This window comes from Ceratotherium simum, chromosome 18 (assembly GCF_057802395.1).
Source record: "Ceratotherium simum simum isolate JZ-2026a chromosome 18, ASM5780239v1, whole genome shotgun sequence".
NCBI lineage: Eukaryota > Metazoa > Chordata > Mammalia > Perissodactyla > Rhinocerotidae > Ceratotherium > Ceratotherium simum.
The window spans coordinates 775,803-913,805 of record NC_141917.1 but is presented as its reverse complement, the minus strand read 5'-3'; the positions used below and the strand labels follow the sequence as shown (position 1 = coordinate 913,805).

General features: G+C 60.3%; 2 protein-coding genes and 1 long non-coding RNA gene across 5 annotated transcripts; 1 reads left to right on the top strand and 2 right to left on the bottom strand.

The window, feature by feature from the left end:
- Nucleotides 1-29,296: 29,296 nt before the first annotated feature.
- On the bottom strand, nucleotides 29,297-33,131 carry LOC147914570 (uncharacterized). The gene is made up of 3 exons (XR_015555044.1): nucleotides 32,107-33,131; nucleotides 30,484-30,561; nucleotides 29,297-29,934 (listed from the first exon to the last, which is right to left on the bottom strand). It is a non-coding gene; the product is annotated as an uncharacterized LOC147914570 (long non-coding RNA).
- Nucleotides 33,132-33,458: 327 nt separating this feature from the next.
- Nucleotides 33,459-93,364, top strand: SLC12A7 (solute carrier family 12 member 7). Of its 2 annotated transcripts, XM_087443088.1 has the most exons (24): nucleotides 33,459-33,654; nucleotides 55,633-55,727; nucleotides 56,258-56,380; nucleotides 59,760-59,906; nucleotides 61,348-61,402; nucleotides 63,203-63,333; nucleotides 64,763-65,004; nucleotides 66,150-66,361; nucleotides 69,067-69,234; nucleotides 69,995-70,093; nucleotides 70,744-70,801; nucleotides 71,731-71,905; nucleotides 73,588-73,706; nucleotides 74,091-74,189; nucleotides 74,741-74,860; nucleotides 75,813-75,917; nucleotides 76,448-76,616; nucleotides 79,907-80,102; nucleotides 80,508-80,677; nucleotides 81,079-81,210; nucleotides 83,922-84,029; nucleotides 85,353-85,531; nucleotides 89,436-89,569; nucleotides 91,697-93,364. In XM_087443088.1, exons 1-24 carry the CDS (start codon nucleotides 33,531-33,533, stop codon nucleotides 91,786-91,788), a joined length of 3,252 nt encoding a protein of 1,083 aa, XP_087299214.1. In that variant the 5' UTR covers nucleotides 33,459-33,530; the 3' UTR covers nucleotides 91,789-93,364. The 2 variants fall into 2 exon arrangements, with proteins under 2 accessions (XP_087299214.1, XP_087299215.1); XM_087443089.1 differs by lacking the exon at nucleotides 74,741-74,860.
- An 8,018-nt stretch (nucleotides 93,365-101,382) lies between these two features.
- On the bottom strand, nucleotides 101,383-136,015 carry NKD2 (NKD inhibitor of Wnt signaling pathway 2). 2 transcript variants are annotated; one of them, XM_087443086.1, is made up of 10 exons: nucleotides 135,817-136,015; nucleotides 135,692-135,727; nucleotides 135,290-135,390; nucleotides 109,204-109,264; nucleotides 107,783-107,910; nucleotides 107,302-107,397; nucleotides 106,425-106,572; nucleotides 105,955-106,039; nucleotides 105,208-105,335; nucleotides 101,383-104,513 (listed from the first exon to the last, which is right to left on the bottom strand). In XM_087443086.1, the coding sequence occupies exons 1-10, from the start codon at nucleotides 135,839-135,841 to the stop codon at nucleotides 103,948-103,950; spliced, it is 1,374 nt and encodes a 457-aa protein (XP_087299212.1). In that variant the 5' UTR covers nucleotides 135,842-136,015; the 3' UTR covers nucleotides 101,383-103,947. The 2 variants fall into 2 exon arrangements, with proteins under 2 accessions (XP_087299212.1, XP_087299213.1); XM_087443087.1 differs by lacking the exon at nucleotides 135,692-135,727.
- Nucleotides 136,016-138,003: the final 1,988 nt, after the last annotated feature.

Below are 138,003 nucleotides of genomic sequence, written 5' to 3'. Positions count from 1 at the left end.
CCGTGGGGGAGCAGCGTCCCTAACCGACGGCGCTCGCTGCCACTCTTGGCATCATGGAGTCTGCTTTACAGGTTGAACAAACATTTTCGTTTTACAAATAACCACAAGCTACAGAAACTGTCATGATTCAGAGACAAGACACACCAGCTTTCTGTCGTCGTAACATTGCTAAAAACGGACAAAGGACATTGGAGGTTGGGCTCTGCTTTCTTATTTACGCGGATGGTCGTTTCCGGAAGGCTCCAGCACACACTCCTCTCTGTTTCCTCGTCTTTGGGTTCCGCCCCGCCCCCCCCGTGACCTGGCAGCAGATGCAGCGTTGGGTGATGGTGTTTATACTTAACACTGTGGTGAGGGCCGCACGTCCACTCCTTGCACGGCGTCTTCCAGGTGCCCACAGGCACCCTGCTCTCAGTCAGTCATCATCCTGGTGCGCCCCCTGCCCTCCGCCCCACCACGACTGGGAGCTGAAGGCTCCTCTCCCTCGTGGTTAACCTCCTGCCTCCAAACTGTCATGATGATGCTCAGACCAAGAACCATCGGGCAGGGGAGAGGGCCTGGCTGGTGGGCACTGTGAAGTGGGGTTGGAATCCAAGACTCCAGGGAGTCTCACTCAAAGGGGCTGCTCTACTGAAGAGCCCTCTGGGCTGGGCCTGGCCGAGCTGGCTGGGACGTGGCCGTGGGCAGGTGCCGGCCCTGGGCAGTGGATCCAGGTGGACCGGGCAGCCTTGCTCTCTCACCCCCCGGCACCACTGGGACTTGCTCTGTGGGGCGGGTGGGTCCTCTCAGGCACCCCCCTGTGTGAGGACAGTGGTGTTTGGGGCCTGGGCACACTGCACCCAGCTCTGGGAGCAGGAGGGGCTGGAATAGCAGGGCAGAATGTCAGGGAACCCCAAAGAAAATCAGTGGAAGTTCACACATGACACAGACTCAAAGTTCTGCTGTTTTTGTTGGAGAGGAATGGTGTGGAATGTTCTGAGTGTTACAGAGTGTTAGGAAGCTCCAAGGCTCACCTTCCTGGGCTGCGGAAGAGTCCACCTTCCAGAAGGGGCTCTGGGGGATGCCGTGGAGCAGAGGCTCTGCCAGACCCCGTCACTGGACCACGTGTGTCACCCACGAGGCTGTCCCCGTGACCACACGCTCCACGCATCTGGCCCGGGACCAGGCCTTCCTTGGCCCCTCTTGGCCTCCTCACCCAAGTGCACAGGACCCAGTGCCCTCACTGAGGCAGACAACGGGCCAGGGAAGCCCGATTTCTTCTCTGGTTGTCCGTCTGCTTTTGCCTACCCTGAACTTTGCACACATTGCTCGAAGAGCAGTGGCACCCAGGAGAGTTTGGGTGTGGAGGGATGGGGGTGCCTGAGGTGGCGTCTGATGGTCAGTGGTCCACTGGCGGGGAGATGCCAGGGGTCACTGGGCAACTCACTGCCTGGTTTTCTGGGCAGTAAGCTCAGTGAGAAGTCATGGAAAACCGACAGACAGAGACAGAGAGACAGACAGACAGACAGACAGAGCCAGAAACAGAGAGAGAGAGAGAGAGAGATAGACAGAGACAGAGAGTGAGAGAGACAGAGAGAGACAGTCTGAGACAGAGACAGAGAGAGAGACAGAAACAGAGAGAGATAGAGAGACAGAGACAGACAGAGAGACAGAGAAAGAAACAGAGACAGAGACAGACAGAGACAGAGAGAGAGAAAGACTCAGAGAGAAAGAGACAGGGAGAGGGAGACTGTTTTACAGAGAGACAGAGACAGAGAGGGGCAGAATGGGAGAGGGAGAGGGAGAGTGTGCTTTCCCCCTCCCACTGGGAAGGTCACCAGGGTGTATAGACCGGGTGGCTCCCGCCCCGTGGAGAGTGTGGAGGCCGTTCTGTCCTGGGTCTGTGAGGAGTGGCCCATCCGAGGCTGGCCAGCAGGGCCCAGAGGCTGGCAGGCCCCGCCAGGCTGAGGCTGAGTGGCGTGAGGTGGCTCAGGAGTGGGAACTGCCCACCTGCTCAGACCTCAGGCACGGGGACCGAGATGGAGGCTGTGCTGAGCTCCGGGCAGAGCACTTCCTGCATGGTCTGCAGGAGTTCACTTCTCTCTCACGGCGAGGTGCAAGAGACCCATTCTCTCCTCCATTCATCCATTCATTCTGTCTATCTTTGTTGAACTCTGACGTCTGGGTCAGAGTGTCCTACGGAACTTTCTGCGATGATGGCATGGTTCTAATCCACGCTGTCCCCTACGGCAACGACCGGCTGAGCACTTGAAGTGTGGCTGGTGCAACTGAGGAAGTGGTTTTAAATTTTTTTAATTTTAATTAATTTAAATTTAAACTTAACTGACCACATGTGCTTAGTGGCTACTGAACTGGACAGCACAGTCCAGGTGCTGAGAACACAGCAAAGAAACAGACCACAGCCCAGACCTCAGGGAGCTTCTATTCCGGGAGACGGATGATGAACCAGGGGGGCTGGGGAGCTGGAGGCGACTGTGACCACGATGACAATTGTGATGATTGTGACAGCTGTGGTGACTGTGTTAGGGGCTAAATTGTGTCCCCAAAATTCATCTGTTGGAGTCCTGACCCCCAGCACCTTGGAGCTTGACTGTATCTGGAGATGGGGCCTTTAGTGTGGTGACAAGTAAAAATGAGGTCGTTAGGGTGGGCCTCACCCCGAATGACACAACCCAAGGAGAGAGGCCTCAGGAGGAACCAGCCCCGCCGACACCTGGATCTCAGACGGTCAGCTTCCAGGACTGGAGACAATAAATTCCTGTTGTTTAAGTGGCTCAGCCTGCACTGCTTGTTACGGCCACGCTGACTGAGATAAACTGTCCAGCTGTTACAGCCGTGGCACCCCCGCCCCCTGGCTCAGCTCAGCCACCTCGGTGACCGTGCCCTGCGCCTCCATGGCTTTGCTCCACCCGGAGTCCCCAGTTGGTTCCCCTGGAGCAGCTTCCCCATTGTGGTCCACCGTGAGGTCACTCGGAGCCCGTCACGGCCAGGACAGGGACTCGGTGCCCTCCCCAGGCAGGTGCTCATCAACTGCTTCCCCCAGACCGAGGCTCCCTCCCCTGCAGCCACCTCCCCAGGTTCCACTGCCCCCTCCCCCCGCCGGCCACCTGAGCCCTCTGCCGGGGCCCAGGCTCCTTGCTGCCTATCGTTGCCTGGAGACTGGAGGCTCTTGTCCCTGGGGACTGGACTGCGGTGGCACCACGATCCTGAGCAAAGGGAGTGCCAGCCACACTGGGTGGTGCTAGGGACACTGGTGCCACCACGGAGCCCCGAGCACCCGTGTATAGAAGGACGCCACTCTGGGGGCTGCTGGGAGGGGGAGTGAAAGCAGCAGGGTCCACCTGTGTCACCGGGCCTGGGGTGTTACTGAACCGGGGGTGACCAGACACAGAGGTGCCCGGCGCACAGATTAGCGATCAGGATCACCCCCGAGGGACCTCAGGGACCGCTGTGCCACACCGCCTGGGACGAGCCAGCTGAGAACTTCCCCAGGAGAGGGACCTGCCCAGACCCACACAGGGTCGTGGCTCCCTGCACCAGGTCGGGGGCTGCAGGGTCCCATGGGCAGGGGCCCCCCGCAGCTGGCACAAGGCGAGTCCCTGCCTTCCGTGGACAAGGCCCTCACGTTGGTCCTCAGGAAGGGGGCACAGGCGCCCACAGATGCACCTGCTCACACCTGGCACACCTTTTTGCAGGGTTCTGACCCACCTGCAAATCTGGCCTGGGCCACGTGACCCCACAGAGTTTACCGAGTCCGACAGAGACGCGGGCCTCAGGTCCTCACGGCCAGACCTCCACTGAGAGCAGCGATTCCCGAGGGTCTTCTGAGGATGGCTCCTTTGGGAGTACTAACTGACACAGAGATGCAGCAAATCCCTCAGTCAGCTCACCTGGAGCATCCTGGCTGGAAACAGCTCAGCTGGCGTTGTCCCTGCCTGGTGCCTTCCATGCATTGAGACAGGGACATTCTAGGAGGCAAAGGTGCAGGCGGACACGTTATGGCACATTCCAGCAGGTTCCAGCATCTGTGACCAGAGGTCTTCTTAGCTGAGTGCTTCTGGGACGGGTGGCCTGAAGCACGTGTGTTGGAAACTCTGTGTTAGGGGTGTGGAGAGATCGCTGGACCCTTCACCATCTGCCCAGCGTTCCAGAGCATCAGAGTGTGACACGCCCGGGGTGACAGGAGGGGAGCTCACGGGACACACTTAAAACAACGTGCCGTCCCCAAGACAAGCAGGCCTGCAGTGGGAGGGGATGGGTGGCAGGAGTGGAGCATGGCTGCCAGGGGTCAAGCCAGGCCGCTCTGCCCGCCGTAGGAAGGAAGGTTGCGAAGACGCCGGCTGTGGGCAGTATGGTTCTCTTTCCTTGGCTCCCCCCCCCCGGGGACTGCCTCTCTCTTGGAGCGAGGCAGTCTCGCAGGGTGGGCAGGCCTCGCAGTCCCGAGTCTCGGCCAGGCCATGCCCCTCCAGTTGGGGCCGGGGCCTCGAGAGAATGAAGCATTGCCTTCCCGACTGCCCGCCCCTCATGTGCTGCCTCAGCCCCCACCCTGGGTGTATGTGGGGGCCCATGGGTCACAGTCCCCAGGGACAGTGCTGTCACCAGCCCGGCTCCCCTCTGCAGGAAGGGAGGTCCCACCAGGATCCTGCAGAGGCCCGAGGAGGCACTTCCTCCCCCCTCAGACCTCAAAGGTGTGAGTGAGACCCCAGCCAGCCAGGCCCACGAGGGTGAGGGTGGAGCCCAGCTTGCGGGACCACCGGGGCCTCCCAAAGTGGACCTGCTGCCACCCCGAGGCCCCTGTAAAGGTGGCTGAGGGGCCACCCTTCTAAACTCGGGACCTTGGCTGCCGCCATTTGAAATGCCTGGACGGTGGGTGGAAGCCCACCGGGGACAGGGCACAGTGGATCCTCGGCCTGGGAGCAGCTCCCCTCAGGGCACTTGTTTGTCACCAAGCACTGCTGCATTTTGGGTGAGTTAATGGTAGTGGACAGCGGCCTGGGGCTCGCCGGCCTGTCCAGCTGTCCGAGGTGGTCCCACTGTGCGCAGAAGGCTGCAGGGGGGCTGTGGGCGTGACTCCCTGGGACTCTCTCCTTGGAGCCCAAGTTTGGACCTTAGTCCTGTTTTGGTTCTGAGATTGTAGTGGGCTGAATGGTGGCCCCAAGAGATACGTCCACTTCCTAACCCCTGGTACCTGTGGATGGGACCTTATTTGGAAAAAGGGTCTTTGCAGATGTGATTAAGTGAAGGGTCTGGAGATGAGGAGGTCATCCTGGCTTATCCAGGTGGCCCAAATGCAGTGACAAGTGTCCTTCTAAGAGACACACAGAGAAGGAGAAGCAGACATGCAGGGAGGCCACGTGATGACGGAGGCAGAGGTTGGAGTGACGCAGCCGCCAGCACAGGGATGCCCGGAGCCCCAGGAGCTGGAAGAGGCAGGAGGGACCCTCCCCCGGAGCCTCTGGAGGGAGTGCAGCCCTGCGAGGCCTTGATCTCGGACTTCTGGCCCCAGAGCTGGGCAGTCACACGTTCTGTGTGTTCACCACCAGTCTGTGGTTCTCTGTCGGCAGCCGCAGGACACTTGCATGAGTTCTCTGAGTGGCGCCGGCAGAGCTGGGTGGGTTTGCCTGAGTGATGTTTCACGAGTGCTCTTTGGCCCTGGGGTGGAAGTGGGCACAGAAGGAGAATGGACACAATGCCTCAGTGGCGTCCCCCTCACTTGGCATCGTCGTGGCTGCCGTCCAGGGCTCTTGCACATGCTGCTGCTCTGGATGCCCAGTTCAGCCCCACGGGGCGGCACCACTGTCTGTGTCTACAGGGACGGAGGGGGACCCCAGGGGGAGCTGTCCCCAGCCCAGAATCCGGGCTGTCCTGGAGAGGCCACCCTGCAGCTCAGGAGCCCGGCACATCCTCTCCGAGCGCTGGAGGCGCCTTCTTTAGGGCTTTTCGGGGCCTCATAGGGCAGTCCCAGGAGGAGGCGGCTGGAACCCTGCTCTGCTCCTCAGTGGCCCTGGACCCAGCAGGGAGGTGATCGCTGTGTCCTGGAGAGAGTGAGACTGAGGGGTGATGGAAGATGCCCACAAGGCTGGGACCTGAGCCAGAAATCCGGCGCCTGGAGCAGATCCGACGCCAGAGTGTGGGCTGGGCGAGTGGCTGTGTCGCCCACCAGCTGCCCTTCAGCCACCAGGGAAGAGCAGGGCCGGGGCGGGTGCCACCTCTCCACCCCCCAGGGCCGCTCAGCAGAGCAGCAGCCTAAGAAGCAGCCCCAAAGGAGAGACCCCCATCTGCTCCCCTCGACCAAAGCCCCCTCCCGTGCAGACGCCTCAGGCAGACCTCCCTTTGGGTTTCCTCCACAGAGGCGAGACCGGCCGCCCTGACTGCTCCTCAGCATGCATTCACGTGGACGTGCCCCAGAGCACAGCCTCCGACAGCCTCAGCCAGGGCCCGGGGAGCCACGTGCGCTTGTAAATCAGGGAGTGCTTCTACCAGAGCAAAGGTGTCTCCCAAAGGAATTCAGTCGGGAGGCACCCATGCCCGTCCTGGCTGCCCCAACTGCGTTTTATTGCCGCCAGCCCTTTGAACTTTGCTCGAGTTTGGTGACATGCTTTACTCGGCAGCCGGGTTGTGACTTTAGAACCCAGCATAGGGTGAATGTTTCACCCAGACGGTCGCTTCGGAGGCAGCCGGACACCTCTGACTGTGACGCTGGGTACGGAGGCCACAGCAGTCACCCGAGGACGCAGAAACGCGGACGCCTGCCCACGGGGCCCGGCCATGCTCAGCTCGCGCCTGTCGCTCCATCTTGGTGCACGCGGTGCAGGTGTCGACGTGACAGTTACAGAGCAGGTGGGCAGTGTCCTGGGCGCGGGAGGGGGCGGGGGCTCTGGTCCTCTCGCGCTTTTGTTTGGAGACAGGATTCTCGTGAGTTCAGTTCGATGCTGTTCGTTTTGGCTGCTGTGTGTTGATGCTGTTTGGCGCCCCCGCGCTTTTCCCTCCTGATGGGCCGATGGGGCCGATTGTGGAAGAGCCCTCACACGCGGCAGAGCCCCGAGGGCAAACCCTTCAACCTACGGCACCCCGCCAAAGGTGTAAGCTCGCCCGGTTCTGGAAGTGTCCACTGTGCACAGTTGTCTCCGGGAGGGAGCAGTCCCACCCTCAGGAGCTTCAGGTCCTCAGAGGCCCCCCATTTCCAGATAAAGCCTGGTTGACCCCGTGGGGGGCACCTTGACTGGCCACCGAGGCCGGGAGGCCTTGGGGTCCGGGAGAGGCCCCTGAAGGTGGACGTTGGCCAGGGGTGGGTGACAGGTGGTCAGAGGAGGCCGGGCACCGGCCCGGGATGAGGGCGGCAGGACTTCAGACTGGCCGAGGCACCAGGAGCCACCAGCACCGTGAAGTCAGCGGCTCCAGGTCAGGATTTCACGCCGTCGCTTGGAGACGGATGCTTTCCTGGGGGTGGCGCTCTGCCCAGGCTTCCTGGGCCCCAATACGGTGATGGTCACACACCCTAAACGAAGGACGTGAGGTTCAGTGGGAATGGGGAGAAGTTCCGCAGAAGCCACTCTGAGGTCTCAGAAACGTGTGGTCACCTCCCCTGTGCCAGGCCCTGAAGGGGGCGCTGGGGGTGGGGAGGCTCAGACCTCAGTGCCTGTGCCGCCTACCCTGTCCTGACCTGGGACAGTGACACGCTGGCGCGAGCAGGAAGGCCCTCAACCCTGAAGGCCACTTCGAGGAAAAGGTGCCTGAGCTGCCCAGATGTCCAGCCCAAGGACAGCGGTGCAAAGGCCCTGGGGCAGTGCCAATTTCAGGACGGGCTGTGGACATGAAGGAAGACTCCCCAGTGCGACGGGTAGAGGCTGTGCCCGCAGAGCTGGCTGTGGTGCTGCCTGTGGCAGAGACCCCCAGGCAGGCCGAGGAGGGGAGAGCGTCACAGTGGACAGAGCAGGGCACAGGTGCCCTGGTGGAGCCATGGGCCTGGGGAGGCCGGGATGGCTCAGTGGAAGGGGGCGTCCCATGTGGTTGGTTAGGGGAGAGTTGTGGCTTTCTGTGGTCGGCCCTGAGCTGGGAGTGGGGCAGTCACTGACCAAGTCCCGACCGTCTGGACCCATCAGGGCTGTGGCTCAGCTCCCAGGCTGGCAGCTGCAGAGGTTGTGGGCCAGGTTCTGTTGTCCGCTGTGTCTGCGGGGGCTACACAGGGGGCAGGCTTTCGTCATTGCTGGACTCGAACGTTTTGTTTGTTTGTTTTCAGCTTCCTGGGAGGGGACCCACGTGGCCCCACCTGTGATGGGGTGGATGACCCTGTAGTGGAGGCAGAGTGAGCTCCACAGGTGGACACCCAGGGGAGAGAGTGACCTCACGGGGACCAGTGAAGTGTTGCTGGCCATGCACTGAAAGGCACGGAGAGGGTGCACTGTGGGGTGCACTGTGGGGCACACTGTGGGGCGCACTGTGGGGCATACTGTTGGTGTACTGTGGGCGCACTGTGGGGTACACTGTGGGCGCACTGTGGGGCATACTGTGGGTGTACGGTGGGCGCACTATGGGGCACACTGTGGGCGCACTGTGGGGCGTACTGTTGGTGTACCGTGGGCACACTCTGGGGTACACTGTGGGCGCACTCTGGGGCATACTGTTGGTGTACCGTGGGCGCACTCTGGGGCACACTGTGGGCGCACTGTGGGGCATACTGTTGGTGTACCGTGGGCTCACTGTGGGGCGTACTGTGGGGCGTACTGTTGGTGTACCGTGGGCGCACTGTGGGACACACTGGGGGGCGTACTGTGGGGCATACTGTTGGTGTACCGTGGGCGCACTGTGGGTGCACTTTGGGGCGTACTGTTGGGGTACCGTGGGCACACTGTGGGGCGCACTGTGGGGCGTACTCTTGGTGTACCATGGGCGCACTGTGGGGCGCACTGTTGGTGTACCGTGGGCACGCTGTGGGGCGTACTGTGGGCGCACTGTGGGGCATACTGTGGGTGTACCGTGGGCGCACTGTGGGGCACACTGTGGGTGCACTCTGGGGCATACTGTGGGCGCACTCTGGGGCATACTGTTGGTGTACTGTGGGGCATACTGTTGGTGTACTGTGGGGCGCACTGTGGGACGCACTGTGGGTGTACTGTGGCTGTACCGTGGGCGCACTGTGGGGAGCACTGTGGGGTGCACTGTGGGTGTACTATGGCTGTACTGTGGGGGCACTGTGGGGTGCACTGTGGGTGTACTGTGGGGACACTGGGGGGTGCACTGGGGGTGTACTGTGGGTGCACTGGGGGTGTACTGTGGGGGCACTGTGGGGTGTACTGTGGGTGTACTGTGGGGGCACTGTGGGGTGCACTGTGGGTGTACTGTGGGGACACTGGGGGTGCACTGGGGGTGTACTGTGGGTGTACTGTGGGTGTACTGTGGGGGCACTGTGGGGTGTACTGTGGGTGTACTGTGGGGGCACTGTGGGGTGCACTGGGGGTGTACTGTGGGGGCACTGGGGGGGGCACGATGGGTGGACTGGGGGGGCACTGGGGGTGCACTGGGGGTGTACTGTGGGTGTACTGTGGGGGCACTGTGGGGTGTACTGTGGGTGTACTGTGGGGGCACTGTGGGGTGCACTGTGGGTGTACTATGGCTGTACTGTGGGGGCACTGGGGGTGCACTGTGGGTGTACTGTGGGGGCACTGGGGGTGCACTGGGGGTGTACTGTGGGTGTACTGTGGGGCACTGTGGGGTGTACTGTGGGTGTACTGGGGGGGCACTGTGGGGTGCACTGTGGGTGTACTATGGCTGTACTGTGGGGGCACTGTGGGGTGCACTGTGGGGGCACTGGGGGGTGCACTGGGGGTGTACTGTGGGGGCACTGTGGGGTGTACTGTGGGTGTACTGTGGGGGCACTGGGGGATGCACTGTGGGTGTACTGTGGCTGTACTGTGGGGGCACTGGGGGGTGCACTGTGGGGTGTACTGGGGGTGTACTGGGGGTCACTGTGGTGTGCACTTTCGAGGTATACTCTAGGGTGCGCTGGGCGGGTGCATTGGCTGCGCACCCGGCCCTGTTCCTAGAGAAGCCCTTAAGCTAGAAGCGAAGTCGCAGCTGCACTCAGGGGCAGGCAGCTCTTCACGCTCGCAGGAGAGCCAGGTGAAAAGAAACCAGGTGGCAGTGCAAGCCCGCGAGCGTGGTTTAGGGACTTCCTCCCGACCCGGGAGCTGGCCTAGAAAAACACTCGGACCGACGTGTGTGGGTCTCCTTTTCACTCTCAGGCCCCGACTGTCCCTCTCTAGGTCACCGGCCTCCCCAGGGTTGGAGAGTGGGCTTCTGTTCTGAGGACAGGGCCCTGTGGATGCTGAATCACATGCTGATGGGCAGCGTAACTGGCCAGGCGGCTCCATCACCAGACTGGCCCCCGCAAAGGTGTGAGGAGCTACTTTTACCCACCGGTCAGTCACACAGCCTCACACAGCATAACACAGTCACACAGCTGCGCCCTCGGCCACCAGGGGAAAGCCTGCTCATCTGGAGAATTCTTCCTTTTCCTCCATAGGTTTGCCGATACAGCAGAAAAACACCCACAGACAAACATGCCCTTCACCCTTGTCCTCCCTCAGCCCCTCGGCCCGGGTGGGGTGGACGCTAGAGGCCATCCAGGTCTGCTGCTGCCCCCTCTGTTGTAGGAGGGCCCCAATCCTCGTCCACACCCCACTGTCCCTGTCTCTAGGCCCAGAGCCCAGCTCCCTGCTCGCTAACCTCCCAGCTTGCTGCTGTCCCAGGTCACACCCAGCCAGAGTCACCCCAGGTGAAGCAGCTCCACACCCCTTGGCCTGGCCTGCCACCCCACAAGGCCCCACTCGTCTCCCTGCACGGGGCAGGGACGAGCATCCAGCAGAGGCCCAGGGAGGCTGCCTGCTGTGAGTGGGAGGCGAGGACAGCGCCAGGCGCTCAGGGTGGCATGTGTGGGAGCGAGGTCCAGATAAAAGGTGTATCTGTGTGTGTGTGTGTCTGTGTGTGTGTGTCTGTGTCTGTGTGTGTGCATCTGTGTGTGCGTGTGTCTGTGTGTGTGTCTGTGTGTGTATGTCTATGTGTGTGTCTGTGTGTGCGCGTGCGTGTCTGAATGTGTGTCTGTGTGTGTGTGCGTGTGTGCCTGTGTGTGTCTGTGTGTGTGTCTGTTTGCGTGTGTGCGCATCTGTGCGTGTGGGTGTGTGTCTATGTGTGTGTGCACGTCTGTGTGTGTCTGTGTGTGCGTGTGTGTGCGTCTGTGTGCATGTGTGTGTCTGTGTGTGCGTGTTGTGTGTGTGCGTGTTGGGTCTCATCCTGGGGGGCTGACCTGGCCCAAGTGGGGAGCCAGCCGTGCTCCACAGCCCCAGGTGTCAGGAGGGACAGGAATGGGAAGTGGGCTGACCAGAGCGAGGCCGTGAGGCCTCCCGAGGGTGGGCTCAGAGGTGAGAGAGAAGGGAGGTGCCCGGCCTGGGCGAGGCAGGGTGTGAGGGACATTTAGGAGAGAATCAGGGATGCGGGGAGTGGCTGGGTCAGGGGTCAGGAGCCTGGGGTGCCAGGATGCGACGCAGCCCCCACCGCACACGCCCACCGTGGGTCGGGGACGGGCTGTGGGAGCGCACACAGGGGAGCTGGTTGACACGTCCCATAGTCGTGGGTGCCAGAGCTGGGCTGAGGGCCTGGGCTGATCTGGCCGGCCCCACGCTGAGCTCCGGAAGCAGGAAGAGCCTCCTCATAGCCGCTCACTTTCATAGCTGGCTGGACCACAGGGGCCCCAAGATGCGGCCCGGCTGGGGTGGGGGGCTGCAGTAGTCCCCTGCCAGGCCAGGGCTGTGGCCTGTCCTCTCTGGCTGCCCACACGGTGTCCTTGGTCCATTTCCCGGCCTCTCATGGCAGCTCTCATGGCCTTTTGGGATGTGGCTCGCACTCAGCCTCGCGTGGCAGGGGACCCCAGGTCCCACTGTCCCCTGCGCTGCTCTGGGCCACCTGTGCACTCTGTCCTGGTCCCTGGCCCATGACGGTGGCGTCTCTGCCATAGTGGCTGTTGCCAAACCGTCCCCAGGCCGTGGGAATTGACCATTTTGTGGACCTGATACTAGAGACAGAGGCTAGGAGATTCTAGAAGCCCTTGTCTGCTGAGTTATGTGGCCTGTCCCCTGATGCGCCCACCTCTGTCTGATAAGGGAGTTGTGGGGGGCACATTTGCCATCAGCCAGAGCTGGACCCCCAGGAGAAGGTGCATTTCTCCCCAGTCACACCAGTGATTCCTCTGGAGGGAGGGATTGCGTAGCAGCAGCCGTGGAAGAGGGAACAGCCACCATGCCTCCTCTTCCCCGTGGCCCGTCCACGGCCCCCTTCTCTGGGCTTTGTCATTTCTCATCAGCAGCTGAACGTGGGATCCAGGACAGAGCTGGTTGTGTGGACCGAGGGGCCTGGCCTGTGTGTGTCCTCGGGACCAGAGCCAGGCGAGGACATGGCCGACCTTGCTGTCCTGGTGGGCAGGACCCCACACCCTTCAGGGCACAGACATGACCACCAGGCTGTGGGGGACGTCCCTAGTCACCATGCTGACTGCGGTCAGAGCAGTCCCTCCTCTTCCATCAGGGCTGTGAGAGGAACGGGAATCAGCCTTGAGGACGTGGGCCGTGCTGACCAGCAGACACTGTTTTTCATTCACAAACATATTTACGTGAAAAATCCAACAAAGTTGTAAAGCGACGTCACGCTTGGATGCACGTTTACAGCCTGTCTCCAGGGAGGGAAAACGCTCTGGGTCTCATGAACCGCGGGCCCCGGCCTGTAAACCTCACAGCCGGATCATTCCAACAGAACCGGCCGGAGGGCAGTGCGTCCACAAAAAGCCGGGACGTGTGCACAGCCCCACTGTCTACTCGCGGGTGTCAGAGTGTCGGAGCGTTGTGGACAGATAAAGCTCCCGCTCGGGACGGCGGGGGTGGCAGCGCTGGCGGGACCAGAGGTGAGTCTGTGATGCTTCTGTCACATCTTTAACTGTTGGAAGGTGAGGCCGGGCGCGGGAGCCTGTGGAGGCCTTCCTCACGTTGGCGTCACACGCTGTCACACCCCGCACAGGCCAGTGCACCCGGGCCTGGGGCTTGACTGTCCGACAGGAGGCTCCAGGAGCAGCACGCAGGTTTGCTTCCGGGGCCCCTGGACCTCCCGCTGCCTCTAATCAGTCTCCCAGACTCGGCTCTCGGGGCTCATCTCCAGCGCTCTCATGACAAAGGCTCGAGCCTGACAACACGCCGACATCTTCCCCGCATTTCCCTCACCTCCCGTCCCCTCCCAGAGGTGGGTCCTGTGACCCCCGTTGTATAGGTGGGCAGACCAAGGCTGTGAAGGCTTAGCGTCAACCCCAAGCTCACTCCAGGCAGTGGCAGGGCCCCCAGCTGAACTGAGCAGAGCGTCCACAGGCTCATCCAACCCTGACTTCTCCCTGGACGGCAGCAGAGGGCCCAGCAGAGGTGGCCGGACAGCGCACACCCTTCCTACTGGTCACTCCCAGAATGGGGTGTCGTCCCATGGAGGTGACAGAGGGGAGCCGAAGGAGGAATGTCCTTTTTTCCACCCCTTTTGTATATGCACGTCCCTTCTCCAGGCCACTCTGCCGTGTCAGGCTCTGGTCCGGGGGAGGTGTCAGCCGGGTCCTGGGTGAAACGAGAGGCCTGCGGGATCCACATCCCAGGAGACCAGGGGACCACCACGCTGACCCCAGACACTGGACACCACCAGCTCAGGGGTCAGGAGGCCAGGCCTCTACGGAGCCTTGGGGACACGGGGCTGCCACAGGTCCCTTTCTCGGTGAGCCTCAAGGACAGCCTGCCTGCCACAGGCTCTGTTCTTGCTCCTATAATTCGATGTCCTCTGCACGTCCCTCCTTGGGCTGGGCCGGCCTGTGTCCCTCTGAGGCTGGGGGGCCACGGCTGTGCTGGCGGCTCTCATGACTCACCCAGTGGGGATTGGGGTGTGATCTCACAATGCCTGTTAATAAAGCACCTGCTAACGCCATCCACGCTGTGCAGCACCGATGGGCGACTTGCTTGCGAGCTTCCAGCAGCTCCTGCAATCGCACGTGGGCCTCTCTCACGCGGCAGACCTCCAGCCTCTTCCTGCCGACGCCTGTGAGCACTGAGCTTCCTTATTGTGGTGAAACACACGACTCAAACTGCGCCATCTGAACCACGTTTATGTGCACAGCTCAGTGGCATTAAGCACATTCACACTGTTGTGCAACCATCACCACCATCCATCTCCGGAACTTTCCATCTTCCCAAACTGAAACTCTATCCCCATTAAACACCAACTCCCCATTCCCCGACCCCAGCCCCTGGGAACCACTATTCCACTTTCTGTCTCTAGATTTGATGACTCTAGGAACCTCACATAAGTGAAATCACATAGGATTTGTCTTTTTGTGACTGGTTTATTCCACTTAGCATAATGTCCTCAAGGTTCATGCATGTTGTAGTGTGTGTCAGAATTTCATTCCTTTTTAAGGCTGAATGATATTCCACTGTATGGATGGACCACATTATGCTTACTCATCCGTCCATCAATCCATGGACACTGGGGTTGCTTCCACGTTTTAGCTATCATGAATAATACTGCTATGAACATGGGTGTACGAATATCTTTTCCAGACCCTGCTTTCAATTCTTTTGGGTGTATCCCCAGAAGTGGAATTTCTGCATCATATGGTATATTCTGGAAGCGCCATGCTGTTGTCCACAGCGGCTGCACCATTTTACATTTCCACCAACAGTGCACAAGGGTTCCAATTTCTCCACAGCCTCACCAACACCTGTTATCGTCTGCTCTCTTGATAATAGCCATCCTAACAAGTGTTTGAGTTTTTTAACACACTACAAATGTGTAGCTGGAGGGGACTAATGGTCAAGTGTGCCCAGAGCAGCAGCAGCAGCCCAGGAGCTTCTGGGGGCAGTAGGACCCTGTTTTAGACTCTGACTCTCTGGCGGGCCCAGGAGTCTATCCTGAGAACACGCTGTGATGCTGAGGGCTGAGCAGGTTTGGGGGCCACTGGTGAGCCCTCTGTCTGCTGTGCACGTGCAACCTGAAGTTGGGGGGAAGGGCACACAGCAGTCAGAACGAGCGCCCACCCACCTCTGCCGCAGCCTCCAGCCAGCCTGCCCAGGTGCTCTCTGCCTCAGTCGGTCAGGGGCATAACTTGGCTCACCTGGGATCACCTGGAAAGGTAACTACAGAGTGACAACCGGGCGGTGGTCTGTGAAGCCCCCGGTGCTCCCTGGGCTGAGCTCCCAGTCTCGACTTCTTTGAGGTTCCACAGCAGAAGTAACCCTGAAACTCCAAGCTGAGGCAGAGGGAACCTCGCCAGGTGGCTCTTCCAGCCTCCATCACACTCTCGGGTGTGGCTGCGGTGTGGACGCTGGTCAACGAGTGTCCACAGCCATAGGCCAGCTGACTCCTATGAGCGTTCCTGACTGTCCTCGCACCCCAGAACCTGCCCCAGAGGCACCTTGCCGGGGGCACCGTTGCTTTTCTTGCACGAGGTCCTGTTGACTGTAAAAATGATGAAAACACGCATCTAATTGCTGTGCCTGGCTCTCCTCTAATTGTCCCCCAGGGGACCCGCAGGACAGAGTCTCAGGGACCCCATGCAAGCTGGTGCATTTGAAAATCTTCCGTCCCTGGGAGAGGTGGGTGTGGGGACTTGACCCTCGGGCCTGAAGATCCCGGGGCCACGGCACCTCAGGAGGTCATCGCAAGCTTTGTCTGTCTGCACCCCCCAACTAGTGCAGGGCGGGAAGACCCAGCCAAGAGCCCCACAGGACACCAATTAAATTTGAGTGTCAGATACACACAAATGATTCTTAGCATAAGCAATATCTGGTCACACCATACCAAAATAAAATCCAGTATTAATCTGAAATTCAAATTTGACTGAGAGCCCTGTGTTTACCTGGAGACCGACATGGGGTTCCCTTCCACCACGGACGTTGCCCGATTTTAGGACGTTGTGATGGCCCCGGGTCCTGGAGGGAAGGAGGCTGGGACCACGCTTAGCAGAAGGGACCTGAGGAGACGTGTGGGGACGTTGGGACAACCTCGGGAGGCGGGGGGTGGGGGACGAGGGTAGTCCAGAGAGCAGACGAGGGCTCCTCACCCCTGGGGTCTCCACGGAAGGGAAGGGGAGGGGAGGGGTGGCGAGTGGGGCCCGGCCCCCCCAGGGGGGTGAACTCTAATCTGGGATGTCCCTCTTGGGAATCTGCTCCTGGGGGCTGCACCACCCGTGCCCCCAGGTGAGCAGGATGGCAAAGGGCGCCCCTACCCGCGAGCGCTCCCAGCTTCATCCCAGCCTCTAGCATGTGGGTCTGCGAGGTCCCTCCGCTGGAGGGCGGCGCCCAGGGTCCTGGCATCCAGGTGACCGTCGGGCGGGTAACAGGACGGCCAGTAGGGGGCGGGGGAGGACCGTGCATCGGCCGTGGGACGGGAACAACAGGAGAGCGGGGCACAGAGTCACACCTGCGTCTGATGCCTGAGCCGGTTTTCCTGAGGGGGCCTCGTCCACCATGCAGGACCCTGCTCGTCCCCTTCAGCCCTCTCAGGTCCTGCCAGGAGGCCATGGGGTCAGGTGGGGAGTCCCAGAAGATTCCAGCCCAACCTCATAGTCCCACTCAGAGACCCTCTCACATCCTGCCATCCCCACAGCTTGACCCCAGTGTGTCCCCCCCGCCCCCCCCACCCAGCGCCCTGAGCCTGTACTAGCCCTCAGACCACCCTCCCCAGTCAGATTGCTACGGGAGCCCCACACTGCCTCCCAGGTCCCCTGGCTCCACCCTCAGACTGGCCTGGGCACTCCCCTTGGCCGGAGGAGGCTGCAGGCTGGGTCCTTCTGAGCTCTGCTTCCCCCTCTGCCCACCTGGACCACACCCCCTGCTGTCCCCTCCCCCATCCCCCTCGGTGGCCCTCGTCCTCTGCCTCTTGGCTCCCCAGGCAGGGGTCTCCCTGTGCACCCATCCAGGTGTGTCCGAGGCTGCACATTCAGGGAAAGATGGAACTTTCTCCCTTTCTTTCCACCCACCTGACTAGGGGGGCACCAAGCAGAAGGCTGGGCAGAAGTGGGGGCCCCAGCATGTCCTTTCTGGGGGGTTGGAGCCTTGAGCTGAGCCCCCTTCTCTCTCCCTCCTCCGGGCCATCCTCCTGCTCTCCTGCTCAGACATACAGGATCCTCTCCTACGTATTGGGGCCCAGGGCCCGGCCCCCCGATGTTGCCCCTGAGGTCGCAAAGGCCCCTCAGCCGAGGCGCCCCCTGTCCAGACTAACCACAGGTCACTTCCTTGAAGCCAGCTTCACCCAGGGCACCTGCCGGTCACCTGGCCGAAGCAAGTGCTGTGGCTTCTGGAAGATTCTGGAGGGCTCTGAAGCTGCCAACCTTGGACACCTTGAGGGGGCGGAAGAAAAGTCACCACTGCAGCTACGACTCCTGTAACCAAACAAGTGCAGTTTTAGGTGATTTTCAGCATATTTTCTGAACTGCGTCCAGAAATAAAATCATGGAGGGAACATCGAGGCTTCTTGGGTTTTAACCTTCTATTTTAGGGGAGGGCTGCCCTGCGCGGATGTCCCTGCCTCGTGGGTGGTCTGACCCTGAGGGTCCAGCGACCGTGACCCTGCAGTTCCAGCCTCTGGTGACAGCCGGGCCTCTTTTCCTTTCGAATCACTGGGTTTCAGGCTGAGGAGTCACACAGCACTGTGGAAGTGTTTTCCAATGTCATCCCAGCCAAACCTCATCTTCTTCTTGTTAACCACGTCAGCTATACCCCACCAGGGTTGGGCCATCGGTGAGTCCTGGTCTCTGTGCTCCCTTGTGAGGCCAGGCCCCTGATTAAGGCCAGCGGCATGCCGGCCGGTCACCTGGATACCATCCCTCCCCACCGCTGGGCCCCGGGGGCGCTGTGGCTTCTCCGGGTCGGTTGGGGCCCTGCATACCATGGGAAGGACTGGAGGGCAGCAGGGAGCCTGGCTCCGTCCCTCACGACCCAGCCGCCCTGGCAGTTCCTCAGCCTCCTGCACCTGGGGTCTCGGGCTGACCCTGCGCGGCCCCTGGGGCGCTCCTGGTGTCCCCCTGTCCCCTGCCCCGGCACCTGGGGCAGGTGCTGAGCCTCCAGGAGACCCCAGCCCTCGGGGAAGAGAGGTGGTAGTTGGTACCCCCTCGGCTCTCATGGTGCGGGAACAGCACAACCGGGAAGGCCCCTCCGCCCTCAGACTTGCTTGGAAATGCAGGGGCTTTTAAAATGTATTTATTAATTGTTTTCTGAGGAAGATGAGCCCTGAGCTAACATCTGATGCCAATCTTCCTCTTTTTTGTCGAGGAAGACTGGCCCTGGGCCAACATCCGTGCCCATCTTCCTCTACTCTATATGGGACGCTGCCACAGCATGGCTTGATGAGCAGTGTGTAGGTCCGCACCTGGGATCTGAACCTGCGAACCCCGGGCCGCCGCAGCGGAGTGCACGCACTTAACCACTTGCCCCACCAGGCTGGCCCCTAAAACTTATTTTTTAATTGTGGCAAAATACACAAAATATGAAATTTACCAGGTTAACCGTCTGTAAGTGTGTAGATCGGGGGCATTAGGCGCATTCATTGTTGTGCAGCCATCACCTCCAGATCTCTTCATCTCCCAACCGGAGCTCTGTCCCCGTGAGACACTGCCTCCCACCCCCTCTGTCGTCCAGGCTGCCGGGGCCTCGGGTCTGTTACCGGTGAGCCGGAGTCCTTGTGGGCCTGTCTCCCTCTTCCTGCCCCGTCCCTCCCGCTGCCCCTTTCCATCCCTCGCCCACCTGACCCTCCAGGAGCATCCCTGGTACATTCGCAGCCACCGTCCTGCTTGCGTGCACACACGTGGCTCCTCATCTCCGTGTCCCCTTCACGCCTCACACGTCCGTCCTCCCCCGGTGCCTCCCACCCAAAGGTGGGGGCTGCTTCCCAGAACGCAGGGGGATTCAGATTCCCTGTCCCTCCGAATGCACAGGGCCCCTGCGGCGGCACCCACCCTGCCCGTCAGCTGGGGCGGTGCAGGGCCACAGCATCCAGCTGCAGCGTATAGGCCCAGGTGGGGCGTTCACTCTCCAGACACTTCAGATCCGCCTGGTGCCACCGGGAGTGTCCAAGCCGGGCGCAGGGTCTCTGCCTCACGGAGGAGAGAGGCACGGCTGTCCCTGCGGCGGTGAGGGGCTCTGCTGGCTGTCATACCTCATCCACCCCTGCCCCGTGGCCCAGGAATGGCCTGGTGGTAGCCGTGGGAGGCCCCTTGGGGAGGTGCCTTTGATGTTCAGGAGACGTGGCCATACCCCAAAAGGTCAGAGCCCTAGGTGGGCACCCTCACACATGCTCACACTCACACACTCACCCATACACACACTCACACACACACACACACTCCGCTGCAGCCAGGCGGGGATTGACAGAAACCAGGTGGGCCGCAGAGGCCACCTCTGACCTCTGGCCTCCCACCTCCCGCCTGCGGCCTCCAGCAGGGCTGGTGTTGACAAACTCAGTGTGCTCTGGGCCAGCTCGTTATTACCAAACACTCACTGAGCGCTGACAGTTGCTCTGTCAGGTGATGGAGGGCAAGACAGCTGAGAAGGTTAATTCTAGAACTTTCCATCAACAAGATGTGGAAGAAAGAAACCTTTGTCTAGGGCGTCCGGGCTGAGATGTGCTCCAGCGGTGCAGGAGACTCGGCGGGCTGGGGCCAGTGGGAGGTGCGGGCGTCCCGCAGGGGACTCATGGTCCGTCTCTTGCTTGTCGACTTCCTCTCTCGGGGAGAGATGATGGAGGGTTTCTGCCATGCCTCTCTGACCCCAGTGTTCCAAGCAAGGGCTACGTTATTCAGGGTTTATTTCCCGCGCTGTAGGACAACAAAGAGTTTGTCTAGGCAGCTGGGACCAAGTGACCTCGATGTCACTGGACTCTGGGCTGGCGCTGACGTCCTGCCCACAGAGACCAGTTGGCACGGGCGGTTCTTCACTCACATGTGGTCCTGCGGGACGGCACTGGCAGCCGGGAGCCGGAGCTGCTGCCCTCCAACCACCGTCCCCCATCTTTCTTGGTAGATTCATCCATTTTTAAGTAAACTTGCACCCGCATACAACACAAACAGCCAGAAGCACACAATCCTACTTTTGCTGCTGCTTGAGTGACCAGAAGGTGGTCACTCACATGTAACCATCCCTGGGTGAAAAACAGAAGGTTACAGCCCCCAATTAATAGCATCTTAGATCCTTTCATGGGACGTAGTATGTCTCCTTTTGGTTTTCTCTTTCAGTTCCTTGAGACAGATGCTGACTTGACAGAATGAGCTAGGCAATTCCTTCTTTTTTTAGTTCTCTGCAACAGTTCAATATAATTGGTGTTATTTCTTCCGTAATAAATGTTTGGAAAAATTTGCCAGTGAAGCCATCTGGGCCTGAGTGTGTGTGTGCGTGTGTGTGTGAAGATTTTAAATCATGGATTTAATTTCTTCATGAGCTACAGTACTATTCAGAGTCCTAAATGAAGATATGGGCACTCCCTCTGAGGCTCATCTCTCCTTGATTCTTCAGCTTCTGGTGGCCTCAGGTGGCCCTTGGCATGTGGCCACGTCACTTTAACCTTCGCCTCCATCCTCACATGACCTCCTCCCTGTATCTCTCCTCTGGGGTCTTCCAATCTGTCTCTCCTTTTAAAGCTGCCAGTCATATTGGGTCAGGGCCCACCCTAATCCAGTGTGACCTAACCTTAACTTGATCACATCTGCAAACAGCCTGTTTCCAAGTAAGGGCACGTTCACAGCTCCTGGGGTGAGGACTTCACCATACCTTTTGGGGGGACACGGTTCGACCCAGGACACCATATTTGTAATTTTGGCAGGATCCCCTGAGGTGACTTTTTCCCTATGCAGTTTTAGCTGCATCTGACAAGTGTTGCTAGGTTGTATTTTCATTATCTTTTCGTTCAAACTATTTTCTGCTTTCAACTGTGGTTTCTTCTCTGGCCCATGGTTTCCTGGAATGTGCTGCTCACCTCCCAGATGCCCGGGGGTTTCCTGGTCGTCTCTCTGTGGTTCATTCTCTGCTTCTTGTCTCTGGTCAGAGGTCCAACTCTCTATTATCCCGTTCTTTGAAATCGGCTGAGATTTGTGTTATGGCCCAGGATACGGTCAGTTTCGCTCCATGTTGTGTGTGCATTTGGAGAGGATGAGTTCTCAGCTGTGGGCGCGTGATCTAGTGTGTCAGGTCCATCTCGTTACTCCTGGGGCGCACGTCTCCCCTCTCTCTACTGATTTGTTTGTCTGCTGGCTCTGTCAGTTACCTCGAGAAGTGTCTTACGACCTCTGACTATCAGGAAGGAAGCTCTGTTTCTCCTGTGAGTTCTGTCGGCGTCTGCCGTTTGGGGCTGTCACAGAGCACAGGGCTCCAGGTGTGACCTGCCACCCTCTCGTCACTTAGCATGGGTCTCTTCTGTTCCTGCCTTCTCTGGTATGAAGCGTGTGTTATCTATTATCTGCGTAAATCTGGTAAATCAGCACTCTCACCCCTTCCCCTGCGGCATGAGAATCCCGGACTTGCCCTCGGGCCGCGTTGCTGTGTGTCCAAGTCTACGAACACATTTCAGGTTTTGAACGTTAACGTCCACTCCACGTCTGTGCTGTCTTATCCAGTCAGGTTCTCGCCCACTCCCCTACATCCTCGTCCCTGTGGTGGTTCTGCGTTTCTCTTCTTCTATCGGGAGCCATTTGCCTTCAGCTTGGGAAGAATTCTCTCAGTTTTGTTTGGAAATGTCTCTGTTTTGCCTTCATTTTCAGTGGCCGTATTCACTGGTGTGGAGCGGAGGTTGGCTGTCTTCTTCCTGTGCTTTCAAGAGATCATCCGTCGTCTCTGGCCCCAGCTTCTCTGTGCCCACCTCCCACAGACCCTGTCCTGGCCCCAAGCTCAAATTGCAAATCTTCTCTGTTTTTTTTTGTGAGTGTGTGTGTCCTTCCTCCCCGAGAACCTCAGAGCACAGCGCTTAGTCCTCGTCAACCTGATCTCTTGTTTCTCCTTCGCTGTGCTCTCCAGCACCTGTGTGTGATGTGCTTGGGTCTGTGAGTTGTCTCTGGAAGGATCTGGCTGTCCCGTCGGGCGCAGACTGACTGTGGGTTGGAGTTGTGAGGCCCCTGTGACCTCGGTGTGCTTCAGTGGCAATCAAACCTTATTCTTAAAATGTATTTTTAACTCGCTGCCCCGAGGAAATAGAAATTAATGACTTGCAATATTTACACAAAAAGTCGTTCTCTGTAGATAGCAGTGGATCTAAAAGCACGTGAGTCTGTCTGCTCTCATGTGATTCAAGCCAAATATTTAAGGTTTGAATGAGGTAATTAAGCCAAGAGATAGTCATCCAACTCAGAAACTGTTAAATAGACTGTCCTCTCTCTCCTCTTCATGGAGTAGAAGAAAGTCAAGAAAAAGAGATGGGTTTTGGTTCAGTTTGCCAAACAGAACTTGACGTTTAAAACTTGAGGTGATGGCTCAGCCCGGTTGGAAAATGTTTGGCATAATTGACGGTATCCAAGTCTGCACGAGTCCTCGGCCCCCACTCTCCCCCGGGCCCAAGGCCGACGGACATGCACATGTGTGTCCCCCAGGTCTCAGCCCAGAGTGTGCGCGGCCCCAAACCTGTCGGCAGGCAGGTCCTCTCCCCAGCCTCGGTCTTCGGCGGTTTGTCAGGACCGGTCGGTGTGACCTTGGGACAGGCTGTTGGTCACCTTATCTGTGCTGTGGGTAATAATAGGATGGAAATCACTGCCCTGGGCACCAGAGGGACCTGCTTATCTCCGGGCAGCTGTTTAGTTTAAACGATTGTGAAGTATTTTTGTCTCAGCAATGCTGGCACACGCTATGGAGCGTCCCGAGGAAAGTCAGGCTCCTTCCCCTCTGTCTGCCCCAGGCCTACGGAGAGGTCTCCTGTCTCCCCCCAGACAGAGGAGATTGCCTGTGTGCGTGCCTGTGTGTGATTCTTTACAAAAATCATAACTTACTTTAAATGCTTCTATGTCTGACTTAGGTATATTCCCTGGAAATACCTAATATCCACATCACTCTATACAGGGGAACTCATTTAGTAAAACAAAAATTATTCACAATGGCCAAAAGATGGAAACAACCCAAGTGTCCATTGATGGATAAAGGGATAAATAAAATGTGGTCCAGCCATACAGTGGAATATTACTCAGCCTTAAAAAGGAAGGAAATTCTGACACATGCCACAACCTGGATGGACCTTGAGGACATTATGCTGAGTGATTAAGCGGGTCACAAAAGAACAAATCCTGTGTGATTCCACTCATGAGGTCCCTAGAGTCGTCAAATTCATAGACACAGAAAGTAGGATGGTGGTTCCCAGGAGCTGGGGGAGGGAATGGGGAGGTGTTGTTTAATGAGTGCAGAGTTTCAGTTGGGGAAGATGAAAAGAGTTCTGGAGATGGATGGTGGTGATGGTTGCCCAACAGTGTGATAAAAGGTAAACTGAGATACATTAAAATTTCCGGGAGTTTTTCTGAGCAAAGACAGACTCGCATCTGGCAGAGGTGTTCAGGAGCACGGCCCAACAGGAGTTGGAGGAGAGGTTTTGGAGAGAGGACGCAGAAGCAAAGCAAGGAGACTGATTGGCCAGAACTTCAGCGGCCGGCGTCCTGCAGTCGAGATGCTGCTCACAGGTCTCCTTTCTCAGGGTCCCAGGCACACACTCTGCTCAGGGTCTGGTTTGCTATGTAGACCGAGGAGCCGTGTCATTTCACTGCGTTCACAAATGTGAATGTGCTCCATGCCACCAGACTGCTCGTAATAATTCATCTTGTGTGTATTTACCACAGTTAAACAAAATTAACTTTTTTTTGAAAAAGGAAAGTCAAAATGAGACAGTTTTTGACGTGTCCTTGAGCGTGGTGCTGAGGAAGGCAGGGCAGCCACAGGGCAGCAGTGACCCCAGGGCCCCCATCCCACGCACGGGGACGGCGTGGTGCTGGATGGCGAGACAGCCCCCAGGGAGGTGCCTTCATCCCCTCCGACCATGCTGGCTGAGATTCAGACACTTGGCCAGTTTGAAAGCCATGTCTCCCCCAGTCCTCACTGCAGCCTGCGAGGGGGTCCGGTTCTCAGAGGTGGATGCTGTGGTCAGCAAGGTGACAGATTCCAGGCCAACCCAGTGACCGTCCCCCACAGCAACTCGGGGAGAGCAGGGGGTCGATGCGGGCTCCCTCTCCTAAGGAACAGAGTAGGGACGATGCTGGGACGAGAGGAGCCAGGACCCGCCCAGGCCGCATGGCCGCGGTGCCCCACCCTTGGCCGTCCCCAAGACCCCCTTGAGAGCTTTGGGAGGGACAAGCTCACAGGAACGGGGGTGTTGTCACCGCGGGCCTGGGGGTGAAGCTGGTGTGCGAGGTGGTGGCCCCTGCCCAGGGGGGTGTCACTCACTGAGCTCAGTGAGCCCAGAGAAGGGGTGGGAAACAAACAAGGGTGGGGGTGGCGGGGTCTCACTCCCGGGACAGTGTCCAGCCTGGTTCCTGCCCCTGCTGCTGTGGCTAGCCAGGGCCCTCCAGCTAGATCCCCTGGGGGTGGCTAAGTGGTCGCTTCGAGGCCATGCTCAGCTGCCCTGGGATGAGGGTCTGGGACACAGACCCCTGAGTGACCCACCGAGATGCCTCGGGCAGACACAGGCCCCAGAGGAAGGCAGATGTCCTCCTGGACCCGGTGTCCTCTGCCCACGCTTGTCCACTCTTATCCTCCCAGCCACGGCTGTCCAGGGGTGACACCTACAGTCTGCTCCCTTGGGCCTGGTCCCCGAGCCAGCTCCCCTGTGGGGCCCTCCCTCACTCCACTGACGTTTCAACCCACCCACCAGCCGGGGCCTCCTTCCCCCCAGTGACCACCCCTCGCAGCACTGTGCACAGTCTACCTCTGTCCTCGAGGCCTGGTGACCTTGCTCCTAGACCGGATGGAGCCTGGACGCCGGGACCATCTTGTCCCCCTTCGTGTGTTCAGCCTCAGCTGGTGCTGAGGGATGGAGCGTTGAGCTGATGAAGGGACCCGTCAGTGAAGGAAGCCACCCTCCCCTGGGAGCCGCATGACCCCCACCCTCGCACGGCCCCCGTGGTGGACACCACCGCCCGCTGGCCACGGGACGGCAGCACTAGCATCCCTTCCCAGGCTGGGTGTGCACGCAGGAGAGCCTGCACCGACTGTGAGGACGCCCATGCACGTGTGTCCAGGGTTCACCCCCCAGGGCCTGCATGAGGTTCAGATGGGCAGTGGGCTCGCATCCCAGGAAAGGCACAGCTCCATCTGACCCCTCCACTCACCACCTGTGGGACCGTGGACACACCAGGGCCCTCGGGGCTCCTTTCCTCGTCCTAGCCCCACCGCTCGCTGGCTGTGTGACACCTATCAGGTTACTCAGCCTCTCTAGGCCCCACAAAATGGGCATCATTGTTGTGCCTATGGATGGTCATTTTTTTCTTTCTCGGTGACTAGTTGAAGTTACACACGTGAAGACTCAGACTGACACGCTGTTAGTGACTGTCCCGCTGAGAGAGCTGGGGCCAGGGTTGGGGATCGGCACACAGGGGCCTGGACCTCGGCCTCCACCCTCCCCAGCAAGGCTGTGAGCCACGTGAGGGGAGCGACGGAGGTGCGCTGGCCGTTCTGTTGGCCTCGGCACAGCCCCTGTCAGGGCCAGATGCCTGCTAGGTTGAACAGACCGCTGTCTGGGGTCTGACACCTGGTACACCCAGGCTGGGGACCAGGGCACTTTGTTGGGGACTGTGTCGGCCAGATGCAGTTCTCTTAGGCCTAGACACTTCGTGACTTAACAGATGTTGGCTGGCTTGTTCTCTCCTTGTGATGGAAACGTCCAGGTCCCCGGCTGCCCGGTCCAGGAGGGATTAGGGACCCGGGGGGTAACTCAGGGGAACATGGAGGCGCATGGGAGGGCTGTGCTAACTGGGCTGCCCCCCTCCATGAGGCAGAATAGAGCCAAGCATGGAGGTCAGCGTGGGCTCACCCCTACGTCAGAGGTCTGCTCTGAGCCCCTCCTTCCTGGGAGGTGCGCACGGCAGCCCACACCCCGGGTTCTGTGCCTGTGTGCACTGGCAGCCCCGTGCAGGTCAACGCAGGGCCCGGTGCACCCCCGACCTGCCCTCCTGCCCCCGGGGGTCTGCTGTCCCGAGGTCTGGCCATGGGCTGGTCTGGCTTGCCCTGGAGCCTCAGGTGGAGGGGATCCCACAGCCCCTCCCCCCCCCTTGTGAGATCGGGCGTGTTGTGTGCGATGCCACTGACTCTACACTCCTGTCCGGTGCCCAGCGCCCATGGGCGTGTGGGTTGTTTCTGGCCCGGCTGATGCACGTGTGCCGCTGTGAACGTCCCGGTGCACGTCTTTGGTGCCCCTACCTTTGGGTTGGGAGTGAATTGCTGGGTCGTGACGGACGAGTGTGTGGTTTTCCGGTTACTGCCAGAAAGCCTCCAGAGCAGCTGCCATTTCCCACACCCGGCGGGGTGGGGGTCTGTTGCCCCTCGCCTTCAGCCGCACCCGGCTGGCTTGCAGTTGTGGGCATTCTGTGCCCCTCTGTGTAGCGTCTGTTCGCATCTTTGCCCCTTTTCCTCAGGTTTTGGCTTCTCTTTGTTCAGCTGTGGGCCGTCTTCACAGAACCCAGATGCAGGCTGGTTGGCCGCATGGATGGCAGCGGCCTTGGCGCACTGGGGCCCCCTTTCCCACTCTTCTCGGCATCTCCTGAGGCCCAGGAGTTAGTGACTCTGACATTAGTGACAACCCTTTCTCAGTTTCCGTCTGTGAAGAGTGCATGTTGAGACCACAAAGGAATTCTGCAGCTATCGTTTTTAGTGTAAATCTGTGTTTTGCAGCCCCTGACTGCAGGCAGTGCTCCTGCAGGCTTGGGGCCTCCCCGATGGCTTCCCCTCACACCCAGGCCCAGCCCAGGGGGCCACTCCACGGGGTCCTGTGAGCCTGCCCGGTGGATCTGTGGCACTCTGAGGGGTGAAACGCGAGACCTGGCCAATCCCCTCCATCAGCAGAAAGGCCCCAAGTTGACAGCAGTAACGTGCAGGGGAACCTGAGATGGTGGGCTCTGATGGCCTTCAGGGGGACTGAACGGCTGGGAGCAGCCTGCATGTGCGTTAGGTCCCTGCGGACTGGACTTTGGAGGGAGAAGGGAGCAGCAGAGGGAGTAGCTGAGCCTGAAGGGAGGTCAGAGGCACCAGAGCCCACAGCTGGACGCTCCTGTGCCCACCCCTCCCAGCACAGGACAGCCCGGGGCTGGCCCATTTTGGTCCTTCAGTGGAACTCTCTGGGGGAAGTCCAGAGGGAACAGGGTGTGCTCCTGGCCTGCACTTTGAAACGCCACTTTCCAGAGAAGCCTGGGGCCTGCCCTGCCCCCGCCGTGAGCCACCTTGGGCCTGTGCTGGGGCTGGTGCAGAGATGACAGAGGGACAGCAGGGTGGACAGATATGCCACCGGGACCGGGCACCTCTGGTAGGGGCTGAGGCCGGGTCACTGGCCCGCTGGGGCCCTGGGCACTTGACCATGCGTGAGACGGGAGGCGTGGTGGCAGTACACGTACAGGAGTGGATGGAGAGGTCATACTGTGGCCAGGGCAGCTTCAGGCATTTCCAAAGGGGGTTCGAAACATCTGCATCCCAAGGAGAGCCGTGTGGGGGCTCCCAAAGTGTCCTCGGAGCTGACAGCCCTGGAGGGGTCTGGGGAACATCATGTGGGTGCAGGGAGACAGTGGGGTCCCCACCTGTGCCTGGGGCTGGAGGGCCTGCCAGGAGTCTGGGCAATGGCTGTGGCCCCCAGGAGAGGGCGGTTTGGGAAGACGTTGGCAGCAATCGTGGGTCTGGCCTTTGCATCCCAGGTTCCCAGTTGCATGCTTTAACAACGCCGCGGGTGCCGCAACGGTGGAACTTTTTTCTAAATTATTTTATTGAGGTCGTATTGGTTTATAACATCGTGTAATTTCAGGTATACGTGATTACATATCAGTTTCTGTATAGACCGCATCGTGCTCACAATATCCGGTTTTTACCTGTCACCGTATGTTATGTGCCCCTTTCGCTCTCCCCCGACCCCTTTCCCCTCTGGTAACCTCTAATCTGTTCTCCTTATCCATGTGTTTGTCTTCCACATGTGAGTGAAATTTTAAAATGTCGTGCTGAGTGGAGAGCGTGTTCTTAGAGCTTACCAAAGACATCTCTAACTTCTGTGTCTCCTGTCAAGAGAGGACTGTTTCATAGATTGAATTTTCACATATCAGACTTTGGTTTCACAAAAACGAGGCAGGGCCCTCCTTTTGGGACCAATTATAAAACGCTGCTCCACCGTCTTCCCTCTGCCTGCCGCCCCAACCTTCCACTGCAGTCACCGGAACATTCCACCAGGCGAGAAGGTCTGGTGTGCTTATCACTGACAACTGCTACTTATCTTTTTAAAATTAAAACAATTGGCGCTTGTGCTCACCCGGGGTGGGGCCCCCGGGGGAGTTGGGGAGCTTCCCGCTCTGTCCCCTGGCAGCTGGGTGCTGGGCCGGCCCTCTCTGCCCTGGGGATGCTGAGAGCCCCCCCCAGGCGGATCCAGGCCCATTACTCTGCCGTCCAGTAAACCAGGCCAGAGGCCCCTCCAGCCACCTCTCTGCTCTGGAAGCAACCCTCAGAAGCTGTCCGTGTCTTCAGGGATAGCTCAGTTTATTCTGAGTGTGGTCGTCTGGTTTTCCCGTTTCCAGACCACAGCAGTGGACTTGACCGAGCCCTTTCTGGCCGTGTGATGGGCCAGGGTTTTACCTCCATCTCGACACTCTCATTTTCCTGGCGGGAGGACCCCCAGTCTATGGGCAGGAGACTTACCCGGGAGAGCTTTCTCTGGCCTCACGGTTGAGTTTATCCAGGCCCGGACCCCTGGGCTCAGGTACCGCCTCCCTGTTGTTACTGTCCCCGAGAATTCTGCTGGCCTGGTCTGGTCGCTGTTCTACCTAGCTGGTCGGCTTTCCCTCTCTGCAGTTTTCAGATAGGTCTTTGTGAGGTTCTCAGAGTGCACTGAAAGGCTTCTCGGTGTGGGGCTTCATCAAGGGGCTCCAGGTCCTCCTGGAGGATCACTGGCAGGAACCCGCTTCCCTGGCGTTGGCCCCCCAGGCCAAGGCTGCGCCCCCTCACCCCACCCCAACCCCAGGCCAAGGGTCCCCCCACCCCCTCACCCCTAGGTCAAGGGCTCGCCCCCCCCACCCCACTCCCATCCCCAGGCCAAGGCTGCACTCCCCCACTCCAGCCTGAGGCTGCCTGTGCCTCAAAGGGGAATGTCACAGCTCCAGGGCCCCCTATGTCAGTCCTAGGTTCATCCTCAGCTTGGAAGGATCTGAACCCATGTGGAGTCTGCATGGCCTTTTCCCTGAGCTGACAGCAAACATTTGTCCAAGATTTATTTGAAAAAGAAGTTACTTGTGGATCCAGAACAAGAGCTGGAGACACAATGGTGGGTGGGCGTCTCCACTTGAAAGGGCAGGAAGCCTTCAGCTTGTTCCGTAATTCCCCAGCCTCCTAACAGGGAGGCCACAGCGCAGGTGCGGGATCTCCGACAGCACCATGTGAGGACGGCATCGGGGAGGGACACTGGGTGCACGTGGTGTGAGTCCCCAGGCTGGGGTGTCAGGAAGCGGGAGGATGGAGGCCCCACAGCCTGCCCCTGCGGGTGTCCCCAGGGCTTTGACCTAAGATAATCTCTCCACAAAGGACGATAACCCCCTGCCGCACTCAGTTCCTTGCCTTCCACCTTCTGTGCCCTCCCAAAGTGATTTACTTTTCTCAGATACAGGATAAAGCCCAGCCAGGTCTCTGTGGAGCTCTGTTGGTGGGATCCCATCTTCCCGTCTTCAGATTCATCCTGTTAGAAACAAACAGGCCCCAAATGGAGTCGCTCGTGCCAAGCCCCACGTCCCAAACCATGACTTAATACCTAACTGAATGACAGTTTCAACCTTTCCCAGGACTGGAGTCTTAAACCGGTCAATCAGGGATGACCTGTTGGCACCAAGGAGGTCATACCTGGTGACCCCTAGAGGAAAGTGACCTGCCACAAACACTCTGCTCTTTGTGGGGATAACTTCCTCGTCCCCCTCCCTCTGCCTGTCTCTCTCACTTTGTAGAGCTCCTCGGGGCTCCTTTCTATCTGCTGGATGGGACGCTGCCCGACCCATGAATCGTTGACTAAAGCCCCTGAGATCTTCACATTTACTCTGCTGAATTTTGTTTCTTAACAAACCTCACAGGTACTTGAGTGCTGTGTCCACTCGGGGATCTGCTCCCCGCTCACGTGCACACCCTGATCCAGGAGGCAGAAGGGCAGGGTGGGAGGCCCAGCCACCGGCCGGATGTCCTGAGCTGGGGCGGGCAGAGCAGGGCCAGCTGGCAGCAGGATGTCAGAATAACTCACCAGGGGGCATTGAAGGTCGTGGAGATGACAGTGTTTTCAAGATTTGGCCATTTGTCACTTTGAAAGAGGAGCTTTCACCTAGAGTTACCAAACGATTTTATTGTGAAAAATTTCACCTACAGAAAAGTGCAAGGACAGTCACATGCTCACGGCCCCCTAACGTCCCGTACAGCTGCCCCTCCCCTTCCATCTTTCTCTTTAGTCCTTTTCATCTGGCAAGTCCTGGGTTTCTGTTTTTGCGTTCTCAGGTGACAATGACGTGTTTGAGGAGCCCAGGCCATTGTTTTGCAGAACCCCAGAACCAGATAGGTCCTCAGGGCAGGTGGCCTGCCCGCCCCTCCTCAGAGAGGGAGTGTCCCCAGGGCCGGCTGCAGGGCATCTGAGCAGGCAAGCCACCTGCCCGTGGAGGGGCTGGGTCCCAAGGTCAGGTCGGACGGAGCCTGGGGCGGAGGGGCCTGCCTCCATCCACTCTGGCACAGCACGGACATCCGCTGTCCCTGAGGCCACAGCCCCTTTCTGAGCCACTGCATGTCGAGCAGACGTGGGGCCTTCCGAGACCACCCCAGCCCTGAGCAGTCCTCTCTGGGAGTTCTCCCCACCCTGCCGTCCAGGAGAGAGTCCAGATCCCATAGGGCACCCAGAGACTCCCAATGTGTCACCTCCCCTCCGCTTATCCCCTGCAGTCCTCACACCCCACCCTTTCGGAAAAGGCTTGCCATGCTTTTTGTTCTAAAAAAATAGCTTTAGGTAATGGGCCTCCCCCTCCACCCTCTTCTTCAGGGTTCCCCTCCCTCTGTTCTCCGCCTCTCCCCCATTCCTCTCCCTCTCCTCCTCCCCCTCCCCCCCTCTCCTCCTGCCCCCTTAGGCTCTCCAGGTGGGCATGGCCCTCGGGGGTCAGGGCGGCAGCAGCGGTGGGGGCATCTTCTCTGCTTTGTGGTGGGAGTTGGCTGGTTCCCCAGGACAGGCGCCAGGCCATGGGGAGTGTGCACCTGGGCGGTGCCCAGCCCTTGGAGGCTAAAGGTGGCCGACTTCCCATGAGAAGTGGTCTTTGGCCTCCGGGAGCCTGGCCTCTTCCCTGGACCTGGGGCCCTCTCCAGGGGCAACACCCGGGCCCATGGGCATCACAGCGGGTTTCCAGAAGGAAAAGATGAGGCCACAGCTGAGGTAGAGGACCAACCACAGCCTTTGAAAAGGAGGGGAGAAGGGAGACACCCCCCAACCCCTTGCAAACAGTCCTTAACCTCTGGCCTCAGTTTCCTCATCTGTAAAACAAAGGGGTGACCTGCTGAGGAATGCTGCGGTCACCAACACAGCTGGACGAGGCTGAGACCAGGCCCTGGCTGCAGACCACCCAGTCTGCGAGGAGGCTGCAGCCCTGCTGCCCTTGAGAGCTCTGCCCATGCCTCCCCCTCAACAGGTGGCAGTAACTTTGGGTGGCAACCAGTGCTGAGTCTGCCTTTGTGGCCCAGGAGAGGGCCTGCCCAGCACCCTCGAGGCGAAGGCACAGCAGACGCCGTCAGGGGCCTCTGTTCCCACACCCCACCCTGCTGGACACACTCTTTGGGTCTGCAGAGCAATGCAAAGCTGGCCTTCCCTGGGAAGGACCCCTGGAGTCCCTCTTACCTTTTGGGGTGGCCTTTCCCCACTTTCCATGCTGTCTACCAGGAGAGGCAGCTGCCAGCCCTGACCTCCACCATCTGATGCTCATGCCCCTTCCACAGGACCGCAGGTCCCCCTCTGGAAGGTGGGGTGTGAGGGTAGACACGTACTGTCCCAGGCACCCCCTCCTCAGAAGGCTGGCGCTGGTGCTGGGGGGTAGGGGGTGACAGCAGAACCAGTGTCTTCCAGGAGCCCTGGGGCAGAGGGTGGGAACCAGGCCCACCCTACCTGCTTCTCTTTTATCTTCACTGGAAATGGCTTTTCTGAATCTGGTTTTAGGGCATTTGGTTGTCAACAGGAAAACAATGCAGAGCCCTGGTAATCCCACAGCCCAGAGTTAACCATTGGCCGCGGCTGCCTTTTAGGTCTGTAGAAACACACACACATTTTCCAACCTTGATCAGACCGTTGTGATTATTCCGTTATCCTATCTTGTGACCGTCTCTGCCCACCCCACCTGTATTTCTGCTTTATTTTTGTAAGACGGTTTTGGGGTGGTTCATTGCACCCAGATGCCATTACGTTTTGGATTAATTTCCCTTTGACGGGTGTCCAGTTGTTCCCTGGTGTTCCTGGAACTCGCCGGGTGCTGGAAGATCCCAGGCCAGGGCATCCCGCGTGTGCCGGCTGGTCCACAGCCCCGCCTGGCCCCGCCTTCCCTGCGCTCCTCCCGCAGCTTCCCTTCCCTGTGGCTTCCCTCCACCCCTGTCCCCGGACCACGACGGGGCGGGGGGCAGGGAGCACTCCTCTGAGCCGCAGGGATGGGCCTGGGGTCCTCGGCTGGCGGGGGGTCCTGTCGCAGAGCCCCCATGACTTGGGTCTACCGGGTTATGTCTCTAGTTGACCCAGCCCCCAGAGCAGCAACACCCTCGCCCCCCGGCCAACCATGGCTCCCTCGTGCAGGAAGCGCCCTCGTTGGGCCATTCGTGGGTGAGCCTCGAGCCAGGCAGGGCGGAGCGGGGACCGCCCGGGTGGGCAGTCCACTCTCGGGAGGGGCAGGCCTGCTCCTCGGGGGTAGGGGAGCATGCAGGAGCCGAGGGTAACCGCTGGGGGAGGGGCGACCCGGGGGGCGGGGGCGCGGGCTGCAAGGCGCCGCGGATCGGCCGGGGCGTCGGGGCGCAGGCTGGGGACAGAGGGCGCCCCGTCCCCGCCCCCGTGGCGCGCAAACTTTTCCAGGGGCCGCGGGGCCGCAGGTGAGGTCACGTGGGCCGGCCCGGGGCGGGGCCGAGGCGGTGGGCTGGCCCGGGTCAGTGGGCGGGGCCGTGGTGGGCGGTCCGCGCGGACCCCGCCCCTGCGCCCAAGTCCGGCGGCGCGGCGGCGGGAGTGGCGGCTGCGCCCGGCAGGAGCGCGGAGCGGGCGGAGTGGCCCGGCAGAGTGGCCAGCACGCAATGCCTACCAACTTCACCGTGGTGCCCGTGGAGGCGCGGGCGGACGGCGGCCAGGACGAGGCGGCCGAGGGGACCGAGGCGCCGGGCCCCCCCGAGGGCCGCGAGCCCGACTGCCCGAGCCCGGGTGAGCGCGGCCGCACCTGCCCGCCGGACAAAGGCGGAGGCCGGGCTACGTGGGCCGGGGGAGGGGGCGGCCGGAGCGGGAGGGGGCGGCCCGGAGGAGGGGGCGCCGGGCCGGGGGGGCCGGGCCTCGAGGGGGTTGTGGGGCTGCCTTCCACCTTTCTGCTCACTGTCCCCTCTCCCCTCCCCCGGGTCCCCCCACCGGTTCTCCCCCTCCCCGCCAGTTCTCACCACTCTGCCTCTTGCGGTTCCCCTCTCAACGCCCCCGTCCCTATACCCCTCCTGCCGGCAGAGCCCCCTCACCGAACTTACTCCTGTGGGCGCAGGGCGAGGGACCCTGCCGTGCCAGTGCTCCCAGGGGCTGCGGGGCCCGCCCTGCTGCTACCCCCGTGGCCCACCCCACAGGGGCATTAGAAGCACCTTCCTTCTCGCACGCGTGTGGCGGGGAGTGGGGAGGGGTGAGGGGTGGGAGACGCCCTGGGGTGGCTATGGAAACGGGGACGCGGCTCCCCCCCCACCCCCGCCCCCCGGCCGGGCGTACCCCGCGGGGTGGTTTCAGCTGGCCAAGCGCCTCCCTGCTTCCTTCCAGGCCTACCCTGCTGTGCTGTCGCGGCTGGGGCAAAGGGCCAGCCAGAGAAGCCCGGCTGAGATCCCAGTTGTGCGCCGCGTGGCCGAGGACAAGCCCACTCCCTCGTGGGTCATCAGCGGGAAGGACAGCAGGTCCCTGGCGGGGCTGAGGGAGGGCGCCAGCAGCACCCCCACAGAGCTGTGCTCAGGCCGGGATCCTCCTTGTCCTCTCTGTTTCTGGACTCAGGAGGTTTCTAGCACTTTCGTTTTCTCTTGGGGCATCCCCCAGGCCTGTTCCCTGGGTCATCTGTTATCCGGGCTCCAAGCCACAGCTTCCTTGCTGCTGAGGGATGGGTCACTGAGTGAGCAGCTTCCTCTCTGGTCTGAGCTCCCCTCTAGAAATTCGGGGTAGGCAGAGGAAGGAGTCTAGCGCCCCCCAGCTGGGACGTGCCCACCCGCCTGCACCCCTGGCCTCACTGCAGCGTTGCAGAGGAGGCTCCTTGCTCCAGGTGCTTAAGGAAAGAGAGCGAGGTCAGTGGAGGTGACAGGTCCGGGGGCAGGTCCTGCACTTCGGACCCCACTGCCCTGGCAGGAAAGGCTGGCACCTCCTGGGGCACCGTTAGGAGCCTGCTGTGAAGGCGCTGTCCTGGTGGGTTGGCGTGGTCGTCAGGCTCCTGCCTGCTCCCTCGGGTGTCCCTTCCCGCGGGGTGAGGCACCCACCCAGCTTTCCTCTGCGTTTGGGCGTGGGCCGGGTCACGGCTGCTGCCTGGCATGAGAGCCTGAAACCAGGTAGACGTGAAGGCAGAGTGTGCCAGTTCAGGCTTTCTCACCACCGCTCTGGTTCTGAGCATCGAGGAAGAGCACTCTCTGTGGTCTTTGTGGGTGAGCCTTGTTCCCAGAGGACACCAGCTGCCCTACCTGGGTGTGCGGCTCCCTGCCTGCTGGCCCCTTCTCGATGGACTGCGTTCACTTTCGCTCCAGACTGTGAGTGTGGCTGGTTTTGAAGCCGGGGATAACTTCCTCTCACTCATTTTCCCGTCCCTTCCACTCAGGAGGTCTGGAGCGGTGCCCCTGGGCCGACGAGCTCAGCTGGGCATGCGGCTGCCAGCAGGGCTGGCGTCTCCCAGCGGGTCTCCAGCCCTCAGGCCCCCCTCACTGAGTGCTTAGGCTTTCGCAGCCCTAACACCCCACAGTTCCTGCTGAGGGCTCGTCAAGAATCTCGTCTACCTGTGTGATCTCAGGCGCAGGAGCGCGGGCAAACGCCAGCTCAGGCCTCCTGCACGCTTTTTAACCAACCTTGTACCTCTGAGCCAAACTCGTGACACTGGGCTGAGCTGGCACAGAAATCAGTCCTGGGACTTGGACATTTTGTGTTCTACACACTTCACATCCCTCAGAAAGAGACGACAGCAGCAGGTTGTCGGGAACCGGATGGTGTCCGCTGGGGGGTCCTAGGCGGGTGTGCTGTTGTCTTTCGGGGTCTCTGCTTGGCTGGGCTCTGAGTTTTAACGTAGGCTGTCAGACCACAGTTGGTGCTCAGAGGTGCTGTGTGACAGGCACCATGTCGCCAGGATGACGGGGGGTGGGGAGGGAGGCTGGGGAAGCAACCGCACGCCCTGCTTGTTGGTGAGACCGTCCCGCAGGAGCTGGGAATACCAGGCTGGAGCCCCTTCTGAAGGCCCACTGCGTGGGGTCCACGCCCTGTGGTCCTAGGCCCGTGACCAAACCTGCCCATCATAGGATTGCTGGTGCTCACTGGAGTTCCCTTCCTGACTCCATAGCTGACCCTCGAACCTCCCAGGGAGGCAGCTGGCCTTCTGGGTGGGCCTCTTGGTGGTGAAGCAAGTTTAGGGAGGCCCTTCCGAGGTGTACCTGGAAGCCTCCGGCTCTCGTGGAAATAGGAGGCGTGGGACCCCATGGTGAGAGGCCAGGACAAGTGTTTTCTTACAGAGCGTGTGCTGAGTGTGGGTGGGAGGTGAGGAGGGGTGCTCTTATCTGCAGACCCACCTGGCCTGACCCAGAGCTTAGCAAGACCGGCCTGGTGGCCAAAGGGCCTCGTGAACCTGTGACGCCTAGAGCTGGAAGGAGCTGGTCGGCCGTCCTGGGCCTGCCTCTGCCTCCCTGTGCTCCAGGCGGGGGCCTCCCTGGAGCCATGCTGTCAAGTGTGGTGTGAAGCCAGGGCTCACCTTCTGGCCATCAGAGCCATGGTGGGTGGCAGTGTAGCAGGTGGCAGACACTGAGTGTTGACCTTGAACTGCCCTCGTTGCTTTGACCTTGGCCCTGCCCGGCTGGCAAGCCTGTGGCTGGCCTGCTTTAGAGGCAGGAAGACCGTGGCCCTTCCCCCAGGTGGTGCTTCCTGGAGGCCTGCCTGGAGGAGCCACTCCCCCGTGAGGGAGAATCAGGAGGTCGAGCAGAGGGAGGGCTGGCGTGGGAAGTGGAGGCCAGGGCCAGTTCTGGCTTCTGCTGTGGACCCGTCCTCAGGCCCTGCCGCCTCCACTCTCCCCACCAGCGAGGTGGGCCATGTGTCCTGGAATGACTGGGGTTCATCTTGCCTGGGGACCGTCCCATCCCTGAGGACAGGCGCTGCACCGTGAGTGACGGGCCGTTCTTCTGCATTTTATTGTGATGGGAGGTGGGTCTGAGGTGGAAAGGACCATGAATTCTGTGGCCCTGCGCTCCGTGAGTCTTGGTCTCTCTGTGGAAGTACTTAGAGGGGAGGTGGCCGGCGTAGGGGTGCTTTTCTGACTTCCAAGTACCGTGGGTTTTTAACTGACTTTGGGGACCCCACCCATCCTCGCTGTTTCTGACTGGGGTCTGTGGAGCCCCCACCCCAGGCCATGCAGGTGCGTCTGGAGGCCTTGGGCAGCCTGTGTGCCACCGTGGGGTGGGCGGTGGCAGGTCTGGGTGTCTAGGAAGATGCCGTGCAGGTCCCCAGTGAGGCGCGGCCTCGGGCCCCGGCCCCCAGCCCGCAGAAGGAGGCCCACCCGAGGGGCTCAGTGGGGTTGGCCCTGGCGGGTGTACTGGGCTGGCAGCCCTGCGTCTCCCGCCCCCAACAGAGCTGCCCGTGGCTCTGGCTCTGGCTCCCTCTTCCTTTGGTCGCTGTTCTCCTTTTTGGATTCTGTTCTGTGATTTCATGCTCCGCAGCTGAGCTCCTCCTGGCCGCCCGGGGGCATCCTCTCCCCCTCTGTGAAGGGGATCAGCGTCCTCTGGCCCACTGACCCAGGCAGTCCTGGGGAGCATCACCTTTGTCCTGCCGGGGCGTGGGGCATGGGGCAGGCCAGGCAGCGCTCTGTGAGGCCGTCCGCTGGGCCAGCTCAGGGGTTACGGGGACCTCTGAGGCCGTGATCTCAGGCCTTGAACAAGCTTTCTGCTGGGGAGTGTGGCCCCTGCTGCCACCGGGATGGCGAGAGCACGGGTGCCAAGGCTGGCCCGCTGATCTGGGGCGGGGACGGGATTCGGGGAGCAGCGCGGTTGACGAGTGGGATTGGGCACGAAGTTCCAGGTTCCATCCTGCTGGGCCAGGACTTGGAGCAGCAGCCCGATCCCTGGGTTTCAGGAAGGAAGGGGTGCGTCACGCTGACATGGGGACAATCTGAGCAGGAAGGACAGGCAGCGCCAGCTGTGCCCTCCAGCAGACCCCGGAGCTGGAGTCAAGGTGGCGCCTTCTCCTTGGGAATGGCTGCAGGTGGTCCAGGCTCGTGGGTGCTGTTTAGGGAGACTTCGTGATATTAGGTGGGGGGACAGGGGAGGTTACCAGCTTTCATTTTAAGGCAAAGGAACAAAAGGTAGTTGGATACACACCTTGGAGCGTGCCTGCCGAGTGCTGGGAACACAGCCCGTCTTCACCTCCCTGCACTTGTGGGGTCCCCAGACCATCCAGGTTACAGGTCCTTGTCTTAGAAATCTAGTGGGGAAGTGATTTAAGTCCTCCTGCTGAGCCTGTGTGTGTGTGCGTGCACGCATGTGGGCGTGTGCGCGTGTTCATGCCGTGGTGGGTGGAGGGGCTCAGTGGTCACCAGCATTGTCATATGGTGTTGGGTGTCAGGGCGTCTGTTCTTTCCCTGTCTGTCCCCCAGCGGACCCCATCTGGTCACCTGGCAGGGGGGTGCCTCCTCCTGGGGTGCTTGTCCCCATCTGGGCCGTGGGGGTGGTGGTGGGACTCATCTGCCCTGATGTGGTCTGCTCCCGACTCATGTGCCCTTTGGTCACTCTAGCAGCTGTGGCCTCTTAGACCCCACTCTGTGGTGTCTTCTGAGAAGTTCCTCCACCTCCCAGGCTCGATGCTGTGCTGGACATCACTGGTGGTGCTTGCTTCTCAGGGGCAGTCGCCGTGAGTTTGGGCGTGAGGGATGCCTCCGAGGGTCCAGCCCTGACGGCAGCCCCTCAAGGGGCCGGGCAGGCTCCAGGGCCACTGGGCGCTGGTTACCAGCAGCTACAGCTTGTTCTGTGAAGATTGTGGAGCGTCCACCGGGCTGGTCCGTCATGGTCCTGGGGACTTCAGTGAACAGAGCGGTTTCTGCCCTCCTCCTGGCGGACGGCGGCTGCAGGAGCCAGCACGTGGTGTGTGTGGTGGGAAAAATGGAGCGCCTTGGGGGCTGGTTTCGGGGTGCCCTCAGAAGAGAAGCTTGTGCAGCGCTTGGCGCTGGGGACAGTGGTGGCAGAGTGGCGAGGAGGTGGGTGTGGACGTGAACCCCGGCCCCATCCACTTGGAGACTGTGGGCTTTGGGCCCATCCTGGACCTGACGCCCCTGGCCCTGTGACCAGCCAGGCAGGCAGGCTCTGAGCTGCAGCGGCAGTGTGGGTGAGGGCACCCCGTCACTGGGTGTGGTGAAGGCTGGAGAGCTGGTCTGTTCAGGTGAACCTACCGCCCACCTGTCGCTGTTCACAAGGTGGGCAGTGGCCTTGAGTGGGGAGTAGCTGGCCCTGCAGACAGACCCTCTGCTCACACGGCCACCTCTGGTGACATGGGCATCTGAAGCTGTGGCTGTCCCTTTATCGTGTGTTGGGCCCAGCTGTGATTGTGGACCAGCGGGAGTCAGACTGTCCCGACGGTGACAAGGATGAGCAGTCTGCCCCCATGAAATGCAGCCCCCTGGTTTGAGTGTGAAATACTGTGGCCTGTGCGAGAGCCTGGCCCGAGAGAGAGACACCTCGGGGTGATGAGTCAGGGTCTGAAGCCATGGGGCTTTGAGCTGGCCCCGGGGAATTCCACAGCAGCCTGGAGCTGGCTGGGGCGGAGCGCACTGCCTGGTGTGTGGGTTCTGGGAGGCCCCTGGCATAGTGGAGCCATTGTCGGCTGGGTCTCATCTCTGTTACGAGGGAAGGAGTGGGCCCTGGAGGGCAGCAGGCCTCGGATGTGGAGGGGCCATTGTGCTGCGTGTCCTCGGGCATGTTAACCCACCTGTCTGTGCTGGGCAGTTCTCTGGGGCCAGGTGGGCCTGTGGAATTTCTTGCTGTTCCCAGCACCTCGATGAGGCCTGCACATCATTGGTGTCCTGGAGAGTGGGAGCCCCCACTTCTCGCCCTTGCCCTGAGACCTGGAAGGGGCCAGGAGCCGCGTGGCACCATCCGTCCCTCCCTCAGTGGTCAAGGCTCAACTGAATTTCAGAGCATTTCATTCAAGTAATAGACCCCAAATGTCCCCCACTGAGAGGTGTGGGGCGGGCTTACTCTGTATCTCTGGGGGGTCTGGATGGAGTTCTCGTGGGGCCATTGGAAAGGGGGTGCCACAAGAGGGTGAGGTGCCTTGTGTGGCACGGAGCTGGTCAGGGCCGAGGCCACGTGGGAGCCCCGATGGTGGTGGGCTTGGGGTCTTCATTTGCTGCAGCTCGGAGCATCGTAGACCACGCCAGGGGCAGCCGGTGCGGGCCAGAGGTGTCTGTGTCAGGTCGGACCCCGTGGGTGCTGTCCTCACTTCTGTGCTCGCGGGACGACCCGGCCGTGGAGGGGAGCCTCTGTCAGGGCCTCTGCCTGGCAGACCTGGGGCCGCGGTCCTGAGCAGGTCCTGGGACCCGACCGGGTGACTCCAGGTCTGCCTGGGCTTCTGCGTCGGTGGATGGGTGACCTTGGCAGGGACACCTTCCGGGACTGCTGGAGACGGCCTTTCCTCCCAGCCGCACAGCTGGGGCGAGCCACGGGGGCTGCGGTCAGGCTTGGGGCGAAAATCGAAGGTGTAGGCACAGGGGAATGGTGCACAACGTCCAGCTGCCGTCAATTGATTGCATTTGAGCTGCCAGCCGCCTGCCCGGTGCTGGGATATGAACTTTATAAGCGTCCTCCGTTGCCGATGTGAGACTGGAGGGCAAAGTTTGATCTTCAGCGTTAAGTATTAACTCCCGGTCTGCGGCCGGGTGCTTTCCGTTTCCATGGGTACCGTGAGCCCAGTCTTCTGGCCGTGTCCCTGGGAGTCATCTGCAGCAACAGCTGCGTGGGGGGCGATGCGGGCATCTGCAAGCAGGTCCAGGAGTGTGGGTGGGCCAGGGGCCTCGAGAAGGAGACTCCTCCGCTGTGGGGCGTGGGAACCTTGGGGCCGAGGCCTGGGTGACAGTCTGGGGCCCAGTGGGGCCTGGGAGTGAATGGCACTCTGGAATAGATGAGCTGGTCTCCTGGGCAGTGGAAGCCGGGTCTGGGGCTGTCCAGGCTCTGGCAGGTGGCTGGCTGTGGGCACCTGCTGGGGACTGGTCTGCAGGGGGCTGGGCTCCCTCCTGGGGGGCACTGGGGCAGTGCTACTGGGTGGAGAGTGCAGAGCACAAAGGGTTAACACCTTTCTTTTATGAAAAAGAGGGAAACTCCCTCTTCAGGGTAGAGATCTGGTCTGTGCAGATAAGCCCAGAGCTTCAGCAGGACCAGCCACAGCATGAGGCGCTCCGGCTCCACATCCATGGCTGCTGGTGCTGTGTGGGTTCTCGAACTGCCTGCCCAGAGCCCCGGTGAGCGTCCAGGTGGCCCCCTGTGGCTGGTGGGGGACACATGGTGAGTGGGCCCTGTCCAGGTGGCCCCCTGTGGCTGGTGGGGGGACACTGGTGAGCGGGCCCCATCCAGGTGGCCCCCTGTGGCTGGTGGGGGGACACTGGTGAGCGGGCCCCGTCCAGGTGGCCCCCTGTGGCTGGTGGGGGACACATGGTGAGCGGGCCCCGTCCAGGTGGCCCCCTGTGGCTGATGGGGGACACATGGTGAGTGGGCCCTGTCCAGGTGGCCCCCTGTGGCTGGTGGGGGGACACTGGTGAGCGGGCCCCGTCCAGGTGAGGGGGTCCAAGGGCTGTGTCCCTGGCCAGGCAGGGTGTGGACTGTTGGTGCCGGGGCTCGCCTGGTGTCTCGGGGCGTCTGCATGGAGCCTGTAGCCCACGCCTCTGGCCAGGCTCTAAAGTGAAGCTGTGGCGCCTCCGTCACCGGGCCCCTGGCATGCCTCAGGTTTGTTTCCTGTTTCTTTCCTCGGGCAGTTTCTTTCGGGAAACAATTGAGAGGAGGGAGTGCCATTTGTGAGTTATGTGTAGGTCTCTGGTGGACACTGTGATCCAAGGGCAGGTTATTAACTCCCTGTTTTCTGGCTTGTTCTCAAGCAGAGTCCTCGCTTGCCTTGGTTCCACGTGACTCACAGCCTGGGGTCTCTGTCGGACGTTGGGGAGGAGAGCCAGACGGCCGCCTCCGGCCTGTGTTTACCACTTAGAGTCAGAATCGCTTTTGGTTCTGCGCTGCCTGAAGCTGCCCTGAGCCGTTAGCGCTGCATTCTGAAGCCGAGCCTGTCTGGGTGTCCTTACGCACGCCGCACACTTGGTCAGCACGGTGGCCGTGGCCTGGCGCCATCCGAGAGGTGGGGGTGGCCATGCGTCCCTGCACGTCAGCCTCTGCTCAAGCAGGCGCAGCCACCCCAGGTGGGGCGAGGCCCCGAGGAGGACCCCAAGGCCTCCCTCTCTAGGAGCCAGCCTGTCTCAGAGGCGGCCACGACCTCTCGTCTCCTTGGCTGCGTCTGGTCACGGCGCCTGCGGGTCGGGCCTGGGATCTCACGGGGGCTTCCAGGCGGTCCCTGGGGAGGGATCGAGTGAGTGAAAATCAGAGGAGAGGAGCGCCAGGCTGTTCTTGGGTTTCCTCTTCCATCTGACGCGGGGTCTTGACCACAGCCGGACGGGGCCTGCATCGGTAACTGAAGCCGCCCCGGGAGGCTGCGGGGCTCCCGCCCTCTTGCCCGCCACCTGCCTCCCTGCCTTTGCCCCCACCCTGACTGGCCCGCCGTCCCGAGCCTTGGGTGTTGGGGCGCAGCGGGCTGGGCTCTTGTTACCCCCCAGGGCTCGGATCCCTGACGGAGGGGAGATCAGAGCATGAGCAGCAGACAGCATGTGACCGTGCAGTGTCAGGGGGTGGGGTTCCCCTGAGCCCACCAGAGGCCCGCTGTTTCCCAGGAGGGGGCACAGCCTTTAGACAGAAACACCCAGAAACACGCTCTTCTCTTGTGAGGAGCTCTCAGAGCTGTGGTTCCTGTGTGTGTGTGTGCGTGCGTGCGTGTGCACTCCCACGTGTTCGGTGTGTCTGTGTGTTCACGTGTTGTGTGTCTACACTCACGTGTGTTCTGTGTATGTCTGTGTGCCCACATGTATGTTGTATGTGTGCCTGCACATGTGTTCCTTGTCTGCACTCACACATGTTCTGTCTCTGTGCACTCACGTGTTGTGTGTGTGTGCATATGCACTCCTGCGTGCTCTGTGCACTCATGCGTGTTCTGTGTCTGCAGTCATGTGTGTTGTGTGTCTGTGCACTCGTGTGTTCTGTGTGTCTGCACTCATGCATGTTCTCTGGGTGTACACTCACGTGTTTGTGCCTGTGCACCCACGCGTGTTCTGTGTGTCTGTGTGCGCTCATGTGTGTTATGTGTGTGTTTCTGTGCGCTCATGTGTGTTCTGTGCATGTTTGTGTGCGCCTATGCATGTTCTGTGCGTGTCTGTGCACTCATGCATGTTCTCTGTGTGCATTCACGTGTGTTCTGTGTGTATCTATGTGCACCCATGCGTGTTCTGTGTGTCTGTGCACTTATGCGTGTTCCATGTGTCTGTGTACACATGTGTGTTCTCTGTGTACTCAGATGTGTTCTGTGTGTCTGTGCACTCGCTTGTTCTGTCTGTGCACTCATGCATGTTCTGTGTGTACTTATGTGTGTTCTGTGTGTACTCATATGTGTTCTGTGTAGTCATGCGAGTTCTGTGTGTATCTGTGTGCACTCGTGCGTGTTGTGTGTGTCTGTGTGTACTCATGTGTGTTCTGTGTCTGTGTGCACTCATGTGTTTTCTGTGTGTGTGTGTGTGCCTGCACGTGTGCATCTGACTACTTTGCCAGGATCTCCAGCCATTCCTCCTGGTTTGCTGTTTCTCTGTGCTGGTGCCTCTTAGTAGCCGAGTATCACCTTGTTTTCTGGGCTGTGCGAGTGTCAGATCTAACGAAAATATGCAGGAGGTGGTGTCTTTGCCCAGATTGTTGGGACCGAGGTCCCATCGAGTGGGAGGTGGCCCTGGTCCTGGTTGAAAGGAGCCACATCCCTCCAGCTTCCAGAGTCTTCCTCTCTCTTTCTTCAGAGTTCTCTAAGCCTGGGTGTTTCCCGAGAGGACCTTCCCCCCACCGGAGCCGCCGGCAGTGTGGGAGGTGATGGTGGGGCCTGGGGACGGCCCTGGTTGGTGGGGCAGCCAGAGGGTTGCACCTGCACCCAGGCGGCTTTTAACCCGAGGCTGCACAGCCCCTCCACCCCGTGCGACGCTTGTAGGCGTCTGCTGGTTTCAGCTCACGCCTGGTGTTGCAGGAATGCTGGGGACAGGGTGCTTTTGATGCTTCCGGAAGGGAGGGCTGTGTCCCATGGGAAAGCCTTGCAGAGGTGCCGTAAGCAGGACCCACCTGCCTCTCCAAGTGGATCGTGCCCCTCTGAGCCGCTTGGCTCTGGGGCAGCCAGATGCCGGGCGCACGTGGATGTCACTCGTGTGTGTGGCATGAGGACACGCCGCACGCCCCTCCCTGCGTTGGAGCCCCTGTCCGTGGACCTGGGACGCTGCTGCCCCAACCAGAGCAGAAACCATGTGAGCCTTCTGTAAAGGGCTTTTTTTGTGGTGGAGGAAGCGGGTGGGGGGGTACAAGGGGTGTGAGCGACAGGAAAAGGACTGAGTGTGCTCACGTGAGAGGTTGACATGGAGGGTGGAAGTTGGGGGTAGCCTCTGGGCATCTGGTCCTCCCAGGCGGCGGCAGTGTGACCCCACGGGCCTGCATGGCAGGCTCTTGAAGGGACCAGGTGCCCAGGAGTGTCCGCTTTCTCACCCTCTCTCCGGGTGATCTCTCACTCTTGGAGACCCAGGACAGGACAGACGGGTCAGTCCTCCCAGAGGAGACTCTGGAGGGAGAGGCACCACAGGATGCACACAGCCATCGGCGGGGGTGGTGTGGTTCTCATCCTTTAAGTGTTTCCTCTCTTGCCACGGAACGGGTTTCTGTTTCGCCGGAAACGTGCTGTGTGGGAGCTGTCGGCCTGAGCGTCTCGGTTTTTTCCTGGCCTGAGCACAGCTCTCTCCTCAGCCATGCCGCAGGGGTCTGCTGGCCTGGATCGCCAGGTTGCTGGATTTCAGATTCCAGCATTGATCCTGGCTGCAAAGCCTGGAGGGCAGAGGGCAAGGGCCAGGGGTCATTAGTTAACCGTTATGGTCGTGCAACCTAAAAACGCTGCATCCCGCACTTAACTACTTCAGAGAGAACCCGGCACTGCGGAGGTGGCATTATGGGGCACTGCGGGGTCCTGCTGGTTGATGCGCCATGAAGTCACAGATGAGACTCCATTCTGCAGGAGGTGCCCTGACGGCTCCAGGGAGGATTGTGCCCCCCCCCACGGCCAGCGCCTCGGTGCAGGCCCCCGTGTGACCCACGTCTGGTGTCGGCGCTGGCAGGCTGGGCAGACTGCCCATGCCTGATGGCAGCAAGGGGCGATGGCTGCTGACGTTGGCCTGGCCGACCCTTGGGAATGCGTTTGGCTCTGAGCCTCAGTGGTCACTCTGTGTTCCTCCCTCGGGAGCCGTTCTGGGCAGGATGGTGGTAAAATCCCAAACGCAAGTCGGGAGGAGGAAGGGGTGGGGGAGGAACGGGCCAGCACACTCCAGGGAGAGGAGATTGTGCAGGAGGTAGGGGTGGCTGAGGGGGCCTGTAACCGGAGAAGGAGGAGGACATGGTGCTCTCGGGCTGGAGCCACTCAGGGACGCCGTCCTCGGCAGGAACTGGGGCTCTGACCAAGTGTCCGTGGCAGACCACTGGGGTCTGGGCTCCCAGGCCACAGCAGGACCGTGGGTCTGCTGGGCTCCACTTTGGCTCCGAGCCCGGGCAACGTCGGCTGAGTCCTGCTGCCCCCGCCTGCTTCCCTGGACCGAGGCCATCACCTCCCACCCCGCAGAAGATCCTGCTGCGTTTGCTCGATAATGACAAGGGCGCGCACGCTTTTTTCAGGGACACGGAGCCCGAGTGCCCCGAGCTTGCCTTCTTCCCTCCCTGGAGCCACGAGTGTGACTGCATTCAGGCTTGGCCCTGGGAGCAGGCTGCTTTCTGCCGGGATGGCGCCGGCCCTGGTCACCAGGGAATGATTACTGATGTTGGGGTTAAGCTTGCGTTTCCGGAGCCAGAAGCACGGGCATCAAAACTGATGCAGCGGAACTGATCAAAGTGAAGAGAGACCAGCGGCTGCCTCCAGGGTGTGGGGGCTCCCTGGGCTGGTGGGGTGTCTGGATCTTGATGGGCTCAGTTACACACGGTGTTGGTGGTGGCCGTGCGCTTTGAGATGTGCCAGGCCTCTGCTGGACAGGAAGGGTGCTTCGATGTGTGGCCACGCTGGTGGGGGTGTGCGGGCTTTGCAGAATGTCTGTGGACTCTGCTGTGTGTTGGGACATCTTTGTAAGGAAATGACGAGGTGAGGAAGCGCCCCACGACTTCGTCTAGAGTGTTCCCACCACTGCCTTCATGGGGAGGACAGTGCTGGTCAGGGCCGCCCACCCTCTGCCTGCCCCTTCCTCCTGCGGCTGCTTCCTGGAGCCCTGGGTTCTCGACGGGCAGACGCCAGCTGTCCAGTCCGTTCCTGGGAGAGCTCATCTGTGGTCTCTGAGGGCCAAGGCGTGGCTGCGGCTCTGGGTCCCAGGCCTGGGCTGGTCATCCTGGGAGTGCCCAGCCTGGCCCCCATCCAGAGCCATGACCTCTGGGGATAGATGGGCTTGGTGTGCCATGTTTGAAAGGTGCCATGAGCAGACGTGTTACTGGAACTTTCTTTAGGCCCTTGAGGGGGACCAGCAGGTGTGTGTGGTCACTAAGGCCCTGTCCTGCTCCACTGAGGGGTCATCCGTGAAGCACTGGCTTCTGTGGACTTCTCAGGGCTGGAAAGCCAAGGGAGCGTGAGGAGGGGGCCTCTTCAGGGAGGGGCTTTAAACAGGCTGTTCCTACGTGCTGTGAGGTGGGGCAGGGCTGGGATGGCTCCTAATGCTGGGCGGATGTTAGGGTGGGCTGGAAGAAGAACCGCTGCCTCCCTGCATGGCAGCCTCCTGGGCTAGTGAGAGAATCGCCTGCAGCGGTGTGTTCAAAGCCTGGCTGCTGGGGCTGGCCACCTGCTTTTGTCAATAAAGTTTTATTGGAACGTGGCCCTGCCACTTGTTCACACGTTGTCTTTGGCGGCCGTGAGTGGTTGTGACAGGACAGTGTGGCCCTGTACAGAGAAAGCTTGCCCACTTATGATCTAGAACATTCCGCTACCTTGCTGTCTTTCCTGATATCAACATGCGTGAAGGGTCTGGGTCAGATGTCTGGTAGGATGCCACAAAATTTACACATGGCCATTTCCTCGGGGTTGTTTTCAGGAGAAACGCTTTGAGGTGAGAATGCCTCGAGAACATCCCATGATGCCTGGCTGTTGGAGTCAAAGTCTGACCGCCTGTGTGACCCCAGATGACCCCAGTACTGGTCACCTCCCCTTTGTTATGAGTATATAGGGGCCTGCCCCCCACTCCTCACCCGGTGGTTTCAGGGTCTTGCGGACTCCTGCCCGAATCACTTGGTCCTCATGGTGGTTGCGAGGGTGGTGTTGTAAGAACTCTCCTGTGCCGATATCTGTGCGCCTGCACCTTCTGTCTCTGTCTGTTTTCCAGGTCTCGATTCTTAGGTTTTCTCTTTGTGGTTCCACCGAGAGAAAAGTTACTTTTCTCTTGATTTGAGGAACTGTACATTTGCACAGTCCTGGATCTGCAGGGCTCCCGGGTGCCCGGGGCCGATGCCGCAGTAACTGTGGTTGTCGCAGCCGAGGGCTGGCCCCAGCCACCTGCGCGCTGCACCCCTGACTGTCAGCTTCTCGCTCCATCCCTGGTGTCCTTCTCCGTCCCGGGGCCCACACTGCATTCAGCATCGTGCCTCCTTAGGCCCCTGGGGCATGACGGTTCCTCAGACTCTGCTTGTTTGGGTGACCTGGACGGTTCTGAGCAGGCTTGCCGGCTGGGTTGAGGATGCCTTCCACTGGGATTTGTCTGATGTTCTTCTCAGGATCAGACAGGGGCTGTGGGTTCAGGAGGAAGATCACAGGGGGGAATGTGATGTTCTCGTACTGTCATCAAGGTGCCTCGCATCACCATGACTTGCCCCTGCTGAGTGACCTCGATCGCTCGCCGACATGCATTTGCCAGGTTTCTGCTCCGTAAAGTTGCTTTTCTGTTCTTTCTGTACTTTGTTAGTTGGAAATGAGTCGTGAAGTTCAGCCTACACCCCCACCCCCACCCTTTAATTTTTTTCACTGAGTAACAAAGTGGCTTTATGGATTCTCTTACTGAGTTGTGACCAATTGTCGCCATTTGCTTTTCTGCTCAGATTACCCTGTGTTTAAGATGGCTGCGTTGCTGCTGATTTGTTGGGTGACGAGCTGAATCTTAAGTGTTTTCACTGTTTAATGAAGTGGTTGGTGTTGGTGCTGTGGCCTCAGACCCCGAGTGCCCCTAAGGCTGGTGGCCCTGGGTGGTCAGGGAGCTGGGAACGCTGCTGCCCGAGCTGCTGCGCGACCACTAAATATGCATGTTAAAGGCAGTAAAATGATTAGTTACACCAGTTGCTGCTGTGTCCTGGGAAAGCAGAAGAGGAGAGAGAACATCAAGAGTCGGGAGCTAGCGCTGTACATGGCAGAAGTCCACGCAGCTGTGACCACGCCCTGAGGCTCCGTGCCACGTGACACCCGCGATGTCCTGGTGGTTTCTGAATCCTGAGGCTGTGTCTGTGGAATTCCCCACCTGTGCAAGCTACCCGAGGATAGGCTGTCACAGACTCTCGGAGGGTCTCTGATGCAGCATCTCTGAGCACACAAGTGCCCCCTCCCCGTGCTGCGTTAGGGACGACTGGATGGGCGCTTTGCGTGTCTTCGTGATATGTTTCCGTGAAGTCTCCCCCAGTTCCCTCCATTAGGGGAGATCCCCTTTCGTTCTCCCCGGATCATCGGGTGCCTTTGGTTCTCTCTTCCCCTTGGGTGTACCCACGGCTCGGCCGTCCCTGGGGCACCTCCGGCAGATGGGAGCCCACGGGCCCAGCGCCATCCCTGTTGCATCAGGCTCATGGGGAGGAGCGCAATGAAATTCCAAGCCTTGTATGTCCCGCCATAGACTATTGGCTGAAGGATCCTTGTTTTAAGATCTGACTAGTCTGTTCCTCAGTGGTGAAAGGAATAGCACCCACAGTCGCAGGGTGAGGTGAACTAGGTTTCGAGGGACCCTTCCTGGGGCTGGCTCCATCTCTGTCCCCCCATGTCGGCTTTCCGGAATTGAGGCTCGTGTCCTGTGAAGGCGCTGTCCCGCCACTCCTCTGTGCCGAGTGTGACCGCCCGGCTGTGACGTGCTGCGTGTCATTGCGTCTAGGCTCTGGAGGGACCCCAGGGGCTCGGCCTGGACGGTGACCTGCAGCCACCTCCAGCTGTCGTTTGTATGCAATAAACACCAGTGGGTGTGTCTGTGATGTGAGATGAGGAGGTTTAGTTATTTCTGTGAATGTGGGGCGAGCGCATGGTTTCTGTCCTCAGCTGCGGAGGAGCTGGAAATGGGTTCACATCTGGGACGGAACAGTTTTGTTGGGGGATGGCGTGGGGTTAATCCTGTGACCTCCGGCCATCACTGTGATTAAACATCTGACCTGCGATACCGCCTGTCCATCAGAGCAAATTAACTGTCCGGGTCGTCTGTGCCGCGAGCACTGCGCTCGGCGACAGCAGGTGTGGGTCCTGCCCTCCCGGCCAGCATGGCCCAGGACACCTGATCCGGTTGTGGGGCCGTCCCTCATCGCACGACCTGCCCCGGGAGGACACTGTGGGGCCTGGCGTGGCTGGGCTGCCATCTGCCCCTCCAGCACCTGCGCCCCCAGGGTTCCTCTGCTCAAGCTTGTTCTCCAGTCCTTGTCATGGATGAGCAGAATGACGAAGGGGGTGCAAGCCCAGGTGAGTGGCGTCATCCCTGAAACACAGGTGGGTCTCGGCCTGAGGAGGACCTCTGCCCTCTAGAGCTTGGCCGGGCCTGGCAGGGTTGTGCCTGCTGACGGCAGAGTCCTGGCCGGGAGTGGGAGGGGTTTCCATCTGGCTCCCTGGACACGTGGCTTCCGGGTGGCGGCTGTGCCCTCAGAGCCCTCCCCGTGGGTGGAAGGGTCAGGCCTGGGGGTTTTAGGACCAAGATTTCCTTTGTTCCAACTTGGTTGTAACCTGTCCCTCCTTGACAGGTATAAGCTGAGGTTTGGGTGTGTTCAGAGGTGAAGAGTTAGGGACCCTCCAGGTGCTGTGTCAGTGATGTTTGTGTTTCACGGACGTGCGGGTGAATCCCGGGGGGCGGTGGGGGAAGCAGGTGCTTTTTGAGCCAGTGTCTTGGCTCCAGCAGAACTGAGGAGAAACTGAGAGAGGTGTGGGCACCAAGGAGTGGAGGCGCGCGTGGGGAGGCCCCTGGTGGGCGGGACGTGGCCTGGACTCCGGTCCTGTCTGGGCCTTGGTTCCGCCTGCGGGCTCTGCTGGGAGTCCCAGCTCTGCTGTCGCCTCGGGGAAGTGCTCCTGTCTCCCGGTGCCGGGCACACGAGCGCGTTCGAGCGCAGCCCGAGGATTGACTAAATGGACGCTCTTCTCAAAAAATGAAGGGAAATGTGCTCTCTTTAAAGGATTAGGGATTAAAACCCTGGTTTACAACTCTGATAACGAGGGATGCCGCTCTCACTGGGCCGTGAACTGGGGAGTAGTCAGCGCGGCCACGGAATTGGAGGATTTACCGGATACCGAGGGCGTGCTTTCCCGTCCTGTTTATTTTGTGTGCATTTCCCCATTTTCTGCACTCGTAGTCTGGTTGCTCTGATAAGCAGCAAAATGGGAAACCAAAGGTGTGGCCCTGACCCCCAACCCCGACCTCTGGCCATGCCTGTGGCACCGTCGGGCTGCTCTTTGTTCTCGGGGTGTTTGCTTCATCGCCTTCCCCGAGTTTCTCCGTCCTTGCTGGCAGAGCATACGTCCCGTGATGTGAATAAGTCACTGGACACCCGCCCGCCCGACTGGGCTGTTGTTGCGTTTTCTTTCCGGCTCCCAGGGGAGCGCTCATTCGGGCTTTTCCCCTGCTGTTGCTGTGGAGTCCTGTCAGGACGCCTGTCGGAGGTGTTCCTCCTCACGCCGGAGAGTAGGGTGCCCACTCCACCGCCCGCTCCCCTGAACATCAGATGGTCCGGGAGACGACTGTTTCCTCGGATGAAGGGTCGCTGCTGGGGGCACAGTGTTCTCCCTGCGCGGCCGGCAGAGGCTTCAGATGGACCTGGTCACTTACAATTCCGGCTCCTGTTGAGAGCCCACGTGACCAGACTTGCTCCCCAAGCAGAGCCAGGGATGCTCAGGGACGCTCAGGACGCTCGGCAGCTGCCCGCCTGAGCTGAGCAGAGAGGCCCTTCCCATGCCAGCCGCCTCTCCCCGGCAACGAGAAACACGAGACCCAGGAGCTTCGACTTTGTCCAAGGTCGTGCAGCAGGACTGGCTCCTCGGAGGGAGAACCTGAAACCCAGGCCGCATCCCCTCACTGCCCCCCGGGGTGGCCAGGCACCTGGGCTGTGTGGTCGGAGCCGGGCCACCGGGGCAGGGCTTGGCCTGGTATCCTCTAGAGTCCAGACAGAGAGAGCTCTTTCCATCCCCGTTTACTCCAGAAACACGGTCGGGAACTGCCGATCCTTATTACCAGAAAAATAAAGTCATTACTACCAGAAAAAGGATGCTGAGCAGGAATCCACTAGAACACCAGAGAGCATGCACGAGGCCTTGTCGTGACTTCATTATGAAGACACTGCAGTGCAGGGAGGAGGTTTTTAGAAATTATTTCTTTTTTATGTGAACGTATTTGTGTTTTTTGTTTGAACTTTATTCTGACGTAAATTTAGACTTCAGAAAACTCGGAAGAAGAGCACAAAGAATTTCCACATATCCTTTGGCCTAAATTCCCTAAATGTTAACGTTTTGCCACATTTGCTCTATATTTCTCTCCGCCCTCTCACACTTTTTTCCTGAACTGTGGAGAACAAGGAGCAGATACGATGCCCTTTATGGGTGTGTTTCCTACAGACAAGCGCATTTTCTCTCATAATCTCTGCCAGATAGTCACCAAAATCAGGAACTTTTCCTCGACTGAAAGTCTTACTCAGATTTCTCCTGTCAGCCAATAACACACTTGATGTCCTTTATCTAAGGAATCGGGTCACACACTGCCTTCCGTCGTCCCGCCTCCATCGTCTCCTTCCATCTGGAACTTTCTGCAGCCTGTTTGTCCTCCGTGGTGTCATTTCTGAGGAGGGCCATTTCTGGAGGTTGTCCCTTGTTTGGGTTTGTCTCAAGCTTCCTCGTGCTCAGCTGCTGGGACCCCATGTGACGTGTTTTCTTTGGGTGTTGATTGGGGTGTGGTCCTGATGTTAACCTTGACCCCTTGGTTAGGTCAGCGGGTTGGCTTCTCCACTGGGCACTGCCCTTGGCTCCTGTCACACTGAGTCAGTGCCTCGTGGGCGGCGCCGTGGGCCGGGTCCACGCCCTGTTCCTCCAGCTTTCGCCCGTGCTCCCAGCGTCCACTGACGGTTCTCGCCCCGAGTGGTCACTGTGATGATTTGGTCCAGCAGTGATTTCTGCCCCTGCTCCTTCCACATAGACTAGTTAGCGTTCTGCACTAAGGAGGGGTGCTCCTCCCTCCCCATGTATCCTGTTGTCACATCGTGTGGACTTCTGGACCTTTGCAGCAGGTTGGGGTTCTTCACTGTGGTCTTTTCTTCTGATGCTCAGATTGTCTCGGAGGCTGCCAGTGGAGCCCCTTCCTCCAGCTGCTCTCTCCTCGTGACTCACGATGTTGTCCTCTGAGCTCTCCTTCTGACCGACCTGAGGGTTCAGGCTCGGCGTGCGTGTGCTGCCCCAGCCCTGGAGTCGCCGTCTCTCCAGCAGCCCGGGCGTTTTGGTGGAGGTCTAGTAACTGAGCTGGCGTCCCTGCTTCCAGGCCCGTCAGCAGGGAGCGCTAGGGAACGTGTGTGCGTGTGATGTACACACACCTGGAGCATGTGTGTGGTTGGCGAAAGAGACGAAGGACCTCGTGTTCACACCGCTAGCCAATTCCGGTCCGCACCGCAGAGCCCATCTTGCCGCCGCCTCTTCCGTCACTGAAACTCACTGCCCGTCTGGGGGGCCAGGGGCCGGGACGCCGGGCATCCCCCAGGGGAGGAGTCGGGGAGCGTTGGGTAGCTGGCTGTGGAGTTGAGGTGCGGGCTCTGCGGATTTCAGGGGACTGGTCAGCCGAGTGGAGAGTGAGGAGGGTGGCGCCCTGCTGGGCCCATCGTGGCGGCTCTGGACGCCCACTGGCTCCCTGCTGCTCCTCCTCTTGTCTCCCCGAGTTTCTCTCCCTTGTGAGGGGACAGGACGTGACCTACAGCCGCCCCGGGGGACAGACTGGCGGACATACCCCTCCCTGAGCGTCCAGGGGTTTGGCGACCCTCTGTCTCCTTTTGGGGAGTCTGTCAGAAAGCGGGACCATGGCAGGGTCACCCCAACAGGCCCTGCTGTGGGCAGGCCATTCCCCGCAGTTCACGCTTGGCACCCCGGGGCTTGAGAATAGCCTGTTTTTGGAACGTTTTCCTGGTGTCCTCACTCGAGACTCCTCTGATGTATGATCAGGTCAGAACAGCTCAGAAGGCCTCGTGGTGTGGCAGGAGGTGGCAGCCTGCGCTCGTGGGTGGGCATGAGGGTGTCCCCCCCCCCACCCCGGGAGGAGGTCCTCCTGGGCCGGGCCTTTCCCTGGTGTGGCCCCATGAGGCCCGTTGGTGGTGGTGACTTGTAGGTAGGCATGGTGTGGGGGGTTGCAGGTGGGGAAGGATGGGGGTACAGGTCACGGTGCTCGCCCCGTGTCCCTGCTGGTGGCCTCTGGGGTGGTGTTGCTGTCCCTGCTTGAATGGGTCTGGGGCAGGGCTCCCTGTCACTTAGGGGCTGCTGGTTAGAACGATGCCGAGAGGTTTTTCTCCCTGTTTTGAGTTTGGAGGCGTGATCAGGCCTCACGTTTCAGGATCTAGAAGTGAGCTCCCAGATTGAATTCGGGGCTCAAGCTCAGCCATTCCCCCACCCTACCGTGACCTGGCCACAGTGAGGGCTTTGATTTCTTGGACCGTGACCCAGGGCCTGGGTCAGGCAGTCCTGACAGAAGTAGCCACGGAGACGGCAGGTCCGCGATGGGCCCCCTGCCTTTGGGCTCCGTGACGCTCCGCACGGGGAGCTGTGCTCCAGGCTGGTGGGAGGTCGCGGTCAGGCTGCCATAATCCATCAGGATTTGGGGACACTCACAGCTGCTACGAAACAAAACTGACAGACTTATGTGTGCTTTCACGTCACTGATAGCGACAGGCCGGCCGGTCGGAGGAGTTCCTGGTCTTTTAGGACACTGGTCCCCAGGAGGGTTAGTGAAGCACTGTGGCGTCTGTGGCCCAAAAGGGAACGATCAGGCCTTGGAGTTCCTGAACAGAAGGCGGCCCTCGGAGTTCTTTGTACCCAGTCCCCCTCCTCCTCCTCGTAGACTCTCCCTCCTCCTCCTGGTGGACAGCCTGTCGGGGCAGCGTAAAGGGGTCATCGTGCAGGGTCCCGGCACCACTCCCCTCCCAGTGCTCACCATGCCGGAGGGGGAGCCCACTGTGCGTAATGCCGTGTTACCTGCTCTTCATCTAGCGTTCCGTGGGCCTCACTTCACGTCCCGTGTAGCCCCGTATTTTCTAAAACAAGCGCACAGCTTTATTGTGTAGTGAACCATAATTTAAAACCAAATTCCCACTCACAGGCCATTTGGTTACTGAACAGGTTTATTTATCTTCATAAAAAGTGCCATACATTTTGGTCTGACAGCATCTGGTTAATTGTGGGGAGTTTGCAGACGTGGCCGTCTGCTAAAGCCTGTGCCTGCCTTGGGGACCCGCCTCCAGCTGCGCCCCCAGGACTGAGGTGTCTGCGTCTACCGGCCCCCTCCTCCCGCCTGGGTGGGGTGAAGCTGGGGGTGGCGTCGCTTTGCCCTAAGTGCGTTCCTCGTGAGATTGGCATGTTTCGTGTGTTGGGCGTTTGGTATCTTCTTCGGCTGCCTGCTGTGTCCTTGGGGGAGGAGGTGAGAGGCCGCGGCCGTCCCTCCTGCTGGAGGGGCCTGGGTGTGACCCTGCCCACTGAGGTCGCCTTCTCCTCACCCCTGACACGGCCGTGGTTTGCCCGTGGCCCTGTGACGATTCCACTGGGCGTGCAGGGCTGGAGCGTCCAGCGATGGAGGACCAGTCGCCTCCCAGAGTCAGTGTTCCAGATGGCTGTGGGGCAGCTAGGCTGCTCGGGCTGCCCCGTGGGGTGGACGGGGAGAGTGACCCTGCCTGAGGGGTCCAGGCCCAGCATGGGCGTCCAGGTGGCCTGCAGCGTCCCTGTGCTGTGAGGCAGGCATGTCCCTCACCCTCACTGTGGCTGCGGGCGGTGGTCTTGGCTCATCGGGTGCGTGTTGGTTGGGGGTCACCCTGGCTCCGGCCTGTCTCACCTCCCTGATGGATCCAGTCCTGCCCTAGGCCCCTCGGGACCCGGGGCTGAGGGGGGAAACCCAGGACGCCCCTCGAGGCAATGTCCCCAACGCAGTCTGTCCCAGGCATTGGTGCCCGCAGGGCCGTGCCTGTCTGGGTTCTCAGAGAAGGAGGACTGGTCGCTCACGGTTCTCAGAGCCCAGCACCCGCTCCGTCCTCTGGCCGTGGACACCGGCCTCCCCCACCCTGGGGCCCTGCATCCGGCCGTCGTCGCCTTGGGGCTCTGCCTCATCCCCCCTGGACCCGGGGCCCTGCGGCCCTGCCCCCACCTGCCCTCTCACTGACTTTGCCTCCTTTCACTTCCTTCTGAGACTGACCCGAGTCGTGTCCCCGACAGGAGATGGACACCCGAGAGAAAGCAGCCCGTTCATTAACAATGTGGAGGTGGACAGGGAGAGTGTCTTTGAAAGAAAGAACATGGCGCTGTTTGAGGTAATCTGTTTTCCACACAAAGCAGGCGGGCTATAGTCGGGACAAGCGGAGAGGCCGTGGTTTGGCGACCCCTAGCCTGTGGTGAACTGGGGGCTGCCCCCGACGGGACACCGTGCAGGGAGGGAGCTGGCAGCCATCCCTGGCCCTCCACGGCTGTGCCCGGTGCCCCTCAGCTGACACCTCCCTGTGAGGGGCCTCGGGGAGCCCTCGGAGTGGCTGAATCTGGGGCCATCAGGGGAACCCTGGCCTCCCTCACTGGATGGGTGGTCCTGCTCAGTGTGCCCTGGTGCCCCGACCTCTAGCCACTGACCCCTGACTTCAGACCTGCTCTGCACGTGTCCAGGGCCTCGCCGGCCCATTTCAGGTCTGGGCTTCAGGACCAGGCGCAGAGTGGGGCTCCAGACGGCCCTGGAAGTGGGCTTTCTGGCTGTCCACACGGCAGGGAGCCCTGCTGGGCGGTTGATCTAGTTGGTTTGGGGGCGGTCACTTGGGGGTTGGGGTAACTAATTCCATGTCTTGGTCCTAAACAGGAGGAAATGGACAGCAACCCCATGGTGTCCTCACTCCTCAATAAGCTGGCCAACTACACCAACCTGAGCCAGGGCGCCGTGGAGCACGAGGAGGGCGAGGACAGCAGGAGGCACGAGGTCAAGGTGAGCCACCTCCCCCGGGCTCCCCTCCCCCACCCAGGGTCCCCCCTCCCCCACCCAGGGTCCCTCCTCCCCTGCCTGCCCTCCCCCATGCCCCGGGCTCCCCTCCCCCACCTGCCCTCCCCCACCCAGGGTCGCCCCTCCCCGGGCTTCCCTCCCCACCTGCCCTCCCCACCCAGGGTCCTCCCTCCTCCACCTGCCCTCCCCCATGCCCCAGGCTCCCCTCCTGCCCCCCCCCATGTCCCAGGCTCCCCTTTCCCACCTGCCCTCCCCCACCTGGGGGCCCCCCTCCCCCACCTGCCCTCCTCCACCCAGGGTCCCCCCTCCCCCACCTGCCTTCTAAAAAATTGGGGCCCCGATCCCCAAGATCATGTTCTCTCTCCTGTTCTCCCTCCCTCTGAAATCTTGACAAAAAATTGGTGTTTCCAAGTCTCAGCAACAATTTCACTCTCCATCGCTCCTGCAGGTGGCCCAGTTAAGGGTAGAAAGTGGCTTTTTCAATTTTAAACGATGATTCTTCCCTTGTTTCCCCTAACTCTTGTCGCTGAGACCCCTGAAGGTCCTGTGCTCTTAGAGGAGGGGTTGTGAGCGGGGAGAGGCCTGGGGAGCAGGACGGGAGGCGTTGTGGGGCCTGAGCCCCTGGCCTGGCTGCGAGGGGTCTGGTGTTTCCTGTAGGCTTCTGCCAGCTGGACGTGATGGCTGAGCGACCCCCCAGCACTCGAGGTCTGACAGAGTGGGGTCCCGTTGGCCGCCTCCCTGCCATCTCTCTCCCTCCCCCATGTCTACCCTGTCCATCGGGTGAGCCCCAGGGCCGAGGGGCCAGGAGCCCTGTGTCCATGGCCTTGCTCACTCCCCAAGCGCTGTGTCTGGCCTGACCTTGGCCCCCTCTGCCGTCAGGAAGTCAGGCCACCAGGAAGGAGCTCTTTGCTGTTTCCTTCCTCTTCCTGTAAACTTAGCAGAGTGAATACTCGTGTGCTTGACACTTGAGGGCGTTTGCTCTTTGTTTGAGAAGTGGGCAGGGCGGAAGGGCAGTGGCCCTGCCTGCCACCCTGGCTCCCCCCAGGCCACCCAGCACGGCCCAGCATGTCACAGACAGAAATGCAGCCCAGAACCCCGGTCGTGGTTCCTACTGAAATGTAACCTAGGTGTCCAGCCTGATGAATCTGTTCACAGCACGTGGTGTGGACCCCCCTGCCAGGTCAGGACCTAAGACGTCCCCACCCCCGGGACACAGCAGCTGTGTGGCCCCCGTCCCCTGGGGACATGGGAGTAGGGGCCTCAGGCTGACCAGCCTGGGTTTTAGTTGCAGGAGGGAGCCAGCTACCCCATGACTCTCACGTGGCTCAACCATCATGTAGCCAGGTGGACAGGTTTCAGTTGGGATGAATCCAGCTGTCCCACTTAGGACTTGAGTGAGGTCCCCTGGGGCGGGAGGGTGGAGGCCGGCCCTCATTGTCTTTCTGACTGATGAGGCCCAGAAGCTCAGGAGCTTGTCCCCAGAGATCAGGCATCGGTTCCCCTGTAAGGCGCCGTCTCCAAGGCCCGGGTGCCTCCAGCCTCCTGGGCCACGTCATCGAGTCCAGTTGATCCTTCAAAGCGGCCTTATATGAGAGAACCGAAGTCCCCTTATGCCCTTTTAAGATGACTCAGGGTCTCCGCAGCCGCAGGGCCGGGAACTGTGTCTGGACAAGCTGGATCTGAGGCTGGGCCCGAGGCGTGCGGGGCCCACGTGGGCCAGGAGCCGGGCTGCAGCTCTGACTGGAGGGATTGCTTCATTGGAATCTTTATTGATCATTTCACGGGTTAACTGAGACTGTGAAATAGAAGCTGGCAGCTGTCCCATCTTCGCTGTCACTTTGCATTTGCATTCTCGTTTTTATACGACTGAAAAACCCCTAAACCATTGTACACCCACCCTGCGGCAGGGTTAAGACCCATAGCCACTTCTCTTATTTACACAGAAACACGCATCCTGTGGGTGGGCAGGCCTGGGGTGGGAGGCACTGGCCCAGGAGCTGGCCTTGGTGTCAGGCATTAAAATCGGGCTGCCTGGTGTGTCCCGGGATCGGGGAGCTGCGTCTGTCCAGGCTTCCTGACCTGTGGCTCCCCACTCGCTCGGCTGCCCTCTTAGTTTCCCTGGCGAGCGGCCCAGCTGTGTCTGGCACTTGGTGGCAGGCATTCCCGTGTGCCGACTGGTTCATTCTCACCCCGAGAAGCCCACCTGCTTCCTTTAATGGAGTTCAGCCCATTCTCCTTTGGTGCCTGCTGTCCGGCTGGGCGAGTGAGCGGAACCGTCTCCCTGACCCCAGGCCTGTGGTGCCTTTTGAGCCTCCACTCGCGGCCCTGGTGTTCATCAGCTCTGCTGTCATTCCCAGGAAATGTTTTCAAAGCAAATCTTCCCAGCCTTTCTTTCACCTAAATTCAAGACGTTTTCCTTGTTAAACGTCGTCTTATCTTTCAGCCAGTTGTCCCAAAATCCTCAGTGTGCCACCTGACCGTGGTGTCACGCTGGCTGTGGACGGGACGGGCTGGGACCCCTTGGCCTTGTCCATCCTCTGGTGGCTGCGGGGCCGGCTAGGCAGACTCCTGGCCATGTTGCCGACGTTCCTTCCAGGCTGGTTTGCTCAGCTGTAGGGTCTTCCTGGGGTTATGCAACGGGACGTTCCCGTCGGCGCCCCCCAGCAGTCCTGGCCTGCGGTGACCCCACGTTGGGGCACCTCTGCTGTTCTTGTGCCTGGTTGTGGGCCTTTGGGAAGGGAGCACGCTCACACGGCAGCACGTTCGTCCTCTGAGCTCTTGCCGGCAGCCCCTGATCACTTCCTCCAGGCGGGTCAGGACTCAGCAGATTGCTGCCTGGAGGGGGTGTCACTGTGCCTTTTGTAGTTTTAGTGAACAGCGGCCTGTCTGGGATCCTTCTTCACGGCCCCTCGTCTCCCCTCATGTCCACGGTTTCCTAAGGTTCTAGAACCTGAGCTGCAGTCCACTGGACAGAGCCCGGAGCGTCCTGCCCCTGTCTGTTCCCCAACTTGCTCACCTCCCTGCTGTTCCCCTTGTGGAAGAGGAGGCAGAGCTGCTCCCTTTCTGCTCTGGTGAGGATGTGGCTTCAGCCCCCTCCCAGAACCCAACCCTGCTCCTGGGCAGTCGGGCGGTCTGCTCTGGAATTCCCCCAGAGCTTGGGTTCCTTCTGGGGCGTGGTCTCGAGTCTACCATTTTTCCAGGTCTGGCAACTGAAGCTTGCATCCCTGAGTCCTTTCCTTGTCCTCCTGTTCCCATGACCTCTTCGCCGTCTCCGGGGCCTCCTCGCTCCTGGGGGCGGGCTGCGGGTCTGCGCCCTGCGGGGTGCTGGTCGCCAGCACCTGGAACCCACTGTGCTCTCTTTCAGGGCCCGCGCATGGGCACCTTCATCGGCGTCTACCTGCCCTGCCTCCAGAACATTCTCGGCGTGATCCTCTTCCTGCGCCTGACATGGATTGTGGGGGCGGCCGGCGTCCTGGAGTCCTTCCTCATCGTGTCCATGTGTTGCACCTGTGTGAGTACCTGTGGCTGGTCCCGGGTATGGCGTCCTTGCCTTTGGACCTGTCCGTGTGGACGACTGGGCTCTCTGGGGTTCGCTACACTGAGATGCCAAGGTGCCCGGGTAGAGGCAGCCTCCTCACCAGGGCTGGTGTGAGCACAGGGAAGACGGGCTGTGCTGGGCCAGCTGGTCTTTACCGGCTGTTGCTTTCCTGGCGGCATCTTATCTGACTGCGTCTGCAGAAGCACAGGGGGTGAGCCTCCTGACGGCCGGGCTCTTGTGGGGCACTCTCACCACTCTGAGGGTCCTGCATTTTCACAAGGTCCCTTTCCAGTTTGGAATCATCTGGGCATTTTCGGGGATCCCCATTTAAATGAAGGGACTGCATCGCTGGCTTGTTCAGCCCCAGACCCCAGCTCGCCAGATCCACCACTCGGCCCCCACCGCACTGCATCCCTGTCTGTGTTAGCGACAGGAAGTCTCCTCTCCAGTGTTGCTGCTCTGGTTTGCCCTTAGACGCCCCTCAGCGCCTCCTTGACCAGCCACGCTCCTTCCGCTCCCCTCGATTCTTGTTTCGAGGAGGGTAATGGAGCTGGTTTCATCAGCCAAATGTCACCTGGAGACGTTCTGTCTGAAAGAATTCAAACAATGCAGACGAACGAGAGTCCCCTGGAACGCACTCAGCCGCCTCGCCTGACCTGTGGCCGCATCTCCTGGCCGCCCTGGGGGCTTCCCAGTGCCCCGACCCGTGGCCGGGAGGTGGTGTGGTCACCTAAACAGCCTCACCGTGTTCTTCCTGTTCTGCAACATGTTCTTTCACCTAATGAGTCTGGAACGATCTTTGGAGTAATTGCCACACACACACAAAAAGACGATAAAAAGCAGGATAAAGCGTAGGGCCTTATTTAAGCCATAAATGCGCCCTGGCGAGGAACTAGGTCGATGGTCACTGAGGCCTTGAGCTTTCCCGAGGCGCTGTCCCTTCTGGTCCTTAGGTTGTAAACTAATTGCTCCCTAGCCTACGGGTGTGGCCGCTTTGCTGAGCAGGTGGTGAGAGCTGGGGCAGGCCTGCCCTGGACAGGCTTTGGCTGTCCTCCAGCTGCATGTGGGGGTGGGCATCTAGATGGGTCCCCCACACCCCACACCCCACACAGGGGTGGGCACCCAGGCGGAAGCTGGCCTTTCGCTGCGCGATGGTGTTCTGAGTGGGTGTTTTCTGGGCGACCTGCAGGAGCTCAGCTTTGGGGTTAAGTGGGAGAGAACGGGGGCCGCAGTCCTGAGCATCCTGGAGCCTCGTGCCCCTGGTCACTCAGCAGCCCCTTTGCACTCAGGAGCTGAGGAGTGGGCAGGCGGGCCTGCAGGTGGGCGCTGCCCCAGGCCTGGTGCCATCGTCTCAGCGCCAGGGCAGCCCTTGGAAGTGCACTTTCTTCTAAAAGTTCCACCTGTCTTTCTGCAGACGATGCTGACCGCCATCTCCATGAGCGCGATCGCGACCAACGGTGTGGTCCCAGGTAAGGGGTGCCGGCGGCTGAGTTGTCTGAAGTGAAGTCTTCCTTTTCTGGGCGGTAACACCCGAGTCGGTGGATTCTGGTGCAGGCTCTACTTTAACATTGGTCATGACCTTGACACCAACCCTTCACCCACGCGGCCTCAGGTGAGGCCCTATCCAAAAAGGCCCCCAGTGTGGACACGCCCTTACCCGCCTAGCGGCCAGCCCGGAGGTTGCTGCCTATCATCGGTGTCAAGGGGCAAAGATCTCCACGTCTGGAGGGGTCGAGCAGGCAGGAAAGGGACGTCCTCTCAGCAGGGCCTAGACCCTGCCGGGACCCCTGTTGGCAGTGACGCCCCTGTGGGCAGCAATGCTCACATGCTCTCACCCGCACACGGACGCGTGAGAGCTGGTGCCCCTGGTGTCCTGGGCCTCTTCCCCTGTCCCCGAGTGCACAGTGGGGCCTTTCTAAGGCCGGGCTGGGGGTTCTGCCCAAGCGCTCAGAGGCTGCTGTGAGATTGGGATTCTCCTCAGAGCGGAACCTGCGTAAATGCCGCCAACACTGTTCCCGTCAGGTTTACGCCTTTGACCCCTGCACAGAGGGCCTGGCGTTCTATGAGCATCACTTCCCCTTGATTCTGAAGTTTACTTTCCCACAAACCATCACTCTCATTTTAAACTGAGGCATTTCTAAGACTACACTAAGTGCCACAGCCGGCCACATCGCCTCCAGCACTGTCTGACCGAGGCGTAGGGACGGAGGTGTCAGTGAGGCCGGAACTCGGGAGGGGCTGCCCCGGGCTCCCTGCAGGTTCACTGTGGCCTTTGAGCCCTGAGACCAGGGTGGTGGTTTCCCCACTTTGCAGGGTGGCCCCTGTCCCAGGGCTGGGTGGGCAGGGCACGAGCAGTGACCCCCAGCCAAGGAGGAAAGGGCAGGATGGCCATGCCCGGAGCCCGGGGTGCACCACAAGCTGTTGTTTGTGCCTCGTGAGCAAAGTACAGGCTCAAGGCCTCATTTATTTGCGACCTGGGTTTGAGGAACTGAAATGGCACCAGCTCTGCTCCCTGGTGTGTGCAGCCTCACGAGTACAGGTGAAGCCAAGCTTGTTTGCACCCCAAGTCCTTGAAGAACTGCCCCCTCCGCCCAGGGCTTCCCTGCCGCCAAGCACTATGCAGTGGCGCTCCCCGGCCCCGCGGGCGCGGTGGTATGGACCGGGAGTGGCCGTCCTCCTGCTCACAGGAGAGTGTGAGGGGCTTTCCTGGTGGGTCTGCCGCCCGGCGTGGGGATGAGTCTCACTCTGCTGTGACATGTCCAGGAGGAGAGCCCCTTCTCTGGGCTGGGAGGCCCTAACCAGGCTCACCTGGGGAGACGATTCCAGGGCAGATTGGCTTGTAAGGTTGTTTTTCAGAAAGCGGGGTGCACCCTGAGAAGTTCTCCGGTATTCCAGCGTCCTGCCGTGGTCTGCTGGTCGGTGTCTGAGTGTGGTCTCAACCAACTGACAGAGTGGGCAGGGAGAGACCTGCAGGGCCGTGGGGTCAACCGCACTCTTGGGGTGTGATGCAGAAATGATGTCTATGCAACCCTAGGTTTCTTAGGCCTTGGGGCAAAAGTTTTCAGAATCGAGGTGTTGGGTCTGACGTCGCAACGTGCCGACTGCTCACGGGAGCGGCTCTTGGGACTCCGTGCCTTCTGCTTGTGGCTGTTTTTCAGCACAACCCTCGTTTAGTCACAGCTTCCAAAGAGCTGTCTGCTCTGTGAGGTCTGTGTTCACGGTAAACGGCGCATCCCTAACGTGCTGTTTCTCGCCTGGCGTTTTTGCAGCTGGAGGCTCTTACTACATGATATCGCGGTCTCTGGGGCCCGAGTTCGGAGGGGCTGTGGGCCTCTGCTTCTATCTCGGCACAACGTTCGCAGGGGCCATGTATATTTTGGGGACCATTGAGATTTTTTTGGTAAGTGTCTTGTTTTGGGCTGGTTTCCCTTGCCCAGGCCCATAGCCCACAGTCAGCTTACAGGGGATCCTGGAAGGACACTGTGTGTCCGTCTGTCCCAGAGCCCATAGAATCCATCCCGTGGCACACAGTGCCCCCCTGAACCGTCCTCACCCCGTTGCTCTGGACACCTGCCACCTCGGGCTCTTGAAGGGCCCTGGGCTGTGGCTGGAACCACCAGGCAGTGTCTGTTTGGCAGTGACCCGGTGTCCCTCTCGGCTCCCTTTTGGGGTCAACCCCCAGGGTGCTTGCCAAGTGGATGTCTGTATGTGTGACGGGGTGTGGCCTGAGCCCAGGAGTGGAGCCTGAGCCATCTGAGGAGTCAGGGCTGGCGGGAGAGGGCCCCTCAACCAGGATTCCCGCCCTTTCCTGTGGACCCTACTTGATTTCTCTGTGCACATGGTGGTCAGGCATGGCTGCTCAGCATGGTGCTCACTAGATGAAGACGTAGTCTCCCAAATTACCTGACTGGCCGAGGTGCAGGTCATGTGTGGTCTCGTGGACAACGGGAACCCGGAGCCTGCAGGCTGTGAGCTCATGGGGTGCGGCCCAGCGGGACAGCTTCTGTGACAGTGACCCCAAGGGCAGCACTTCTTGTAAAACCTTTCTTCTCCACTGTTCCTTGTCAGCTGGCAAACATTTTGGGCCCCTCTGCCTAGAAACTTGAAACTGAAGTATTTGCACTTAGTTGTTTGCTGTATTTTAAGTATAAATGCCTTCCTGGTTTGTCAGACCCTTCAGAGGTCACTCTCTTGGAGAGCCTGCTGGTCCCCACCTTCCGTCCTCCTCCTGCTCCAGTGCCATGGGGCGGCTGCCAGCGCCACCTGCACCTCAGGATGGCGGGCAATGGGGTGACGTGTTCCCCGAGCCCCTGTTAGTCAGGTGCCCACAGCTGATCCTGCCTGCGTCTCAGGGAGCTACATCACTGGTCGCTCAAGCCTCAGCAGGATGCACTGAGCATCCATCCGGTGTGGCCAGACTCAGTGCCAGCCCAGCGTGGTTCTCAGGGGGCTGTGCTGGGCTGGCCCTGGACTCTCCCAGAATTACATCCCTGTTAGCAGAAAAACGTTGCTTTTCCTTCAAATTAGGAAGGTGGGGTATCCTTGTTTTCTAAAGCTGCCTCACTTTGAAGGGTGCTAAGTTTCATCTCAAGCGTGCCCCATTCTTCGCCGTTTGATGCCCCTGTTTTGTGCATCACGAGGTCCACTGTGAATGCATTCTGGTGGAGTGGGGGCTCACGGGGAAGGAGGCAGCCCAGCGGCCTAGCCCCTCCAGAGAGGGGCACTTCAGAAGGTGCTCGGGTTCATGTCTGGCCACATCTCCTGGTGTGGTCACCTCCCAGGCGGGGGCAGGCGGGCTGCCCTTCTCGACCCTGCTTTGTCCCCCACAGACCTACATCTCCCCGAGTGCGTCCATCATCCAGGCCGAGATGGTGGACGGCGAGGCGGCAGCCCTGTTGCACAACATGCGTGTGTACGGAACATGCACGCTGGTCTTCATGGCCATGGTGGTCTTCGTGGGCGTCAAGTACGTCAACAAGCTGGCCCTGGTGTTCCTGGCCTGTGTGGTGCTGTCCATCCTCGCCATCTATGCTGGCGTGATCAAGACCGCCTTTGACCCCCCAGACATCCCGTGAGTCCTGGGGCCCGTGGTCGAGGGTCAGTGCTCGGGGTCCTGGCCCCAGGTCTGTAAAGATGCAGCGTGTCCTCGCCTGGTGTATAGTTCAGGCTTTACCTGCGGTTGTGTCAGGCGGGCCTGGGTTGGCGGTGCTGTGTCCTGCAGCCTGCCCTTCTCTCACTGGGGCCAAGGATGAGCGTGTCAGGATGCTCTTGTGACCGTGCCATCTGCAAGGATAGGACAGGAGGTTTCGTGAAGGTTCAGGGGTGTGCGGGGTAGCCGGCGGCCCTGAGTCTGGTCAGGTAGCACCAAGCTCCTCCCGCTTGTGGCCTGCCCTTGGCAGCTCCCTGTGTCCTCACGGAAGCCCCAGAATTGTTTTCTTGTCCCACTTCTTTTTGTGTGAGGAAGATCAGCCCTGAGCTAACATCTGCCAATCCTCCTCTTTTTTTCCTGAGGAAGACTGGCCCTGGGCTAACATCCATGCCCATCTTCCTCTCCTTTATATGGGACGCTGCCACAGCATGGCCTGCCAAGCGGTGCATTGGTGCGCGCCCGGGATCCAAAGCGGCGAACCCCGGGCTGCCGCAGCGGAGCGTGCACACTTAACCACTGGCGCCACCGGGCCGGCCCCTCTTGTCCCACTTTTGGATGAGGATGCTGAGTTGCAGGGAGGTGGCCCAAGGTCATAGAGCGAGTGCGGGAGCCAGTGGTGTGACAGGCATTCCGATGTCAGGCTGCCCGGTGGGCCCACTGCCCACGGGACTGATCCACCAGGAGCCTGGGCAGGCTGAGTGGCGGCTGGTACTGAGCCCCTTCCTGGCTCCTGCACTTTGCCGTCTCCACGTGGAGGAAGCCGATGATGGGAACAGCCCCATTCATACCTGTATCAGACACCCCAGAACAGAGGGCGGCAGTGCAGACCGTGGCTCAGCCCCACGCTGCGTAAGAGCCTGTGATCGGGAAGTGCAGTCTCAAGGGGCTGCTGCAATCCTGCTTAGATATTGATCCCTAGCAGCTCATGCGAACCTTCCTGTCACACTAAATGGAGAGTGTCAGAAGTCACAGGGGACCCCACAAACCTCTGGTTGCCGGAGAAAAGCAGAGGGAGTCATTTCACAAGGGAGCTGTGTGTCTCACTGTGTCCCTGCTGCCCACTCCAGAGTCTGTCTGCTGGGGAACCGCACGCTATCAAGACGCAGCTTCGACATCTGTGCCAAAGTCAGCACCGTCAACAACAGTACGACCACCACTGCGCTCTGGGGCCTTTTCTGCAACAGCTCCATGCCCAGTGCTACCTGTGATGAGTACTTTGCCCAGAACAACGTCACAGAGATTCAGGGCATCCCCGGTGTGGCCAGTGGTGTCCTCCTGGGTAAGTGCCGGGCAGGTCTTGGCCAGGGCCGGGTCATGTGAGGAAGACCCCCTGGGTCCCGTCCTTCTGCCCAGCCCCTGCCTGCTCCACCCCCTCCACCACTGCTGACCTTCCCGCGGCCCGTGATTGTCCCCAGAGCTGTAGACGCAGTCGTATCATGGAGGCCAGCGGGACAGGGGCTCAAAGGTGATCCAGTATTTTTAGGACTTTGTAGCACCATGCATGGGGAGCTCATCCTCTTACCAAGGAAAGTAATTAATGGGTGGTGACTGGGTTTTTTCCCCTTGTGCATTCTTCTGTGATGAGAGGTTGGGCCGGCTCCTCCACTGCCCGGGAGAGATGCCTGACCTTTTAGGGAAAAGGAAGAGAATGATCCTGAGACCTTGAGTTGGGACCCTGGTTGCCCTGGTGTAGATCGGCATCACGTGTCTCTCTGGCTGTGATGACAGTGGGTGTTGGGGGCACGAGGGCCGTGCTGAGTGGAGATGGGTGGGCAGTGGGGGGATGGGTTGTTGCAGTGACCGCCATTCACGCATCCCTGGGAGCACGGGGGTCCTGACCCTCCGAGCTCCGAGCTAGAGAGCCCAACCCCCCAGTTCTGGGTTCTGACTTCTCAACCAAAGTCGCAGAGCAAGACTCCTGGAGGGGTTGGCTGTTGACAGGCCATAACGGGAGGGTAGATGTGGAGGCAGAGAGGGGATGCCATGTTCACAGGGGCAGGAACGGAAGTGAGGTGTGGAGATGATGTGCAGAATGAGGAGTCCGTGGTGAGGGGAGGGATCTCTGTGAGGAGAGGGGTCCCGGGGAGAGGGAAGGGGTCCCCTTGGAGGGGCGTTTTCCTGTGAGGGGCGGGGTCCCTGTGAAAGAGAGGGGGTTCCTGTGAGGAGAGGGATTCCTGTGAAGGGGAGGGAGTCCCTGTGAGGAGAGAGTCCCTGTGAGGGGGGAGAGGGTCCCTGTGAGGGGGAGGGGGTTCCTGTGAGGAGAGAGTCCCTGTGAGGGGGAGAGGGTCCCTGTGAGAAGGAGAGAGTCCCTGTGAGAAGGAGAGGGTCCCTGTGAGGAGAGAGTCCCTGTGAGGGGGAGAGGGTCCCTGTGAGGGGGAGAGGGTCCCTGTGAGAAGGAGAAAGTCCCTGTGAGGAGAGAGTCCCTGCGAGGGGGAGAGGGTCCCTGTGAGGAGGAGAGGGTCCCTGTGAGGGGGAGAGGGTCCCTGTGAGGGGGAGAGGGTCCCTGTGAGAAGGAGAAAGTCCCTGTGAGGAGAGAGTCCCTGCGAGGGGGAGAGGGTCCCTGTGAGGAGGAGAGGGTCCCTGTGAGGAGAGAGTCCCTGTGAGGGGGAGAGGGTCCCTGTGAGGGGGAGAGGGTCCCTGTGAGAAGGAGAAAGTCCCTGTGAGGAGAGAGTCCCTGCGAGGGGGAGAGGGTCCCTGTGAGGAGGAGAGGGTCCCTGTGAGGAGAGGGTCCCTATGAGGGGGAGGGGGTCCCTGTGAAGAGAGGGTCCCTGTGAGGGGAAGAGGGTCCCTGTGAGGAGGAGAGGGTCCCTGTGAGGAGAGGGATTCCTGTGAAGGGGAGGGGGTCCCTGTGAAGGGGAGAGGGTTCCTGTGAGGAGGAGAACGACCCTGTGAGGAGAGGGTCCCTGTGAGGGGGAGGGGGTCCCTGTGAGGGGAAGGGGGTCCCTGTGAGGGGGAGAGTGTCCCTGTGAGGGGGAGGGGGGCCTCTGGGGGGAGGGGGTCCCGGGGAGGAGAGGAGAGGGTCCCTGTGAGGGGGAGGGGCTCCCTGTGAGGAGAGGGTCCCTGTGAGGGGGAGGGAGTCCTCTGAGGGGGAGGGGGTCCTTGTGAGGGGGAGGGGGCCCCTGTGAGGGGGAGGAGGTCCCTGTGAGGAGAGGGTCCCTGTGAGGAGGAGAGGGTCCCTGTGAGGAAGGGGTCCCTGTGAGGGGAGTGAGGAGGAGGTCCCTGTGAGGGGGAGGGGGTCCCTGTGAGGGAGGGTCCCTGTGAGGGGGAGGGGCTCCCTGTGAGGAGAGGGGGTCCCTGTGAGGAGAGGGTCCCTGTGAGGGGGAGGGGGTCCCTGTGAGGGGGAGGGGGTCCCTGTGAAGGGAAGAGGGTCCCTGTGAGGAGAGGGATTCCTTTGAAAGGGAGCGGGTTCCTGGAGGAAAGGGTCCTTGTGAGGAGAGAGTGTCTGTGAGGAGGGGGTTCCTGTGGGGGGAGAGGGTCTCTGTAAAGGGGCAGGGTCCCTGTGAGGAGAGGAATTCCCGTGAAGGGAAGGGGTACCTGTGAGGAGGGGGTCTAGAGGCCACAGCGAGGCTGCCAGGCTGGGATCTGCACAGGTGGGAGGTGGCCCAGGGTATCACCTGGATTGTGTTTTAGGGGTCAGGTCCTCCATCTAGGGAAGAGCCAGCTGACTGACCCCCTCCAGAGGGAAACTTGCACGTAGAGCTCTCAGGCAGCTTGTGAGGGACAGGTTCGTGGCTGTAGCAAAGTCTTTTCTTCACGCTTGACCCGAGGACTGCTATCTTTCCCTCAGGTTAGACGGAAGTTCTTTTCTCAGTGGTCATTTCCTTTGAGGTCGGTGTGTTTGTGCTTGTGTGAAGGTGGAGCCCGCAGCGGAGCAGGAGCTGCATTAACCCTTTGCTGCCAGCCTCTTCTGCTGGGCCCGCCCCGAGCATGGGAGCCCTGGTGGAAGGTTCCAGAGTCCCATTACTGGCCTGCTCCGCCCCCCAGATAACCTGTGGAGTACGTATGCGGAGAAGGGGGCATTTGTGGAGAAGAAGGGTGTGTCCTCAGTGCCCGTGCCGGAGGAGAGCAGAGCCAGCGGGCTGCCTTACGTCCTCACTGACATCATGACCTACTTCACCATGCTGCTTGGCATCTACTTCCCCTCAGTGACCGGTGAGCCCCCCAGCTGTAACTACCCCCACCCCCACCCCGTGACCAGTGAGCTGCCCAGCTGTAACTACCCCCACCCCGTGACCGGTGAGCCCTCCAGCTCTAACACACTCATTGCTCCCCTTTCTTTCCCAATTGTCTCAAAAATCGAGCCTGAGGGTCTCGGCTCCCTGTCTGTGCTGAGGAGTGCTGGAGAAGTCGCGTGGTTTACAGGATCCTGTTCCACGCTCTCCCAAGAAGCCTGTGTTATTAGGAGCAGCCCTGTGCTTGGGGCGGTTAGGAATGGACACAAGAGCTGTCAGGCCAGGAGCCACGGTCATCCTTGTCCTTATGAGAGTGGCCGACCTTTCAGGGTGACCACTAGTGCATACTAGTCCCCCCCCACGTGTACATGCACACACTTGATCACACATACACATGTGCACACCTGTGTCAACACTCAGGTTCTGCTCGGCCTGCCTGCCGGGACACCCTCAGCTGCCCCAGGCACAGTGGGAGCCCCCGGCTCCCACCCAGCCTGGTGCTGGCTGACTGGGCGGCCTGTTTCTGTCCTTCTGGTCCTCACCCAGGTCTGCTTCTGGTCCCTGCTCAGAGCCTGTCCACGTGGAGAGGCCACTCACCCGTCTCTTGACTTTATCTTACCTCTTCAAGAGGCAGTGGCAGCAGGAAGGCGTTGCTGAGCGTTTCTCTTTAGTCTCAGCCTTACCAGCATGTCGCAGTCGAGGTTCATTCTTTCTCTGCCTCAGCTCCTCCTTTTCCGTAGGTATCATGGCGGGATCAAACCGATCTGGGGACCTCAAGGATGCCCAGAAGTCGATCCCCACTGGGACCATCATGGCCATTGTGACCACGTCTTTTATTTGTATCCTTGAAGGGGTCAAATGTGGGAGGTGCAGGCACCACAGAAAGGATGGCCCTCTAAAGCTCCACTTGGCTCACTGCTGTGCCAGCGCCAGCTTTGGGTAGGCTTGCCTGGTTTTGGGCGAGTTCTGACCACAACATCCATCACCTAGAGAGGGAACTGGGCTGGCGTGGGTCTGATGCTAGGAAATCAGACACAAGGCACCTGGGCGCCAAGCTTCAGAGTTGGTTATGGAATGTGATATTGTACATAAAACACACGTAGTAACCCCATTATTACGTGTAACATGTTAGTTATGTGTAACTGTGTGCGTATTACATGATAGCTGTGTGTGTGCTAGTCACAGGTTTTCAAGCTGGGTCACTGGTTTCGAGGTGCCAGCAGAGCCTTTTCTCGATCACTGAGGTTTGTCCTCTTACCAAGTGAGCGTCTCCTGCCTGGTCCCCGTGGTGGTCACGCTGCAGGCCAGGCCCATCCTGATTGACTGAGGCCCCATTCTGTGGAACCAGGGTGGAGTGGTGAGGCCGGTGCCTGAGGCCACAGGGACACAGCAGTGCAGGCGCAGCGGGGGCCCGGTGGTCCAGGCCCACCTGTGACAGGTCGCCGCTGTGAGCACGTTGCACCCACTGCTTCCTTGACACGAGCTGCAGACCTCTCCTGCATCGTGCTTTTTGGGGCCTGCATCGAGGGCGTGATCTTACGAGATAAGTATGTTGGTGTTGGGGCCGGCCTGGTGGCATAGTGGTTAAGTTTGCGTGCCCTGCTTCGGCAGCCCAGGGTTTGCAGGTTCAGATCCCGGGTGTGCACTGACACACCACTTGTCAAGCCGTGCTGTGGCACGTGTCCCACGTAGAGGAAGATGGGCATGGATGGTAGCTCAGAACCAATCTTCCTCAGCAAAAAGGAGGGTGATTGGCAGTGGATGTTAGCTCAGGACTGATCTTCCTCAGCAAAAAAGAGGAGGATTGGCAGCGGATGTTAGCTCAGGGCTGATCTTCCTCACAAAAAAAAAAAAGTACGTTGGTGTTCATTTGCAACTTCTAGAAACTTCTGGGGTCATCAGTTTTCCTGAAGATGACTTTAGTCCTGAAACTGAGAGCACCCCAGAGTTCAAGCATCTTGTGTGGAGCAGGAAGCCCCATGTCCCCTTTGTTGGCGTCCGTTTGGTCTGATGTGTCCATCCCTCTGCTGCTCCGGCCTGGAGCTGGGGAACCGCAGAGTAACCTGGGGTCCCAATAGTGCCAGGGGCATGGGGGATCTTGGGAGAGACCTCAGGAGACTCCATTAGCCCTGCCGCTCACTGGAGAAGCGGCCAGTGCTCCAGGCTGTTGTCCACCAACCCGGCTTTCTGGCGGGTGCACGTCCCTCAGGCCCTAGAGCTCGAGGGGTCCTGGGCAGTCTCTGTGAAGCCACAGCCATGCCATCTGTCCACGGCAGTGCCACTTTTGCAGGAGTGACAGTGGCTGTGCAGACCCTGGGCTGGGCTGTGGCTTCCTTGCTCCTGAGAAAGGACCGGGGCGGGGGGCAGGACCCGTTTGTTCACTCGGGTGGGAGCAGCTTCATTCCCACTCAAGACGTGGGAAAATATTTTACATCTTCAGCTCACGTTTTAAAAGTGCACCCTGCCCGCCCCACAGGTTTGGGGAGGCCCTGCAGGGGAACCTTGTCATTGGCATGCTGGCTTGGCCGTCCCCCTGGGTCATTGTCATTGGCTCCTTCTTCTCGACCTGTGGTGCTGGCCTGCAGAGCCTGACCGGGGCGCCGCGCCTGCTGCAGGCCATCGCTCGAGACGGCATCATCCCCTTCCTCCAGGTGAGCACGGCGGCTGCCCGCAGGCTCTAGGGCTGTGTCATCGGCTCCCCTTCTGAGACCCTCAGAAGGAACGTGTCTGGGACGGTGTCCAAGGGTCTGTGTCCAGAGCACGATCTTAACGGTTAAAGGTGGTGGGACCCACGTCTCCACCTCCAGCCTGGCAGCCCCCTGACACGCGGTGGTCACTGGGCTGAGGGCTCAGGTGTGTGGGTGGAGGCAGCCCCTCACCTCTGTGGACTGCGGAAACGGTTCAGAGCAGTGACTGGGTGCTTCCACTTCCTCCGGGGTTAGTATCTGTCCTGCTCAGCCCTGCGGGATGCTGTACCCAGGACTGTCCCGTTGTGATGATGACAAGGGACACAGTGTCCTGGGGCCCTCCTTCCTCGAGTTGGGGCTGATGCTTTCTGGAATGAACCTGAGGCCATAGATGTGTTAGTGTCCTGGGGCCACCAGAACAAATGCCGCAGACCAGGAGGCTTAAATAACACAAGGTGCTTTTCTCTCTGTTCTGGAGGCTGGACGTCCAGATCAAGGTGTGGGCGGGGCTGGTTTCCCCTGAGGCGTCTGTCCTTGGTGTGTAGATGGCCATCTCCTCTCTGTGTCTTCACAGGGTCTTCCCTCTGTGTGTGTCCAGTGTCCCGATCTCTTCCTGTAGCGACGCTGGTCGTGTTGGATTAGGGTCCTCCCTAATAGCCTCTGTAAAGGCCCCATCTCCAAACACAGTTACATTCTGAGGTGCTGGGGTCAGGACTTGACCACATGAATTTTGGGAGAAGCGCCATACCTTCGTATTTGAGTGTTGCGCCTGAGCCATGATGAATGTGGTGGCTGTGGTCTGGCCCTCGCGCCTCCATTGTTCTGTGCTTCTCACCTTCCTTTCCTGAAACCGATCCTAGCCGCCTTAGTTTCTTCCCCTGTCGTGCCTTCTATCTGTCCGCTCAGGTGCAGACGAAGTCATGGTGCGTGCAGTGATGCGTGGAGACCATGCTGGATTGTGTGTCACAGTCAGGAGGGCGGGCCCTTCTGTTCAGGAAGTTGGCTTGTGGGGTGGCCTTTGTACCGTGTCCCCCTGACTCCCCCTGAGCCTCCGCCGGGTGGTGCTGCTTCACAGTCTGTTCCGTGGTTTATTCTGAGTGTCTCTGCAACGTGCTCTGAATATCCCTTCTCAGAACCACTGGCCAGCAGGGAGTGCGGTAGAAAAAGCTTTTAAAGCCTGGTGTTGCTGGAGGTGCAGTGTGGCCTTCCGGAAATTTCTGCTGCCACATGTGGCTGTGGGTGAAGGGTCCAGATGCCTTGCAGTGAGGTCCTTGTGGAATTCTCCTAGCAGGTGTGTGCTGCGGGAGCCTTGCGCCTACCGCCTCGAGGCTGCCCTTAGGATCCCAGGAGACCCTGGTCCAAGGCACTGGGGTGTCGCCCTGCACTCCCGACTAGTGCTCGATGCAAGTCTGGGGTCTGATGGTCCCTGGGTGCTGTCTGCCCTCACGAGTTCTGGGTGTCGAGTTTCTTCCAGACCCCACTGGTAAGGTCCAATACACATCATAAAAGTCCATTTTTGCTTGTCGCCTCTCTGAGACCTCTTTTGGCTTGGACCCGACTAGCTTGGCTTCTCGCCTGAATGTGAGGCCTCGTCCCTGTGGCTCCTCGCCCCTCAGCCACCAGCCCACATGCCGTTCTCCCTGCAGGTGTTCGGCCATGGGAAGGCCAACGGGGAGCCCACGTGGGCCCTGCTGCTCACAGCCCTCATCTGTGAGACCGGCATCCTCATCGCCTCCCTGGACAGTGTGGCCCCCATCCTCTCCATGTGAGTGGCTGTGGGCTCAGTGGAAGGTGTGTGGGGACCAGGCTGTGGAAATGTGGCTGCTGCTGCAGCAACCAGCGGGACATGAGGCCCCTGCTCTGAGCCTGGCCTTCTTCTCAGGGGACAAGTAATAGAGAGGAATGGGCACAGGTGGCCAGATGGTCACTCATGGGACAGTGACGTGGACTGTGGGAGACAGGGAGACCCCATGGGAGGGGACGGTGTCGTGGATGAAGGGGGTGGGGAGACCCCCCGGCAGGGGACGGTGACGTGGATAAGGGAGCTCACCGGGAGGTGGCAGGCTGGGGCTCCTGCAGGACAGGACAGCATGTCGGGACCACCGTGGGACCTGGCCAGCCCCTCTGACGCTGCTCCCCGTGTCCCCAGGTTCTTCCTCATGTGCTACATGTTTGTGAACCTGGCTTGCGCTGTGCAGACCCTGCTGCGCACGCCCAACTGGCGTCCACGCTTCAAGTACTACCACTGGTGAGCACTCCCCCAGAGGGCGGCCCCCGTGGGTCCCAGCGACACGGATGCATCTGCAAGGATGCTGCCCCCTGGGTCCCAAGGCCACGTGGGGCCCTGATTGTCCTTTGGAGCAAGCCAGGCCAAGCCGATGAGGGCTGCGTGCCTGTATTTGTCACCTGGGACGCCCAGGCATCCCGAACCACATGGACTCCACCTTGTGTTCAGCCTCGGCCCTCCTGGGTCTGAGGGTGGGACCTCAGGCTGCCTGGTCTCCATGTTACCAGTGCGTCGGGCGCTCTGGCGGACGCATGAAGCCCATTTTGTTAAGTGCCCAGCAGGGCGCTGATCACGCTGGGGAGCAGAGCAGGTGGTCAGTGTAGTCGTGGGGCCATCTCAGCCCTCGGAGACAGTGCGGGGGTGGAGCACCCAGTCACCAGGCGTCATTGCTATTTTCTTGGAGTAACTGAAAGATTTTCACTGAGGGACCAGTGACGTTTTTGAGGCAGCTGCTCACGTGCTAGTTTGGGGCCCTGGGTGGGGGCCTGCATGTGAGCTGCGCATTCCCCCAGGACGCTGTCCTTCCTTGGCATGAGCCTGTGCCTGGCCCTGATGTTCATCTGCTCCTGGTACTACGCCCTCTGCGCCATGCTCATAGCCGGCTGCATCTACAAGTACATCGAGTACCGAGGGTGAGCTGCTGCGGGCCGCGCCCGGCCGCCACGTTCACGGGCTCATGGCAGACTCGCGCTCCCTGGAGGGGGGGCCTCCTCGGGGTCTCGTATCCAAGTGTCTCCTGGGGAACAGGTGCATGGGGGCCTCCGGTGGCCGAGCTCTCAAAGCCCCCGTTCCCCTCCCGGCGCCGGCCCTCAGGTGGGGTCAGGCGTTCACCTGCGAGCTCTCTGTCGCACGCCATTGTCATAACGGGAGAGCCGCCACGTTCACTGTTCTCTGTGGATTCCACATTTGTTACGATAGGTGGTGAGGTTTATCTGTGTCTTTGTATAATAGCCACAATGTTTCACAGTGCGCTGTTTGGAAACTTTGAAATCCATCTGATGATGGCACTGACATGGTGGATTTCAAAATTTCCAGAGTACACTGTAGACAGAAAAACCACGGCAACCATAGGTCATCAGAGCCCCCAGTCTACCACTGGGGCATTTCCCGTGGCTGCCCTGGCCCCCCACCCTGGAGGGAGCTGGGGCCTCGCAGGGCCAGCTGGTGGGGGTGAGGAGGGTGGGCCCCAGGTGGGCTGCCTGCAGCCCCCTCCCAGCTCTTTCTCGCTGGCTTGGAAGGAGGGCCTGGGAGGCCCTGTGCTCCTGCTGGTGAGGCTGGGCCTGTGGAGCCAGCTTTGCCCCGGTCACTGCCTGCTCCTCAGAGTCCCCTGCCAGCAGGCTTTCCTTTGTGTCCCCTGTCTGCCTCTCACTGAGGTCCCACACGGGGCTGCCAGTGCCACCCCCACCCTCCCCATTCTTCCCCCTTCTTGTGTCCTGCCGCTTCCCGCGCTTAGCCAACTTGGGAGGCCCCCTCCTCTGTCACAGAAGTGCTGCAAAGACCCCAGGTTGGCCCCCAGGGGGCCTGCCCGGTGGTCCCGTCCTGGGTGTGCTGCAGGGCGGGGCCTCACAGCTACTCTCCTCGCAGGGCCGAGAAGGAGTGGGGCGATGGCATCAGGGGGCTGTCTCTGAATGCCGCCCGCTATGCCCTGCTGCACGTGGAGCAAAGCCCCCCCCACACCAAGAACTGGAGGTGAGTGCCCGCAGCACCCCCAGCCCACCTCACACCCTTTAAACCCACGGAGTGCCCATTTCTAAAGTCTGACTTCAGAGAGAAGAACCACGGCACCCTTACTAGGAAATGATCAGGAGCTTCCAGCGCCTTCCCTCAGTCCACAGCGGGGCGGCCTGGGTGTGATCAGCTCGTATCTGACCGCCCGGTGAGGGCCATTGGGAGGGCGGGCTGGGCTCTGAGCCGGGCCTGGGGTGTGGTGGGTGGGGAGGGGTGAGCTTACCTGTCGGGTCCTGCTGTGGACGCTTTGGGTGGTGGACGTCTGCGTGCAGGGCTGACCCCTCCGCCTTCTCACTTCTGGGAGGAGGTGGGGGATGTATCTGCACTGGAAGCCCCTTGGCCTCCAGCCCGCACATACCTAGAGGCTGTGCCTGGCAGAGAGGTGCCCACCAGGGTTCTCGGTCCCCGGCCAGTGGCCCGCTGTCCACCTGTCCCACCTGTCGGGGGGCTGTGGTGACGTGTTGCCATGGTAACTGCTGTCCCTGCCACAGGCCCCAGGTGCTGGTGATGCTGAACCTGGATGCAGAGCAGCACGTGAAGCACCCCCGCCTCCTGTCCTTCACCACGCAGCTCAAGGCCGGCAAGGGGCTGACCATCGTGGGCTCCGTGCTGGAGGGGACCTACCTGGACAAGCGTGTGGAGGCCCAGCAGGCCGAGGAGGTGGGACTGGGCGGCTGGGGCAGCGGTGGGGGGTGGGGCCAGGCCGTGTCCTGCCTGGGCTGCACGCGAAGGTGAAACCAGCGTGTCTTCCCAACGCCCTGAAACAGTTGTGTGTGTTGTCACCACCACCTGTCCTTCCGTGCCGAGCTGTGTCCGTGTGTGTCTCTAAAACAAAGGAGTTTCTAACAACAGTTCTTCAACACCTTCAGCATCGTCTTGTGCCAGGCAGTGTCCAGCCTCCCTAGTTGTCTCACGTCTTCCTTTCTTCCCTTTCTTGTTGGCTGGGGTTGTGTCGGACTCACATCAGGCCTTCCATCCGGCTGGCAGCGTGTCTCCAAGCCTCTTGCTCTTTGGGTGGGTCCTTCTCCCTGGCTCACGGGTTGAGTGGCGGCTGCTTGTCTGCCGTCCCCATGTCTGGGTCAGCCCACGTGTCCAGTGTCTTGGGGCTGCACCCAGAGGCACCTCCAGATGCAGGCTGTTCATTTACGGGAGGCAGCACTGCTGGGGGGGCTTGTTGCTGACATTATCCCCTGGCAGGTGCAGAACACGGTGTCCGGCCCCTTCCACGGCCTCCATCAGCCAGACAGCCGACCCCTGCACAGAAACCTGCCCTCCTGCAGCAGCTCCCAGGTTCAGAGTGCTCTGGAAGGCAGGAGGCATGCTGGGTCCCTTCCTGTCCATCTCCAGAGGCACCGGCGCTTTGGTTTTGGTGCCATTGTGAACCCAGGCGCTTGAACTTGACCGTTTTTGGCTGTAAACCGCTGGTTTAGATCCTGCATCTGACTGTAAACCTGCATTTGATTGTAAACCGTGGACTGGTCCTTGTGCTGCTGTCCTTGGGGGTGTCCGCATCGTCCCACCTTTGGCCAGGGCAGCCTCTTCACCTTGGCCCCTTGGCTTTTTTGGCAAAAGCATGGTGTCTTGGATGGCTTCCTGCATCTGGTGTGGCTGAAGCTCCAGGCCCACCACGTGCGTTTCCTGCACGCACCTGCTTCCACGGATGGGAGAGGCCCTGGGGTTTTATCTGTGATGCTGTGCCACGTGGTCACCAGCCACAGCTCGCGTTAAGACCTGCCCAGATGCCGGACAGAGCGTCACTTCTCTTACCACTCGGTGGCCCCCTTTGTCCTCCCAGCATCTCTTTGGGGAACCAAGGAGGAAACAGAGCCGGGAGGGGAGACGGGGGCCTGGCCATCTGGTACTGAGTGGGGAGGTCAGATTCTGAGCCTGAGCCCAGACGGCCCAGACACGACCACCGTAATCATCTGACTTGTGTTGTTCTGGATTTTTTCCGGTTTTTTTCTTTTTTAAACAAATGATCCTGCAGAAATACACACAGAAGTGTGTTTAGCACACTTATTTTACTTTAAAACATTACTTTTCCGTTTTAGCACAGTGCGTGTTTTGTTTACCCCGGCTGTGCAGTGCACCGAGGTGGTCGAGTAAGGCAGGAGGCACCTGAGATCCGCTCTGGCTCCTTGAGGTCAGCACTTCAGCCAGTGGTGTCAGAAATGGTCAGTCTCGGGGCCAGGATCACGTGGTGTGTAAAGCTCCTCGAGTGACCACGTCCTGACGCAGCTGAGCCCTTGATGGCCGTTTTCCTGTGCTTTAGTCTCTGGCCACATGTGATTCCAGGAAGTGTCCCCTGAGCTGCATTTCGTATGCACTTAGGCGGCCCCGGGTCTTGGGTGAGATGCCCTCGGGAAGTGCAGCCTGTCAGACGGATGTGATGATCCCGACTTTTCCTTCTTGAGCCAGCAGCCCTTCTGACGCAGGGTGGCAGCTGAAGTGCGGGAAGGGAGGAGGGAAGTGGCTGTGGCCCTTTGTGTGAGGGTCTGGAGGCTGCTGTAACAAATGATCACAAACGGGGCTTACAGCAACAGAGATTTATCCTCTCCCAGTTCTGGAGCCAGAAGTCCAAAATCAAGGTGTCATCAGGGCCGTGCTCCCTCCGGGCTCTGGGGCAGGGTCCTTCCTGCCTCTTCAGCTCGCAGTGGCTCCGGGCATCCCTGGGCTTGAGGCCGCATCATCGCAGCCTTGGCCTCCATCATCATATGGCTTTTCTGTGTCTGTGTCTCTCCTCTTCTGTCATTGGGCTCAGGGCCGCCCTCATTCAGGATGATCTTATCTGCAGATCCTTAACTTAATTACATCTGCAGGGACCCTTCACAGGTTCTCAGGATTAATATCTTTTGGGGGGCCACCATCAACCACTATGGTTTGTCCTCTGACTCCCCAAAATGCACATCTGCCTTTTGTGAAAAATACATTCATGTCATTGCAACATCCTTCCGGGTGTCAACCTATTTACAGCATCAACTCTGAGTCCAAAACCTCGTGTAAACATCAGCAACTTAAAGATCCCAAATCTCATCTTCTCAATCATCTGAATCAGGTGTCGGTGAGACTCTGGGTGTAGTCCATCCTGGGGACAGTTCCTCTGCCCACAGACTTGTGAGACTCGGAAAACAAATGATCTGTATTCCAAAATGCAGCAGGGTCAGGCGTGGATAGACGCTCCCATTTGGAAGCAGGAATCCAGGGGTCAAGGGTCGCTGTCCCAAGCAAGTTTGAAATCCAGCGGGACAGTCCATTTGGTGTCTAGCTGGGCACGCTCCTCTGCGGCTCGCGGCTCTGCCTAAAGGGGGCCCCAGCCTTGGCCTCCGGGGGCTGGTCAGCGTGACCGGGGAGGAGACCAGTGTCCACACAGGTCACTGCTTTAATGAAAGGCGTGTCACTGGTCACTGTCAGGCCTCCCCTTGAAACTGAGCCACGCTGGTCAGAGGCCTGGCACGTGGCGGAGAGGGCAGACTGCCCACGGCGGGACGTGGCACGTGCCTGGTGTTCCACGCCTGGACGCACGTTCCACAGTCTCTCTCAGGTGACTTGTTAGATTGGACACATCCTAGTGAAGTTTTCAACGAATCGGGTGTGTAACACAGGGTCCGAAATCTCTGAGTGAGACGGTGGGGGCTTGGTGATGACGGAGGTCATGTGTAAAGGACTGCCAGTGTCGAGTGTCCCGAGGACCTTCACACTGTTCTCCCGCACCCGTGCGCCCGCGTGCACACCCGGGCAGGCGGGCCCTTCCAGCCCCTGGCCTGTGTCCTGAATTTCGGGGACCAAAGGCCACGCCCCCATTGAACCTGTGGTCTCTCTGTGTGAGGCAGTGATGTGGGTGTGCGGCTCGCGCAGTGCCGCCCGGGCACCCTCGTGGTGGTGGGTGCTGGATTGCTCCTCCCAGCCCGCTCTTTGGGCGCTGGGACACCGACCCTGGCCTGTCTCCCCAGAACATCCGGTCTCTGATGGGCGCAGAGAAGACCAAAGGCTTCTGCCAGCTGGTGGTGTCCTCCAACCTGCGGGACGGCATGTCCCACCTGATCCAGTCAGCCGGCCTGGGGGGCATGAAGCACAACACGGTGCTCATGGCCTGGCCTGCGTCCTGGAAGCAGGAGGACAACCCTTTCTCCTGGAAGAACTTTGTCGGTGAGCGACGTCTCCAGGCCTGTGTATGGGCTCCCACAGGCCTGTGGGGTCTCGGGGTCACTGGGCCCAAGAGCCTGCTTCTGGAGGCTGTTGGAGGCCCTGGCTGTGCTGTTTCACTTGAGAAGCGAATGGCCATTTGAAAGCCTTGAGACGCGCTCTCCCCTTCTCCCAGCCCTGCCCCCTGGTTTGGCGATGTACCCACTCGGCTGCCCTGCGCCCCTCAGGCCGGGCAGGGGACTTGCTGATGGAGCGAGGGCTGCCCTGGGCACCAGGCCTGGGTGGGGCTTTGCAGGAACCCTGTGGCCTCACCTGCTGCCACCTCCCATGTTGGCTGGTGCCTGGTGAGTCTGCAGGGCTGTGTGGTTCTGCTGAGGCCCCGGTGACCCACCCACTGCCTCTCCACAGACACCGTCCGTGACACCACGGCAGCACATCAGGCCCTCCTGGTGGCCAAAAACGTGGACCTGTTTCCACAAAACCAGGAGCGGTTCAGCGACGGGAACATCGACGTGTGGTGGATCGTGCACGACGGGGGCCTCCTCATGCTGCTGCCCTTCCTGCTGCGGCAGCATAAGGTGGGGGTGCCAGGGGCAGGGGTCACGGGTCAAGGATACCTATGGGGGCAGAGGTCACAGGGGTGTGTGGGGGTCACATGGGGGCAGGGGTCACATGGGGGTCTGGGATCATACTGGGGCAGGGGTCACGAGGGGATGGGCCACACAGGGGTGGGGTGGGGCACACAGGGCAGGGGTCACGTTGCGGGTCAGGGATCCTATGGGGTCAGGGGTCATGAAGGGATGGGTCACACGGGTGGGGGGGGTCACATGGGGGCAGGGGTCACGTGAAGGAGGGGTCATACGAGGGGTAGGGGGTACTGGGGGGAGTCTGTGTCATGGGTGGCCGCGGGGGGATGGTGGGGTTGGGAACGACGGGTGCTGGGCGGGCAGGGGCTCACCGGGCCTCACCCCCGCCGCAGGTGTGGAGGAAGTGCCGGATGCGCATCTTTACGGTGGCCCAGGTGGACGACAACAGCATCCAGATGAAGAAGGACCTGCAGGTGTTCCTGTACCACCTCAGGATCAGTGCGGAGGTGGAGGTGGTGGAGATGGTGAGGGCATGTGGGCGTGGGCGGTCACTGCTGGCTGTCGTGTTTTAACGAAGTTGGGCGCCGGGAGGCGGTGTCGGGCTCCCGCCGGCCCCGTGTTCACACGGCAGTAACAGTGGTCGTCACAGTGGAGGGCGCTGCACCCCAGACTGTTAGCGTCTGCGGCGTCCCTGGTGTCCCCCTGCCCTGGATCCCATCCAGGACCCCACACTCCCTTTGGCCGCCGTGTCCCCTCAGGCCCCTCTGGGCTGTGACGGTTCCTCAGACTTCCTTCTTGTTTTTGTGACCTTGACAGTTTTCAGGAGGTAGAATATTCTATAGAACCTCCCTCGGTGTAGGTGTGTCTGATGTCTTTCTCGTGAACGGATTTACGGGTTCGTGGGAGGAAGACCACAGAGTGATGTGCCGTCCTCCGTGTGTCCTGTAAGGGGGGACGCGATGTTCAGCCCACACAGGTGACGTGAACCTGTGGTCCAGGTGTGTCCTCCAGGCACCTGTGCTGTGAAGTCACAGCGTTTCCGTGTCCACACTCCATCCTTGGGAAACGTGTCCCCAAGGCCAGCCACCCTCGGCGCAGTGGGGGATTAGGCTCTACTTCCTGCAGGGGAGCATTTCGTTCATGTTGGGGTGTCTCCTGGGTGCGATTTCTCTCCTCTGGTCAAGAGTGTGAAGTGGACTTGTGCGCGCTGCTTCCCACGTTCGCTCACACACCGGCACCACGCTGTTTATCTTACTGTTCACGTCATTCTAACCTCAACTGCTGGCAGGTCACCAGTCAGCTCCCACGTCCCTTCAGCGTCCACCATCCTCCCTGTCACCATCCATCGGCCTGCCTCGTCTGTGTTCAGGACCCTCACGCAATTTTAAATACTCTGAGGTTAAGATGGCGGATGGTCTTCCGTGCGTTTGAGGAGGCCTCTCGGACAGCAGAGCCACAGCGTGAGACGTGGCCTCGGTGTCACGGTTGTGCAGTAACTAGTTACTGTGTTTCGGAGCCGCTGATCTTATTCAGCTTTTGTAGTAGGCAGCGGGTGTGATTTATTTAACAATAACATTAAAATCCACAGCCTTGCCTGCTTCAGTCATGATTGCAAATCAGGTTTAAGTAGAAAGGTCTGTGGCGTTAGAGACCTAATTGCATTTGCTTTGTGACGTGAGAGCAGGCCTCTGTCCCTGCCTTGTACAGACCCTGCTTGCCCTCGTGCTGGAGTGGCTAGTTCCTCCCCAATGGGAACCCGAGCAGACCTCGGCCAGAATCGGGTCAGTTAGGTCCCTCCTTCCCCTCCTGCTGCTCCTGCGGTGTTCGCCAGGCTGGACCCCCATCCAGGGCCCACCAGGATGGAGACGGTCGAGGACGCCACTCTCATGTGGGGTCCTGTGAATCAGGGAGCCCTCTTCACGGAGAGTGAGGGCATCACCTGTGGCCCGCGAGGCCTGGGGTGTCTGGGGCACCATCCCCAGGACCCGGGGTAGGGGGTCGGCATGTGTGAGAATGAAGGATGAGGGGAAGCCAGGGTCAGAGGCTGAAATCTCGCAGTAAGAAATCAGGGTCACTGTGAAGGGAGATGGTGCTCCCGGCAACAAGTCTCAGAAGGACCAGTGTCGGGAGCGTGAACCGCCAAGTGTTGCCACAGAAGGGTTTGGGGTGTTTGTTGGAACTTCTTTAAAGTGAATAAATTGTGTCAAGAGCCTCAGGGAAGTAAAAGTAAGTGGATGTTTGGTTAATGCCCAGAGCCAGTTCCCTGTGGACGCCCAGGGGCCAGCGTGTCCCCACAGAGTCAGCAGTAGGTGCAGCGTCCATAGCCATCTCACTTTTGGAAGTCGATGTTGGAGTCTTAAGTATTAGAAATAGGGATGCTTTTATTTCTGCCTATGATTTCAGTATCTGGAAAACCCAAGAAAATAAAAATTTAATCAGTAAGAAGTTAGTAAAGTGGCCTGATACAGAAAAAACACATAAAAGTGAATTTTCCCACACAGCAACCTGTTGGGAAGTTTAAGGGAGTGGGACCAGCTCGTAGGAGCCGTGAACAAGGGCCCCTGGCCCTGCCGGATGGGCGCCTAGAACCCCACGGAGGGCACATGGCGGCTCACCACTCAGGGCCCTGGGGGTGCTGAGGACTGGTGCATGCTGCGCTCACAGACCCCACCCCGGACAGGCAGGGTACCCAGCGTCACCCACTGAGGGACGGGCCAGTGGTCAGGAGAGGGTCTGAGCTCTGTGGTCAGTGAGCAAGTTACAGACTTGTCCTGTGCAGGCGGCCAGCTCTCCTCGGGGCACAGAAAGTGACTCCTGTTACTTGAGAGCGTGTCCCTCATGCCCGGTCTGTGTGCTTGGGGCCACAGCTGGGCAGCCTGGGACCAGAGCCCCCGACACAGTGTGCCCTGGGTTAGCTCACAAGGGTGGCGCTTTCCTCCTCATAGGCCGGCCCGTGTGTCAGTGAACGGGGGTTCAGGGGGGAGCGTGTTCAGTTGTGACGGCTGGTGCCACTCGCCCGCACACACGCTTACATGCTCACACTCACAGGGGCCCCTGGGGACGGGAGCTCCAAGACGGCAGAGGGCAGGACCGAGAGGCAAGGAGCTGGGCACCTAGGACACACGCGCTCGTGTTGTGTCTCGCCTCATTTGAACACGGAGTGAGACGGGTGGAGTTTGTGAAAATGCATCACGTTTTGCACACGTGTTTACTTCTGTGCTTTGGAACTTTCTAGGTTGAAAACGACATCTCAGCGTTCACGTACGAGAAGACGCTGATGATGGAGCAGAGGTCCCAGATGCTGAAGCAGATGCAGCTGTCGAAGACGGAGCGGGAGAGGGAGGTGCGTGCGTGGGGGTCCCTGATGCGGTGCAGGCAGTCGGTCACAGGTGGTGGTGCAGGGACCGCGTGATAAGGACGACCTGTTTGCGTCACACTGGCCTGGGCTCCTCCAGACCCCGCGTGGCTGTCAGGGCCGGTCTTTGTGGTCACTTGGAGCCAGGCATCTGCACCTCTGGTTTTGTGAACAGCTGGGTGGCGTGCCTTCCGCTTCCACTTCTCTCCTCCACACGGTTCGAGGTCGCGCCCTCACCAGCCACTGTGGGCCACACTCAGTCCCTCGTTCATCATCTCCTGCTGGGACCACCACGGCGGCCCAGCTGGCCACCCTCCTCTTGTCCCTGCCGTCCTCAAAGCAGCAGCCACAGCGAGTCCCTAAGAGCCACTTCCAGACCCCTCCCCAGGCTCCACAAGGCCCTGCAGCCCCGCACAGTCTGACCCTGTCACTGTCTGAGCGACCTCCACTCTGGCCACACGGCCCCTGCCCTGAGCCCCCTCATCCCACAGGCCTCCCCCACTGTCCTCTGGCCATCAGTCAGTGCTTTCTTTGCACGCAGGCTTCCTGGGTGCCTTGTGCAACCCTGTATCTCCCGCCCTCTGCATCCTACCCCTCCCCAAACCCCCGTCGACACTCGTTGCCCCACCCCAAGAATGTGGGTTCCCTGTAAGCCCCTGTGCTGTTGATGCATGAGGGGATGGATGCATGAATGAATGAATGAATGAATGGGTGAGTCACTGAGGGGATGGATACATGAATGAATGGGTAAGTCAGTGAGTGAGGGGATGGATGCATGAATGAATGAATGGGTGAGTCAGTGAGTGAGGGAATGGATACATGAAGAAATGAATGGGTGAGCCAGTGAGGAGATGGATACATGAATGAATGAATGGGTGAGCCACTGAGTCAGGGGATGGATAGTGAATGAAGGAATGAATCGGTGAGTCAGTGAGGGATGGGTGGATGAGGAGATGGACAGGGGAACGGATGCGTGAATGGTGGATGAGTGGATGAACAAATGAGTGAGGAAGGGTGGGTGAGAGGAGGGATGGACGGGTGGAGTGGGGGCGGAGGCAGTGTGTGTGGAGCTGCATCAAGTGTGGAGACTTGCAGGCACGAACGTCGCCTCCCATCAACGTGGGGTCCTGGGTCCTTTCTCACGGTTTCCCTGCGGGTGCAGGGCCCCCAGGTCTGCTGGTCGTGCAGCCCCTGGGCTCTGTGGCTGAAGCCGTGCAGAGCGGCTTCTCTCACTGTACTCGTCTCCTCCCCAGGGGAGGTTGGGGACTGCCGGTCTGCTGAGTGCTGTTGCTGCCCCCACTGTCCCCCCAGGCTCAGCTCATCCATGACAGGAACACCGCCTCCCATTCTGCGGTGGCCAGCAGGACCCGAGCCCCATCCACGCCGGACAGGGTGCAGATGACCTGGACGAAGGAGAAGCTGATCGCTGAGAAGTCCAAGAACAGAGAGTCCAGTGTGTCCGGGTTCAAAGATCTCTTCACCCTGAAGCCGTGAGTGTCACCCACGGCTGCAGGTGGCCGTCCTGCTGCACTGACCCAGCAGTGGACGGGGGCTCCCTTTGCTGCCCATTGAAGAACTGCAGGCCCACACCTGTGGACCAGCAGGCCTGTGAGAGAATGGAGCCAGCCCGACGGCCGGTCTCCTTCAGGGCTGGTGAGCCGGGCCCCAGGCGGCGAGTTGCTCGTGAGCCAGCTTGTCTGGGTCCTTGGTGGGTCTCGCAGCTGCTGGAAGTCAGGGCTTCTGGGTAGACTCACAGCTCCCAGCCTTGACCCCCAACCGTGTAGGCTGCCCGTCAGGGCCAGGGCCTGTGTCCTGCCTTGGCTCCGCCTGTGGTGTTGAGCTGAGCACCCCCCGGGCTGGCAGAGGTGCCCACGGGGGAGGCGGTGTGGCTGGGTCCTGGGTTGAGTCACAGTCACACAGCCCCTCGGGCCCCGGATGGGAGAGCCAGAGCTCCCTGAGGGCTTCAGTGGCGGAGCTAAACCTAAAGCCCCGAAGGACCGGGGGGCTTCCTGGGGCCCCAAGCAGTAAGACCCCTGGTGGAGAATGGCCGGATTAGCCAGAAAAGGGCAGCCTGGGTATGCCCAGCGTTGTTCACAGGTGTGCGTCGCGGGCGCTTCTGCAGTAATCTTTCTGTTCTTCTCTCCCTTGTAGAGAATGGGGAAACCTGTAAGTTCGCTCGCTCTGTTTAGGATGCCTCTCAGGCTTGGTCGCCCCGCACGCCCGGCACTGCAGCCCTGTGAACCCGCGTGTGCATGGCCGCGTGTGTGCACGTGTCCCCATGTGTGCATGCATGGCCCCGTGTGTGTGCCCCTGTCTGTGTGCGCGTGTGTCCGTGTGCAGGCGGAGCTTGCCCGCCCCCGCCGTGGCTTTCAGTTGTTTAATCCTCGCTCCTCCGTTCAGAGCAACTCACGGCACATTCCCGAATCTTGTTCTCTAAATAACGCGGAACACCTGGGGTCTGGGGGAGGTTGGTCCTGAGCCGGCTCAGAGTGGAGAGGAAGCATGTGCTTTGGTAGCTGTCGGTTAATGCGTCCACGTCCCTCGAGGTCGAGGCGCGGATGCAGAACCGCAGCATTTCCCCGTCTCCCCGACGCCAGATGCTGTCTCACCTGGAGGAGGCTGCATCCTTCAGTCCCCTTGTGGGAAGGGACGTGGATGAATCCTGTGCATGGTCAGGCCCTCGGGGCTTAGTTCCATGGCCAGGGGTCCAGGGCCGGGCGGGAGGTGTCCCAGGGATCCCGAGGCTGTGTCGTCTGTCTGTCTCTCGCCCTCCCCGATCCTCCCGCAGAACTTTCTGGGTGTTTCCCCTGCGGCAGCAGCAGCCAGGACAGCGCTCACAGCCGAGCAGGAGATGAAGTGGTTTAGCCCCAAACCTGAGTTAATCGCACACTAAGGGAAGCGGGAAAGGTTGGCCACTGAGGGGCAGGCCATGTAGACACGTCGGGAAGCTGCCAGGAGGGAGGGGGTACATGGGACTCAGTGCCTCCTGCTCTGTTTATCCGTAATTTAAAAGTGTTCCAGAAAAAATCTATTAATTAAAAAACAAGCACGTACACACAGGAATAGGGTTTCTCCCCTAAACACCGTTGAGCTGGAGGCCCGCTGAGGTCCCGTCACCACATGCCACGTGGCTGACGGTCAGGGGCCCCCGCGTGGGTCTGCCACACTCAAGCAGGGTCGGGTCTGGACCCCAGCAGGCCTGGAGAGTCAGGAGAACGTGAACTAGGAAGAGACTGTTTTACGGGCATGAACTAAGTGTGCAGACCTGGAGTCGTGCGTTGGGGACGGGACCTCACTCCCATCTAACTCCTCTTCGTGGGTTAGAGTGGGAGAACCTTCTGGAAGGTGCGGAGGTCAGCCCCTTGGTGACACGTGTGACTTACCGTGGGGTCCCCAGAGTGGGTGCACTTCGGGGTGTCGCTGGCCCTCTAGGGTGTGTTGTGTATCTTCTCCGAGTCTCTGTTTTGTCAGCCCTCCTCGAGTGTCACCACCAGGAACTGAGTGACAGAATTCCCACTTTGCCTGCCCGCTCACTGTGGGCACGTGGCTCACTGGCCCCCTCCTTAGCTCCCGGTGGCCCACTACCCCCGGACCCTAATTCCTAGCCTCAGGGATCTCTGTTTCGAAGGCTCTTCTCCACCAGATTCAACATATTTATCATACATTTCCTTGCTTTGCGGATTCATGGCCGGCTGTTGAGGAACAAATTCAGGTTTCTGTTAGCTTCCTGGAAACACGAGGCCACGCTTGGCCCCCGTCTGTGCCTCTCTGACCTCCACGGGGCACGTCGCCCTGGAGCCAGGCCCTTCAAGATCCAGACCTTGGATTTAAGATGATACGTGTTTTCAGACTCTTAACCCATGAGATGGTTTAACATCACACACATGCATTTCTGGAATTGCTGTTGTCCCCAGACACACTGGTAATTGTGGTCTGTCCAGGCAACTAATTCATGGTTCTTGTGATGAAAGATCTGATTGTGTTGTGGCCGGAGGCCTGACCTGTAATTTATCAGATGAAATTGGAGAGGGAAAATAAGGGATTCCTCTTCCCTGTCTTGCTTCTGTGACTGGTGGTTATAATTGGATTTATTTGGCTTAAGGGTTGAGTTGATCAAAGGCTGTGGCCGGTCATCCGTCCTGCAGGCCTTTCCCTGACCCCTTGTGTGGCAGCCTCTGTCTGTCTGTCCATGTGCCCGTCCTTCTCGTGTCCAGAGCCTAGGTGACCTCCTCTCAGAGAGGCTGCAGCTGAGACTGCTGGGCTGCACTGCCTGTGGCTGGCCAGGGTTCCGTAGTGTGTGACCTGGGAAGTGGCGCTTGTGCAGAGTATTCTGACACAGACGGAGGTGCAGGTGCTCTGAGGCGGGCAGTTCTCCTAGGCCAGTGTCCCCCCATGTACTTCCTAGAACACAGTTCACTTGAGAGGGGACCCACAGCCACCTGGCTAGGGACGCTTGGGATAAACATGGAGGACAGGAGACCTGGGGGTGCCCAGGCATGCCGGGGGGCCCAGGTCTGCAGCATCCCCAATCTGACTTGGTGGGGACCCTTCCTTGGGGGTCGCTGCTGGCCTGGGCTGCCTGGGACACTTGGAGAAGGGTCCGTGCGCACAGTGGACGCTCTGCCTGCCTTGTGGAATGTGGAGAACTGGGTAGTTAGTGAGCACACAAGACACAGGGTCTGGGTCACCGAGTGTTGGAAGCTCTGGTCCTTCAGCCATCGCACAAGAGCAGCAGTGTCCAGGTGGGCGGAGGGCTGGGGTGGACCTCATAGTGGCTGCGCAAGCTCTTGCGCCGCGAGCCGCGTTCCTGGCCACAGTCTCTGGCTTGATTACAGGACCTCAGACGGCAGTGGCCGTGGAGCTGGGTGGAGGGGCCTGGGCCTTTTCTTCCTCATGTCTCTGAGATGCCCTTGGACCCCAGCCCGGGTCAGGGTGAGTGAGAAGCTGCCGTGCGCGCTCAGCAGGCCCGTCGCAAAGCAGCATTTAGAGCAGGTTCGGCTACGAGGCCCGGGATTTTAACGGGAAACATTTCAGGGCCTACCACTGCGCGAGCGCTTTTCTGTGCCCGGACGGCGAGCTCTGCCGGGGAAGCATCCCGTTGCCGCCTGTGTGTAGAGCCGCGTGTAGACGTAGAAGCTTGGTGGCTGTAGCGATGCTCAGTCTAGGACGTGTGGAGGCAAAGCCCTCTTGTTGCTGGACAAACCACTCCCCCGGCCTGTCGCCAGGGTTCTCACGTGGAGTCACCTCCCTGTGGGCTCTCCGGGTGTGACTCCATGTGAGTCCTGGTTGTTTTCACCTGGCCCTGTGTGATGAGGGTGAAGTGGGCGGGGCGGGCTCACACGGCCCGGCCCAGAGGCTCGGGCTGGTGGCGCCCAGTGACCGGGTCTCCCACAGGAACCAGGGCAACGTCAGGAGGATGCACACGGCCGTGAAGCTCAACGGCGTCCTGCTCACCAAGTCCCAGGACGCCCAGCTGGTGCTGCTCAACATGCCAGGGCCCCCCAAAAGCCAGCAGGGGGACGAGAACTGTATCCTTTCTGGGCGCTGCCCGCTGGGGCAGGTGACAGGCAGGGCCGTCCGTGTTTCCTGTAACGGGATGGCGGCCGGCTCTCCTCTGGTTCAGGTGGGGCCCCTGGAGCCCCCGGGGAGCACTGGGCCCTGAGGCCGACCTGACGTCCGTGCGGGCAAGGAACCCTGCCTGGGGTCGCCTAGACCAGAGCCTCGGCACCCTGGGCTGCCCATGGGGGCTGTGGGCAGTTGGGCGGCCAGGCAGAGGGGCAGACCCCTGCCCTGCCTGTCCCCACGTGGCCGGTAGTGGTGGATCTGGGAGTGGGCAGGGGGTAGGGGTGGGGGCTCTCCATCTCAGCCGTTGAGGAAAGGAGCTGCATTTGAGCCACTGGGGGTCCAGGAGAGCTAGTCCTGGGGAATCGCAGGGGACAGTCCCCAGTTGACTTTGGGGTGTCGGTGCCAGGGCTGAAGGAGGCGGTGTAGACGACACAACACGAGCAGAGGGTAAATGCACTTGGTGTTCCCGATGGCCAAGCCCTCAGCGCAGCACACAAGGACGCCCCAGGAATTGAGACGATGAGTGAGGTGGACACAAGCGTGGAGACTGAACCCTAAACATCTAGAGGAGAAGGCCGGTCACCACATCACTGACCCTCGACCCTGTCTTTGTGGCGTGGCCCCCGGGCACCAGCCCCCGGGTGCTGGGCTCTGAGCTCCCGCCAGCCGGCTCCCGTCCTGGGTGATTTCCTGCGGCCTCAGGCGCTGTGTGTGTTTACTCTGTCGGGGAAGAGGGAGAATCCCCCCTCCACCCTTTCCCTCAGGGTTCTTATGGCTGGCCAAATAATTAAAAGACAGGTTAGCAGGAGGAAATAATACCAAGTTTAACAACATGTATACATGGGAGAAACCAGGGAAACTGAGTTTCTCAACACAATAGCAGAGAGTCTCGTCTTAAATACCATCTTCAGTCGAAGACAAAGGAGGATGTTGGGGGTGGGGGGAGTCAGTTACAGGAGATTACCACTAAAGCACAGTAAACAAAGAGTAAGGTTATTATGCAGATTTAAGGCCTCACCTTCCACATTGATAAGTTTCTAGAAATGAGGTCATCCTCCCTCTTTCCAGTACAGAGAGGGAGATACCTTTACAAATGGAGATTTCCCTTATAAATGTAAGTGTTTGTCTGGCAACTCCTCGCAGGGCCACCTAGAGAATGGCCGGGAAGAGAGAGAATTTTTGATAAGAGGGGCCCGTCAGTGCCTTTCCTATTGTAACATCTATTTTACATTATATTACAGCCATCAGATAGTAACTCCTTCCTGGAACAGGTCTTCTATGTTAAATTCTTTAGGCAGTTAGTGGGGGAGGTCAAATGTCTGTCAGAGAAAACAAGGTAAAGAGATATATTTCAGGGTAGCCAATTTTGATTTCCCACAACTCCATCCCTAGGACGGGGCAGAGCTGGGGCACCTCTGCCAGAGGGTCTGCTCCAAGCCTTTCTCTGCTTGTCTCTTGGCTGCCCCTTGTCCCCACGTGGGCCCTCCTGGTCGGTCATGGTGGGAGGCTGGCAGGCATGACCTTGGAGGTCACAGGTCAGCCCCTAAACATGTGTCCCCTGTGATGGGGGGACAGGTCCCTGGGCTACCTGGGGGTGTGCCGCCTGGGGCCATCGTGGGCTCGGCCCCCGCCCTCCCCTCAGGGCAGTAGGAGGCAGGTTGCCCCGAGGAGGTGAGCAGCCTGGCTTGCAGGTTTTCAGCCTCAAGCTGGCCGCACGCTTTAGGAATCGGCACTTTGTTGGTGACCGGGATTCCTGGCCTGTCCAGGCATCTCAGTGGATGGTGGACACGTCCATCCAGGGCATCCCTCCTGCCACGTCTGTGTGCAGAGCCCCTGGGGGAGGGCAGGGTCTCCTCTCGGGTCTCGGTCGGGGCTGACCTGAGCCTGGCTGAGGGCTTGTGTGGGGCGGGGCCTCTGGGTCTCCTCCCCTCCCTCCAGAACCTGGGGCCTGGCTTCCCTGACTCGGCCTTCCTCCTCCTTCTCAATTCGAGTCCTGACTGGACACAGGGTCTGAGTAAATAGAGTCGCTCCCCTCATGCTTCTGGTTACACGCCCGGTGGATCAGCTGTGTCCTTAACTTAGTCCCCCAGATATGGAGTTCCTTGAGGTCCTGACCGAGGGGCTCAACAGGGTCCTCCTGGTCAGGGGCAGCGGCCGGGAGGTGATCACCATCTACTCCTAACGCTCGGCTTCCCCGGGCACGTGCTGGGCTGGCATGGGGATGGTGCGTGGCACACACTGACCCGTGGCCTGGCCTGCTGGTGTGGCTTCCTGCAGAAGTGTCTAGAATACCACAGGGGGCTGTCCTGTGCAGGCCGAGAGCCAGCGCGTGACTGAGAAGGGGAGACACGGGCGCCCTTGGTGCCCCGTGTGCTCCTGAGGGAGGCTCGAGTGACCTGGGCAGAGTGAGCCGAGCAGCGCCAGCCCTGTGCTCGGCCTTTGGATTCTGGAATTACTGTTCTGTGGCTGGACCTGCTGGCTTGGTGGCGGTTACATTTTAGTTCTTCCCCGTCCAGGATGTTCACCAGAAAACACTCTGTGTCTGCAGCCGGGTCACCGGCCACGTCCCCTCATGAGCACTAACGGCCAGCCCGGCAGGCCCTGGAGCCGTTGGCACCTCGCACAGGTGAGCGTGCTGAGAGCCAGGGTGCCACACACAGAAACGGTCAATGCCGAGAATTCTCCACGCCGCAGGCGTCAGCAGAAGAGCCCCTCAGAGCTGTGAGCACGCCACGCAGTTCAGCGTCTGATGTACAACCCAGTTCCATGCTCCACGCTCGGAGAGGGAAGGGGCTCTAGTGTGGAGCTCCAACAGCGTCAGCGGCCCCCGGCACTGACCCGTCCGGCTAAAGCCTGTGTGTCGCCTCCTGCCAGCACGGAGGGGATGGTGACAGTCGGGTTCAGGGCACTGACAGACACCTGCGATGACCCGTAGGCTTTTTGCACTTGACCTTCTGGTCTCCACTTTCTGTGTCGTGATCACGTTCCATGTAGATCGTGCAGTAAGTTGTGCCTCACCCTCTGTGTGGCTTATTTATTTATTCAAACACCTGGGCATCCAAGTGATAATCAAGTTGTCCATAAAGAGAGGACGGCCCCAAACGCCAGGCCCTCCGCTTTCTCTGGCTTTCATGGACTCCAAGGAAACCAGCCCGGTCCCTAGATTTCAATTCAGGGCAAAGGCTAAGCATGTGCTTCCAGATGTTTCTGAGGAGCAGTTGGGCAACACAGAGTGACCACTGGCCGGAGCATGTGCCAAACAGCCGCAGCCGGGTGGGGCGGGGGATTGGTCCTCGTGGCCATCTCATCCAGCACTGACCTAGCAGCAGAACCCGCCCCCTCGCACTCGGTCCCCCTCCCGCATCCGGGGAGGGCCGCCAGTCTGGGTCCCCTAGCCGAGAGGAGAGCAGTGTCTGCACTGACTGGAATGTCGGTCAGCGGCTGGAAAGCAGGGCCCACTCCTGTCCTGACCCTTGTCACACGAAGCAGAGCTGGCTGCATGGACGGAGGTGGGAATGTGGTGTCTGTGCCCTCGCCTGCCCTCCCGAGGTGTCCGTGTCAGCACCGCGCGTCCTTCCCACGCTGTGAACTGTGACCCTGACTGCAGCAGTTTAAAGCTGATGCCATGTGCTTCTTTTTTAGTTTCTGTCTTTGTATGATTTTGTTAGTAGAAGAATAAAATTGTATAACATCGGAGTATGTTGAAGAATCTCCTGTGTCTCATTCGGCATAAAAAATAAACAATTGGAGAAAATGCATCCATCCCTCCCTTGTCTTCGAGAAGTTTATTTTAGATCTGATCAGCCAAAGAAAACTCAGATGGCTGAAGAATTATCATGAGAATTGGCCAAGAGAATTTTAAAAACGTTAATCAACAGGGAGCTGTCCTATGCCCCCTGTGTTTAGATGTGCAGTGCAATAAGGTAATACTGCTGGTTGTTGAATGACTCCATCTGTAATTTCTATAAGGGTGGGATCAGCAAAGAAAATCTGTCTTTAGAAGGGATCCCTTACTCGAGCATACTCACAGATGGCAGTTCACACCTGCTAGGATGCGGGTGTAGCCAGAGGAATGGGGAGGAATGGGTGCTGGGGGACGTGGAGCCCTCCCACGGCACAGGTGGTGGGGGCAGGGTGCAGAAAGGCCCAGCTGTGTGGGAACTGGTGCGGTTCCTACAATTGCCAAACACAGCGTTACCCTGTGACCCAGCAGTTCCGCTCCTAGATTGATCAGCAGGAGGAGTATCTGTCCACAGAAACCTGTTCGTGCACGTTCGTAGCGGCATTCGTCACAACAGCCAAGACTTGGGAACAGCTCGATGGCCCTCAGCTGGTAGGTGGTAGGCAGTGTGGTGCAGACGTTCAGTGGGAGGTAATCAGCCTCTGAACGAAGCACTGACACGCTGCAGACTGGAGGAGCCTTGAGAACGTTATGCTGCGTGGAATAAGCCAGTCACAGAAGGGCACACGTGTGATTCCTTATGAAATGCCCCGAATAGGCAAATCCGGGGAAACGGGAAGGGGATCGGCAGTAGTTACCAGGGGCGGGGGAGGGGGAATGAGCGACTGTCAGTGGGCACAGCTTTCCCTTTGGGATGATGGAAATGTTCTAAAGTTCGTTGTGAAGTTTGCACAATCTGTGGATATGCTAGGAAATGCCGAATGGACGCGATAACGGGTGAACTATGAAGTGTGTGAAGCTCTTAGTTACTGTGTGTCCTATGGGCCTTGGGCACGGGGCGGAGCAGCACCGCAGGAGAGTGCCCGAGACTTGGAGCACAGAGGCCGGGCCTTCGGGGCTGTGAGACCAAATGGGCAGAGGCCCAGGGTGGCAGGAGGGAGGGAGTCGGGAGCAGTGGGAGGACCAGGCCCAGGGATGGTCAGAGGCCCCATGGGGGTCTAGCAGAGACATGAGTGAAGGAGTTGGCGGAGTCTGTGGGTTCTGACTCCTCCGCGCCTGTGGGCACCCACGCAGCGAGTTCCTTGGCCAAGTCAGTTCGGGAGCTGAGGTCAGCGCAGGGAGAGGCCTCTGTGGCCTCCAGACGCGGCGTCATGCCTCTACACAGGTGAGTGAGCACTGCTGACTGCTAACGTGTCGCTTCCTAAACTGATAAACTCACCCTCCACAACACCGCCTTCAGGGCCTTGTGCTGCGGGGACACTGGAACCCTTGGGTGGAGGAATGGGCCTCATCCAGGCAGAGGCCCCAACCTGGAGGGATCCCAGCCCCTGTGGGCCTGAGGGGGGATGGAGCCCCTGATGTCACTGGACCAAGGCCCTTCTGTGCAGCTCTGAGCTGCGACCCTTCCGTCCACCCTTGGGGAGACAGTGTCAACCAGGACGCCACGCGAGCTGTGGGAGCTGTGACCAGATGGCAGGGCTGCACTGAAACAGGAGGAGAGTGAGGGTCAGTTGGGAGCAGAGGGGCCTTTCCAGGGAGAGATAGCAGCATGTGCAGAGACCCCGAGGCAGGGACACCCCAAGGGCGGGAGGGGCTTGGGGGACTTGGCGCTGGTGTTGGAGCAGCAGGCAGCCCTGCCTCTGGTGTGGGTGGCGGAGGCCGTGAGGCGGGTGGCAAGGACCGAGAGGAATGGGGCTTGCTGGACGTCGGAGGCCAGGTCAGCAGGGCGTGGGAGAGCTGCCTGTGGCAGGGCAGGCAGGCTCCAGGGAGGCATCAGAGTGAGGGGGCTCCTGGCCATGGGAGCAAGGCCGGGAGACCCTGAGCTTGGAGGAGGGTCGGGGCTCCAGGCTGTGTGACCAAACCCATCTGTGGTTCCAGGCTGGGGGAGGGGAAGGACGCGAGGAGGGGATATCGAGGGCAGCGGCCAGCAAGGGCTGCTCCACCAGACAGCCCTGGAAAGGGGTGCAGAAGCGCGAGACGCCAGAGCACCCCAATGTCGTGTGAAAGGAAAACCTGTCTAAGCGGCCGAGAGGCTGCACAGAGCAGCAGGTGTGAGACGGCAGCGCCTGCCACATCAGTGCTCCGGAGTGCACCGGCCACCTCGGCTCTGCAGGGTGCAGGTGACCCCTGACCCCCCCCCCCCGGAGACCCCATCCACCTCCTCTCTGCAGGGTGCAAGTGACCCCTGGCCCCTCCAGAGACCCCATCTACCTCCTCTCTGCACGGCGCAGGCAACCCCTGACCTCCTCGCAGGGTGCAGATGACCCGCCTCCTCCCATGGGAGGGCAGGAAGGACTGTCTGCACAGCCCTGTATACAGCGTCTCCATCAAAAAAAGAAAAAATATGTGAACAGGGCAGGAGGAATGATGGACACTTGTGCGACTTCTAAGAAACTGATGGGGAGAGGAGGAGCTGCCCCCACCCCGGAGGAGTGAGTGCATGTCGTGAGGTCGGTCGCACGTGCAGGGCGGGTTGATGAAGGCTGTCCTTGCCCGAGAACAGGCTTCGACCCAACCGAGAAATGACACCGGGCGCGGGGGCCACGGCCACAGAGCCGCAGGCGTGGTGGCCGTCTCAGGCGGCAGCTCCCCTGGTGGATGAGGACGTTCTGAGTGCTGTCTCCACAGACATTTAAGGCTACATGTAGGTGCCTGTTCACAAGTGGGTGGTGGAAGCGTGACTTCTCCTGTAGCTGGGATTCATCTGTGCAGAAAGGGGAAGTGATCCAATCCCAGGTCCCATCAGATTCACTCAGCTGATTGGGGGTCTCCCCCCAGGCGGGGCCGGAGACAAGCCCCAAGAGTCTTCCTCTGCACTCGCCCCGGGGGGTGCCTGCCTCCCCCCGGGGTGGCCTGCTCATCCGGCCCCTGGGCACCAGCCCCTCCCCGACTCCCGGGGCCCCTCCTGCCTGGGGGCTGCTTTCCCTGCAGCAGTCGGCTGGCCCCCATGTCCTCACTCACAGCCACGTGCTCCCCCCCAAACCCCCTCCCCGGCTCCCTCATGCAGGCCCGGGGACCCCAAGATGCCGGCCACTCCAGCCGTCCACTCCGGCCCACCCGGGGCCTCCACAGCCCCAGGCCCTGCTGGTGCCAAGTCCCCGCCAAGGCATCTCTTCACCAGGCCTCGTCAGGCGCTCCCTTGGGGACGGGAGGCTGCCCCGGCTTTCCTTTTCATTTCTTTGGTGCTCTGCAGTGGCCCCCGTCCCCCGAGGGACAGGCAGGGATGAAGGTGAGGGAGATGGGGAACCAACAGGTCTCGGGACAGTTCCTCACATCTGCCACCACGGTCGTGACCGCCACGTGATGAGATGCCATCTTCCTCAGAGCGAAAACCCGTGGTGGAGTCCAGCGTCCTAAATTGTCCTGAGCTGTCATCTCCTGCGTGGCGTCCAGGAATTGACAGCTATGTGGGAACACGAGCTTCTGCTCACGGGCCGGGCGTCGCCGTCTCTATCCCTCACGGTGGCACCACCGCAAGTCCCTGAGGGAGCCGGGCCTGTGGCCCAGCGGGCTGCACCTCGGGCCCCTGCCCACCAGAGGTCGCCACCGTCCTGACTGTCCCTCCCGCCGGCCCGCGGGAGCCTGCGCGAATGGACTCGCGGGGCGGGCGGTGCCGCGGCAGTGGGTCACTTCCGTCGCCGGGTCATCCCCCGCTCTGTGAGTACCCACAAGTCACCGCCCGCGGCCGAGGGGCACGTGCATGGTGGCAAGCTGAGGCATCCAGGAACAAAGCCGCGTGGGAGCGGAGGCTGCCCCACGGTGGGCACGCGTGATCCGCGGGTGTATTCCCAGGAGGAGCTGCCAGGTCAAAGGGCACAGGACGCCCGCCCGCAGTAGAGGCTGCTCAGCGTTTTCTAGGTGCTCGTGCCAGTGGGCACGCCCACCACGGGTACCTGTGCGCGTCCTCTGGCCACACCTAGTACCCGGCGGTCCAGTCACTCGGCCCCCTGGAATGGCGACGGGCTCATTGTCCTCGTGGCTGCGTTCTCCTGACTACAAACGAGAGGACACTGCTTCCTGCAGAACCTCGACATCCTCCCGGTGAGGCCTCTGCTGGGCCTCCGGGCGTCTCCCTGCGGGGCTCCCGCCGCCTCCCTCCCGAGTCAGGGGCGAGCATGCGCATCTGATACGCGCTCTGTGGGCCGTGCGCTGCAGGTCTCGCCCACTGCGCGGCTCTCCTCTCCACCCTCCTTCTGTGCCACTTGATGCACACAAGTCCTTAATTTTCACCATCGTTTCCTCTCACCCGGGCCCCGGGGAGGAGCCTTCTCCTGAGCCGTCTCCCACACCACCCTCTGGGGGACTGGCGCGTGTCCGTGGCATTGTGTCCACCTGGAGTGGAGCGAGGTGTTGGTCAGGTGTCCTTTTCCCAGAGGGACCCACTGACCCCTCACCATCTGGGGAAAGGCTGTCCTTCGGCCCCGGCTCCCTAGGGCCACCCGTGTCATCATCCAGTGACCGTGTTTGGGGGCGGGGCCTGGACTCTTGTCCTGTTCCTTGGTCACTTTGCCTGGCCTCGAACACTGAGTGAATTTCTGTGACTACCGTGGGCCAGGACAGGCAGTGGAGCTTGTCTCCACCTGGTTTTTCTAGTCTTAGCCCCTTGTTTTTCCATGAATTTTAGCATCAGATGGTCAATTGCTGCAAAAAGAATCTTGCTGACATTTTGATTGGGACCTCGTGGCTGCTTCGCGCTGGTGTCTGCACGGTGCGAGTGGGCCAGTCTGTGCGCAGGCCGTGCTCCGCTTAGCTCTTTCCGGCGTGCTCCTGATCAAAGTCACGGTTTCTGTGCTGAGACCCTGTGCCCCTCCTGTTGCACGTGTTGGTAGGCATTTGATATTTTGGGGCACTACTGTAAGTGGTATCTGCACTAGTCCGTGTTCTCCGGAGAAACAGAGCCAATGGGATATAGGCAGAGAGACAGAAGAGGAGACTTGTGATAGGAGTTGGCTCACAGGACCATGGAGGCTGAGAGGGCCCACAGACTGCTGCCTGCAAGCTGGCGACCCAGGAAAGCCGGGGCATAGTTCACTACGAGTCCTGAGGCCTGAGAACCAGGGCCTCCAATGCCTGAGAGCAGAGAAGGTGGACGTCCAGCTCAGGAAGAGAGGGCAGTGCCCTTCCTTCTCCTCTGTGTTCCATTTGGGCCCCGATGAATTGGGGGATGCTCCCCACGTGGGTGAGGGAGATCTTCTTTATTCCGTTTACAGAATCAAATGCTAATCTCTCCCAGAAACACCCTCACAGACACACCCAGAAATAATGCCCCATCTTTGCCTGGTCAAGTTGACACATAAAATTATCCATCACAGCATCTTTTAAGAATTAACTTGTGGCCCAGCCCCAGTGGCCTAGTGGTTAAGTTCTGCGCACTCCCCTTCGGCGGCCTGGGTTCGGTTCCTGGGTGTGGACCTACACCACTCGTCTGTCAGTGGCCATGCTGTGGTGGCAGCTCACATACAGAAAGAGGAAGATTGGCACAGATGTTAGCTCAGGGCAAATCTTCCTCAGAAAAAAAAAAAAAACCCCACAAAAAATTATCTCATAACCAGTAGCTGCCGTACAGAAATACATTGATTTTGGACGCGAACCATCTATCTGGAGGCTTTGCTAGACTTGAAGTTATCTGTAGACGCTTCTGGACTGCCCCTCAGCCCCACCTCGGGGAACCCTGATAGATTCCCTGTGCCATCAGGAGGTCCTTCCTTCTCCTGGCCTGCTGCAGTGAGGGCACCAGTCTCACTCTGCTCTCAGAATGATGCGGGCTGGGGCATTTGTTGTTGGGTTTTGTTCGGTTGTAAGGTCGGCAGACACTCTTGACACTCTTCACCACATTAGGGCGTTCTCCTCAGTTCCTAGCTTGCCGGGCACCTCCTCAGTGTCAGCAGGGGGCACCTCCTCAGTGTCAGCAGGGGGCGGGACATAGCCAGAATAAGGCTCGCAGCTGGACCCGTCCTGGGGGCTGTCTCATCTGCTGGGCTCAGCCCTCCGGGTGCAGCAAGGGGCTTCGTGGGAAGAGCTGGTGAAGTCCGGAACTCCGAGTTAGAGCAGGAGTCTCTCCGGGGCTCCGCAGAGCCTGGGTCCGGCCCATACGGCGCCCGGTCTCTTCCTGAAAACCTGGGTCTTCCCACAGTCTCGGGGCCCAAAGCCCTGCCCAGCACCCGTTCCCTTCCAGGAATTCCCAGCTGGTGTTCCAGTCCCTTCCACCAGCCCCTGCCCACAGCCCCCAGCATGACCGCCTCAGCTGTGCCCGGCACACTCTGGGTGAATCCCTCACCTGCCCCCACCTCAGCATAGCTTGCTCTGAGGTTCCGCGCTCAGAGCTTCCTTGCTCTGAGGGGGCCTGCGTCCCAGGGATCACGGCACCAGCTTGTGTTCCCAGCCGGGAGGTGTGGGCGAGGCCCTCCGTGTCCGCATGCACTCAGGAGCAGGGCCCGCAGGAGACGCATGGCTGCAGCCTGGCCTTCCCTGGACCTCTGGGCCCCGCCACCCGAAACCAGCGAAAGGCCAGCCCTGGGCTGCCCCTACCTTTGTGGGCGCTTCACATGGCAGGTTGGGGGGTGCTCTGACAGAGCTGCCTTCACACACACGCGCGCACTGAGTCACTCGTTCACTCCCTCACCCACTCATTCATTCACTCATTCACTCACACACTCATTCACTCACTCCTTCATTCCCTCACTTGTTCATTCATTCACTCACTCACCCACTCACCCACTCACTCATTCATTTGCTCACTCACTCATCCAGTCACTCACTCATTCACTCATGCATGCATTCATTCATTCACTCATTCACTCACTCAGTCATCCATTCAGTCACTCACTCATTCACCCTCAAGGGCTCACTGGACTCCATCCATGTGTCTGTGATGTGCCTGGTACCAAAGACAAGCTGTGGGGCCTCAAGGAGCTTGTGGGTTGGTGCCAAGGATCAGACGGGAACAAGGTCCCCACGCAACAAGCACCCTGGTCATTTCACCCAAGAGCAGAGCCACATGAGGTCATGGGAAGAAATGAGGAAACGGGCAGAGAGTACCCCGCGGGTGAGGGGTGTGTGGGGGCCCCACGGGTGAGGGGTGTGTGGGGGCTCCTGGGGGTGAGAGATGTGTGGGGGCTCCTGGGGTGAGGGGTGTGTGGGGCCCGTGGGGGTGATGGGTGTGTGGGGGCTCCTGGGGGTGAGAGGTAGGGGACCTTGGGGGTGAGAGATGTGTGGGGCCTCCTGGGGGTGAGGGGTCAGGGATCCTGGAGGTGAGGGGTGTGTGGGGGCCCCTGGGGGTGAGGGGTGTGTGGAGGCACCTGGGGGTGAGGGGTATGTGGGGCTCCTGGGGGTGAGGGATGAGTTGGGGCCCTGGTGGTGGTGGTGGTGGGGCCTCCTGGGCAAGGAGGTCTCCTCTGACGCCAGCCTGGATGGTGCAGTCACGCAGATCCGCTGGCTGGGCCTCTCCGGCCTGAGGAGAGCAGGGCTGTGCTCTGCTCTCTGGACTCATCTTTGGGCAGACAGGTACCTCATGCAGGAGCAGAGCCGGCCGAGAGCACAGGCCCAAGGGGCCCAGAGACGCAGGCCTGCAGCTCCTGAAGGAGCGAACACTGGACCCCTGAGACCTCAGACGAGGCCTCGCCCTCCAAGAAAGGGAGGACAAGAGAGAGTCCAGTGTGTGTAGGTGGATGGCCCAGGCCTGGGACCAGGAAAGCACAGTGGCCAAGATGACCAGCACTCAGATCAGCCAGGAACCAGAGGCCGCACCCTAGAGAGGGCGTCTGGATGGAGCCCAGGGTCACAAGTGATGCACGAGGTCGCCGCTGTGGAGACTCGAGGGCGCTGGCCCCGGGAGGCGCTGGGCACACCTATCGACAAAGGAGCACCACGGAGAAGTCCATTCACTCAATACCAGGTTTATTTGGGAACGTACTTTCCAGAAGGCTCTCCTTGAGAATGTAAGATACAGGTTGGTCCAGCTCTGAGATCATCCAATAGCAACATCTACACTTAAAAACAAGTAAATGACAAGAGTCTTTGTCTCTGCTACGAAAACCGTCCCCAACTGGTCCTTGCCAGTCACCATGAGGCCTTCCTGGCGCCCAGCATGCCTGGCAGACTCGGCAACAGAGCCTCTGGCTCATCCACGGGGCCCAGCCGGGCGGGAACTGTGTCCCTGGAGTGGGCTGGACACGTCTGCGTTATGTCCTCCGAGCTCATCCACCTCCGTCTCTGCGTCCAGCGCCGTCACGGCCTCTCTTCTAGGTGGGTGCCTGCTGCTCCAACACATGTGGTCCTGGGCCCAGCCCCAACCCAGGCAAGCTACATCGTCCTGACATCCTGACGAGAGAAAGACTGTTCTCCACGTGTGGACGTTTAATTAACACGTCCATGTCAATGCTGGGCCCCTTTTCGTGCACAAAGTGGTCTTTTCTGTTGTTCTCTAACCTGCTTCTGTCCCTTTAGGGCTCGCCTGTGCCACCCTGGGTGCGGCCCACATCCAAGGGACGGTCCCAAATCAGAGTCGGAACCATGGGCCCCGGCTTCACGGATTCACAAGCAGCAGACCCTCAGCTTCTGGTCTGTGCTTGCTGGCGTTTCACTCATGTCTTGTTTTTAAAACCAGGATCTGGAGTCAAAGAGGCTGAAGTTCAGGCCTCACCAAACCTACCCACCCTGCTGGTCAGTGGAGCACTCGCCGGAGGCCAGCCGGCTGGCCTGCTGGGACTCACTAAGCAGGCCCCCTGCCGTGGCAGCATGCGCAGGAGCTCTGCACACTGAGCACGGATCCAGGTTGGGGTGGACAAGCAATTCTGCAGAAACCCCGAGGCGGCCGCGTGTGTGACGTTGCTACGCAGGATTCACGAGGTGCGGACGGAACGCAGACGTGTCCACACAGAAGGGCGCACTCTGCCGCCTGGCCGCTGGCCTCCAGGCCAGTCAGGCACCCCGAGGCCTGCTGATCTGAAACACCTGGAAAACCGAGATGCGAGTGCTCCGGCCTCGAGAGACCCCAAGAATCCCCTGGTTCTCCCTCAGCACGTGGGCCTCGGCTCGCGGAGAGACACCAGTTACTCAGAAATCCCGAGGGATTTTTAAACCAGCCGTGAACAGGGACGTGAAGTCTCAAGGGGAAGAGAAGACACTGATGAGACACATCGGCCTCTCCAGACAGATTCTCGTTTACAGAGAGCCGATGTCGCCACACAAACCCTGGTCCACGCGGCCCCAGACAAGGGTGCAAAGTGTCCTGTTATCGTGAGCCCAGCCTCGGGCTTAGGTTTTTGTGAGCGGTAAAACGGGAAAAGAAACTTACCCACAAATACGGGGTCATGTGTGCCCACGTGTATTTTAATTTTCCTTCTATAAACGTATAAACAGGCACAGCCGCTCTCTCCGGGGAGGGTGTGCCCACCTGGCCACATGCCGGTGTGGGTGGACTGACCGTATCCGTTTTAAAATAGGTGAGACGTTATAAAATGCAAGTATTTTTATTATGACTGGGGGAAAACACCTCAATTACAAGTCGACCGCCAATTTGCTTTATTCTTAAGAACAGTGCAAAGAAGGCAAATGCAGACTCCCGGCACAGATGCACAGCTTGCCAGAACGCCCACTGGCTCCTCTTCGACGGAGCAGGAGCCAGCTTCCTGCCTCAGTGGGACCCCTGTCAGCCGAAGTTCCCCGACTGTGCGACACCATCACCACCCAGCATCGCTGGGACTTCATGCTGGTCTGGGACCCTTTCCTAACCCTCCCAGAGGGAAGCATGCTTCTCCAAAGGTGTCATGGATGCTGCGCCATGAGTGTCGCAATGGCACGTGTGAGTCCTCCGAGGACGGGAACCTGGCGGAGTCCACCACCCTCCCTTGCCCTGCTGTCGCGTCTGTGTCCACTTAAGATGCTGGTGGCACGTGAGACCAGAGGCCGCCCCGCGGCCGTGGCAGCCCGCCCGCCTCCGCCCTCCTCTCTGCTCTCCCAGGAGCCGTCTTGCCCGTCCCCTGCGGCCCCCCTTCTGCTGTGATCTGTGCTCACGTCGTGTAGCGGAGCTCGCCACTACACTCACGGCGCCGAGGAACAGCTCTCCCCAGACCCGCCCCCTCCTGGCTTCACAAAGAATAGATTACACGAGGCTGCAAGGCTTCACCTCCACTCCCACCACCCCCGTGCCCGGGTCAAAGGGCCCGGAGCACGTGGCGCCCTGAGAAAAACACACGGAGGCTGTCCGGCAGAGGCCCTTCAACGCCACAGGGCCTCATTTTGGAATCACAGACGACAGGTACCGGTGCGTTTTTCTATGCCTACATACGGTCTTTATGGAGTACACAAAATAGCTTTATAGCTGGGAAACGTCAGCATCAAATGAGTCCACCTTGGCGGCGTCCGCGGCAGCGGTGGAGGAAGCAGTGGAGGCGGAAGGGCTTTCTCCGCCCCGTCCACGTGGCGCCGGGCCGGGCCGCGCTAGGAGGGGGGGTGGTGGTGGTAGTGGTGGTGGTGGTGGTGCTCGTGGTGGTGGTGGTGCTCGTGGCGCTGGACCACGGGCACCGCGTAGCCCTCCCCCAGCAGCACGGGCGGCAGGTCCCGCACCACCTCGTGCTCCACCACGGCGGGCTGGCCCAGCGCAGCCTTGAGCGGCGAGTGGCCCTCCCGGCCCCTCTGCCGGTACCGCTTGTGGCCGTAGGGCTGCGGCGGGGGCTGCTGGAGGTGGTGGCCGTCCTGGGGGCCCTGCAGCAGGGCGGCGGGCGGGTGGTAGCTGAAGGTTCTCCCGGACTTGCTCCCACCGGGCCCCCCGGGCGGCCTCCCCGAGCCCTTGGGGGACTTGAGGAACTGCTTCTCCTGCCCCTTCAGCCGGGGCTGCCCGTCCAGAGCCCGGGCGGCAGGCTCCGCGGTCAGCAGGGTGTGGTCAGCCAGCACCTGGGACCTGCGGTGGTGCGCGGTGTGTGCGTCCGGCTCCTGCGAGCGGGACCTGCTCTGGGGGCACGAGGCCTTGCCCTGGTGCTCCTGCTTGGCCTGTGCTGGCGGTGACCCTGTGGACACGGGACACTCCCTGAGACCGTCTTTGGGGCCCGGGACACTGGCCACCCCTTGAGACCCTCTGCAGGGCCTGGGACACGGAACACAGGACACGGGCCACACCGTGAGACCCTCTGCCGGGCCTGGGACATGGAACACGAGACACGGGACACCCCGTGAGACCTTCTGCGGGGCCTGGGACATGGAACACTGGACACGAGACACCCCGTGAGACCCTCTGCGGGGCCTGGGACATGGAACACGGGACACGGGACACTCCGTGAGACCGTCTTTGGGGCCCGGGACACGGAACACGGGACACAGAACACCCCATGAGACCCTCTGCAGGGCCTGGGACACGGAACACGGGACACCCCGTGAGACCCTCTGCGGGGCCCGGGACACGGGACACGGGACACCCCGTGAGACCCTCTGCGGGGCCCGGGACACGGAACACTGGACACGGCACACCCCGTGAGACCCTCTGCGGGGCCCGGGACATGGAACACGGGACACGGGACACCCCGTGAGACCCTCTGTGGGGCTGAGACATCTCACCGTGGACCAGGCACACCCACACACCTGGCCGGGGCGCCCCCTTGGACACACTGCCGCACTGTGGTTCGTTGCAGGGACCCGGGGCCCTCAGGCCAGGCTCATGCTCCTGACTGAGGCGTCCACGCCTGGGGGATGGTCTCCAGTACCTACCAGGCCCGAATTTGGACGTGTAGTTCTCGATCCCAGCCAGGTCCAAGTAGTGGTTTCTCCGCTCCGTGTTCTCGTCCACGCAGTACGGCCCGCGCACAGGGCAGGGGTGGGGGTCGGCGCTGGGCCTCCTGCCAGGGAGACAGCACTGACCTTGTGCTGCCTGGGGGCCAGAGCAGGCATCCAGAGATGCAGGGGGCACCTGTAGCGCACGATCTTGGGGTCCCAGAGGCTCTGACCAGCCTCCACCACCCAGAGGGGAGCGAGAGAAAGGGCGGGTGTCCCACAGGACCCCAGGATCGCCATCACAAATGCCTAGGGAACCCGCAGGAGCTCCTCTGTCCTCTGGTCCACCTGGGCCGCCCACAAGGGCCTCACGGCAGAGAGCAGGTCACCGCTCTGGGACCTCCGCAGCTGCTGCCCCGGCCACCACAGCCGGTGAGTGGAACCACGGGCGCCAGAGCACGCAGCTGAGGGTCTGGGGGCCGCCCCGCTGCCGTTCAAGCCTCCCCTGCCTCAGACAGAAGCCGGGCGGGCTCAGCTCCAGCCTGAGCTCCAGGTGCAGAAGGGACCCCAAGGTGCCACCCTCCCCCACAGAGGCAGTGCTTGGGCTCCTCCGCGCCCAGGGGCCCATCCTGGTTGTGCGCCCTGAGGGGACAGCCTGTGAGGCCTGTAGGAAGCAGGCGCCAGCCGCCTGCTCCCAGCTGAGGAGGCACATCCAGGGGGAGGAGCCAGACCCCAGCCCCTCACCTGACGTGGGCAGACAGCCTCTTGTCGGCCACCCTTGGGTCCTCGGCTGGCTCACCCTCCATCCCGGAGCGAGCGGGCTCCCGGTCTGGAAGAAGTGCGTTTGCTTGGTCACCCACTGGTTCACTGGCCCAGCCGTTTATTTGTCCACCCACTGTGGATGCATTCATCCCTTCATCCACTCAGTCGCTGTTAGTGCACTCATTCATTCGTTCACTGAACAGTTTTGAGCCCCTGCCAGGTACCAGGCCCTGCTTTCCATATTCAGGAACGACAGCAGGAGATTCGTGCCCTGGGGGGCTGGGGGCACTGAACAGCAGACACGAGTAACAGGTAACCCGTGGTTTGGCACGTGGGAGGCAAGAGCTTGGAGGACTGCATTGTGTGGGGGTGAGGGAGGGGCTGCCATTTAAAGCGGGGTCTTCAGGGCATCTGAGCAGGGGAGCCGCTGCTGGGGGGAACCGGGCCCTCACCCTGGCCGGCGGAGGGACCCTCCTTCCTCTTGCTGGAGGGCTCGGGGCTGACGGTCAGCTTCACTCGGAGCGTCTTGCTGCTGCCCGAGGAGTGGTTGACGGAGGCGTCAACGACCTCGTAGATGGTGTGCATCAGGCTGGACATGTCCTGAGGACGGCATCGCCGTCACCAACGCCAGCGGAACTGCCCAACCCACGCTGGCATGACGCAGGCTGCCCACCGCCCCCTCCAGGCTGCCCTCCTGCTTGACTCACTCAGTGTCCCAGACACCCCGGCTCAGACACGACGACCTGTCTGAGCAGGCTGTTCCGACCCCACACTCACCCCACGCAGGCAGCAAGCTGTCTGAGTGAGCAGCCCTGCTGTTGTTGGGATCTCATCTCTCTGACCTTTCAAATTTCAAACTGAATCCGTGTTCAGATCCAAGTTTTGCTTTTTAACCCAAACGCACTTATTTCAGTCATCCTACGTTTTGCTTCCTTTCAAGGGGTACTTTGTCCTGGACACACAGGCCAGCAGAGGAGGGCGGGGCACTCCCAGGACCCTCGCTGCCCCACCGGAGGGCTGCTGGCCCCAGCCAGAGGTGCCGCTGCAGGAACAGGCGTGTGGAGCTGCACCAGCCAGATGGCGGCCTGGCCGGGCCTCAAGGAGACGCCGACTCCAGGGCTCTGTCGGTTCCTGGGTCCCCCTGCCCGCCTGCCTCCTGCGAGAGCTCCCAGCCTCTCCTCCCACCCTAGAGCGGGCTCAGCCCGTCACCTCCTCACAGAGACTGGGGGCCTTGTTGTCTGTCTGTCTGTCTGTCTGCTGCTGGCGCCCTTCGCCAGGACCACCAGCGCCCTTCCCCGGGACCATTTGACGCAGACACAAGGGCATCACCTCCCTGGTGGCCTTCCCACTGTGGTCGAAGCCGTAGAGGGTGAACGTCCACTCCTGGCTGTTGTCCTCCTCCACCGAGACGTCGCACTGGAGCGCCTGCGGGGGCACATGGGACAGAGGCGGCGGGGTTGTCCTCGCCCTGCCCCCCTCCCGCTGCTCCATCACACCCCTGCCCTGGGCCGGCCGGGGAGACAGGACGGTCTGTAAAGTCGACTTCGGTATCATTCCCATAGCTGGGCACGCCTGGGAAAGTCCCTCAAATTGTCTGGTGCCAAATCGGCCGGTTGTGGCAGATTCACAGCAACACCCTCCGCCCACAGGAACCCGGGGCGTCGGGAACATGTTCAACCCCTCCAACTCGCTGAACCTCAGGCGAACCGTCCAGGCTGCCGGGTCCACAGACGCCCATGCTATGGTGAACACGCACTATCCTGGCCCCGGGACCCGCCTGCGAGAGAGCGAGGCAGGAGAAAAGACCTACGTTGATGTCCAGGCGCTTCTTGCTCAGTCCTCTCGGGGCCTCTCGGTTTGCTGCTCTCTCTCCATCGTCCACGCCGAAGAGCTGTCCTGGGCCCTCAAGGCCCTCGGCCTTCTCAGCGGGGAGTGCCACTGGGGGAATGAGGAGGGAAAGGGGCCTGTTTCCCCCTGGCCTGGCCCAGGCAGGTGACCCAGGGCAGAGGGGACGCCAGAAGGTGCGGCCCGGGGAGCCGTCCAAGCCCTGATCCTCTCCAGATGGGCCTGAGTGGAGAGCCCCTCCTTCCAGAACCAGGGGGCATCAAGGGACCTGTGCAGAGGGCTGCCCTCACCTGGGTCAGCCACGGCCAGGTGCCCCCTCGTCCCTCGCCTGGGTCAGCCATAGCCAGGTGCACCCTCCTGCCTCTGCCCACCGGCCCAGCAGTGGCTTTGGAGCAGTGGGTGGGGAGGAGGCTGCCCCACAGCCCCATGAGGGGTGGTCCCTGCCGAGGGGCCTCCAGGGGGTCACTGCATCATCTGGCTTCCCCTCCCCATCGACACGTCCAGTCTCCCAACAACCCTCAACTCCAGGGTCCACGGAAGCCGCCTGCACTGAGCCTGCCAGCTGAGTAGCTAGACGACGAGTGTCTCCTCTCTGGCTCGTTCTTCTCCAGGATGCGAGCTCGGGCATCTCCTGGCTCAGACCTGCCGACAGGTGCTCGGACAGGTGCGAGCCGGGGAGAGTCTCAGGGCCCGAGTTCCCAACTAGGAGGGTCTCAGAGCCCCTCTGATGGCGGACCTGCTGGTTGGCCCCCCTGCACCCCCCATGACTCCTGCCTCACATGATGCCGAGGACACTCATCCCCGACCCTGACCTGCGGGCAGGCCTGGTGACAACCTGCCAGGTCCACAGCGGGACCCTCTCCAGCGCAGACGCACGCTCTCGGCAGTGACTCAGGCTGGTCAACACCTCACAGCCAACCGTTTCCGACAGCCTTACACTGACAGAGGACATCACACCCAGGCCTGACCTGTGCACTCGCCAGATCCCCTCTCTCCAGAGCCCGGCGGTGCTGCCTCTATGCACAGGCTCATGGGAACTCCACAGATGGACAAGCCCCTATGGCTCGGGCTTTGGCTTCTCTGATGCCCGTAAGACCAGGTCACCTGCTTCGTGTAAGGAGCCCAAGTGAAAGGCGTTTCCAAGTGTATTTCAAGAACAAATTGCTTATGAGACTGGGGACCGCAGCTTACAGCTTGCTTGCACCTGCACACGGCCACCGTGGGGACCCACGGCCACTGGGGGCTGGGCTGGGTTTGGTGGGCTAAGTTAAGGAGGGGGAGCATGTGCAGTCCTCATCTTCAGGGGCTCAGTTCGTCTGGGGTGTCCTGAGGGCAGGCCCCGGACATGTGCCTTGGGTGGTCTGAGGTTTGGGGAGCAGGACTTACCCTCTAGGGGACACTGGTCCTCCCGGAAAAGCCCCTCCTTGGGGTCCCCACTGGGCAGCTCCTGCAGGGAGAACAGGGCAGTTGCGTGACCACGTGGCTCAGGGGGGCAGACCGTGGAGACCCCACGAACTCCAGGTGCTGGAACCGGCCTCTGGCCTCCTGGGGAGTCACATGCTCTCAGCCCGCACCCTCTCCACACTCACTCAGCATCAGATCTTGAGAAAGCAAAGCAGGCACACATCCCACCGTGTTGTTGGTTCCACCAGACCCGTCAGCAGGACGAGACTCTGCTGCTGCTTCACGCGGAGGCCTGAGTGCCCCATCGAGGGCGTGGCCTCCGCCTGACGGTGCGTCCCGGTGACGGGACCCACCTGCCCTCTGCTCCCCGGCCCAGCTCGAGGCACTTCCCGCCAGAGGCGCACGCAAGAGCTAGAAGTGCTGCCCCATAGCTCCCCGAGACACCGGGAGGCAGAGGCGCCTGCCCTAAGGCGCTGGGCGGAGGCCGAGGGGCCTGGGCGGAGAGAAGCCCCTCGGCTTCCACAGCCAAACCCAACTTGGTAGGAGGCCCCGGGGGGTCACCCTGCAAGGGCGCCTGACACCCCAGATGCTCAGCAGTCCTTGGTCAGGGTCCTCACGCGGGATGGTGGAAGGTTCCAGACAGACTCGCTGCCCCACCAAAGGTACGAGCAGTGGGGAGGGGACCAGACCCTCGCTCCCACCCACAAACAGGCCTCAAGTCCCCCCACAGTGGTGAGTACTGTTGGCTCACACAGACTCGTCCTGCCAGCTGTCCCCTTGTGCAGATGGACAACTCCGAGAGGTCGAGTCTACAACTGGCTGTCCCGAGCACCTCAGTGGGCACAGGCGGCTCAGGCCCAGCGGGCGGGAGAGAGATGAGTCCACACTCAGCCACGGGAGCAGCCTCTTCCCTCCCCCTTTCTATTTCATCAAAAGCCTCCCAACCCCCTGGGGTGGACTGGTGGCATCTGCTCGCTGGCAGGTGACCACAGGAGCCTCTGTTGCCCTGAGGCACCCCTGGTCACCGCAGGAAACAACAGGAGGCCATGCGCTGGCTGTGCCTCCGCAGCACCGGCCATGTGGCCGCCACTTTTCAGTGGCTCTCAGGTTCCTCGTCCCAGGGGCCTGTTGCCACCAGCCAGACCCTGCCGCAGGACACCGAGGCTTTGTGCCAGCACCCTCCCACCAGGCCCGTGTCCATCAGCTGGAGGAAAAGGGACACGGGCCTTCCTCAAACCAAGGCCGCCTGACGTGTTCAGCAAGTACGGCATCGTTACCTCGCGATTCCTGAGAGGCTCAACAGCAAACAAAACAAACACCACGAAGACACCGAAACCCTTTTACCCTAATGCACAAACTGCTTAGTTCTCAGAGGCGTTGACGTAGAACATGAAACGCCCTAAAACACTGGGGTACGGGGAAATGAGGAGATGGGTGCACACCCACGATCCTGGGCACTTGCAGCCCGGGTTTGGGAGGAGGAGCCGGACGGTCCCTCTGCAGGCAGGAGGGAACTCCAGACTGCGGGTCTCCCCAGGACCCCTGGGAGTGCGCCAGGGAGGACTTGAGGGACGGAGCACAGGCTCCCCTCGGGTCTCAGAAGGTCTGCTCGGCCACTCCGAGCAGGCGAGCTCCGGAGGGGCTGAGCAGACAGCGGACGAGATGCCCGCCGTGCAGGAGGCCCCGTGCCCAGGGCTCCCACAGGGCCGTGGACGCCCCCTTGAGAGCATCGGGCAGTTGAGCCATTACTGCGAGATGGTGCTGTGAGGAAGAGAAACATCAGGCGAGCGTCCCTGGGCCCAGGAAGGGCTCTCGGTGGCAGGTAGGGGAGGACCCTGCCCACCTGTCCCCAGAGCCCCGAGCGCCTGGCATCTTCCTCTCTCCTGACCCCCCACGGCTGTCACACCCTCAGGGTGAGGCTACTTCTACAGTTTGTTTTTAGGATGCCGAAATACTCTTGAACTCGCTTTAATAAGAAACAACACCTAGTTATTAAAAGGCACCATTTCCCTCTTGATGTAAAGACGGTGACATGTGAAGGACTTGGCTTTGCTGTCTTGCTGCAGGGTCGCTCCGGGTCCCACGAACGCCAAGTGGCACAGGGTCCTCCTCAGCCTGAAGGACTTCTCTCACTGTGGGACAGGGCCGTGCTCTGACCCAGGTGACGTTAAGATAGATCCAGTCACTTCTAAAAGCCTGATTTTTGGTGAAATTTTTTCTGCAAAATTGAAACAAGCTGTGTAGCTGAGGTCCAGGTGTCTGTGGGGAGCACAGGCAGTACCTGGACTCCTGGCACATGGCCTCGGGGGGAAGAACCAGGGGCCAGAGGTCTGCGGGTCAGTGGCATCAGAGATCACGTGGCAAAGGGTGTGAGGATCAGCTGGGGGCTGCAGGCTTTAAGGCCCTGTCAAGTGCTGCGGGGCTGGAGCCTGGAGGAAGGGCCCGTGGCCCCCAACATCAATACACAGAATACCAAGACCTCGGAGGCCCCAGCTCAGACCTTCTACCTTGGGACACAGGGGTGGGGTGGGGTGGACAGGAAACCTACCTGGTGAAGAGGCCCCCAGGGTTCTGACAGTCCCCTCCTCCACCAAGTCCTCCCAAAGGTGCCTGGCCAGGCTCCACGTCTGGCTAACGGTCAGAGTGCTCAGATCCTGCATAATTCTAGATGCTTCCACCCTGACCTGAGCACGCTACGCTCATCTCAGCACAGTCACAGAAGTAAAGAGAACGGCAGCAACTATCCCCTGGGTCTAAGGGCCTGAGACCAAGCCGTGCACGGCATTTCTTGCTAAAAGAGCTAAAGTCACTCGGTGAAACGCCGAAGCCCCTGAGACCTGCTTCCAGGAAAGGGCGGGATCCTGGAGGGGCTGGCGGTGCAGTGGCTCCTGTAGGGCACACGGCTACCAGGGAGACGGACAGGCTGGAACCAGCATTTTCACGTCGCTCCTCTGACTCGGATGAAAATGTCAAAGGAAAAACAAAACCCATCCACATACTCTACATGTGAGGTTAAAATAGTTAAAAATTCAAAAATACATTCCATTTCTTGTTTTTAAAATAATCTGAATGTTTGCTTTTGGCGTATTGTGTTGGTTACAGACAAGAGTATAATAAATGCCTTGGGATGGGGGAAGGTTCCGGAAGAAACCCAGCAGTTCAAGACAGACCAATCTGCACACAGATGCTGGGCTGGTCTCCTGCAGATGCTCCCGAAGCTCTGATAATGATGTGATAATGATGCGATGATGACATGCTGATGCTACTAACCAGGACGGATACAGTGATCAGCGATGGATACAGTAACCAGCTCACCACTTACTTCCCTAAGGCGGCTGGAAGTTCCATTTGAAAGAACGTCCATCCATATAAAGCCCAATGTTAGAACACACAGTGTTTACCCTAAGAACCAAATCAACAACTGCTTCAGGGATACAGAGGATCAAATAAGGAAAAAAAGAGCTTTTGTGGGGAAGTAACAATTCTCGTCCCTGTGACTGGTGATTTCAGTTAAGCCTGTCCTGGTTACATACAAATGCCCTTTAATCTGTGTCCTTTGGTAAATGCAAGGGCCCAGAGCTTTAATTGCAACCTATAAAACCCACCACAGGGCCGTAAGCCAGATGTGCAGCCCCTGCCCGCCGGGGTGACCTCCTAGGCAGCTGAGTCCCAGATAACTGGGGCCCTCAAGCGAGCTGGGGGCACAGACGCCCATCTCCTGACGTCTCGAGCAGGAGCCCGCCTCCAGAAGCAGCTCCTTCCCCAGGGTGGGGGCCAGCCGCACCCGTGCTGAGCGTGCTCTGCCCCCTGCTCTGAGCCCCCCTCACTCCCTTTGCACCCCCAAAGAAGCCCCAGCCTGTTGCAGGTAAGACCCTCCAACCCACCTCTCCCTCTCCTCTGGCCCTCCCTCTCCTTCACCTCCCTGCCTGGCCGAGCTTCCCCTGGAGGGTCCTCAGCACCTCCTTACTCCTCGAGGCTGACGGCGGCTCTGTCCCCACTGTCCCTGCCACACCCTGGGAATCCCTCAAGCCGGCAGGGGCCTCCTGGCGGCCCAGCCCACACCATGATGCTTAGGCATGACATGCTGATCCCCTCGGGCACCTGGCCCGGGGGCAGCCCTCCCCTCACTCCCCAGTCCCTCCTGCTGCCCTGACAGCATCATCCATTCATTCTCCGGCATCTGCTGGGCCCTCCTGTGGCCGGGCGCTGTGGGACCGGATCAGAGCCTGCAGAACCCTAATGCTTTAGGAGCACCCAGGCCGTTCTTTCGCATTTCAACACCCAGCGTCCACTAGGGTGCTTGTCTGGCTTCTGAACTCTCAGAGTCCAACAGAGGTCCTGGCGTGGACGTGGGGTCTGTGGCCGGTGCTCAGAGGCCAACAAGCGTGGGGGAGCTGCACCTTCCAACCTTCCCCAGAGCTTGTCAACACCCCCATCTCCCAAGATACTGCCAGAAGGCGAACCGCAGCCAGCAGTGCTCGGGCGAACTCAGTTCTTGTTTTGTCCCAGGAGGGCCGGCGTCCCCTCTTGTCCAAACAGATCAATCCTGCTCCGTGTTTCCCTTGGAAGGTTCGTGTTAGTTCAACCTAGAGTTCTTTAAGGAGGTGAGTGCGGGGTCGGGGGGATCTGGGCTTCAATAAACAGGAGCCGTCCAGGTCAACAGGCCTTGGGGGACAGGGTGTTAGTGTCCTGTGGCTGTGGAAACCAATGGGCACAAACTGGGGGGCTTAAAACAATAGAAGTTTATCCTGTCACAGTTCTGGGGCCAGAAGTCAGAAATCAAGGTGTCTGCAGGGCTGCCTTCCCTCCAGAGGCTCAGGGGTGGGGGTTGGGGGGCCTTCCTGCCTCCTCCTCCTGCAGGTGCCCCCGCATCCCTGGGCTTGTGGCCCTGTCACTCCAATCTCTGCTCTGTTGTCATTCGGCCTCCTCCTACGTGTCTTCTCCTCTGTGTCAAATCTGCCACTGCCTCCCTCCCACAGACACGTGCGAGGCAGCTGGGGCCACCAGGAAAACCCCCCATCCCAAGAGCCTTCGCTTAACCACAATTGCAAAGACACTTCTTTCCATATAAGGTCACAGCCATGGGTTCCAGGGATGAGGACGGGACGTCTTGGGGCCATTACTCAGCCCACCACCGACTGGAAGCTGGGCCTGGTCTCGGTTCTGCTACGAACTGGTTGACAGTCCTGAATCAGCCACCTAATCGCTCCGGTCCCGTTTCCTTCTGGTGAAACCAGGAAGGGGTTCCGAGTGCCACCATGTGCGAGCAGCAATTCCAGGCGCCGTGGGGCTGGGGACTCCACGCACCCGCGCCATGGGACCCTTCCCCAAACTGGGCAGCGCGCTGTGACGTGATGACACATGTAACACAACCGGAGAAAGCCCGAGCTTGCTGCCCAGCTTCCTTCTCCCTCAACAAGCCTGAGGGCAAAGGAGAGACCGTGGCTCCTGCTTCACGGCGTGGTCACACCTGACACCTGAGGAGCAGACTCTGCCAGCAGGAGCAGCAATGTGTCTGCTTCCAAAAGCGGATTCTTCACAGACTCGAGAGGCCTCTCTAGTCTGCGTTTCTGAGGATTCCCTTTTCCCCAGGTGGCAGATATTTCCTCCCGTCCAGAAGTCCGGCCTGTGTGTTGAGTCCAGAGGAGCGAGAGTGTAGTCTCCTGTCTGTGAAAGATCCAAGGACATTTTGTCGTGACGAGAATCCAGAGCATCCCCCGAGGAGAGCTGGGCCGCCAGCACTGGGCTGGCGGAGCACGTGAGCCCACGCCCTCCACACCCCACGCGGGAATGAACGGCTTCCGTCCATTAGAGACACTCAGTGTGGTCCACGGAGCTCACAGCCCATGGCTCCCGCCCTACAGCCCCCGAATCTCTAGCGTTCTGGACTCACGGGCCCCATCGAATGTGAGGTCAATGCTGCTTCCGAGGGCGGGACCTGGTCAACTCCGAGTCCTGCGTCTGATTCAGGGCCAGTAGTGGGGGAGGAGGGGCTCCCAGTGGACGGAGTCCAAGCAGGGAGTGGAGGGAGAGGGAAGGAGGGCGGGGGAGGGGGAGGGGGAAGGGAGGGGATGCAGGAGAGGACAGGGGTGACAGGGCCGGGAGGAGAATGGAGCAGGCCTGTTGGCTGCATTTTCCAGAACTAACTGCTCTCGACAGAACAGTCACTGGACGCCCTCAGGTCGCTCAGGAGAGGGTGGCCCTAAATGCCAGGTCTGGAGGCCTGCGGGGCCCACACGTGCTGACACAGAGGTTACCTAAAAGGTGCTGTTCGCCAAGTGTTCCCGCCAAGTCGGAAACAAGATGGGTCTTTCCTGCGAACGCTCCATCGCCCCCGGCAGACGGTACTCCTGGACTCACAGAGGCCTCCCCGCAGCCTCACTGCCTGCTCCCCTGTGGGCTCCCCCCTCGCCCGCTCACCCCAACTCACCTCACGCAGCTGTCACCGGGGCTGCTGCCCAGCTAGCGGGGTTTCTGGTCGTCAGAGACTAGCCTAACTTTCCCTGCCCCCTCGACAGCGACAGCAGGAGGCTCTAAAACAGCACATGAGGAGGGCCTCCGGGACAGCAGGGAAGGAAGGGGCCCTCCATCCATCGTGACCACCTCGACTCCAGCTTCTGCAGTCAGCACTGCTCGACCAGACACAGAACTCTCCAGACGCAAAGGGCTGCCATGTCAGGAGCCACCAGGACAACCTGGCCCCTCTTTGGGGGCAGCTCAGCCCGGGGTTAAGCCTGCAAACGGTGGCAGCCCTGGGGACTGGGCGGCCAGGATGGGCACGGGGGTTGGGAGCCGCCTGCCCGGTCATGGCCGACGGTGGAGGTACGGGGCTGTCACAAGCACCACAGGCAGGCAAGGGTTCGTGGGGCTCAGAGAGGAGGCCAAGGGGTGTAGGAGAGCGGCCCGGCATGGCCGGGGGCCCTGGGGAGGCGCCCGTCAGGCTGGTGCTGTAGTTAGCCACTTCCCCTGGGGCTGAGCGGGGGGTGGAGGCTGATGTGATGTCCAGGCCAGGATGACCTGGGCTGAGTCGGGGGGGCCAGGGAGGCGCCCCGGCTCCTGCTGGGGGCTGTCAGGATGCTGGACTTGGGGTGGGAGGTGGGGAGGTTTGGGGTCATCGGGCAGAACTGGGCCGCACAGGAAAAGGCAGAGGGCGAGGCTGGGCTGAGGCACCCTGAGGACTGGGTTGTCCTCAAGACAGTGAGGAGAGAGGAGAGGCCTGGGGCAGGGTGGTGGGTGAGGGCGGGGGAGGAAGTGGGAAGGAGGCGGGGGTGGGGGCCGCAGGAGGAGGGGGGAAGCCTGTGCTCTGCGGGAGACTCGCAGGAGAGGACACGGGACCTGGAGGGGCGACTGCCCCAAGGGTCTGTAAATGAGCCGACCCCCACTCCCCAGGGCCCGGAATGCAGCGGCGGCTCAGAGCCACCGGACTGGAGGGCTGTGTCTGAGGATGTGAAGGCAGGCTCCCTTCAGTTTGTTTTTCACAAGAAACGCTCTGAGGGAGGTGGAGGCTGCTTTCTGCCTGGTCCCGTGGGGTGGAATTTGACTTCAAGGTGATCCGCCAGCGCGCCTGTCTGGAAAGGCCACGGCGGCTTTGAAGTCCGAGTCTCGGTTTCAACGGCTAAACAGTTTCAGATGTGACAATGTGGTTTTATGGGCTTAATAATTCTGACACATGTGCGGCTGGGGCCCGCGGAGGGTTCCATTCAAGGGGCCGCTGTGCATGTTATTCTGAACTTCTGATTTTCAAGCAAAAGATTAAGGCCGATGAAACCAAAGCCTTCCCGGGGAGGGGTGGCGCCAACAGGCTCCCACACCAGCCACAGGTGGTTTTAGTTTCTTTCTCTCAAAATTACAACAAGCCTTCAAGAGCCGAGAGGGGCGTTCAGGTTCTGCCCATCAGTACTTCTGGGCTAGGACTGTTCAGTCAGACTTGGTAACAACCAAATTTAGAATTTCCATCTAGAAACTCAGTAATTTGGGGATCAAAGGGTCTCCTAAAATAAACATCTGTGTCTGCTCACACGGCAGCGCTCTGCTGTGGCTACTTCCTGTACGAGGTCAGAGGATAAAACGATCTGCCGTCTCTGTCTTCCTCTTCTCCCCTCGCAGTTGTTCATAGTTCTGCTCATTTAATAAGATGTGGGAGGTTTTACACACCCCACGTGTCCTGGTCTACAGAGATTTTTTTGTTGGCACCAATCCACCCAAAAAACCACACTGACCCCCGACAGGGCCCCCAAGGACCCCCACACTGGGACCTTGCTGGAGAATGGCTGCCAAACATGTGGCAGGAGTGACTGAAAACACGCCACAGAGAATAAGGGCATCCACTGAGGACACACGCCACGGGGGACGGGGCCACCAGCTGAGGACACACCATCAGGGACCTAGCCCCGTGGCCAGCCCACAGTGCATCACTGTGAATGAGTGAGTGAATGAATGAGTTACCAGGATGGACCCAGACCACCTGCTGGAGAAATAACCGTGTCATAAAACACGTGCAGGGAAAAGAGTGTAATCACTGGCGAGTCAGTGAGAAGCTGGATTGAAAAACTTGGTGGCCAGGATTCCCTTTCCCCTCCGCTTAAAGAGAGGGTATGTTGACAGGTGTTAGCCACATTAAGTGTCGTGATTGGGAGGAGAAGCCGAGAGGACACCTGATCCCAAGCCTCACGCTTGTCCCTGGGAACCAGAAGCCACGTTCCCCGGTGTGGCTGCCGGGCTGGGGTGGGGGTGGGGGTGAGAAGTTTTCAGAACAGATGTTAAACATATATGAATGTATACGTGTGTGTGTGCATCTAGTCTACATATGCAAGTGTACGTATGTATGTGTACACACACTACATAAACACACACAATATATATGCACACACACAAACATAATTTCCACCCCAGACAATTGAGAAGTGACCGTAAAATATGCCAAAAACTTGAGTGATTTCAATTCTCAGCATCTTGAAATTTTGTTTTCAGTTTAACACTGACTGTTAGGGAATCATTTTTCAATTAATCTGCAGACGAACTTTCCTTCTTGCAATCACGCCTGCTACTGTTTTTGTCTTCAAAGCTAATGATTCATAACGTCACAGGAAGGGAAAATTCTAAGATGATCCACCTTCCAAATCCTGCTGCTGTCGTCTGAGCTTACAGCCACAAAACTCACAAAACATAAGCAAGACCCACATCCCCCCAACTCCTGAACCCTCACGCCCTCAACCATTCCCATTCAGACGAGGTCTAACGCCACTGGGTTTTAGACGCAGAATTCTAGTATTTTCTGCACCTAAATTCTTCCACGGGAAAGACCCATGGACTTGGCATCTTCCTCCATTTGTATTCAAGCCGTATGTTTCCTATTTCAAAGGAAGATTAATGCAAAGCTGAAAAAGAACCCAACGCATTTAAAGTTTTTCTAATTTAGAAGGCACCCCGCGTCACCACACTATGTCAACACCCTTGGCAGAGACAGATGGGAGTGTTGAGGGGCTTCGATTTGGTTACACCACCAGGACCCCGAGGGCCGAGCTACTCTGAGAAAAGTCACAAGCGTTTTTTCTTCCTTTGAAAGCCCCTCCATAGTGTCATGTCGAAACACAGCCTGCGCACTGTAACCCCACGACCTCCAACCCGGCTCTGTGGTTGTCAGCCGAGGCTCCTGGGATCAAAGGGGCATGGAGCATATCTGAGGCCTGCACCCCCCTGCACCTGGCCTGCACCCCCATGCACCCAGCCCGCACCCGGCCTGCACCCCCATGCACCTGGCCTACACCCTGCCTGGGCCCCCTGTACCTCACCTGGACCCCATTACACCCCCCCTGCGCTCGGCCTGCACCCCCTGCACCTGGCCTGCACCCTGCCTGCACCACCCTGCACCTGGCTTGCACCCCCATGCACCCAGCCTGGACCCCCCTTCACCCCTTGCACCCTCCTGTACCCCTCTGCACCCTGCCTGCACCTGGCCTGCACCCACCTGCACCCGGCCTGGACTCCCCTTCACTCCTTGCACCCCCCTGCACCCCCCTGTGCCGGCACAGCCCTCAGCTCTGGGGTCTGGCATCAGCTGCAGTGGGATCTCAAAGGAGCATAGAGGAAACCTAAGCTAGTTTTACAAACATGAACCAACATCCACCCTTAGAGGAATTTAGTTGTGACTCGGCGTGTGAAAGAAAAAAAGCGATCGGAGGAAACCCAGATGCATCTTCATTGAGCAATGATCTCGTCTCAGAACGGGCGCCAGGCCCAGGTCAGCCGCCTGGGGTGGGGAACTGAGGGTGCACAGGATGGACCCCAAGTGCAGGGCACCCACTCGGCAGCCCTTCTCTGGGTGGTCTGAACGTGACAGAGCGGGAAAGACAGCCCAACGAGTGGTTCTCAGGATGGAGACGGATCCCGCTGTGACCCAAGGGGCTGGCAGCCCAGCAAGGACCCACCCTCCGGCCAGTGGGGCAGGGGCCTGGTCACACTGCCCTTGGACTGACTGGCCCAGGACTCGCCTGTTGGGGCTCTGAGCCCCCAGACAGTGCCATGGATGGACGTGACCAGCGTCCACTACCCCCGAGAAACCCCAAGCAGAATCGGGTGTTCCCTCTGTCCATACACCCAGAAGATAAGCACGTTCCTTCTCCATCGGGCCGCGCTCTCTCCATAACACACGGAAGGCAAGGGGAAGGAAGGCTGGTCCCGAGGACCAGCCAGGAGGCCAGCACCGCCTAAGCTCCGTCCCGGGAGGGTGGCCACTCTGACAGGGCTCTAAACAGCACTAGACGGCCCCAGTGGAGGGGCCCGAGCCAGAGGCAGGCCGGCGCACGTTCCTCTGACCACAGGCCAGAAGCAGCGAGACCGTCGTGGAGTTCCAGCGAGAGCCTTTCTGCCGGGCGGCACTTGGCCTGTGGCTGAGGGCACTGCCGGCTTCTGCTGCCTCGGCCCGCCCACCTCGGGGACGAGGGGCCGTGGGGTCACCGCCTGGGTGCAAGGACCCCAGATGTGGGTGATCTGTCGCCCAAGCACTCTCCAAGCTCCTGAAGAAACCAGAGCCGGTCACAGCTTAAAACGTATCTTGGGCCTCTGGGGAGCCTCAGGAAATACCGACGAGCACCGCCCTTCCTGAGGCCCAAACCAGCCTCGTTTGAACCAAAACCTAAATCCTTCAAAACAAACCAATGGGAAGAGAGAAAGGACGACACACCCCCACCTGCGGGCTCCAGCCCGTTTCTCCGAAGCTGGGGATCCCTGAGAACTCCACTCCGTGGGTGGATGCGGCCCTTGACCCAGGGCACTGCCCGAGGGCCACCAGCTGCTTTCCCCGCAGGCGCTATTGTCACAGACGCAGTGTCCAGCGTCCCAGAGCTGAGGAAAGGTCTGGGAGGCAACCGTGTTTGGGAGGAGGGGATGGGGGTGGGGATCAGGGTTATTCTTTCTACTTCCCAGTTTTCACAACAGTTCCTTGCACACGTCACCTCAGCTACAAATGTGGCAAAGCCCAGGGGACACTCCCTACCCCTCCCAGCCCCTCCCTCACTCCGAGTCCCTCCGCCCAGCTCCTGCCCCAGGGCCTTTGCACTGATGTGGCCCCTGCCTGGAGATATCGGGGATTTCAGGTCTTTGTCGACGCCACCTCACCCTGACTGTCCTCTTGTCCCCATGTCAATGGCAGCCTCCACCCCAACCTGGCGTCTCTCACACCCCCTTCACTATAGTTCTCCACGCACCATTGGCACCCTGTCCAATCGCCCGCTGCGTGGCTCCCTCACAGCCTGTGAGCAGTGCTGGCACCAGAGCAGTCGAGCACACTGCATGACTCCATGCGGTGTGACTTGGTTTCCTCCCTGTGAAAGGGGAAACGACCGCTGTGAGGAGCAGCCGAGTGCTGTGCACAGCATCGCGGTCCTGAGTTAACGAGCCTCTAGAGCCTACAGTGTCCCCTCAGGTCCGCTGGGGTCTGCACGCCGCAGCCAAAACTCCCTCCGCCCCTGCCCTCCCACCACAAGATCTAAACATCTTTCTTCTCTGGCTGCCTTAACACTTTTCTCCTTATTACTGGTTTTCAGCAGCTTGATGGCGATGTGTCCTTATGTGGTTCTTTTTTTTCCGTAATATTTTTTTTTTGAGGAAGATTGGCCCTGTGCTAACATCTGACGCCTATCTTCCTTTTTCTTTTTTCTCCCCAAAGCCCCAGTACATAGTTGTGTAGCACAGTTGTAGAGTTGTAGCTCCTCCATATGGGGCACCACCCCAGCACGGCCAAATGAGTGGCGAGTAGGATCTGAACCGGCGAACCCTGGGCCGCCGAAGCAGAACGTGAGAACCCAACCGCTACGCCAGCAGGCCGGCCCCTGACGTGGTTCTTTATTCTACATGGAGTGCCTCGGGTCTGTGGTCTACAGTTTTTGTCAAATTTGAAAATCATGGGCCATATTTCCTCAAACACTTGCTCACTGCCCTCTTCCCAGTCTCTCCTTCCGGGACCCCAGTTCCAGGTGTGTCAGGCTGCCTGACGCTGTTCCGCAGTCACTGACGCTCCACCCGTGGTATTTGCAGTCTCTTTCCTCTCCGTGCTTCGCTGGGGGTCGTTCCCATTGCTCCAGCTTCCAGGGCACTAATCTTTTCTTCCGCTGTGTCTGATCTGCCGTCAGCCCATCCGCGTGTCGTTCATTCAGACGGTGCCTTTTTCCCTTCTGGACGCTCCTCTTGGGTTTTCTAATCTCTTCTTCCACTTCTCGCCTCCCGTGATCACACTTCCTCTACCTCCTTCAACACGTGGGGCATATTCACAACCACTGTTTTAACCTTCTTGTCTGCTAACTCTATCATCTCTGTCATGGTTTAGTCTGTTTCGATTGATTGATTTTCTTCTGGCTATTGGTCATAATTCCTCAATTCTTCCATCCCCAGAAAATTTTGACTGTATGCCGAACACTGGTCTTCTGTTGTCTGCGCTGGGTTCTGTTACATTCCTTCACACAGCGCTGTATTGTTACGGTGCGCAGCTTTCTGGACTGAGCCCTGCTTTCCAGCTTTGCTTGGGCAGGGCAGAGCAGCCTCTGGTCTGGGCAGTTGGCCCCACTCCTGAGGTGGTGCCTCCGAGGACTCTGTCTGCTCTGCTCTGGTGGACGGGGGCACAAGGTGTTCCCAGACCTTCCTGAAGCCCAGGAGCTGTGGTGTCTGCACCTTCTAGCCGTTCTCTCCCAGCTTCCTACACAGTGCAGACCAGCCCGCCATGGACCTGTGGGCACCCCGTGCACACCCCCATACTGTCTGAGCGGCCCCTTCCTCTCCACTGGCCACTGAGACCCCGAGAGCTGTCCAGGCTCCCTCTGTCCATGCTGTGGCCTGGAAATGCCTCCCAGCTGCAGCCACTTCCACCAGGCACCTCGTTTGCTTCCCTCCTCTCATGGGTCACTGCCCTGCGTGGCCTCCTGTCTGAAAATCCTTGTTTCGTATGCTGTGTCCAGTCTTCCAGTTGTTTGAGGCAAAAGGGCAAACCCCAGCCCCTCCAGGCTGGCCAGACTAAACATCTCGTAGCCCCCGTTTTCCAGGCAGCTTGGTCAGCCCCTGGGTCAGCCCAATTCCCAGGCACACTCGGCCCCTCGGCGCCAATGTTGGGGGAGTCTGGAGCCAGGTCTCTCTCCTCCAGGACGCCCTCTCACGGCCCCCTTTCCTCGTCCACAAACTCAAACTCTTCTGATTTCACGAGTCACCTTTTAAAATGAGGTGTGGAAGGGACAACGGCACCAAGTTTCAGCAGCTCCACGACTCTGCCCACCTTCCCTGGAGCAGGATCTCTGCGGGTCATACACCAGCGCCTTCAGCTGTGTTCCTGCCTAGTCTGCACGCGGGAGGGGTTTCTCACACCCCTCCCTGCCGCTCTGCCAACAACCCTTTGGGGAGAGGGGGCACCTCCTGTGGGTGAGAAGCACGTATGATCTGGGACCTGGGACACAGGACAGGGGACCACCAAGAGCGGCCTTCTCCTGTTTCACTGCACACAGGCCACTACAGCCTGCCGAGGGAAAGAGGACGGTCGATGTTCTCCAAATGACACTTGTCCTCACTTATGAGGCTCATTCTTATCCTGCGAGGCGAGGTACGAGTCATCCTGACAGTGCAAGTCCCTATTTCCACATTCATAGATTTGGAGTTCATTAAACACCCAGTCAAAATGAGAACTAGAGAAACTCTAGTGCTATGCTCTGATTTTCTCTTACACCTAAAGGGATTTTGCCAATTTTAAAAGCGACACCTCTAGCCATATTCGACAGTGCGTGGGGATTTGTAGGCCCCTGCAAGACGCTCGCTACTGATTTAATGATTCCTTGAAAAACATGAAAACTGCCAAGCTCGGCAGGGGTCTCCAACTCCTCAAACTCCGACCACAGAAGACAGAAACCCCCACGGTTTGCCAGACTTCACACGGAGCCTTCTAGAGCTGTGCTGTCCACACAGCAGCCACGGCCACATGTGGCTGCTTAAATTTAAATTCATTAAAATGAAACCACATTAGGAATCCAGTTCCTCCATGACATCACCATACTTCAAGCACTAATGTGGCCAGTAGTGACCACTGTGGGCAGCGTGGATACGGACCATGTCCAGTTCTGCTGGACAGCGCCACTCTCGAGCAGCGCTCGAGGCTAATGCCTCCACCTACAGGGGGAGAAACTGAAGCCTCGAGACATGCAGGGACTCGCGGAGATCACATAGAGATAGCCAGCTGGACTCCAGCCCCATGTCAGGGCCTCCCCTCCATGCCACCCTATCTCTGGCTCACAGGCTGGCACTTGTGATGGCCTCAGTGAGCTCCTTCAGGCAGGGACCAGGGCGGCTTAACTTCCCCCAGTTCCTGGGCAGACTGCAAGCGAGGTCCAGGTTGCTTCCAAATTCAGAGGCCCTGATGTCTGACCCACTACTCAGCAAGAAGGTGCTGGAAGCCTGCTAGGAATGGACAGCTGTTGTCCACAGCATGCTAACCCCTGGCCTCAGTGCTCTCAGCAGGGCAAGTGTCCAGGTTCTGGCCATCCTCTGTGGCTCAGAGCCCTGCCCTGCACCCAGGTCAGCCTCTGGGTGAGGGCTAGTGAGTGTACCACACCCTCCCGGTGGCCCAGGAGGCAGCCGAGGACTGCAGGCTCCTGGCTCCGGGCTCCTGTGCTGCAACACGCATCCTGGGTCTGCAGCAGGCGTTCGGAGTTTTCTGAGTCACGCTGTGGTACGGGCTCTGCAGAGTGAGCTCGGCAGCTGCCTGTAGGCACGCAACATACTGAGATCCCGGGTTCCCATAAGGAGGGTGAGTCCATGGGCAGCAGAGAGTGATAGAGGTGCGTACAGGGTGGTCTCCCCCTTGCAGGAACCAAGGTACCAAGGACAGCTCCTCCAGGGGCTCATGTCTGGGCCTGCTGCTGGCACCGTCTTCCCAGGGCCACCAGCCGAGGAACAGCTGCAGGTTCCATCCCTGCCTCGAGAGCTGGCCTGGAAAGCCCTCTGGGACGGCCCCGGGAAGAACACCGTGTATTCCGGCAGCGTGCAAGGAGCCACCTCCACTGGCCTACAATGGGACCACGGGGCACAGGACAGTGTGAGCTGGACCACACACCATCCTCAGCCACACGTGTGCACACAGGGCACAGTGGGCGGGCCAGAGCTCAGCAACCAGCTGCTAAGGCCGGCCTGGCCCCACAGCTCTGCCTACCCACAGTTACTCTGCACCAGCAAAGCTGCAGCCCCGCAGCCCGCGTGCCGGGCTGTGCGGGGCGCTTCCTGAAGAGCGTCGTGCACTGTCGTGTTTACTCCTCGTCAGGACCGCGCTGTCACGTGCCCGGCTCCCAGAGCAGCGAGCGCACGCCGGGCCATTAAACATCTTGCTCTACAAGGCGACCAGGGCCAGGTGACTCCACAGCAGAGGTCTGTAACCTCTCCCCCTCGAAGGAAAGGTTTCCAAGTGCAAATAAACAGACAGGACTACCAAGGAGCCGATTGCACTGAAGTACGGTTATCCAAGTATCGAAACCCTGACGTGCCACAGCGACGCGTGGCTTCATTGTCCACACTGAACAGCAGGTCTGTGGTGGGCCTCGTGCCAGCTGTGGCTTCCACGCCACGATGCGCAGAGTGAGGCTTGGGCTCACTGCCACACGTGGCACGCATGTCTGTGATTCCCCTGGGTGGCGGTCGCAGGTCGTGCCATCCCACGGATGCTCCTTGTGCGGTCACTCGGGAAGGACAGTGACCGTGCAGATGGAACTTCCTCGTCCAGGTCGTGGGTCCCTGCATTCCACCCGTGGAGGGAGGGGATGGGGGGGGGCGTAAGCCAAGGTTCTCAGGAATGTTCTAGCTGGCCTCAGGACAGAATCGGTCAGTGTCACTGCCTGCCATTCTCTGCATCTGAATGCCAAATGCGGCGGTGCTTCTGGTAAAAGAAGGTGAACCGACTGTGAACGTGAACAGCACACGGCCACTGCCCCGCCCGGCGGAGAGGCCGCCTCTCACCCACGGCTGCCGGCACCTCAGGCCTGGGTACCAGCAGCCACACAAGCCACTCCCGACCTGCCTGCGGGGACCTGGAGCTGGCTCACTCCTGCGGCACAGCAGCTTTCCATCTGGAGCACGGGGCTGGCTTCTCATGAAGTTTTCCCAATTTCCAGAGAATTCGTCAAAACAAGTGTGGATATATTGTGTCCTTTCTTGAAACATGGTGTCCTATTCTATTTGAAGTCTTGAAGGAAAACAAGGGTCCAGGATCCTCAAGCAAATGCAAGGCTAGTCCTGAAGCGACCCCCGCTCCCCAGCAAACAGGGTCCCTCCCACGCCTACGTCCTTCCATCACCAAGGCTCTGCAGAGCTGGAGGGGCCTGGAAGGTTCTGCAGTCCAGCCTGTGCACAGGGGGCTTATGGCTGAGCGCAGAGAAAGAACAGGGCACCAAGGTCCAGGCAGGAAGGCCCTGCAGGTGTGCAGTGAGTGCAGGGCAGGCAGGGGCACCAGCAGGCACCCCCGGGAGGGACACAGGATCCACGGAACCTCAGAGACCCAGCTCGGCCAGGCCGAGAGGCACAGCCAGCCAGGCATTGGGAAGACGGATTAAACGGGCAGGTGGGAGGGCAGGGGTCTGAGACAGGTGGGGCCCACCGTCGCGGTGAGCGGCCTTAGGCCCCCTCAACAGCCCAGACATCCATGGCAGGGCCCCTGGGCCAAGGAGTGAGCGGAAACCCTGGGGCCGGAAGCGACACACGAGATACCCACAGAGCAGGGCTCAGGGGTGGGCAGGAGGCCAGGGGAGAGTCAGGGGCACAGTCACCGGGTCTGCACTCAGACTCTGAAGGGGCGCAGGGTGGAGAGGCCCAGTGAGAGGCCTACTAGGGGGCTGGCAGAGGCCGCTGAGCGACTGGAGGTGAACAAGGGCCCCAGTGACCACGCACTGCCCTGAGAGGCAAGGCCGTGGGGACAGGTCTGGGGAGCAGCTCAGGAGTTCAGCCCTGGCTGTGTGGGGGCGCAGGCCCCTCTCAGACTCTGGTGGACTCACCCAGTGGGCAGATGGACAGCTGCTCCTGGGTCAGGAGAGGCTGACAGAGATGTCTGGCACAAAGCTTCCAGGGCATGGGAGGAGACCCCGACGAGTGAGTGGAGGAGAGAAGGACTCTGGGCCGAGCGTTCCTGGATGCCAGGAAAGGGTGCTGTCAGAGACCAGCCTCCCAGGACAGGCCGGGGAGGTGGAGGGGCAGGTCCTGCTCCCTGACACGGAGCACAGAAAGTCTCTACCTCCCCAGCACCAGGCAAAGAAAGTGCCGGAACCCAGTACTTCAGCAGACGGGCCACGTCCTTTCCCGTCAGAAGAAAGTTAGAGCCACCAGAGCCCCCCAATCAAGCGGTGGCCTGGGGTCGTGTGTACAGCGGGTGGTGCAGATGCAGGCAGAGCTTGACTAGGAGCCCGGCAGCCCTCAGAGGGCGTGGAGCGTGGCGGGTGGGGGCTGCAAACCAGTGTCTTCGGTGCGGAGGGCAAGTGTCAGGGAACAGGGACGGGGGGAGAGGCCGAGAGGCCCAGATGCTGACCCAGGAGGGTCGGAGCCCCAGGTCCTGAGCGAGAGGAGGAGATAAGCCACGGGCCCCAGGATCGGTGCGCTGATCTGGGGAGGTCCTGCCAGGGAGCTTGGATGAAGGTAGGCTCTTCAATTTCAGAAATCTACGAGAACCACGCCTGGGCCTCACTTGCCCTGAGCTGATGCGAGAGGCTGAGCCCCAGAGGGACGTCCACTTAAGACTGAGACCCAGGGGGTTACAGGCAGGACGAGGCCCAGAGGGCCTGCCATCCACTGACAGGAGTGCCCAGGACAGAGGCCTGCAGCGTCATCTCACCAGAGCCGCCGGCAAGGAGGCGCCGCCTTTATAATCACCGGCGAGTCCTGGCCCAGCCAACCGGGCGCCCTTCCGCAGCAGCGCTGTGCACTCAAATCCGCCAGGACACTGACGGCTGCGCTACCATCATCTCCAGTCTGAATTCTGTGTTAAAATATGCCGTGCTTCTCGCTCCTCTGATTTCAGAGCTCAAAACTAGTTACGGTTTCCTTGGAAGACGCTGCAGAACAAAAGGAAAACAAATCCTTCCCCTCTGGCTGCCGAGGGCTGGCCATCTTCACAAGCCAATTTCAGTGAGCGCAGCAGACAGGATGGAACAGACCCGGTGTGTCTCACGTGGGCATGAAGGGCTGCCAGCAGGTGCCCCGCCCGAGGCTCCCTCAACATGAAAGCAGCCCGGGCGCGCGAGCCCGGCCGTGGGCGTGATTCTCGGTGATGCGGATGAGGGCCCCACGAGGCCCCGTGTCCAGCTACGCTCAGGCTTCCCAGCGGAGGGGTGGCCCCAGCGAGGCCGTCCTGACCCAAGCCAGGGCCTCGTTCTGCTGTTTCCTTCCAGGACCGCACAGCGAGCTGCGCCCCAGTGGGTCACTGTGACGTTTGGTAAGCCGCCTGGTGCGTGGATGGGAGCGCTCTTACCTCGAGTGGAAGAGGTAAGAGCGCTCTTGTTTAAGGAGAGCGACCCCATGCACCAGGCACGGCTGCAGTTTGCCGGCATCAAGGTGCACGAATTAGGCAGAACTGGCCTTTGACAGCCCCTGGGTCTCTGGGGAGCAGCTGATCACCAGGTCTGCAGGCACCAGCCCAGCACCATGAAAGGAAGTGAGCAGGGAGGGGGTCGAGGGAGCCAGGCAGTGGTCCTAAAGAGCCTCTGGAGGGGTGAGGTGTGAGCAGACACCAAAGGTGAGCAGAGCTGTGGGGGCTGGGCCTCCAGGCAGAGAAGCAACATGTGCAAAGGCCCCGGGGCTGGACCAGCAAGGAGACAGGAGCAGAGCGGGTGCCATCTGAGGAGGTTCAGGGGCAAGACATGGCGCAAAGGGTGCCAGCCTCCCAGACTTTCACTCGGAGGAGGTGCTGGTGGTGGAGGGAGGAGAGCAGCGAGGCCGGGAGCGGGGCAGGTGTGGGAACGGTGCCGTGGAGGGGGAGGTGGTGGAAACCGCTGATCTTGAATGAGAGTCCGATGTGACGGGGTTTCCCAAGGGACGGGACGCGGGTGTGACAGACAGAGGACGGAGGGCCTCTGCTGAGGAGCCGGCGAGTTCGCATCCCACCTGTTCCCACAGGTGCAGGCAGCTTCCTCCCACCTGAACTTCACTATGAGAAGGGAAAAGCAGGACGGCGTGGGTGCACAGTCTCCATCATGTTTAGGAACACTGTGCCCACGGAGTGACAGGAAGCCCCTTCAGAATCCACCTGGTGGAAGGGGCTTCCTCAGTCTGAAGCGGACCCCTGAGGTTTTTCTTCCCAAGCTAGATAATTCAGTCTCCTTAAGTCAGCCCTAAGCTACTTAAAGATGCTCCAAATGCAGACGACCACGGACCTGTCCTGCTTTTAACAGGCCCAGACATGGCGCTGAATGAGGCTGCTGTGAGGACCCATCACCGGCCGCCGTCCCTTCCAGGCCAGGCCACCACAGAATCGTAAAGCTGAGCCTGCTGGGGACCAGAGGCTGCGAGCTGCAGAGGCCGGCCCTCGGGCTCCTAGTGGCTCAACGAGAATTCACAATACACTGGAGGGTTGTCTGCATTCAGGGTAACTCTAGTTCTCCTGAGCACAGAGCTCAAATCTAGAGACACACACTTAGATCAACAAATACTACAATTGAGCAACTCTAACTGTCGCCCAATGTGGACACTGTTGGCCTCAAAATGAAGATTTAAGATCAAAGCATTAACGTGAAGACGGCACCAATCTTGACAGAAGAGCTTTGCTGACAATGTTGATTATTCACGTCCCTTTTGTGCCAAAGTGGAAAACGGCAAACATTTTGAGTTTACGTTTTCATGGGTAATGCATTGGGCTGAACAGTGCCCCCCAAAATCCACGTCCACCTGGACCTCAGAATGTGACCTTATTCGGAAATAGGGTCTTTTCAGATGTGATTAGTTAAGATGAGGTCCTGCTGGATTTAGGGTGGGCGCCGATCCAATGACTAGTGTCTTCTTGAGAAGAGGAGAGGACGCAGAGGGACAGATATGGGGAGAGGCCACAGACACCGGGGAGAGGCCACGTGGAGATGGAGGCAGAGATGGAGGGACGTGGCCACAAGCCCAGGGACGCCTGGAGACCCCAGAAGCTGGAAGAGGCAGGAAGGACCCTTCTCCAGAGCCTTAGAGAGAGCACAGCCCAGCTTGATTCAGACTCCCTGCCTCTAGACCCACCAGAGAATAAGCAGCTACCGTTTTAGGGCCCCCAGCTGGTGGTACTTTGTCACAGCAGCCCCAGAACACCAACATGCACCCTAGCCCCGAGGTCGGGGTGCCAGCTGCAGCCCCGCCTGGTGGACACATGAGGTGCCTGCAGCAGAGCAAGTGAGAGGCGGGCACACACACTGTCCCCAGCGGCCGAGCCGCCCACAGCAGCCCCATGGCCCTCCACGGGTGCCTGGTTGGGGTGGGCACTGCGTGCACGGCGTGAGGCCCGTCCATGTGGCCCTCAGCCCTTACTGGGAGTCCGATGCCATTGGCTGCAAGTTCACAGATGACCCAGCACCCCTGCATCCCCCACCGACCTAGGGGATGGCCGGCTGAGCACAGAAGACCCCCTTCCCGCCCTGAGCCCTGCCTGTAGACGGCACTCATCCACGTTTCCAGGTGAGGAAATGAGGCGAATGTCAGCCACTCACCCCCAAAACACACTCAGAGCGCCCATCCCCTCACAGGGTCCTCAGGCTGGCCCTTCTCCCTTCTCCAGGAGGCATTTCCCACACAGTGGCCTGGTGGCTCCCAGAGGTGGATTAGCTGGGACCCTAGGCTCACCCTTAGGTCGAGTGGGGTCCAGTGGGGCCATTCACAATTTCAGAAGCACGGGTGGGGTGAGGGGCTGATGCTGTCCGACCTTGGGGAGGGGTCCCCTGGTGCTGGGCGAGGCTGGGCCCCCAGGCCTGTTGTCAGTGTCCTGCATCCAGGTGAGCCCCCAGGGCTCTGTGCACGTCTGTGCCGGCCTTGCCCCACGGTGAGGCACATCCGAGGGCAGAGACACGGCTGCTAGTATCCAAGGGCTGGGTGCACAGTGGGCCCCCAAAAGAAAGGGACGAGCTCCCGGCCATGATGCCCAGACGCCCAACCAGCTGGGACTCCACGAGGTCACAGCAGCCCCAGAGCACAGGTCCCGGAAGACCGAAGGTCAGCCTGCAGAGCCGCACTGTGGCCAGAGTGCCGGCCACCTGTCCACCTGTCCTGTTGAAAGTCATGTGGACGATGCCGTGCCTTCCAGGAGGCCTGTGGCCCGACGGCCAAGGAGGAGCCGTGGCGTCCACCTCTCCTCATCTCAGGACGCACGCTGGCCCTCTCCAGTGGCTCCTGCAAATGTGTGTTTATTCCCGGCACCACAACTCTCTGGGTTGGCTGTGGACAGGGTGGTGTCCAGACTGTGCGGGAAGCCACAGGAATTTGCCAGGAATTTCTGCACGAAGCCGCAGAGTTGACGTCTCAACCACTCCACTGAGACAGCTGAGTCCTACACCACCATGTCCTCTGGCCATACGGTGGGCAGGTGGGCGGTGGCTCCTGGGCTGCCAGGTGGGCGGGAAGAAGCAGCCCCGCCCCCACCACAGCAGGAGAAGGGCCTGCTGCAGGGACAGGAGGGGTCCGAGGCCCGGGGACCGGCTCCAGGGAAGTCTAACCAGCCAGAAGGCATAGAACCATGCCACGGAGCTGAGCTCCCAGATTCCAGAAGCAACGAGAGGCCGCCTGTGAGCAAGCCCACGCCTCCGGTAGAAAGAGTTTGCTGGAAGCCAGAGGGCCTCTCTAGAGGCGAGTCTCGGGGGGCGGGTCTCAGGACTCACCCCCTCAACTCCCTGCGAGGCTGCCTCCGTCGGGAACACGTGCACCGTGTCAGCGCACATGAAACTGCCGTGTGGACACGCGTGGAATTGGCGAGTGGACCCCTGACACTGCGATCTGCCGGAGAGGGGACGGGCAGGCCCTGCCCAGCTGCCGTCACAAAGCCGGGGAGCTAAGCGGCTACATTTTCCATGGACGGCTAGAGAGTCCCGCCACGCAGCAGCCCTTGGCCACGGATCAGTGGCCTTCTCGACTCATGCACTCCCGTCTTGAGTCTCGGTTAAAATGCCGCTCCTGGAGTTGGTGGGAACGCCCCTTTTCCGGCTTACTTAATGGACATCTATGTTCCCTTCACCACAAAATTTCAACTGTTAGCGGTGATTCTTATCTTCTGAACTTTTCCCACCAGCCTCAGGGACCGATGGAGAAATTACAGATGACAGGCAGGTAGTGACAACTACATGCAGGGAAGGGCGTGTCTCCAGGACAGGAACAACCGCAACTCCACAGAGCCTCACCATGACCCCTGTGCTCCGAGGCTGGTCCCACCTGTAGCCATGAGCCCTCTGCTCCGAGGCTGGTCCTGCCTGTAGCCGTGAGCCCTCTGCTCCGAGGCTGGTCCTGCCTGTAGCCGTGAGCCCTCTGCTCCGAGGCTGGTCCTGCCTGTAGCCGTGAGCCCTCTGCTCCGAGGCTGGTCTCATCTTTATTTATCTATTTTTTTTTGTGAGGAAGATCAGCCCTGAGCTAACATCCACGCCAATCCTCCTCTTTTTCCTGAGGAAGTCTGGCCCTGGTCTAACATCTGTGCCCATCTTCCTCTACTTTATATGGGACGCCACAGCATGGCCTGACGAGCGGTGCATCGGTGCGCGCCCGGGATCCGAACCTGGGCTAGCAGCGGAGCACGTGCACTTAACCGCGACGCCACGGGGTGGCCCTGGTCTCATCTTTAGAAACAGCACTGCCAAGTGCTGCTGGTGCCATCACCTGCCACTTCTCATAATTCTGGTGCATGGACAACCTCAGGTAGTCCCCTCCCTAGATCCTCCGTGCCCCTCTTGCCAACACCCCCATCACCCTGGCACAGCACTGGCCCTTTGGTGGAACTTGGCAATCAAGCGATGCAGGTCCTGCCAAGACCAAACTGCAGCATTCCTCAGAATTGACGAGGAAGACCATTCTAGACCATGAAGCAGGCAGTCTGCCTGCCTGGCAAATGCTAACATTTGTGAGTTTTCCTTAGATGTGCACTAACCAGGCACCAGGAGCTCGCATGGCACACTAAGAATTAATGGGGAAAACCAAGCTCATTTCCTTTATTTTATGGGTGGGGGGCAGTGAGAGTCAGGTGGTGGACATGCTTTAATTTCCACAAGGGCACTTGCCACAGCTCTTGTGACAACATGGCGCACCAAGCGTGGCCTGCATGGAAGCAGAGAGGGAGGAGCACATCCCCTCACTGGCCATCAGACGTCACTGTGTGTGCCGGCCTCCCTCGGGTCATCACCTGAAGGACAGGGACGACGGACGGAGCTGTGGCCACTATGCAGAGAGAAGGGCACAGGACACTGGGCTGCAAACAGGAGAGACACAGGGGTCAACACTCAAACGCCCCAACTGAGCGACCTCCAGGGCAGAACCAGGAGCAGGGGCGGAGGGACGCGGCTGGACCCGGGCAGGAGCTGCCCAGTGTGTGCCCGGTGATGCCTGGCGAGCAAGGGAGCAGCGATGTGGTGGCGATGAGGACAGCTGTGTGCAGGGCCCTGGGCCAGTGGGTCTAAACTCCAGAGGCTCGCAGGCTCACGGCCGAACAAGGCAAATGTGGAGTGCCGTTATCTTCAAGCTGAGACGTCTCCAGTGAAGAACCACCTGCCCCCTGAGCCCTGGCTTTCTCCACATTTGGTGTTAAAGGACTTTCCTTTCGGACTTGAGGGTGTCCAGTCCACCAGAGCTTCTGTAACAAACACCACGGCCCGGGCAGCTCATACACAACAGACATTTATTTCCCACAATGCCGGAGGCTGGGGTCTGAGGTCAGGGTGCAGGCAGAGTCGGCGTCTGGTGTGGCCCATTTGTGACCCATAGCTGGTGTCTCCTGGTGGTAACCTCACGTGGCAGAGGGGCAGGGACCCGCCTCTCTGGCCTCTTCCTAGAAGGGCACTAAACCCCAGCTGAGGCTCCGCCCTGGTGACCTGATCACCTCCCAAGGCCCCGCCCCCAGCACTATCACCTTGTGAGTTAGGTTGCAACATATGGATTTGGGGGACACACTCCTGACGACAGCAGAGGGCAAAGTACAGAGGGAACAACCCAAGCCAAACCCCACACCACTCTTCAAAAAATGTCCCCAGAGTGTGGAATCTGTGGGCCTAAAAGACCGTCACACTCCCAGCTCTGTAGGCTCGCAGCAACACAGGAGCATTTGCACTCTCAAAGTGCATTCTCACACTCTCCGCACGCCCCACAGCCCAGGGGAAACCCGTCTGGGTGTGTCGGAACCCTGGCTACATCACTGCCCTGTACTGAACAAATGTGTGCACTCACCCGAGAATTCCAAGGACTGAGTGGACGGTGCCAGGTCCAGCATGCCCTTGTCCCCAGGGAGAAGGCCCCCAGGCTGGATGGACGGCAAAACAGGGGCCAGCCTAAGCCCTTGACCACAAGGCCTATGCCCACCCCGGCTCTGGCCTGTCCCGAATTTACACACAGAACCAAGCTGAGAAGAGGCACCAGCCCGCTGTCTGACCTCCCACCTCCCTGGGGCAAACAGAGTCAGCAGAAAGAAGGGAGAGAGATGGGCCTGGGCTGCTCCCTGGGCGGCCAGCCCTGGTCCCGGGTACGAAGGAGCACACGTCCATCCAACCTGACTGTGATGAACCCAGAAGACATATTCCCCACCTTTACAGTGTGGGGTTGAAACCTCACTCCCAGAGAGCATGAACCGTAACTCTAGAATGGGTCCGACTTTGGGGCACATCTGGGCCCCTCCTCAGGACGAGGCCACACAAGCGTTTACAGATGCGCTCAGAACTTTCCATTATCAACCGGCCAGAAGAATGAACTTCCAAAAAGGGAGCTGATGACCCATGAGGCGGTGCCCTGCGTCAGTGGACTCTGGGGGGCTGGGGGCCCAGCAGTGGATGAGTAGGGGTCTCAACATCTGGTGTGGCCATCGACACCAATGCCATAAGCACCCAACCTCCGCCTTCTCCTGTTTGGCAAACACTTGTGGGTTGAGTTTACCCAAGGCCCCCCTGGAGCCCCAGGCCTGGGCAGTTCTCTGCTTCTGGACGCCAGCACCTTCCAAAAGCACCCTCAGGGACTCCTGCGTCCTGAGTGGGACCCGGGTGGCCCATCACAGCACCTGCAGTCTGGGTGGCCCCGCTGTCCCCCTGGAGCCCGTCTTTCCCATGAGCCGCCCTGCAGGCCGGTGGTCACCCGCCCCGCAGACGGGAGGCACTACTCCGGCCATCTTTGCTGAGCGATTGATCGATCCTACAGGGAATCTGGCCCCAGCCCCCAACCCCCAGCCCCAGCCTCAGATAGCGAGGCCGGACACAGGACCCCCGCCTGAGACTGAGGCCGGGCTAGACGGGCTCTCTCCGCCCAGCGGGCGTCTCTCTTGCCCAGCCATCTCGGCCCGTGGCCTGTGGCCTTCTTGGTCCCGAGTCCGCGCCAGCGGGCGCAACTGCGGTACCCGCGTCCCCCGGCCCAGCGCCCCCACGCCTACCTGCTTGTCCCGCACGCGGTGCTCCCCGCCGCCGCCGCGCCGCTCCACCTCCTCCATGCCTTTGCGGCCACTGGCGAACGCGGACACCACGAAGCTGTCCCCTGCGGCCCGGCAAGCGGACGCGCGGGAAACGGGCACCGAGGAGGGAAGGAGACACGCGTGAGACACGCGTAAGCCCCGCGGGCGCTGCGCCTTGGCGGAGTCCCGCCGCCCGGCGCGCCCACCGCATCTCCGCGCGGCCGGGGGTGCAGGGCAGCCGGGCGGGGGGCGGGAACCTGCGCGCGCCCGAGACCCCGCTCAACGTTCCCCCATCCCCCCAGGGCTCCAGGGCAGGACGCGCCCCGGGCTCTGGGCTCGGGTCCCGGCCAGGGCAGCCCCGTGCCCCGCCGCCCGCCCGCTCACCTTCGGGGCTCTCTCTCCGCTTGGAGGCTGCGGCGGCTGCGGCCCGAGGGCGCGGGGAGAGGAAGGGACAGTGAGTGGCCGCGCCCGCCGCCCGCCCGCCGCCCGCCCGCCCGGCCGCAGCTCACCGTGCTTGGACTGGAATTTCCCCATGTCGCCTCCCCGAGCCCCCGCCCGCCCGTCCGCCCGCGCCCCGCGCCGCGCTCAGGTGCGGGTCTGGGGTCCGGCGCCGGGGCCCGGCGTCCGCGGGGGCAGCATGGACCGGGCGGGGCAGGCAGGCGGGCGGGGAGCCGGGGCCCGGGGCCGGGTGGGCTTGGGCGACAGCAGCGACAGCGGCGACAGCGGCTGCCCGGCTCTCTCTGAGCGCGCGCGCCCGCGCCCGGGCTTTAACCGCGGCCCCCGCAGCGCCCCCGGCGGCCGCTGCCCGCAGCGCACCCGCCCCGGACCCCCGCCCGCCTCCAGCCCGCGCGCCGCCTCCGGGGAGCCCTCTTGGGGCCTGACCCTGCCGGGGAGCACGCCAAATCCAGGACGCGGGGGGACGGCTGGCTGGTGGTGGTGGTGGTGGTGGTGGTGGTGGTGGGCCCTGCAGTAAACTGGGGGTGGGGGGATGCAGAGGACAGGAGGCACCAGCCTGGAGTTTAGACCCACTGGCCCGGGGCACCCACCCCGGCACAGCGCACAGGAATCCTTCCCCGGCATCGCTGCTCCCTTGCTCGCCAGGCGTCACTGGGCACACACCCGGCGGCTCCTGCCCATGTCCAGCCTTGTCCTGCCGCCCTTGCTCCTGGTTCTGCCCTGGAAGTTGTTCAGTCAGGAGAACGTTTGTGTTTTGAGCCCTAGGTCCCTTTTAGTCCAGTGTCCTGCACCCTTCTCTCTGTGTAGTGTCCAGAGCTCCATCTGTCATCCCTGAGAGAAGGAGCTTTGGAGAGAGAAGGGGCGGAAGAGGGGCCTCCAGGCAGCACCGACTCCCAGTCCTGGCCTGGCTGGTGTGGACCGGCTGGCTTCCCCCGCTCCCCGAAGGTCCAGCTCCAGCCTCTTTCCAGTCTACACTAGTCAAGGACAGGACAGGACCGGGAGTGGCCCCAGGCTGGACATGAGCCATACCCCTCTCCTTGGCCTCCTGGAGCAGGGCCTTTGCTTGACGCCTGGGCAAGGGGGGAGGGGCCTGCCGCCACCTGCACCTGCCCTCCTGCAGGTGAGGGGCAGGGCCGCCAGGCGCCTTTCCTCAGTTCCATCTCCTTCCTCGAGCCCAGGCAGCTGCTCTGGAGACCCCTCCCTCAGCACCCAGCCCCTCAGCACCCTTGTTCCTTCCCCTGCAGCCCCTCGCCCTGCGAGACCCCCAACCTTGCCCTCTTCTCTGTTTGCCTTTGGAGACACCGTCTTTTCTCACCTCCTCCCTGGACCCCAGCTTGCCGCTCCTGCTTGACTTCTCCCCTTGCTTCACCCGACCCTCCCACCCACCAAGCACCTGTATTGCCCGCCGTGGTTTCAGCTCAGTAGGTGCCCGTGACCGCGGGGTCACTCCCAGATCTCCAGTCTCCATGGGTGACTCCACCATGAGCTGGTGCTGGCTCGGAGCTCTGGAGGTGGTGCCATGGCTGAGGTTGCTCACCTGCCCACGCCTGGCCCACCCCCTCAGTGGAGCTTGGCCTCCCCAGCTCTCCACCACAACCCACAGCCACCTGGACCCTCCCTCCCTCTCCCCCTGATGTCCACCCAACCCCGGGGGACAAACCTCATGTGTCATCTGTCCAATTCTCAGGCCATTTAGTCACAGCTGCTGCTGTCACCCCACTTTACAGTGGCACAAAGCGCCACACCATTCCCGCAGGCGCACAGCCGGTCAAAGATTGAACTGGAGTCCTGCTCCTGACCGAGGCAGACCCCTGCGCCGACCGCCAGCCTGGAACCAAGCTGCACACGGGGGCGTGGACATGGGGTGTGTGACCCATGCAGTGGGCAGCCTCGCCTGCAAGCCATCCCACCGTCCCTTCTGAGGCACCCCAGCTGAAGGCCCCGGCGCAGAGCGGCCATTGCGTGCACGCCGACGTCCCGGCACTGGGGTCCTGCAGCAGCCCAGGCTCTGACCCTGGTGATGGCCGCCTTCCACGTGACAGCCAGGTCCAAGGCCTGGGTTGGGGGCCCCCTCTCTGGGCAGCCCTCCCAGGCTCTGCCAGCCCTCCTCTCTGCCTCCCACCAACCTAAACCCGCACGGCCTTTAACCCCCAAGTCAGAATGTGACCATTTGTCCTCTTCTGTGGTGTCATGTGTCCTATTGATGTGTTTGTGACAACAATAATAATAAGCCTGTTGTG

Bases quoted from the DNA above. Each gene is read 5' to 3' on its own strand.
- SLC12A7 (XM_087443088.1), top strand. From the start codon at position 33,531: ATGCCTACCAACTTCACCGTGGTGCCCGTGGAGGCGCGGGCGGACGGC. The intron at 59,907-61,347 runs GTGAGTACCTGT...GTCTTTCTGCAG, and splicing joins TGTCCATGTGTTGCACCTGT to ACGATGCTGACCGCCATCTC. The intron at 89,570-91,696 runs GTATCCTTTCTG...TTAGTCCCCCAG, and splicing joins CCAGCAGGGGGACGAGAACT to ATATGGAGTTCCTTGAGGTC.
- NKD2 (XM_087443086.1), bottom strand. From the start codon at position 135,841: ATGGGGAAATTCCAGTCCAAGCACG. The intron at 107,398-107,782 runs GTAGGTCTTTTC...GTGCCCCCGCAG, and splicing joins AGAAGCGCCTGGACATCAAC to GCGCTCCAGTGCGACGTCTC. The intron at 106,573-107,301 runs GTGATGCCCTTG...TGCCGTCCTCAG, and splicing joins GTGGGAAGGCCACCAGGGAG to GACATGTCCAGCCTGATGCA.